The 144,179-nt window shown below is 44.9% G+C and overlaps 2 protein-coding genes and 1 long non-coding RNA gene across 4 annotated transcripts; 1 reads left to right on the forward strand and 2 right to left on the reverse strand.

Moving 5' to 3' along the window:
- Positions 1-28,156: 28,156 nt before the first annotated feature.
- On the reverse strand, positions 28,157-44,380 carry COPS9 (COP9 signalosome subunit 9). The gene is made up of 4 exons (XM_040431015.1): positions 44,333-44,380; positions 40,450-40,516; positions 30,336-30,408; positions 28,157-28,323 (listed from the first exon to the last, which is right to left on the reverse strand). Exons 2-4 carry the CDS (start codon positions 40,510-40,512, stop codon positions 28,289-28,291), a joined length of 171 nt encoding a protein of 56 aa, XP_040286949.1. The 5' UTR covers positions 40,513-40,516; positions 44,333-44,380; the 3' UTR covers positions 28,157-28,288.
- Positions 44,381-51,861: 7,481 nt separating this feature from the next.
- Positions 51,862-58,461, reverse strand: OTOS (otospiralin). 2 transcript variants are annotated; one of them, XM_040431016.1, is made up of 4 exons: positions 58,425-58,461; positions 58,186-58,268; positions 55,890-55,916; positions 51,862-52,290 (listed from the first exon to the last, which is right to left on the reverse strand). In XM_040431016.1, the coding sequence occupies exons 2-4, from the start codon at positions 58,241-58,243 to the stop codon at positions 52,100-52,102; spliced, it is 276 nt and encodes a 91-aa protein (XP_040286950.1). In that variant the 5' UTR covers positions 58,244-58,268; positions 58,425-58,461; the 3' UTR covers positions 51,862-52,099. The 2 variants fall into 2 exon arrangements, with proteins under 2 accessions (XP_040286950.1, XP_040286951.1); XM_040431017.1 differs by having other exon boundaries at positions 58,186-58,307; positions 58,425-58,436.
- Positions 52,368-77,855, forward strand: LOC120999986. The gene is made up of 3 exons (XR_005778712.1): positions 52,368-52,481; positions 65,259-65,263; positions 77,844-77,855. It is a non-coding gene; the product is annotated as an uncharacterized LOC120999986 (long non-coding RNA).
- Positions 77,856-144,179: the final 66,324 nt, after the last annotated feature.

The raw sequence follows: 144,179 nt of genomic DNA on the forward strand, positions 1-144,179 counted from the left end.
GACCCTTGCCTAGACATTGTTCCTGACAGTACTGAAACCAAGCTGGAGAGCATTGTGAGAATAATTTATAGTACATATAGATTAATATACACAGTGGAGGGTGGCATTTCTTATGAAAATCTCTATAAAAAAAAAAGTGTCCAAAGATGTGCCACTATCATTAAGAAGTCTAAAAAAGAGGAACAAATTCTAGCTTCCCAGTAAAAACAATGGTCTTTATTAAACAAAAAAATTACAGAAAAAACTAAGATAAAAACATCCTATATGATAAATAAATATGAAGATGAAAGCATAACGCACGGTATGGAATAACCATGCGGATGTCCGTGGTCACATTCATATTAAAAAATCAAAGAAAAAAAACTGTTTGTTTTAACTGATGATCTATCCTCTGGCTAGATCATCAGCATCTGACTGGCGGGGGTCCAACACCCAGGACCCCCACCGATCAGCTGTTTGAGAAGGCAGCGGCACTGGCAGTAGCACCGCGGCCTTCTCACTGTTTACCGCTGGCCCAGTGACGTCACGACTAGTATCAACTGGCCTGGGCGGGGCTAAGCTCCATTTAAGTGAACAGAGCTTAGCCCCGCCCAGACCAGTTGATACTAGTTGTGACATCACTGGGCCAGCGGTAAACAGTAAGAAGGCCGCAGCGCTCCTGGATCCTGGTGTCGGACCCCCGCCGGTCAGATGCTGATGATCTATCCAGAGGATAGATCATCAGTTAAAACAAACTGCAGAACCCCTTTAATAAAGTAGATGCAAGTAGGTGCTTGCTCCTACTCCCATCGGCTGCTGGCGGTGACCAGGAGCAGCACACCATATGTGCGGAGTCCTTGCTCCTGAACATAGAAGCCCAACGGCTTAGGTAGGTTTAGCGTAGGACCCGCCTGACCTGAGACAGATGTGTTTTGATCAAAATATATTGGCCAAGTGTCTCAGATTTTATCACATCAGATTGAGGGCTTGGTCCATATATAATGCCTGCATCTATTTTATCAAGTGCATTATTTCCTTTTTTCTGTGATTTTTTTCTTTATTAAACAAGCAATAAAAATTCCTCTAGAAAAAACACTTATCTACGCGTTACGGATTAAAACATTAGAATCCTTACTCATGACAAGTCCAAGTGTATACAACCCACATTGATAAAGCGGACTGCCTCCCATCAGAAATGAGGAACCGCATGTCAGGTGTTATCAATCTAATATATAAAGCTGAGTGTATGTGTGTGTGTGTATGTCCGCTAAAGGAATCTGCACCGTCGCATTTACAATCACGAAATTTGGCACACAGGTACATCAGGTGTCCGGGAAGGTTTTAGACCAGGTCTCAGCTCTCTAGGACGTACCGTTCCCGAGATATTCCTAAAAAATGCATTAGACAATAGAAGCTTGGTCACATGACCCTTATCAGCCAATAGAAGCTCGCAGGTCCTCCAGCCTCCACATACACAGTTTTACTCCAGGTTTCCATAACAACCCAGCCATTTATCTTCACTGCTGTAGGAGAGCTTTAACCCCTTAAGGACTCAGCCCTATTTCACCTTAAGGACTTGGCCATTTTTTGCAAATCTGACCAGTGTCACTTTAAGTGCTCATAACTTTAAAACGCTTCGACTTACCCAGGCCGTTCTGAGATTTTTTTTCGTCACATATTGTACTTCATGACACTGCTAAAATTGGGTCAAAAAAGTAAAATTTTTTGCATAAAAAAAATCCAATTTTTACAGAAAATTTTGAAAAATTAGCAAATTTCAAAGTTTCAGTTTCTCTACCTCTGTAATACATAGTAATACCCCCAAAAATTGTGATGACTTTACATTCCCCATATGTCTACTTCATGTTTGTAGCATTTTGGGAATGATATTTTATTTTTTGGGGATGTTACAAGGCTTAGAAGTTTAGAAGCAAATTTTGAAATTTTCAGAAATCTTCAAAATCCCACTTTTTATGGACCAGTTCAGGTTTGAAGTCATATTGTGAGGCTTAGATAATAGAAACCACCCCATTCTAGAAACTACACCCCTCAAGGTATTCAAAACTGTTTTTTCAAACTTTATTAACCCTTTAGGTCTTCCACAAGAGTTAATGGCAGATGGAGAAACAATTTTGAAATTTCTATTTTTGGAAAATTTTCCAATATAATCAATTTTTTCCAGGAGTAAAACAAGGGTTAACTGCCAAACAAAACTCAAAATGGGTTGCCCCGATTCTGTAGTTTGCAGAAACACCCCATATGTGGTCGTAAACTACTGTTTGGCCAAACGGGAGCACATAGAAGGAGGGGAACACCATATGGGTTTTGGAAGGCAGATTTTGCAGGACTGGTTTTGTTTATACCATGTCCCATTTGAAGCCCCCTGTTGCACCCCTAGAATAGAAATTTCAAAAAAGTGACTCCATCTAAGAAAGTACACCCCTCAAGGTATTCAAAACTGGGTTTACAAACTTTGTTAACCCTTTAGGTGTTCCACAAGAGTTGATGGCAGATGGAGAAACAATTTTGAAATTTCTATTTTTTGGAAAATTTTCCAATATAATCAATTTTTTCCAGGAGTAAAACAAGGGTTAACTGCCAAACAAAACTTAAAATGGGTTGCCCCGATTCTGTAGTTTGCAGAAATACCCCATATGTGGTCGTAAACTACTGTTTGGCCGAACGGGAGCACATAGAAGGAGGGGAACACCATATGGGTTTTGGAAGGCAGATTTTGCAGGACTGGTTTTGTTTATACCATGTCCCATTTGAAGCCCCCTGTTGCACCCCTAGAATAGAAATTTCAAAAAAGTGACTCCATCTAAGAAAGTACACCCCTCAAGGTATTCAAAACTGGGTTTACAAACTTTGTTAACCCTTTAGGTGTTCCACAAGAGTTGATGGCAGATGGAGAAACAATTTTGAAATTTCTATTTTTTGGAAAATTTTCCAATATAATCAATTTTTTCCAGGAGTAAAACAAGGGTTAACTGCCAAACAAAACTCAAAATGGATTGCCCCGATTCTGTAGTTTGCAGAAACACCCCATATGTGGTCGTAAACTACTATTTGGCTAAACGGCAGGACATAGAAGAAGGGGAACGTCATATGGTTTTTGGAAGGCAGATTTTGCTGGACTGGTTTATTTACACCATGTACCCTTTCAAGCCCCCTGATGCACCCCTAGAGTAGAAACTCCACAAAAGTGACCCCATCTAGGAAACTACGGGATAAGGTGGTTGTTGTTTTGGGACTATTTTAGGGGTAAATATGATTTTTGGTTGCTCTATATTACTCTTTTTTGAGGCAATGTAACAAAAAAAAATTCTAAAATTGTTTCTACATTCGCTATTTAGTTTTGTGGAACACCTAAAGGGTTAACATAGTTTGTAAAGTAACTTTTGAATACCTTGAGGGGTGTAGTTTCTTAGATGGGGTCACTTTTTTGGAGTTTCTAGTCTAGGCTACATCAGGGGGGGCTTATAATGGGACATGGTGTCAAAAAAAAAACTGTCCATCAAAATCTGCCTTCTAGAAACCATATGGAGTTCCCTTCGTTCTATGCCCAGCCGTGCGGCTATATAGCCATTTACGACCACATATGGGGTGTTTCTGCAAACTACAGAATCAGGGCCATAAATATTGAGTTTTGTTTGGCTGTTAACCCTTGCTTTATTACCGGCAAAAAGGATTCAAATGGAAATTTTGCCCAAAAATGGGTGTTTTGGCACTGTTTTTATTTTATATTTTTAACACCGTTCATCCGAGGCGTTTGGGCAAAAGTTATTTTTATAGCGACGACTTTTACGCACGCGACGATGCCTAATATGTATGGTTCTCAGACTTTAGAGACACTAAGCAGGCATCCTAAAAACTGCGGCCCTCCAGATGTTGTAAAACTACAATTTCCACCATGCCCTGCTGATGGCTGTAGGTTGTCTGGGCATGCTGGGAGTTATAGTTTTACAACATCTGGAGGGCCGCAGTTTGAGGATGCCTGCACTAAAACTAATATTTTTTGGGGAAAAAAAAAAATGTTTCCGTGTCTCCAAAGTCTGAGAGCCATAGTTTTTTATGTTCTCTAGTGGACTGTTGGGGATTATAAAAATTTAGTACTCCATGGAAGTGTGATACTCCCTGAAGCAATCGATAACGCAGAGGCCCGGATGATCGGGGCAAGTGTCGCACTGAGTGGTGGTGTCCTTCCGTATCCCCCTCCTGCGACACACTCTGCACTTTTTTTGGGTTCGTCCCTTCTTTCCAGTATGGGGGACCACACCTGGAAAGTGTTGGCCAGGGACGATCCGGGCACCTACAGTTCCCGAGGTACTCCGGCCTGCTCTTTCCCGGTCCGAAAAGATCAGGTCCTTGAGGACTGCCTCATAGAATTGGAGGAATGTCCCTGTGCTGCCAGCGCTTCGGGATAGTACAAAAGAGTTGTACATGGCAACCTGCACCAAGTAGACCGCAACTTTTTTGTACCATGCCCGGGTTTTGCGCATGGCGTTATATGGCGTGAGGACTTGATCAGAGAGATCAACTCCTCCCATATACCGATTGTAGTCGACGATACAATCGGGCTTGAGGACCGTTGCCGCGGTACCTCGCACAGGGACAGGGGTGGTGCTGTTACCGTGGATTGTGGACAGCATAAGGACATCCCTCTTGTCCTTATACCTGACCAGCAACAGGTTTCCACTGGTAAGTGCACGGGTCTCACCCCTGGGGATAGGTACCTGGAGGGGGTAGGCAGGGAGGCCGCGTTGATTTTTACGCACGGTCCCACAAGCGAACGTGGATCTGGCGGCAAGGGACCTGAACAAGAGAATGCTGGTATAAAAGTTGTCCACGTACAAGTGGTAACCGTTATCCAGCAGTGGGTACATAAGGTCCCACACGAGTTTCCCGGTAACACCCAGAGTGGGGGGACATTCTGGGGGTTGAATCCGGGAATCTCGCCCCTCGTACACACAAAATTTTTAAGTGTACCCTGAGGTACTCTCACAAATTTTGTATAGCTTCACGCCATACCTCGCCCGCTTTGTGGGAATATATTGGCGGAAACTGAGTCTCCCCTTGAACGCAACGAGAGACTCATCAACCACGACCTCCCTTCCAGGTACGTAGGCCTGCTGAAATGTGGCCCCAAAGTGATCGATGACCGGCCGTATCTTATACAGCCGGTCATAGGCAGGATCACCTTGGGGTGGAGATGCTGCATTATCGGAATAATGCAGACATTTCCGGATGGCCTCAAACCGGGGACGTGTCATGACCATACTGTACAGTGGGGTCTGGTATAGGACGTCCCCACTCCAGTATTGCCTGACACTGGGTTTTTGGACTAGACCCATATGCAGCACGAGGCCCCAAAATGTCCTCATCTCGGCTGCACTGACCGGCGTCCAGCCACCGGGTCTAGCCAAAAATGAGCCTGGGTTTTGAGCGACAAACTGTTGGGCGTACAGATTCGTCTGCTCCACCATCAGATTCACCAGTGGGTTACTGAAAAAAAAACTAAAATAGTCAATTTCAGTAAACCCCACTGTGGGAATCTGGATTCCAGGATTGCCAGCAAAATCCGGAATCTCAGGCTCAAAGTCCACTGGGGGACACCAGCTAAGTTCATCGGCAGGGGGCTCCGGTGGACTTATTTGGTGGGCCGGGAAACCAGTACGAACCCCAGGGAGGCTCGTACTAGGGTGGGCCACAGGATCCCTAGCATGTGGGGCCCCTGGTGGGGGGGGCAAGTGACAGGGGGGGATCTGGGGTCTGATGGATGGATCAAAGAAAGTTTGGAAATAAAAGTTTTTTGTTTTTTTTTCCTAACTAACTTTTCCCTTCTTTCCCTGCCTAACGGTGCCTCTCCCTCACTGACCCTAACCTACCTGGGTGGCGATGGGTGCAGGAGGGTGATGGATGCCGATTAGGGGGACACTGGAGCTGGTTCTGGACGGTGCTCCACGGTCAGGGTGCTGGACAGGAAGAGGAGGGGAGAGAGGAGCGCAGGAAGTTTGAATCTCGCGCCTCTCTCCCCTGCACCAATCAGCACCCTGGACAGCAGGCATCAGCACCAGGGCCAGCACCGCCTCTTCAAATCCTCGGACTGCGATAGGTGGTGTATAATTACGCCACCGATCGCAGTCTTTTTCCGGTTCATCGGGTCACAGGACACCCGAATGGACCGGAAACGCAGAAAACCGCAGGTCTGAATTGACCTGCGGTTTTCTGCTATCGTCGATGCGGGGGGGGGGTCAAATGACCCCCCCTGCATTGTTACGGGATGCCGGCTGAATGATTTCAGCCGAAATCCCGTTCCGATTAACCCCTGGGGGGCCGGAATGCCGATTTCAAGTTAGGACGTACCGGTACGCCCTGAATCCTTAAGGACTCGGGAAATAGGGCGTACCGATACGCCCTGCGTCCTTAAGGGGTTAAAGGAAATCTGTCACCAGGATAATCACTATTGAAGTAAAGCCATGGCCTAATAGTACTTAGTACCTTATTTCCAGATGTGCCTTTGTTCCACAAATAGATGTTTTTATCCTCTGAAAATCCAGTTTATTTGATATGCAAATGAGCCAGTAAGTTGCCAAGGGGGGCGTCACTCTTGCAGGAAGGAGCCCAGACACGCCCCCTGCCAATCTCAAAAGACTTAAAACCCTGCCCCCAGGTCACACTAAGCCACGCCCCTGATCCAGATAGGCCACGCCCCCTCACTCCTGAGTCGACAGGGATTGAAAAAATGAAGGTAAAAATCAACTTCTGTCAGCTGCAGGAGTGGGAGGGAGGTTGACTTTCTCCCTGCAGCTCACACTCAGAAAGCACAGTGCTGCTGTCTTAGAGTGAGCTGTTTAAAAGAACAGGCCCCTGATCTGGTTAGGCCACGCCCCCTCCCACTCAGCCGACAAATTGAAAAAATGAAGCTAAAAATCAACTTCTAGGTCCCGCTTATCCATGTCCAGAACTGGTTAGGCCACGCCCCATCCCCCTCCTGAGCTGACGGGGATAGGAAAAATGAAGGGGTGGGAGGGATGGTGACTTTCTCCCTGCAGCTCACACTCAGACAGTACAGTGCTGCTGTCTTAGAGTGAGCTGTTCAAAAGGACACGCCCTCGATCCAGTAAAGGACACTGTTAAGGGGGCGGGCCCCTGTGGAGGTCACAGTCAAGGGGGTGGTATGCTGTGAAAGTCAATGTTAAAGGGGAAGGTTGCTGTTAAGGTCAAAGTTAAGGGGGTGGGCTGCTGTGGAGGTCCAATTTTAAGGACGGGGCACTGTGGGGGGGTCAGTGTTAAGGGGTGGGGGGCTGTGGAGGTCACTGTTTTGGGGGCGGGGTACTGTAGATGTCACTGTTATAGTGGATAGTGTTGATACCTTTTAACGACACACACAAACATTAACCCTTAGGATACCGGAGGTTTTTTGTTTTTGCGTTTTAATTTTTCTTTCCTATTTTCCGTGAGCCATAACTTTTTTATATTTCCAGTCACATAGCTGTATGAGGGCTTATTTTCTGCGGGACAAGTTGTACTTTCTAATTCCACCATTAATGATAGCATAAAATGTAGTGGGAAGCAGGAAAAAAATTCCAAATGGGATAGATTTGGAAAAAAAAACGCGATCCCACCACCGCTTTACGGGTTTTGTTCCCACAGCTTTTTGTTTACGACAAAACTGATCCATGCCCCTTATTCTCTGGGTCAGTACGATTACAACGATACCCCATATGTATAGGTTTTTTATGTGTAAATAGTGTGATAATAAATTTAAACTTTGAGATTTATTTATTTTTTTACATTACCATATTCTGACCACCATAACTTTTTTATACTTATGTCTACTGAGCTGTTTAGGAGCTCATTTTTTGCGGGACAATTAATCGTTTTTATTTATACCATTTTGGAGTGCCCATGACATTCATTTTTTTAGGTAAGAGAAGCAATGAAAAAGTGGCAAATCTGGCATTTTGACCCTTTTTTCTGTTACGCCATTCGCCTTATTGGATTTTTTTTTAGATTTTAATATTATGGTCGTTTTCGGTTACGGTGATACCCAGGATGTTTATATTTATTGTTATTTAGGTATTTTAGTTTTTTATTATACAGAAAGGGGGGTGATTTAAAATTGTATATATTTTTTTTACTTTTTTTATTTTTTATTATTATTTTAAGGCTCATAAATGATCTTATAAATAATGTTTTAGAATTTTTCATTTTGACCTATAAACGATTTAAAAAATGAAAATGTCTTTGCATTTTTCTCATTTCTTATGTTGGCCTGCCATCTGGTCTGCCATTAATGCTCTGAATTTCTTCATAGAGATTCAGAGCATTCAGCGCATGTACTGAAGTCCCAATTGTCCGCACGGGTAATGTACAGAGTGATGTAATAGTGAAATAATGTGTGCAGCGAAGTCACAGTATAAGGGTCCATTCACACGGATCCGCGGATCCGCAAAACACGGACATCGGCTATGTGCGTTCCGCATTTTGCGGACCGCACATCGCCAGCACTTAATAGAAAATGCCTAATCTTGTCCGCAATTGCGGACAAGAATAGGACATGTTCTATTTTTTTCGGGAACGGAATTGCGGACCCGGAAATGAATGGGTCCGCAATTCCATTCCGCAAAATGCGGAACAAAATTGCGGACGTGTGAATGGACCCTAAGGGTAGTGTACACACTGATGTCACAGTATGGCATAATGCACACAGTGATGTCACAGTACAGGGATAATGCACATAGTTATGTTACAGTACAGGAATAATGTACAGATTGATGTAATAATAGTGGACAAATTTGCACAGCGTAGTGACACTACTGATGTAATACACACAGTGATGTCATAGCACACAGATAATAAAGATGATATCCCAGTACAGGAATAATCTACACAGTGATGTTTCAGCACTGGAATTATACAGTGATGTCACATGCAAGTATAATGCACATATGATGTCACAGTCCAGTAATAATATTGTGATGTCACAGCACAAAATAAATACAAAAAGTGATGCAGCGCAGAAGGGATGATGTAAACAGAAGAAGTAACCATGGGGCACGATAGTAAGTATTAGAATGGGGTCGTATTAAATATTCCACGGTCCCTTTTATACATTTTGCAATTGCACCTTAAGTCTTGATGGAAATGGGAACCTTAGCTGAATGGCCCCATAGCAGCAGCAGCTATGCCAGCTACCTTAGTAGTTAAGCCCATTACTTTAATACATTTCCCCAACGAGTGCCTCTCTCTGTCCTCTAACACAGCGGTCCCCAACCTCCAGGCCGCGGCCCAGGACCGGGCCCTGGAAGATTGTTTGCCGGGCCGCGGCGATCAGGGCAGTCTTTAAAGCGGTACTAATGAAGCTCTTCCATTATGGAAGCGCTTCATTAGTACAGGAGGACCAGGAAGCGGTGAAGGATCTGTACTCACCGCTTTCTGGTCCTCAGCTCGGCTATTGGCTGTGCAGGGCTGCACACAGCGTGAGGTCGCTCCGTGACCTCACACTGTGCGCCGCGATACACAGCCGACAGCAGAATGAAGAGGATCACGATGGTGACTAGGAGCAGGAGAGGTAAGTGTTTTTTTTTTTTCCTGGGGGCTGACATAAGGGCTGATGGCTCACATATGGCTGATGGCTGACATAAGGGGCTTATGGCTGACATCGGGGGGGTGATGGCTGACATGGGGGGCTGATGGCTGACATCGGGGGGCTGATGGCTGACATGGGGGGCTGATGGCTGACATAAGGGGCTGATAGATGGCTAAAGGTTGGGGGGTTGATCTGAGGCATTGGGGATCTGATCTGAGGTCTGATTAACATTGGGGGTCTGATTGCTGGTCTGACCTGAGGTGTAATGAAAAATATTGTTTCTTATTGTTCTACTCTAAAACCTAGGTGCGTCTTATAGGGCGAAAAATACAGTACAGTGCAGCAGAGACCAGGTGCAGCAGAGACTCTAGTCAGTTTATATAGTCGTTATGTACTGTTATATATTTTAATATGCACCTTGTGTTTTGTTATGTGTGTGAATCAGTCAGCGCCGACTAGCACCCCCTAAGCCCCACCCCAGAACCCCCGCCCCCTTCCCCCCCCCCCCCCACCCGGTCCCTGGGAAAATTGTCTTGCATGAAACTGGTCCTTGGTGCAAAAAAGGTTGGGGACCACTGCTTTAACAAATGACCCTCATATGATAACATTGTGGAAAAGCGGGCGTGCCTGGATGCAGGGAAATCAGGAAAGAGCGCACAATAGGGTAGTATGTTCTACACAGTTTGATAAAATATATAAAGTGCAACAAGTGGAGGCTCACTTTAAAAGGTTGTGTTACGAATAGGCACAACCCTATTGAAAGCTTGTAATAGGATGTATCGTCATTGCGTGCTGCAGGGAACGTTTCCTTTGGTTAGAGGTGCCCAATCCCACAAGGGATACCCGCATAGACGAACCCGCACAGACGAGAAACCCGCACAGATGAACTTTTCAAGGTTCTGAAGATTTCTTCTTTATTATTTTAAAGCAATAGAAAAAAATAAAAATAAAAAATACTGTTGAAACAATATGTAATGGTAGTAAGAAATGGACAGTCTAGGTGTCTCTGTGTAACGCACCTAGTTGATCAGTTAGGATCTCAACTGCGGAAGCAATGGACATGCACTATTATCCCACTGCCCTTGTTCTTGGCTGTGGGATTCGCGGTTACTCAGTATGTACCCCAGGCGTCTCTCTGTCTTGGGCGGAGAGTTTGGGGTAACAAAATCATTTACCGCTATCCATCTATTTAGTATTACTGCTGGAGAGGAAGGTCTCCCAGTATTACAGGAGTCACAAGTTAGTATAAGCTTGTGCACAGTTCAGAGTTAGTATCTAGTATGCAATAGGTTCAGGGTTAGTATATAGCATGTCCACAGTTTAGTATATTGTATGCCATAGGTTCAGAGCATGTCCACAGTTTAGTATATAGTATGCAGAGCATGTCCACAGTTTAGTATATAGTATGCAGTAGGTTCAGAGTTAGTTTAGCATGTCCACAGTTTAGTATATAGTATGCAGTAGGTTCAGAACATGTCCACAGTTTAGTATATAGTATGCAGTAGGTTCAGAGCATGTCCACAGTTTAGTATATAGTATGCAGTAGGTTCAGAGTTGGTTTGGGAGTATCGTCTCACACCAGTCAGGAACCACCCCACTCAGAGTTCCAGGACATTAATCAGAGCAGGTAACAGGCATATACTTGCGGTTAGTTGGTCCTGGCTAGGAAGCCAGCAGTGGGGGAAGCCAGTGGCAAGAAGGTAGACAGTCCTTCACGCTGTTGTTAGGGATCCAGGTCTGGATATGTGGACAGAGTCCTCAGATGCAGTGGAGCTAGCAGTGTGCGCACTCCATTAGTGGAACACCCTGCTTAGCACCTGTCTTCTATTTAAGGGCCGGACGGTAAGTGGGCGGAGTCACAGGAGGGCCCAGCAGCCACTGCGTTCCACGCTGGAGCGCAAGCCAGCGTAACAACACAGGCGGTCGCTGCGTTCCACGCTGGAACGCAAGCCAGCGTATCATCGCAGACGGCCGGTGCGTTCCACGCTGGAGCGCAAGTCAGCGTATCGTCACAGGGAGCCGCTGTGATCCAGGCTGTACTGTTACACTCTGTTGCCAAACTATCAGCCCAAAAAAACGCTTTCCAGAGTAAAGGGGACAGGATTTCTTAGCCCATTCTGGGTAACCTCAATTGCAATTCTACCCATGTTATATATATCCTGGAATGTCCGTGTAAGTTACAATACATTGGGTGAACGATATAGACACTTTGAAACAGACTGAATAAACACAGGTCAAATATACTGTAAGAAAGAAATATCTAAAACATAGCGTGTCTAGACACACGGCCGATTATAACGAGGGTAGCCCAATGGGTTTTATAGTAACTCCTATCGAGCACATACCTATACAACAACGTGAAGACATCCAATATATCAGACATAGAGAAATGTATTGGATTTTTACATTGAATACCCTTAACCCATATGGCTTAAATGAAGCCTTTGAAATTAACCTATGAGTGCCCAACTTTCTATTAGCCCTCTATATTAAGGGTTTTTAGTAATCTAATGGCTTGCAGCGATGTATTTATTCAAATAGATATGTAGTGTACGGGAACTGTAATACCCGTCACTACCAAAGGTCACTTGGTGTGCTGTCGTCCCTCCTTAATTATGGAGAAGTTGGTATATGTCAGTTTTATAAAATGCCATGTAATGTAATGTTATGTATTTCCCTGTTACTGAAACTTGCAAGTACAGGCCGGCTAGGGGTGTCATTCCAGCTTCTAGTCCTTAGAGGGAGCTAGGGAGCCCTAGTTTATATAAGGCCCAGTCAAGGAAGGGAAAGGCAGTGTAACCTGATCTAGGGTGGAGTGCAGAAGCAGTCTAGACCAGAGCTCAGAAGTTTCTAGAGCCTGAGGAAGCTGGGAGAGACTGAGGCAAAGATCAGAGGAGCCAGAGGTACTGAGAGAAACAGAGGAGGTACTTATTTAAGCCATAATCAAGGATATAAAGCCAGACTTAGGTTAATGGGCCTTGGTGAAGAATTGCTACATTCCAGGATCAGACAGAGTTAGAGTGCAAGCTCCTTTGCTGCAAATCCTGTGTTCAACACTCTGTAATTACCCTGCTGTACTGAATTGCCTGCATCGACCGAATTGCAAAATCGACTGTATGCTGAGGAACTGCGTTTCCAATATTGTCTCTGCCTGCAAACTACTAAAGTTGAAGTTCTGTTTTAACACCACGTTTCCTCAAATTATTCCTGCATCCGCAAACGGCGTGCCACCGTTTACTTGGCACTGGCGTCACGAACTATTCCTACCTATACCTGCCCTTGCAGAGAGTCAGCTGTACCAGGTTAGTGTACATTGCACTACTACACTCAGAAACACCTACTACGCACAACTTGAGTACACTGCACCTCTCTTTTGGCGTCACGAACAGGATACGCACGCTTTATAGTGCAAGAAGCGTGAACTTTGTGCCTTATACAAGTGCCCTGTGACCAAAGTGACAATTTTTCTGTTTAATGAAAGTGGACTTTGTGGACTGAAAATCGTACCCAAAGTGTTCCAAAAACCTCTAAAAAGCGCTGTGCAGGGTTGCGCTACCCAGAGGAAGAAAATCGCCGCATTGGAGTGTGGTTTTGTGGACTTTAAACATTCCTGCTTGCTGTCAGTGAACAGACAGCGTTTGTACCTAAAGATGGCCGCTGAGCTTGCTGAATTTACTGCTGCGTCACCTTCATCCCGAAAAGGCGGGAAAAGTTGGCGCCTTTCTGAGGAAAAAGCGGGAAGAAGGTCAGGGGCAGGCGCCACGGCTTATCTGGACATTTGCATGTCTGCCAGCATGGACACCGCCCTCCATATACTGGAATACCTGGGGGGCGGCTCCCCAGTGCAATGGGAGGAGCTGGCTACTCTAATTGACGCGACCCTATCGCTCTCCTCAGTAGGATCGAGCATGTTGGATTGTGAGCAGAGTGTTGCTGCAGCGTCCGCACCTATGATTGGAAAAATGACCGACACCGGTGTAGAGCCAGAGGAGGCTCCACCGGCCTACGCTCCAGGACCGGAGCAACCTGCCTGCCGCACCAGGGAGAAAGAACCCGAGCCCTACTATGGCTCATGGAGGGACTTTTTTCAGCCATCGTTTAAATGGTCTTCCCTGATGGCGGAGATTCGGGAGGCCGCTATCAAGCGAAATACCCAGACAAAGATCGTGTATGAGGAGCTAACTAAGACCATACATGAAAGACATACGCACACCCAACCCCGCCTGGAAAGGAGAAAGGGAGTGGTGCTGTCGTTTGACAAATCCCGTGGCTACGGGTTTATTCAGGACTATCTTACTGGCAGAGACCTCTATGTCAATCGAAGGTCTGTCAAGAGAGACTACCTCCCTTCGTACCAGCACAGCCTCCGCGAGGGAGAGGAAGTGGAGTACACCCCTGCCGAGGGCCTGCGAGGCCCCTATGCGACTGCTGTGACCCGTCCGAAGCGAGGACCTGAGGATTGGGAGGCAGAAGAAGAAGACCACTCTGGCTGCAAGCGAGAACCGGAACGCTCTCCAGAGCCGGCCCATCACGCCTTTCAGGAGCGGAGCTCCTTCATCGGGCCGAACGTCTTCTGGCAGCCAACCGTGTTGGAGAAATGGGTGAGCCCCTACCCTTCCCCCGAGCTGCCTCGTCGGGAGAAGACAATATCGGAGCTGGAGCAGTTAAAAGGACTTGGTGCTACCTTTCAAAACATCCGGATGGGACGGAGACCAGAGGCAAGTCCAGAACCTGAAGAGGCCGAGTCTGCATCAGCGGTGACTGTACCTGCGCCGGCGGTGCCAGCAGAGAACAGCGACTCCGACACCGAGAGTATCGGTGAGCAGATCGTCCGGCTGGAGGAGAAGTTGCGGGAGTTGCGTAAGACCTACACCGCCAGGATCCAGACGCCGCCGAGGAAGGATGAGGTAAGGGTGCCTGTCACCACCCGCCGACCGCCTTCTGTTGCCACCGCTCCGTCAGTGCCCCAGACCGGACCCGCGATTGCTGTGAATTGCTGCACCCAGAGCACCGGACCGCTTGCTGCGGCGGTACCAAGTATGTCACACCCTGCAGTGATTATGCCAGGGCCGGCACGGTCCACCAGAGGGTTCACCCCTAGGCCTATGGGGCCAATACCTATTAGGGGCCCCTTTACCCTGCAGCTACCCCCTGATACAGTCATGTGGGCCCATCCTCCTGTAGAGGAATACTACAGAAGATACCTCCCTGCAGAGCCAAGTAGCTACAATATGCCACTGTGATCAGCCTGCTAGGCCCTTGATTTATTTCTTCAGAAGGTGATGTTAACCCTTCCAGGACAGGAGTCCTATGTTGCTGGCCCTTTGTTGCAGCTGCCAGTTTGTCCACGGCCCAGTGGTAGGTGTTGACCACTGAAATCATAAAGTCAGCAAGGCCACGTTTGTTTCCAGGACCTCCTGCCTGCTTTTGTTACCTCACACCAAGTTGTGCCTGTTCCTTTGTTGCACCTTTTACCCTTCACCCCCTTTTCGGGTTGATCAGGGGTATTACAGCACTTGTCTTTGCTGTCCATTTTATTGTGCAACCTGTTACTAAGGAACCGTGCCCGGAGACAGACTCAAAAGTACCTGAGCCTCTGAGATTCTTACTCTTTTAAAGTATTGTGCCCAGAGATGGACTCCACCGCATGAGAGCCTCTGTGATTTAATAAGAAATAACCTGGGTACGGACTCATGTTTGTTATTTGAGCCTCCAAGAACTTTTATACCGTTTTCTACTGTTTTATCATGGACTTATTCATTGTCATGGACTATCCTGGTTATAATGTTACGCTGTGCCAGGTCAGCGCCCCCGTTCCATTCATTATCCTGAGAGAAGAGAACGACGCCCCTTGTCACTACCCTGCACCTTTGCCAATTGGACCTGATGTAAATGCAGTTGAATTGCATATATGTATGCCTGCATGTCTCTTTTTCTATTTCAGGTAGAGATTCCAGTTGGGCGACCCATGATGGAGTACGAGGGCGTACTCAGCTTAAAGCAGTGGGGTATGTAGTGTACGGGAACTGTAATACCCGTCACTACCAAAGGTCACTTGGTGTGCTGTCGTCCCTCCTTAATTATGGAGAAGTTGGTATATGTCAGTTTTATAAAATGCCATGTAATGTAATGTTATGTATTTCCCTGTTACTGAAACTTGCAAGTACAGGCCGGCTAGGGGTGTCATTCCAGCTTCTAGTCCTTAGAGGGAGCTAGGGAGCCCTAGTTTATATAAGGCCCAGTCAAGGAAGGGAAAGGCAGTGTAACCTGATCTAGGGTGGAGTGCAGAAGCAGTCTAGACCAGAGCTCAGAAGTTTCTAGAGCCTGAGGAAGCTGGGAGAGACTGAGGCAAAGATCAGAGGAGCCAGAGGTACTGAGAGAAACAGAGGAGGTACTTATTTAAGCCATAATCAAGGATATAAAGCCAGACTTAGGTTAATGGGCCTTGGTGAAGAATTGCTACATTCCAGGATCAGACAGAGTTAGAGTGCAAGCTCCTTTGCTGCAAATCCTGTGTTCAACACTCTGTAATTACCCTGCTGTACTGAATTGCCTGCATCGACCGAATTGCAAAATCGACTGTATGCTGAGGAACTGCGTTTCCAATATTGTCTCTGCCTGCAAACTACTAAAGTTGAAGTTCTGTTTTAACACCACGTTTCCTCAAATTATTCCTGCATCCGCAAACGGCGTGCCACCGTTTACTTGGCACTGGCGTCACGAACTATTCCTACCTATACCTGCCCTTGCAGAGAGTCAGCTGTACCAGGTTAGTGTACATTGCACTACTACACTCAGAAACACCTACTACGCACAACTTGAGTACACTGCAGATACCCTTAACAGGCTACATGCCAGATACATGTGGACGACTTTAACCAAGTCACTAATATACCTCTGTTTCATCTATGGACTGATTTTCTACATTATATAACCTATGACATTTTAATTTATATTACACCCCTTCTATTTATGGACCTTTGCTTATATACCTTTTTCTTTTCATTTTTTATTATTGATTGTCCGGTCCCCCCTTTGATGGCCTACAAACTTTGGTATATAGAAGTCCGGACACGAGGTTCAGGCGATCTAAACAGCCTTTACTTGCTGTTTAATGCATCCTCGTTTCCTTAGTAATGGGTATCGTGATTCATTACATGACCGCATCACGTGACCTGCCGGCAGCAGCATCTTCTTCCCTCTGGTAACAGGTCACGTGGTCATGATCACATGACCGCACCACAAGGTGGGTTCATTCAGCCGGCCAACGGCAGCGTTCTTGTTTCTCTGGTAATAAGTCACGTGATTGCTATCACGATCACATGACCATACCATGTAATTAGCCAGGTTACACTGTATACCTTTTGGGAAGCACGATCACGTGACCCTTGGACTTTTACATTGGGGAGGAAATCTTAAGAGATTTTTTTTATATTATTAACATAATGTATATTTTTGTTATTAAGTGTTCTTGCATGGCAAGACCACTTACTGTTATCTCACATATAGATTATTATTATTACAGCCAAATTTACCACCCTAACTCCTCCCACAGTTTTTACACTACATAGACTTAATATACCGAAACGTGCGATTGGTGGGCTATTACTTTGTGGAACGTTTCGCTGAATGGTTCACGAAATATCAGTGTTTTTGTGGCAAAATTGGTCCCATAGGAATGAATGGCGGAATGTTCAAACCTAGAGTGGGAGCTGAAAAATCAGGACCTGATTTCTAAACTGCCACCACTCCCTCATTTTCAAGCCCACCTACACAGATCTTATATCAAGACGTTCAGCTATCCCTGCTGCCACTAAAAAGTCCACGGCTAAGCCATAGCCTGATAGTTTTCACAATATGACCATTTGTTTGCAACTCACGTCGCCCATTGACATTCATTGAAGCTCCACTCTAGCCAAATGTGAAGGGCAATTTCTAAACTGCGACTGTGCCTTCATTTTCAGAGACATACTATGCATCAACATGTAGGTCTGGGTCTTGTGATTCTCACAATATAAAGCTCTTCGCTGTAGGATTTATAACCGTTTGAAGATGGCAACCGCCAGTGAAGTGACCTCTCTTTACTGCTGGGACTGGGGTGGGCTTCCTATTGCTGTGTCTGCACAGAAGTCTGAGGGGCTCTTGTCTCTATAGCAGTGTTTCTCAAATAGTGGGGCGCGCCCCCCAGGGGGGGCGCCAGGCTCCGTGAAGGGGGGCTCGTTCAGGGCCGGCCTTTGGGGTGTGCGAATTTCTTCTGTATAATGCCGGCAGGCCGGGCGGCCGGCGCGTCCCTCAGTGATGTCACGTGCTTGCGCCGCCTGCTTTATGAATGAAGCAGGCGGCGCAGACAAGTGACGTCACTGAGGGACGCGCCGGCCGCCCAGCATTATACAGAAGATATACGGTACTATTAGGAGTGAGGGGGGCATGTTTAATAACTTTAAACGGCGGCAGCGGGCACACGGAATCGGTGGATGGCACAGTTAAGGGGTGGGGGTCTGTGGATGGCACTGTTATGGGCTGGGGGGGCACTGTGGATGGCACTGTTATGGGGTGGGGGGGTCTGTGGATGGCACATATATAACAGTGCCAGCCACAGATCCCCCTGTAACAGTGCCAGCCACAGATCCCCCCCATAAGTGTCCATCATCCACAGATCCCCCCCATAAGTGTCCGTTATCCACAGATCCCCCCATAAGTGTCAGTCATCCACAGATCCCCCCCATAAGTGTCCGTCATCCACAGATCCCCCCCCATAAGTGTCCGTTATCCACAGATCCCCCCATAAGTGTCCGTCATCCACAGATCCCCCCATAAGTGTCCGTCATCCACAGATCCCCCCATAAGTGTCCGTCATCCACAGATCCCCCCCATAAGTGTCCGTTATCCACAGATCCCCCCATAAGTGTCAGTCATCCACAGATCCCCCATAAGTGTCAGTCATCCACAGATCCCCCCCAAAAGTGTCCGTCATCCACAGATCCCCCCATAAGTGTCAGTCATCCACAGATCCCCCCATAAGTGTCCGTCATCCACAGATCCCCCCATAAGTGTACGTTATCCACAGATCCCCCCATAAGTGTCAGTCATCCACAGATCCCCCCATAAGTGTCCGTCATCCACAGATCCCCCCCAAAAGTGTCCGTCATCCACAGATCCCCCCATAAGTGTCAGTCATCCACAGATCCCCCCATAAGTGTCCGTCATCCACAGATCCCCCCATAAGTGTCCGTTATCCACAGATCCCCCCATAAGTGTCAGTCATCCACAGATCCCCCCATAAGTGTCCGTCATCCACAGATCCCCCCATAAGTGTCCGTTATCCACAGATCCCCCCATAAGTGTCAGTCATCCACAGATCCCCCCATAAGTGTCTGTCATCCACAGATCCCCCCATAAGTGTCCGTTATCCACAGATCCCCCATAAGTGTCCGTCATCCACAGATCCCCCCATAAGTGTCCGTCATCCACAGATCCCCCCCCATAAATGTCCGTTATCCACAGATCCCCCCATAAGTGTCAGTCATCCACAGATCCCCCCCATAAGTGTCTGTCATCCACAGATCCCCCCATAAGTGTCCGTTATCCACAGATCCCCCATAAGTGTCCGTCATCCACAGATCCCCCCATAAGTGTCCGTCATCCACAGATCCCCCCATAAGTGTCCGTTATCCACAGATCCCCCCATAAGTGTCAGTCATCCACAGATCCCCCCCATAAGTGTCCGTCATCCACAGATCCCCCCATAAGTGTCCGTCATCCACAGATCCCCCCATAAGTGTCCGTCATCCACAGATCCCCCCCAAAAGTGTCCATTATCCACAGATCCCCCATAAGTGTTCGTCATCCACAGATCCCCCCATAAGTGTCCGTCATCCACAGATCCCCCCCATAAGTGTCCGTTATCCACAGATCCCCCATAAGTGTCAGTCATCCACAGATCCCCCCATAAGTGTCCGTCATCCACAGATCCCCCATAAGTGTCCGTCATCCACAGATCCCCCCATAAGTGTCCATCATCCACAGATCCCCCCCATAAGTGTCTGTCATCCACAGATCCCCCCATAAGTGTCCGTCATCCACAGATCCCCCCAAAGGTGTGTGTCCGATCCACATTTCTTTCTTTTTTTAATTCTCTTATACGTTAATAAGGATACAGTGTTATGCAGAGGTGTACTTATAACAGTTTTATAGACAAATGATACTATTTACAGTCGCGCGGGGGCGGGGGCGCGAAATGTTTTCTTCTTCCTAGGGGGGGCATGACAGAAAATAATTGAGAAGCACTGCTCTATAGGAACAGAGGTGGGCGGGGATGTCATGTGACTTTGCTGCAATGCATGCTGGGATATTTACTTTCACTTTTACAGCTGCTCCGCCCACACAGCCTGTCTGAGGAAGCTCCTCAGGGGAACCGGTCATGGTGAACAGATGAGAAAAATGACATATAGCCCCATCACATTTACCATTATATAAGTACTTCATAGTTTGGGCTATTGTCTGGGGCACTTTGGATTTTTGATACTTAGGGTGGTCAACCCCTTTAAAAGCTTGGAAATAAGTTTTATACAGTAGAGAGCATTTGAGGTGTTTCAACTAGCTACATTTACGAAAAGAAATTACAGCAGTGTGAAAATCATCATGCCATCCAAAGGAAAGAGATCTAAAGCTGCAAAGATACGCTGGACTAAACTGGACCTTTTTATACTCACGCTTTCGGGATTCAGAACCCCACAGCAGCATAGTGCAAATGGAGGTTTGTGACATTCGGGATCCGGAGCAGCATAGTGGAAATGGAGGTTTGTGACAGTGAATGTGCCCAGGAGGTACATAGTGATGTGGTGTCACACGCTTAGAGCCTGCATAAACAGGGCATGAGCGTTGCCAGGAAACAGTGGTTGTGAATAGAGTTGAGCGGACACCTGGATGTTCGGGTTCGACGAGTTCGGCCGAACTTGAAAAAAAAGTTCGGGTTCGGGACCCGAACTTGACCCCGAACCTCATTGAAGTCAATGGGGACCTGAACTTTTGGGCACTAAAGTGGCTCTAAAATAGTCCTGGAAAGGGCTAGAGGGCTGCAAAAGGCATCAAAATGTGCTTAAGAGCATGGCAACTGTTGTGCAAACAAATGTGGATAGGGAAATGACTTAAAATAACATAAAATACAGAAAAATTAAAAATAACAATCTGGATCTAGGAGTAGGAGGTTGAGGAGGCGGTGGATGGGTTGACGTGGCGGTGTAGGTGGAAGCGGCGGTGAAGGAGGAATAGGTAGCCAACACTGATTTGTGTTATTTTTTATTTTTAAATTGGGACATATAACAAAATAAAACAAAGAATAAGTGCACTTGAGTACAAGAATGGATGGTTGAGGCTGGTATAAATGTCTATTCTGCACAAGGTACGGACAAGTCCTGTGGGATCAATGCCTGGTTCATTTTAATAAACGTAAGCTTGTCCACATTGGCTGTGGCCTGTGATAATGCTCTCTGCCGTGCTAAACACACGTTCACACTATACACTGGCTGCAGGGCAGGTCAGCACCTCCAAGGCTGACAAAGCTTTTCCACATTTGGGCCATGCTAACCCTGCCTTCCTAGGAGCTGGCGGTGCCCCAGCTGCGTTGGCGACCTCTTCCTCCTCCTCTGCCTTCGCCTTGTGCTTCCACTGTGCCCCCGTTGTCAGGTGGGAATGCTATCATCAGCGTGCGCTTGTAGTCGCGCATCTTCCGATCAGTAACAGATGTTTTCACTAAATTTAGTTCCCGGTCAGCATTGCAGAGCAGGGGTTCATTCACGGCAAAAGGGGGTTCTTGTCACCCAGCAATACAACAGACGATTTTGAGAGATTTAGGCCCTGTCACCCAGGCACAGCAGGGGTTCATTCACGGCAAAAGGGGGTTCTTGTCACCCAGCAATAGAACAGAGGATTTTGAGAGATTTAGGCCCCTGTCACCCAGGCACAGCAGGGGTTTGTATACGCCAAAAATGGTAAAATGTCACCCTACAATTGAAAATAAGAATTTTTTCAATTTAGGGCACTAAAATTGGCACTTTTTTGCATTAAAATGGCTCTAAAATAGTCTTTGAAAAAACTAGAGGTATGTAAAAGGCAGTAAAATGTGCTTAAGAGCATGGCAACTGCTTTGCAAACAAATGTGGATAGGGAAATAACTTAAAATGAAATAAAATTACTAAAAATTACAAATTATTAACCTGCAACTCAGAGAAGGAGGTGGATATGGAGTCGGAGGTTGAGGAGGCGGTGAATGTGGTGTTGTAGGTGGAGGCAGCAATGGAGGAGGAGGAGGTAGCCAACAATGTTTTTTTAAAAATTTTTATTGGGGTAGGTAGCCCCCAAAATATTGGGACAAATAAAAAAAAAAAGAAAACAAAGAATCATTGCACTTGACTTGAGTACAAGAATGTATGTTTGATGGTGGTATAAATGTCTATTCTGCACAAGGTACAGACAAGTCTTGTGGGATCCAGGCCTGGTTCATTTTAATGAACGTGAGATTGTCCACGTTTGCTGTGGACAGGCGGCTGCGTCTGTCTGTAATGACGCCTCCTGCTAAATACACGTTCAGAGAGTACACTGGCTGCAGGGCAGGCCAGCACCTCCAAGGCATACAGGGCAAGCTCTGGTCATGTGGACAATTTGGAGACCTAGAAGTTGAATGGGACAGAACCATCAGTCAGTACGTGTAATCGTGTGCACAGGTACTGTTCCACCATGTTGTTCAAATGCTGCCTCCTGCTAACACGCTCCATATCAGCAGTTGGGGCTGGTTGTTTCGGCGAGGTGACAAAGCTTTTCCACATGTCGGCCATGCTAACCCTGCCTTCTGAGGTGCTGGCGCTGACACAGCTGCGTTGGTGACCTCTTCCTCCTCCCCTGCCTTCGCCTTGTGCTTCCACTTGTCCCCCGGCGTCAGTCGGGAATGCTCTCAGGAGCGCGTCTACCAGCGTGTGCCTGTAGTCGCGCATCTTCCGATCACGCTCCAGTGAGGGAATTAAGGACGGCACATTGTCTTTGGAACAGGCATCCAGCAGGGTGGCAACCCAGTAGTCAGCACACGTTAAAATATTGGCAACTCTGCAGTCGTTGCGCAGGCACTGCAGCGTGTAGTCGCTCATGTGTGCCAGGCTGCCCAGAGGTAAGGACAAGCAGTCCTCTGTGGGAGGCGTATCGTCTGCGTCCTCAGTATCCCCCCAGCCACGCACCAGTGATGGGCCCGAGCTGCGTTAGATGCCACCCCTCTGTGAACATGCTTCATCCCCATCCTCCTCTTCATCCTCCTCCTCGTCCTCCAGTAGTGGGCCCTGGCTGGCCAAATTTGTACCTGGCCTCTGCTGTTGCAAAAATCCTCTTTCTGAGCCACTTCTAAAAGACTGGCCTGAAAGTGTTAGAGATGACCCCTCTTCCTCCTCCTCGTCCTGGGCCACATCCTCTTCCATCATCGCCCTAAGTGTTTTCTCAAGGAGACATAGAAGTGGTATTGTAACGCTGATAACGGCGTCATCGCCACTGGCCATGTTGGTGGAGTACTCGAAACAGCGCAACAGGGCACACAGGTCTCGCATGGAGGCCCAGTCATTGGTGGTGAAGTGGTGCTGTTCCACAGTGCGACTCACCCGTGCGTGCTGCAGCTGAAACTCCACTATGGCCTGCTGCTGCTCGCACAGTCTCTCCAGCATGTGCAAGGTGGAGTTCCACCTGGTGGGCACGTCGCAGTAGAGCAGACAGCCGAGCGGCGGCAGGATGAGAACGCCGGAAGCGCGCACAGACGGCCCGCACTTTATGCAGCAGCTCTGACATGTCGGGGTAGTTGTGAATGAATTTCTGCACCACCAAATTCAGCACATGCGCCACTCATCGGTCTGTTGTTCTATACCCCGCCTCAACTCCTGCGCGGTGTGGGGCCTGTCCCCCAAACACATCAGTTTCAGAACGGCCTGCTGACGTTTACCCCTGGCTGTGCTGAAGTTGGTGGTGAAGGTCTGTCGCTGACCGGATGAGGAGGTGGTAGAAGAGGAGGAGGAAGCCAAGTAGGAAGAGGAGCCAACAGGAGGCAAAGAATGATGCCCTGTGATCCTTGTCGGCGGAAGGACGTGCGCCAAACAGCTCTCTGCCTGGGGCCCAGCCGCCACTACATTTACCCAGTGTGCAGTTAGGGAGATATAGCATCCCTGGCCGTGCTTACTGGTCCACGTATCTGTGGTTAGGTGGACCTTGCCACAGATGGCGTTGCGCAGTGCACACTTGATTTTATCCGATACTTGGTTGTGCAGGAAGGGCACGGCTCTCCTGGAGAAGTAGTGGTGGCTGGGAACGACATCCTGTGGGACAGCAAGCGACATGAGCTGTTTGAAGCTGTCCGTCTCTACCAGCCTGAATGACAGCATTTCAAAGGCCAGCAGTTTAGAAATGCTGGCATTCAGAGCCAGGGATCCAGGGTGGCCAGGTGGGAATTTACGCTTTCTCTCAAAGGTTTGTGAGATGGAGAGCTGAACGCTTCCGTGTGACATGGTGGAGATGCTTGGTGACGGAGGTGGTGTTGTTGGTGGCACATCCTCTGTTTGCTGGGCGGCAGGTGCCAACGTTCCTCCAGAGGCGGAGGAAGAGGCCGAGGCAGCAGCAGGAGGGGCCTGAGCCCTTTCTTGGTTTTGAAGGTGCTTACTCCACTGCAGCCCGTGTCTCGCATGTAGATGCCTGGTCATGCAGGTTGTGCTAAGGTTCAGAATGTTAATGCCTCGCTTCAGGCTCTGATGGCACAGCGTGCAAACCACTCGGGTCTTGTCGTCAGCACATTGTGTGAAGAAGTGCCAGGTCAGGGAACTCCTTGAAGCTGCCTTTGGTGTGCTCGGTCCCTGGTGACGGTGGTCAGTAGCAGGCGAACTGTTTTGGTGAGGCTGCTCTGCTTTTGCACCCTGCTCCCTCTTTTGCTACGCTGTTGGCTCGGTCTCACCACTGCCTCTTCCTCCGAACTCTGAAAGTCAGTGTCAGGACCTTCATTCCATGTGGGGTCTAGGACCTCATCGTCCCCTGCATCATCTTCCACCCAGTCTTCCTCCCTGACCTCCTTTTCCGTCTGCACACTGCAGAAAGACGCAGCAGTTGGCACCTGTGTTTCGTCATCATCAGAGACGTGCTGAGGTGGTAGTCCCATGTCCTCATCAGGAAACATAAGTGGTTGTGCGCCCGTGCATTCTATGTCTTCCACCCCTGGGGAAGGGCTAGGTGGATGCCCATGGGAAACCCTGCCAGCAGAGTCTTCAAACAGCATAAGAGACTGCTGCATGACTTGAGGCTCAGACAGGTTCCCCGATATGCACAGGGGTGATGTGACAGACTAATGGGCATGGGTTTCAGGCGCCACCTGTGCGAGATAATGTGAACGTGCTGGATCCACTGTCGGCCACCCAATTGACTAGCGCCTGTACTTGCTCAGGCCTTACCATCCTTAGAACGGCATTAGGCCCGACCAAATATCGCTGTAGATTTTGGCAGCTACAGGGACCTGAGGTAGTAGGTTCAGTAGGACGTTTAGCTGTGGCAGAACGGCCACGTCCTCTCCCTGCACCAGAGGCTCCACCAACACGACCCTTATTAGATATTTGCCTTATAGTTAGCGTTCACCAAGCAAAGTAAAAAGTGGTTAAGTCTGTTAAAAATAATTAAACGCCAATGTAGGGTATTGCACTAAATGTTTTTTTTTTAACTCTATATGACAGCGGTATTTGTGGCCTAAATTTCACAGTCACTTATGCACGTCTAATCCCAGATGTGCACTATATCAGAGGTTTTTTTTTTAACCCCAGTAAGCATAAAGCCGTATTTCTGGCCTAAATGTGACACTCACTTATGCACGTGTAATCCCAGATGTGCAGTATATCAGAGGGTTTTTTCAGCCCAGTATGCCAAAGCCGTATTTCTGGCCTAAATGTGACAATCATTATGCACGTGTAATTCCAGATGTGCAGTATATGAAACAGATGTATTTTTCTCACCCCACTAAACAAAAAGCTGTATTTCTGGACTTGCAGACATGCAGATAGCCTGTGCTGGTGCACTATCGTTGAATAAAATGGCTGCCGATTATGTATTGATATTGACTAACTGAAGAAAAAAAAGTTCGTTTTCAGTAGTAGATGGCTCAGGGCAGGCAAAAAAGAAATTGTGCACTGCACCCACAAAACACATTTGCTGTAGATCGCTGAGTAAGGCCTCATGCACACGGCCGTTGTTTGGGTCCGCATCCGAGATGCGGACCCATTCACTTCAATGGGGCCGCAAAAGATGCGGACAGCACTCTGTGTGCTGTCCGCATCCGTTGCTCCGTTCCGCGGCCCCGCAAAAAAAATATAACAAGAATAGGCAGTTATATCAATGCGGACCGCAAAAAACTGCACGGTCGTGTGCATGTAGCCTTAAGAAGCAGTTCTGAATCTTCATAAGATTTCTCCCTGATCTCTCCCTCACAGCAGCTGCAGCCTCTCCTTACACTAATCCGAGCAGAGTGACGGGCGGCGCTACGTGACTCCAGCTTAAATAGAGGCTGGGTCACATGCTGCAGTTGGCCAATCACAGCCATGCAAATAGTAGGCATGGCTGTGATGGTCTTTTGGGGCAAGTAGTATGACGCTTGCTGATTGGCTGCTTTGCAGCCTTTCAAAAAGCACCATAAAAATCGCCGAACACCGAACCCGAACTTTTACGTAGATGTTCGGGTGCTGAAAACTCTAAAGTTCGGGTTCGCTCAACTCTTGTTGTGAACAGATTATCATCAAACAGATAGCACACATTCACCTCCATTCTACGTCAAGATGCTGAGACCCCCCAAATGCATGTGGTCATACCGGAATCTGCTAGGCTTGATAATGCTGCTAATGTTTTTATAAATGTATGTTTTAATGTAACTGTGAAGCACTTTGGGCAGCAACATTGCAATTAAATGTGCTATATAAATAAGTTGAAATGCATTTCTCACTCTCTCTAGCTTGCCATGTGCACTTTTTAAATTTGATCAATCAATTGGTTAGTGTAATGTTTACTATCTTTACTCACTCCAAACAGTTAGGCTACTTTCACACTAGCAGCTCGGACCTCCGGCAGGCTGTTCCGTCGGGGAAACAGCCTGCCGGATCCGTCCTACCGCTAGTGACCGTGTGCCTCCGGACTGCCGCTCCATCCCCATGGACTATAATGGATTATAATGGGGCGGGGGCGGAGTTCCGGCGAGGCTGCCGGAATAAAACTACGACATGTCTGACATTTATTCTCGCCGGAACTCCGCCCCCATTATAGTCCATGGGGACGGAGCGGCAGTCTGGAGGCACACGGTCACTAGCGGCAGGACGGATCCGGCAGGCTGTTTACCCGACGGAACAGCCTGCCGGTGGTCCGTGCCGCTAGTGTGAAAGTAGCCTTACTCTGCCCACTCCATAAAGTTACTCTACCCAGTCCAGCCTTTTCACAGTTACTCCAGCCACTCAACACCACAACACCCATTCCAACCATACAACAGTTACTGAAGCCACTCAACCCAGTTGTAGAATACTGGCGAAGGCAAGAACACTTCACACAATTTCCCCATAAATTGTAGCTTTTCTAGTTATATATATTATCATGTGTTCTTAAGAAAAGGTTTTTTGTATAATTCACCTTTGTAAGTTAATGTGGCAACACCTGTGGGAGGACACTCATCGCTGGGACACCCCACAAGGTTTATAAACACACAAAAAACGCATGTGGCTATTAAATGTGTTATAAGATTCTAAACCTCATAAAGGGGGCCTTGTTCTATTGCTTTAAAATAATAATCTAATAATAATAATAATAATAATAATAATAATCTTCAAAACCTTGAAAAGTTTGTCTGTGCCGGGTTTCTCGTGCGCCGAAGCAGGCTTTTTTTGAAACCTCATATGATAATGTCACTAAAACAATTAAACCAGAAAAAAACATCCGAACTATAGGCAAATTGCAAAAATGGCAATTCAATTCTGTAACCTACTGGAGGGCTTACTTTGATCCAAAGTGTTACGCCAAAATTTTGGCACAAAATTGGTGCCTCTCAAGATTCTGTTTTGGCAAAGTCACGTGTCCTTTTTTGAAAGGGTCTAAAAACATAATAAGGCCTCTTGCACACGAACGTGTGCGCCCCGTAGCCGTATTGCGGACCGCATTTGCGGATCCACAATACACGGGTGCCGTTCCGTGGGCATTCCGCATCACGGATGCAGACCCTATCACTTCAATGGGTCCGCAAATCCGGAGATGCGGAATGGTGTGGAACGGAACCCTACGGAAGCACTACGGAGTGCTTCTGTGGGGTTTCGTCCCGTACTTCCATTCCGCAAAAAGATAGAACATGTCCTATCTTTTTGCGGAACGGCCGGATCGCGGACCCATTAAAGTGAATGGGTCCGCGATCCGCTGCCCCACAGACTGAGCTCGTGCATTGCGGCCCGCAGCACGACCACTGGGCGCACATGTTTGTGTGCAAGAGGCCTAAAGGTGGTGCACGGCCTGTGCTCCATTTACCCCTTTATAACTGCAAATAGCAAACACACAAACTCATGGATTTTGTAACTTTATTTACACAAGTAATATAAATTATTCTCAGTCCCCTGTCCAAGAGACTGTCTTATTTGTATGGCCTCCATCTTGAACCAAACTGCATGGATGAGCGCTGCTGGAAGGGAATTACTAGCAGTCTTCATCGTCAAACAGGTCTTCAAAATCTGCAAAGAACAGGACAACACGTCAGTGCCAATAGGATTCATACCCAGGGAGATGAAAAATGCTTCTCACCCCATCAGCCACACATACTGCCTACATACAAAAAACACATGGCATCTGCCAGTGTATCTGAAGAGCATTTATCATATACATTCACATTAGCACCTCCCTAAATATCAATGAATGCTGTTTCACTGGATTATCTTCACTTTTTATAGTAATATTATTTCCCATGTGCCCATACCAGGCCTTTGTACACCTTAGTGGGCACACGCCATCAGGCTTGAGATCCATAATCGCGCACCTCCTGATGAAGCTCAGGAAATGCCCACCGAGGCAGGTGACACTTGGGTATTACATATAGTCCCATTGAGAAGCGGGTTTATAGGCAGGTGGTCAAATAATCTAGGACCCTCAGATTTGACATGCAAGGGCGACTACATTTAGTGTGCTTTCTCCCACCGCTCAATTAGGTTACTTGCACACGTTGCGGATTACGTGCGGTTCTTCTACACGGATACTTGTGCACAAAACCCGCAGCGTAATCCAGTATGAGATTAGAGAAATCTGGTGTACACTTGGCTTTTTTTTTCTTCAGTGCAGATTTTGAAATCCAAAACGAACAAGAAAACAACCAAAATACAGGAGCACGCTTATGTAAAAACTGTTCCATCTGTACCAGCAACTGTATAATAGAAAGAGAGACCATAACATATAATGCAAAGTAACAAAAAGTACCTAGGGTCAAAAACAGAAATAATCACAACCTGTGAAAGACAGCCAGAACTAAAAATTAAAGGCCATCTGTCAGCAGATTTGTACCTATGAAACTGGTTGACCTGTTACATGTGCACTTGGCAGCTGAAGGCATCTGTGTTGGTCTCATGATCATGTGCGTCCGCATTGCTGCTAAAAATGAAGTTTGAATATATGCAAATGGCCCTCTAGGAGCAACGGGGGCGATGCTCTTACACCCAGGGCTGTGGAGTCAAAGTCGTGGCTAGAGTTGGAAAAAAGGTACAGACTCCAGTTTAAAATAAAATAAAATCACTTATTAGTATTGTATAATTAATTTAGCTTTCTTAAGAGGTTTAGGGTACTTTCACACTAGCGTTATTCTTTTCCGGCACCGAGTTCCGTCCTAGGGGCTCTATACCGGAAAAGAACTGATCAGTTTTATCCCCATGCATTCTGAATGGAGAGAAATCCGTTCAGGATGCATCAAGATGTCTTCAGTTCAGTCACTGAACGCCGTTTTAGACGGCGGAAATACCGCAGCATGCTACGGTATTCTCTCCGTCCAAAATTCCGGATCAGTTTAATGCCAGATCCGCAGTGTCCGCATCTGTTCCATAATTTTGCAGATCAGATGCGGACCCATTAAGTTCAATGTGGCCACAAAAGATGTGCTGTCTGCATCTATACTTCCGTTCCGTGACCCCGCAAAAAAAGATAGAACATGTCCTATTCTAGTCTGCAATTATGGACAAAATATGCCTTTCTACCATAGGACTGGTTGTTCCGTAAAATGCAGAATGCATACGGCCGGTATCAGTGTTTTGCGGATCCACAATCTGCAGACCACAAAAATCAGATACAGTCGCCCAAATGAGCCCTAAGGCAATACTTTTTCTGAGGACAAATTCATAGATTTATTTTTATTAATCACCTAACTGTTTTGTCGGAGTCCATCTCGGTCAGTGGGAAAAGTAGCTAACTGGAGGGGGAGGGCTGCTTTAGATGATATCTCCTGAAGTAGCAGCTAGAAACATGCAACTGGTCTGGTTTGAAAGCTGGCATCACCCCGGGGGAGGTGATGGCACGGAAGGGAGGGGAGCTGATGGCACAGGAATCTGACGATGGCACAGGTGGGGCTGATGAGTTATTTTTTTATAAAAGGAAAACATTCTTTTAATGAGTTTTTTTCTTATTAAAGTACTCCATTAATCGTTTGATCAAATCGCTAGAATACTTGATTACTAAAATAATCGATAGCTGCAGCCCTAGAACTCACCATTGAAGAAGTCTAGATGTACGGCCTTCTCATTGGCGGCAAGGTCCATCAGAAGCCCTGTGCTCCCACCAGCCTGTAGTTATAGAAATGGTCAGGTTATCAATATCAATAGTCTTACATGACATCAATCTAACACTACTTAGAAAACACAGAAACAAATATTCATCATCATACACATCCCTTTATTTCAGAGCACCTACATTACACCGCAAGTCTACTGACGCTACCACTAGTATCAGGGGCGTACATAGAAATCATTGGGCCCCAAAGCAAGAATCTGAATTGGGGCCCCTAACCCCACCCACTACCTTGGCCCATCCCACCTCCTGCCCTGGCTCCTCCCCTGCCACACCCCCATTTGCCAATAAAGAAATGTATACATGACCTACTGAGGACTCCAGCATAACGCAAACCAGACGGATCCGTTATGCAGGCCCTAGACTTCTATTATGACAGAATGAATAATGGAATGCCTATAACGCTGCCTATAAAGGCATTCAGTTATGCATTCCGTCATGGAATTGCATTATGGTCCATGGTAACGGAATCCATAGCGCAATTTACATTTTACCACCAAACGAAGCATGAACGAATTTTAAAATATGAAATTTGCTCATCTCTAATTAAGAACAGACTGGGGACGACTAATGCTGGCGGTTTTATTTGTGTTTTTGAGGTGACAGGTTCCCTTTAACAGCAAGCAGAGTTCATGGGGGGGTGAGGGGGGGGGGGGGGCACATTCCTGAGTCCTCTATGAGCCTACAGTACCGCCCACCCCCACAGGAACTCTGCTTGCTGCTGCCCTCAGAAAGTCCTATACATGAAGTTCTGGAACTGGAACGTTTTATACAGTCTCTATTACCAGTAGCGTAATTAGAAATTTTTGAATTGCCCCCGTCCCAGCTGTCCGGCACCTCTGACCAGCAGAGACACTTGACTTCCCTAATACAGTCCAATTATCGTCCAATAGACAAGTCATGGAAATATAGAAAGTATACTGTACTAACCAGAAGACCTTTATTCTTACCTTTACTGTCAAAATATCATACTACAGTATACATATATTTCCATGACTTGTCTTTTGGAAGATAATTAGAATTTGGACTGTATTAGGGAAGAAGTCAAGTGTCTCTGCCGGTCAGAGGTGCCAAACAGCTGGTGGGGGCCCGTTCAAAAATTTCCTGTGGGGCCCACTGCCCAGTCATTTCTAGTTACGCCAGTGCTAAGAGAGACTGTTATTAGTACAGACATTTTTTTCATTAATAATCCCGGTTGTAAAGATAGTGGCTGGGGCAGTCCTACTGTGTGGACGGGCTGGCAGTGGCACAGGTCCGGACTGGCTGTGAGATGACTGTTTTGGGTGGCACTGGCATCTGTCGAGGCCGGCGGACGGGCAGCACAACTCACTCTAAAGTTCTTCCATGCTGGGTGCGCGCCTGCTGCCTGCACTGGCTGGGCCAATCAGCAGCAGGATCTTAACACACTGCTAATGCTGATTGGCCCAGTATGTGAAGCAGTGCAGGCGCACGCGTGTATTATCGGCGGCGCTGGGAGCCAATTATAAGTGGGCAGACCGCCTCTGAGCCTGCAGTAAGCGCAGTTGCAGGGGGTGGGGCCTTCCGAGCGCTCCGGGCCCCCCGCCCCATAGCAGTGGCGTACCCTGCCTCTATTGGCGGTACGCCACTGACTAGTATGCTAGAGGTAGCGCCAGTTTTCATTTTAAGGGGTTATCCGAGGCTGGAAATGTTCCATCTACTGCCCGGGCCCCTCACACTGACTCTACTTACCTGGCTCCCTACTCCCTGCATGGCCGGTGTCGGTGGGGGCGCAGCCAATGGCAGGCGGTGACTGGGAATGAGCCTCCCTAGCGTCACCTGCAATGCTAGGGAGGCTTGTCCCTGCCTGCCATTGGCTGTTCGCCGGACACAGAATGTTTTCATCCACGCACGGGGAGAAGCATTGTCGGCCGTGCAGGGACCAGGAGCGACGAAGGGAGACAGATAAGTACAATCAGTGTGAGGGGCCCGGGCAGTAGGGGAGGCATTTCCAACCTCTGATAACCCCTTTAAGCATCAACCCTATAAACTTGATTTGAAGAGGTTGCAAATACCCCATAAAGGGACACTTATCAGGAAGGAGTATCGTTTTCAGGACTATTAAAGTGGCCGGGTTTGGGGCGGCCCCTCCAAGCACTGGTCCCTAACTGCAGCACACTAGGGGCTCTGACTGCTCTCCTTATATACACTTTCTGATAGACTGGAAACTTCTAGTGGGAGACTGGAGTGGAGAAGCTCAGCACAAACAGATACATTGTTTCAGCTCCAGTCTGGTATAGACTTAGGACGGAAAAGGCACATAACCGACGCCAAACTGAGTCAAAACGGAGCCCTTAGGACCCCATAGACTATAATGGGGTCCGTTATGTTTCCGATCAGAAGATGATTTTTAAGCGGAGACAAAAGTCCTGCATGCTCAACTTTTGTCTCCGCTTAAAAATCATCTTCTGATCAGAAACATAACGGACCCCATTATAGTCTATGGGGTCCTAAGGTCTCCGTTTGGCGTCAGTTATAAACGGAGCAGGAGAACAGAAAGGCTGAACGGTGATGTGAACGAAGCCTTACCTACATTAGAGCTTCAATGATACTCAATGGCAATGACACAGCAGGTTTTCCAGACAAAAACAAGTTTCCAGACATAACATAGCTAAGGGTACTTTCACACTAGCGTTTTTCTTTTCCGGCATACAGTTCCGTCACAGGGGCTCAATACCGGAAAAGAACTGATCAGGCATATCCCCATGCATTCTGAATGGAGAGTAATCTGTTCAGGATGCATCAGGGTGTCTACAGTTCAGTCATTTTGACTGATCAGGCAAAAGAGAAAACCGTAGCATGCTACGGTTTTATCTCTGGCGAAAAAAAACTGAAGACTTGCTTGAATGCCGGATCCGGCATTTTTTCCCATAGGAATGTATTAGTGCCGGATCCGGCATTCAGAATACTGGAATGCCGGATCCGTCCTTCCGGATGAAGAAAGTAAATGCCGGATCCGTTTTGCCGGATGACACCGGAAAGATGGATCCGGCATTTCAATGCATTTTTTTACTGATCAGGCATTTTTAAGACTGATCATGATCCTAAACAGTTTTACTAATGCCATCAGTTGGCATACGTTTTGCCGGATCCAGCAGGCAGTTCCGGCGACGGAACTGTTTGCCGGATCACTCTGCCGCAAGTGTGAAAGTAGCCTAAAACCAGACATTTATAAGGTCAGGCTGTCTGCTTTTTGGTGGTAAACAAGCCTTGGTCTTTCCCTTTAAAATATGGTCTTCTTTAACCGCCTCCGGACCGCCTAACGCAGGATCGCGTTTCGGAGGCGGCAGCCCTGCGCAGAGTCACGCATATATGCGTCATCTCGCGAGACGCGAGATTTCCTGTGAACGCGCGCACACAGGATCGGAAGGTAAGCGAGTGGATCTCCAGCCTGCCAGCGGCGATCGTTCGCTGGCAGGCTGGAGATGCGATTTTCTGAACCCCTAACAGGTATATTAGATGCTGTTTTGATAACAGCGTCTAATATACCTGCTACCTGGTCCTCTGGTGGTCCCTTTTGTTTGGATCGACCACCAGAGGACACAGGCAGCTCAGTAATATGTAGCACCAAACACCACTACACTACACCCCCCCCCTGTCACTTATTAACCCCTTATTCACCCCTGATCACCCCATATAGACTCCCTGATCACCCCCCTGTCATTGATCACCCCCCTGTAAGGCTCCATTCAGACGTCCGTATGATTTTTACGGATCCACTGATACATGGATCGGATCCGCAAAACACATACGTACGTCTGAATGGAGCCTTACAAGGGGGTGATCAATGACAGGGGGGTGATCAACCCATATAGACTCCCTGATCACCCCCCTGTCATTGATCACCCCCCTGTAAGGCTGCATTCAGATGTCAGTATGTTTTTTACGGATCCACGGATACATGGATCGGATCCGCAAAACACATACGGACATCTGAATGGAGCCTTATAGGGGGGTGATCAATGACAGGGGGGTGATCACCCCATATAGACTCCCTGATCACCCCCCTGTAAGGCTCCATTCAGACATTTTTTTGGCCCAAGTTTTTGTGTCAAAAAATAAAATCTCACATGAACTCACCATACCCCTCACGGAATCCACGCTTTAGGGCCCCTAGAATGCCAGGGCAGTATAAATACCCCACATGTGACCCCATTTCGGAAAGAAGACACCCCAAGGTATTCCGTGAGTGGCATATTGAGTCCATGAAAGATTGAAATTTTTGTCCCAAGTTAGCGGAAAGGGAGACTTTGTGAGAAAAAATAAAATAAAAATCAATTTCCGCTAACTTGTGCCAAAAAAAAAAAAAAATTCGATGAACTCGCCATGCCCCTCATTGAATACCTTGGGGTGTCTTCTTTCCAAAATGGGGTCACATGTGGGGTATTTATACTGCCCTGGCTTTTTAGGGGCCCTAAAGCGTGAGAAGAAGTCTGGTATCCAAATGTCTAAAAATGCCCTCATAAAAGGAATGTGGGCCCCTTTGCGCATCTAGGCTGCAAAAAAGTGTCACACATCTGGTATTGCCGTACTCAGGAGAAGTTGGGCAATGTGTTTTGGGGTGTCATTTTACATATACCTATGCTGGGTGAGATAAATATCTTGGTCAAATGCCAACTTTGTATAAAAAAAATGGGAAAAGTTGTCTTTTGCCGAGATATTTCTCTCACCCAGCATGAGTATATGTAAAAAGACACCCCAAAACACATTGCCCAACTTCTCCTGAATACGGCGATACCACATGTGTGACACTTTTTTGCAGCCTAGGTGGGCAAAGGGGCCCACATTCCAAAGAGCACCTTTCGGATTTCACCGGCCATTTTTTACAGATTTTGATTTCAAACTACTTTGCACGCATTTGGGCCCCTAAAATGCCAGGGCAGTATAACTACCCCACAAGTGACCCCATTTTGGAAAGAAGACACCCCAAGGTATTTTGTGATGGGCATAGTGAGTTCATGGAAGTTTTTATTTTTTGTCACAAGTTAGTGGAATATGAGACTTTGTAAGAAAAAAAAAAAAAAATCATCATTTTCCGCTAACTTGTGACAAAAAATAAAAAGTTCTATGAACTCACTATGCCCATCAGCGAATACTTTAGGGTGTCTACTTTCCGAAATGGGGTCATTTGTGGGGTTTTTCTACTGTCTGGGCATTGTAGAACCTCAGGAAACATGACAGGTGCTCAGAAAGTCAGAGCTGCTTCAAAAAGCGGAAATTCACATTTTTGTACCATAGTTTGTAAACGCTTTAACTTTTACCCAAACCATTTTTTTTTTTTACCCAAACATTTTTTTTTTTTATCAAAGACATGTAGAACAATAAATTTTGAGAAAAATTTATATATGGATGTCGTTTTTTTTGCAAAATTTTACAACTGAAAGTGAAAAATGTCATTTTTTTGCAAAAAAAATCGTTAAATTTCGATTAATAACAAAAAAAGTAAAAATGTCAGCAGCAATGAAATACCACCAAATGAAAGCTCTATTAGTGAGAAGAAAAGGAGGTAAAATTCATTTGGGTGGTAAGTTGCATGACCGAGCAATAAACGGTGAAAGTAGTGTAGAAGTGTAAAAAGTGGCCTGGTCATTAAGGGTGTTTAAGCTAGGGGGGCTGAAGTGGTTAAACTCTATGGCAGCTGTGGAAAATTACCAGCTTCTCAATCAAAGCCCTAACAGTCTCTCAGTATTCATTAACCCTTTCCACAGAGCCATGTAAATACAGTGATAATGAACAGGATATATATATATATATATATATATATATATATATATATATATATATATATATATATATATATATATATTAAAAAAAAAATCCAGAAAATGGACGTCACTCCAGTTAGATGAAAAAAATGTGATTCCTTTATTCAACTACCGGATGGTTGAATAAAGGAATCACATTTTTTTCATCTAACTGGAGTGCCGTCCATTTTCTGGATTTTATTGCGGGGTAAGAAGTCTATTCCCTAGGAACGTGCACCCTATTTTTCGTATTAATAGCCAGTGCCGCCATTTTTCATATATATATATATATATATATATATATATAATTTGCAGTTACACAGTATTAAACATTGCAAGTTAACCCTTTTAGGTGAAATAAAGTAAGAAGTTTTAACTTTGCATAGGGGAAATAGGCAAATGTCCAAATGTCAAAGTACTCCCTGCTCCAGGGCACTACACTATATTCAAATGCAAAACACATTTTCTTGGAATTTCTTGCCGTTTGCAATACTGTACCATTGCAAATATGAAATATTGTTCTTCTGTAGCAGATAAAAACTCCTACGTAGGCCATTGATTGTTAGTTTACTGCTGCTGTGAGGAGAAAAATGTTGTCTACAGGGTAATCCTTGTGAAGGCCAGTTTCCGTACTACCATTTGCACATGTGTGCTGCCGGAAGTCTGCCCGGCCCCAGCACGGTAAATATGGCAAACGAACAAAAACAGCTGCATGCGTCGGTTTGTACAAAAGGTAGCACGCATCCGGCAGACTGTCCCCCTGCCGGAAAAGCTTCACGCCAGTGTAAAACTGGCCTAATGGGGAAAAAATAAAAAATAAAACTCCAAGAAGGAGCCTGGGTACAAGATGAGATACGTCTGCAGCTGGGCCTGTAGATCCTGCACAGGTTGCTGAAGCTGACGTCCAAGCTGCTCCTTTAAATACACATTTGGCAAAAAATCTGGAGACCGGGTAGGCCAAGAAAGTGTTGCAATCTGGCGGAGACATTCCTGGTTTAGCATTATCCTGCTGGAAAATGCCGGTTAGAAGCCTTGCCATGAGAGGAACACATCGCAGGACGTCCTGCACATATCGTTGAGCTGTTAGTGTCCCTCCTATCACTACTGGGGGTGACCGACTGTCGTATGTGATGGCTCCTCAGATCTTCACACAAGCAGTTGAGGCAGTGTGTTGCACCAGGGCAAAGGCAGGATTGAAGTGCTCACCACGAGGCCTCCATACTCAACTCAACCGTCATAGGATCAGAAACAAAATCTGGATTTGTCTCTAAAGACGATAAAGTTCCAGTCCATAGCAGTTCGGGAACACAACACCAAATTTACTTCTAGTTAAGGGCCTGGACACGGTACGGTCAGAGACAAGGATATGTAATGAAGGTGCCACCTGTGTCTGGATGGTGGGCAATGAAACTGTGGGAACTGCTTGTCTGTGGATCAAAAGATCCTCTCTACTGGTGGTCTATCTAGATTCTAGGCCATCCGGAGCCTGTTTTCCGTGTGTACGTGCTCTCACCTTAACACGCCTTTGCCTGCCAGGAACTTCCTTGAACGGGACTTCGTAGGCGACGCAAGTTAATGTGACTAACGCCATTGGAGGCGGGAAAGTGGTCAGTGTAGGGCAGAGTGGAGAAACATAGAGTGCCTGCCGAGATTATAGTCACTATACACTTGTGCTATGGTAATAATAAATCCATGCGTCATAGTAGATATACAGTGTGTTACCTACAACCTCATATTACACACCTTATATACCTCATATACTATTATACATATACAGTGTGTTATGTATTATGTGTATGATGTAGTATGAGGTATATATAATACATATAACACACTGTATATGTATAATAGTATGAAGTATATATAACACACAGTATATGTTATGTATACTATTTTCAGGTATATAAGGACTTTATGATGTAGTATGAGTGAGGTACGGTATATGATATATAACACACTGTATATGTGTAATATTATGAGGTGTATATATAAGGAGTGTATGATGTAGTATGAGGTTTAACACGCTGTATGTGTGAATTTGTTGTATTTGACCCATATCACCAATGAAAAAGAAAGATTTACAAAAAACGCTAAATGTTAACAATAAACATGTTCATTTAACAGCAGATTTGTGTAGGAATAAAAAATTTATTTTTTTGCTAAAATCAAAATGCACAGAATATCGATATAAGTTATCGGCTATCGGCCTTAAAGTTCACAGAATATCGGTATCGGCTTTAAAAAAAAAATCAATATCGGTCGATCCCTAATGAGAAACAAGCAATTTGTCGCTCGCCTTTGAATTGTTCATACTTATCACATTGCACGATTCTCGTTTACCTTCGCTCGCGTGAACGAGAACCTGTACGATATTCGCTCCGTGTAATAGGGCCTTAACAGTATGACGACTCTGTGCTCTTGATAGGCCTAGATTAAGAGTAGGGTTGCACCGGGTATCGAGCTATCGATACTTTTGTACCGGTATCGATACTGGGATTTGCCCTTTACGGATACTAGGCGGCGCTACTGCACAGCCTAGTATCAGAGCACACACTGCTCTCAGCGCGGCCATGTTCCCTCAGCAGCACAGGGGAGAAGGAAGCATTCTCTCCCTCCCCCTGTGCCACCGCTGCCACCAATGAGGAGAGAGGGGCTTTGGCCACTGCGTCACCAATGAAGATAACTAAACCATTAATACAAAAACAGGAGGCGGGTGCCGGCAGCAGAATCACATAGCCGGCACCAGACCTCTATGACAGGGAGCTGCGATCAGCGGAAGTTAACCCCTATGTGATTCTGCCACCGGCACCCACCTCCTGTATTTGTATTAAACGTTAGTTATCTTCATTGGTGGTGCAGTGCGCCCCCCAACCCCCCAGTATAAAATCATTGGTGACAGTGACCACAGGGTCTCCTACCCCCTCTTCATTGGTGGTGCAGTGGCAGTTCCCATCAGAGCCCCAACAATGTAATTGCGGGGCTCCGATCGGTTACAATGGCAGCCATAGGTCTAGGATAGGTCTGTTCCATTATGGCCCAGACGTTCCATAAAATGCGGCATGCACGTGGCTTTTTTTGGTGTGTTTTTTTTTCCCCACATGGTATTAAGTATCGCAATACTTTTTTATGGTATCAGAATCAAATAAAAATGTTGGTATCGTGACAACCCTAATTAAGAGTGCTGAAAATATCCGAACAAGTGCGCTCCGCCGTTTTCAGGAGTCTCATAGCAGTGAATGGGGGTAAGCACCACGCAAGTGGGCCACCGCACCATTGAACTGCTGGAAATAGGCGATTTTCAGCAGTCCCATTGCCCCATGCTCTCTCCATTCACTTGAGGTCCCTATTCTGGAGACAGGAGCAGGTTCCAGAGGTTGGACCGACACCTCTGTGGCACATCGTAGAAATATGTGAGCAAAAGCAGTAAATGTGATAAAACAGCAACAAAAAAATAAAATAAAAAATAAAGTAATACCCCTCTTCTCCCCAGCCACTTCTGGCCCCGCACTCCAGTCCTTCCTGCAGCGCTGATGTCCCATATACTGCTGAGGCCAGTGATTGGTTGCACAGTTAAAGGGACGTCAGCGCTGCAGCCAGGAAGAGGATAGCAGCGCTGCAGGACGCTGGAAGTGGAGAAAAGGTGTGCGACTGTCTTTACTATTTTATCACATTTACTTTGCAGTGTAGAGGGGGAGATCTGGGGAACATTAGAGTCAAAATCCAAAAGTAACACATTTGGATTTTAGTGATGAAAAGCAGCAAAGATCTGTGTATGTGACCTTAAAGGGGTTGTCCGGTAATGCAACCAAACGGAACAGAAAGCATTTTGGTGCACTCCGTTTCGTTCAGTTTTGTCCCCATTGACAATGAATGGGGACAAATCAGAAGCGTTTTCTTACGCTATTGAGACCCTTTGACGGATAACAATAGCAGAATTGAAAACGCTAATGTGAAAGTAGCCTAACAACCGGAATACCCCTTTAAGACTGCTTGAGCCTGTGCAGTGACCTGAGAAAGGTCCGGGATGGAGGAAAGGCCCACAGTGTCATCCAGTAGCAGCCACCCTAAAGCCTCACTGTCACAGTTTTTTCTACTGCTTTTTGGATGGAGGACACTAGAAGCAAGGTCAGCCAGGAGGAGCATGGTGAGGAAAAGTGTCATAAAATGGATATATTCCTGTACGCCCCCTTTAAGAAGCGACTATATATAAGCCATACAGCAGAAAAGTCCAGGTAAGTAGGTAACTCCCTTCCGACCCACAACATGGCCTCTCACCTCATCCAGATCCACGTAAGGACCGGCTCCCTCCGGGAACATCTCATCCACAGCGGGCTTCATGGTAGGATAGATGCTATGCTAGAGTGGAGTTGTTAGAAGGAGGTCTGTGACGTCACTGGTCACATGCTCCTTCGTGGTCACATGACCAAATGTGGGAAGTGCTGACAAACCCGGACTGCAAGAGCTTGTGGAAGGAGGAGGAGGGGCTGTGTGTGTAAGCATAAGCAGCCCAGTGAGGTAGGATGTGCGCATGTGCTGCAGTCCTGGCGTACACAGAGCTTCATGGGGAGCAGCATATGGAGCTCATATGAGGGGGCAGGTGGAGGAGCACTCAGGGGCAGTGGGCTTAATGGAGTGCAGGTGTATCTGTGAGGGGGGAGTGGGGCATGTGTATTCTGGGGAACATGAGGGTGCAGGTCTCTGTGTGTGGGGGGGCTTTATGAGGTGTAAATCTGAGGGGGGCCTTATGAGGTAAATCTGTGAGGGGGGGGGCTTTATGAGGTAAATCTGTGAGGGGGGGGCTTTATGAGGTAAATCTGTGAGGGGGGCTTTATGGGGTGTAAATCTGTGAGGGGGGCTTTATCTGTTGGGGGGGGCATGTGATGTATTCTGGGGACATGAGGGTGCAGATTTGGGGGGGGAGGCTTTATAGGGTGTAAATCTGTGAGGGGGGCTTTATGGGGTGTAAATCTGTGAGGGGGGAGGCTTTATGGGGTGTAAATCTGTGAGGAGGGGGCATGTGGTGTGTGGGACCCATGCAGATCAAACAAGGGGTCCTCGTGCTGCTGTCTGTGGGGGGAGAGGTGACATGACGAGTGGCTCTGGCAATGTGGGGTATATGTGACCCATGCAGAATTACTTGTCCTGCTGTCTGCTAGAGTGGGGTGGCATGAGGAGTGGTCCTAAGACTTTTTAGTGTAGTTTCTAAAGTCAGGGGGCCGTCAGTTGTAGTATGTTTATGGAGTATAGGAACTTCACCGTCTGGAGTAGGGAATGTTGCTCTGAATTAGCTCAAGGCAGTTACATGGAATTGTATGGCATGTATGTCTGGAATGTGGCTCCTAGGTTTGGGCTTCATGTGGTGGTTTGGAGTTTAATGCCTCACCTTAAATTTTCTACTTATGTGGCTGTGGTGACATGTTTGTGGTTTTGCACCCCATAAATCTTATTCGTAGTAGCTTAATGGCACAAGAGAGGGGTGTCCAGTCACTAAAGCCAGGGGAGACGAGCGCCCCAGGGCTGGATCCTGTGCAGACGGAGACGAGCGCCCCAGGGCTGGATCCTGTGCAGACGGAGACGAGCGCCCCAGGGCTGGATCCTGTGCAGACGGAGACGAGCGCCCCAGGGCTGGATCCTGTGCAGACGGAGACGAGCGCCCCAGGGCTGGATCCTGTGCAGACGGAGACGAGCGCCCCAGGGCTGGATCCTGTGCAGACGGAGACGAGCGCCCCAGGGCTGGATCCTGTGCAGACGGAGACGAGCGCCCCAGGGCTGGATCCTGTGCAGACGGAGACGAGCGCCCCAGGGCTGGATCCTGTGCAGACGGAGACGAGCGCCCCAGGGCTGGATCCTGTGCAGACGGAGACGAGCGCCCCAGGGCTGGATCCTGTGCAGACGGAGACGAGCGCCCCAGGGCTGGATCCTGTGCAGACAGAGACGAGCGCCCCAGGGCTGGATCCTGTGCAGACGCAGAGGAGGGCTCCAGTTTATATTACTGATAATAGAGTAGGACCTCCTGTGAACAACTACATTCTAGCCGATTCTATAGTGAACAGACTAGATTACTGACTCCAGGAGGAGAACCTCCTTCTAACAACTCTGCAGTTTATATTACTGATAATAGAGAAGGACCTCCTGCTAACAACTCCATTCTACTATATTACTGACTACAGAGTGTGGACCTCCTCCTAACAACTGCATTTTAAGGCCCATGCACACAAACGTATGCCTTCCGAGACATAACGTCCATGAGCAGGCCATATGTCCCAGAGCGGCATCAACCATGTGCCATGATCATACGAGTCCGGGACAGTAATTCTGCAGGTAGCCCGATGCGCGCAGCATTAAAGTATGAACTGTGCGCTCTGGGACATATGCCCTGGTCACGGACTGTATGTCTCGGAGGGCATATGTTCATGTGCATGGACCCTTATTAGAATAGCGGGTGAAAGGAGGTCCTCCTTCTGGAGTCAGTAATATGGTAGAATGGGAATATTAGGAGGAGGTCCTCCTCCTGGAATCAGTAATCTAGCCTATACACTACAGAATCAGCTAGAATGGAGTAGGCAGAAGAAGGTCCTCCTCTATAGTCAGTAATATAACCTGCAGAGATGTTAGAAGGAGGTCCTCCTCCTGGAGTCAGTAATCTTGTCTCTTCTATACAGATAAGACTAGAATGGAGTGGGCAGAAGGAGGTCCTCCTGTATTTTCTATGGCTTATTGAATTCATATTGGTCCTCTCTGTGGAGTACTTTATCTAGTCGGCTGTGGCAGAATAAAGTTAATTAAGTTAAATACATGAAGGGTGTGTTCATGCGGTGGGCGTGGTTTTAGAAGTGGCATTTTGATTGACTGTGTTTTGGCAGTGTTTTATTGCAAAACCACACAGCTATTAATGAGAGTGTTAACAGCTGCGCATTTTTGCCACAAAATAGCCGCGCTGTGTGAACACAACCGTAAAACTCTGAATTTGATCATGTATTAAAAAATGTATGGGGTCATTCATTAAGACTGGCGTTTCAAATGCCAATAGTAACCCTGCGCTGGCACTTGATGCGTACAACAGCCTTAAATCTACACCAGCTCTGTTGCTGCCTTAGGCCTATTGCACACGACCGTATGGCTTTTTCAGTGTTTTGCGGTCCGTTTTTCAAGGATCCGTTATTCCATTTTTTGTTTCCGTTGTGTTTCTGTTCCGTTTTTCCGTATGACATATACAGTATACAGTAATTACATAGATAAAATTGGGCTGAGCATAACATTTTCAATAGATGGTTCAGCAAGAAACGGAAGACATACGGATGCATTTCCGTATGTGTTCCGTTTTTTTTGCGGACCCATTGACTTGAATGGAGCCACGGAACGTGATTTGCGGGCAATAATAGGACATGTTCTATGTTGGAATGGAAATACGGAAACGGAATGCATACGGAGTACATTCAGTTTTTTTTGTGGAACCATTGAAATGAATGGTTCCGTATACGGAACGCAAAAAACGGCCAGTAAACGGGAAAAAAAACGGCCGTGTGCAGGAGGCCTTAGACTTAGATAATTTTCTACGCCAAAAACTGCCATAAGAAATGATAAATGAGACGGGCCACCCCTTCCCCACCCACGCCATTCCTCCTTTTTTAGTACTGGTGTAAGTGACTTGGAAGGGGAAGAAGTCTCAGATTTTGCCACAAATCACCTTTGCGAAAAAATCTGCGCCAAATATACACCAAAAAGTGGTATATATTTGGTCATAAATGATCCCCTTAGTTCTATTTTTATGTATGTGTGAAAACAAGCAGAATGGAATTTTTTCTATTGCATCAATAAAAATACATATGAAAAAATAATAATATAGGAAATTCATAATTCTAGTAAAACAGTTTTCTGAATTAGGAATGCAAATAATTTAATAAGTAACATCAAGAACAGGAGAACCTGCTCCTAACAACTCCATTCTAGCCTGCTTTATAGTGAACAGACTAGATTACTGACTCCAGGGGGAGGACCTCCTCCTAACAACTCCATTCTAGTCTTCTCCAGAGTGAACAGACTAGATTACTGACTCCAGGGGGAGGACCTCCTCCTAACAACTCCATTCTAGTCTTCTCCACAGTGAACCGACTAGATTACTGACTCCAGGGGGAGGACCTCCTCCTAACAAGAGGTAAACAGGGGCAGATGACGTATTTCCGGCTTCACCACGCTTAGCCCCACTTCCGGGTAACTTGTGGGCGTAGATTACGTCGCCAGTGCAGGAGTATAAATAGAAGAGGGACATTGGGCGAGATGTCAGATTAGGACGGAGCGTGCTGTTCTGTGATACTGTGTGCTTACTTTTTTTTTTCTGTCAAATGACCACATTTTTTGCCTCTGTTTAGATACTGTTTTTCTTGCGTTATGTATTAACTGTACTGAGGATGGCAGGTGGTTGTATACTGTGGTAGCCCTGGGAAATAATGGAATTCAGTGGGAAATATAAGCCATGCTTATACTCAAGGTTAGTCTTCACACCTCACGAATGATAAACAAATGTTTGGGGCCCCAGAGATAAGGAGGGCTCCTGCTGTAAGAAAAAAAAACAACAACTAAAAAGGCATAGTTTCACAGCCTTCTGGATCTGTCCTTGCCGGGCACAACTGTGCGCTACCTGGGCTCCATCCGACCCCATTCACTATAATGGAGGCCGGAGGAGATCCAGCAGTAGAGATGAGCTGAGCAAGCTACACCCCCACACACACTCTCCGATCCTCACAAGACCACCTTCTCTCCTCTTATCGCCTCTTCCCACAATCGCCTCCAGGATTTCTCCCGTGCCTCCCCCATACTCTGGAACTCGCTACCCCAACATATCAGACTCTCACCTACCTGCGGAGTGCTGTCCGCATCTGTTGCGGCCCCATTGAAGCGAATGGGTCCGCATCCAAGCCACAAAAACTGCGGCTCGGATGCGGACCAAAACAACGTTGTGTGCATGAGGCCTTATTAACATTTGGCCAGACTTTAATGTCTAAGTGGTCAGAAAGTAAAACCGAAAATGTAGGTTAGCTGCAGTGCACTATGCCTTGCACTGAAGTGTGTCATAGACATGTGTGGGTCACACTATCAGCAGGAAAAGTGGAAAAACTCCTGCGCATCTTCCTTCTGCATAAAATGGAGTCTTTTATTAGACTACTCTAAAAATTATGCCACGTTTTCAGCTACTTCAAGCTCTTAAAGGAAACCGGTCACCTGGATTTTGGGTATAGAGCTGAAAACATGGGCTGCTAGATCGCCACTAGCACATCCGCAATATCCAGTCCCCATAGCTCTGTGTGCTTTTATTGTGTAAAAAAAACAATTTTATATATATGTAAATAAGGCTTCTAACGTTTCCGGAGCCCAGCACCGCCCCGCATCCTCCGAATCTCCTCCTTGCTCCCCGACGTCACAAAGCTAGAGCGCCGTAATCTCGCGATGCACAATAAAAGCACAGAGAGCTATGGGGATTGGATATTGCGGATGTGCTAGCGACGATACCCAAAATCCAGATGACAAGTTCCCTTTAGCCTTAGAGTTCTATGAAACGTGTCAGTCTTTTTGTGCTTCTATCTGCATTTTCTGAAGATTCCAATAAATCAGCAAAAAAAACGGGGAAAAGTCCAGCACAACTTCCTCCTGAGGAATATGGAGTCTTTTATTGGAATCCTCTAAAACTCACATACAGATAGGAGTTCAAAGACTGACGCGTTTCATAGAATTCTATGATTAAGAGCTCATAGTACCTTGAAAACTGGCAGAATTTTTCTGCTCCTATCTGTATGCAATTTTAGAGGATTCCAGTAAAAAGACTCCATTTTAAGCCTCATGCACACGGCCGTTGTTTTGGTCCGCATCCGAGCCGCCAAAACTGTCCGCATCCGTTGCTCTGTTCCGTGGCCCTGCAAAAAAAATATAACATGCCCTATTCTTGTCTGCGCTTTGCGGACAAGAATAGGCAGTTATATTAAAGGCTGTCCGTGCCGTCGCGCACGGACATCATCCGTGTTTTGCGGACCTCAAGACACCACGGTTGTGTGCATGTAGCCTTATGCAAAAGGAAATTGTGCTGTAATTTTCTCTGCTTTTCTAAAAAATGGTCATGGTTAGTTGGCTATGAAATGTGAACATTTTTAAAAATTACAAAGAAGAGAGCTAACATCACTGTACATTGTACAGCGGCTGTGCTTGGTATCGCGTTCATCCCCATTCACTTCTATGGGGCTGAACTGCACCTAACCATGAGACTGATGAATGTGTCGTCACTGGTCTAGGAAAAGCTGAGAGAAGGCTGTGGCGGTACTGCGAGCATTGGTGCTTTCTCAAACAGCTGATGGGCAGGGTCTTGGGTGTCGGACCCCCACCGATCAGATACTGATGACCTATCCTGAGGATAGGTCATCAGTAGGGACGAGCAAACCCGAACTGTATAGTTCGGGTTCGTACCAAATTTTGGGGTGTTCGTGACACGAATCCGAACATTTTCGTAAAAGTCCGGGTTCGGTGCTTTCTTGGCGCTTTTTGAAAGGCTGAAGCAGCCAATCAACAAGCGTCATACTACTTGCCCCAAGAGGCCATCACAGCCATGCCTACTATTGGCATGGCTGTGATTGGCCAGTGCAGCATGTGACCCAGCCTCTATTTAAGCTGGAGTCACGTAGCGCCGCACGTCACTCTGCTCTGATCAGTGTAGGGATAGGATGCAGCTGCTGCTGTTAGGGCCAGATTAGGCAGTGATTTAGTCTTCAAAAACAATTACTGAAGTGATCGATGTACAGCTGTGTATCATTCAACCTCTGCTATTTAATTGCTCACTGTTTTAAGGCTGCCCAGACCGTCACTTTTTTCTGGGGTGATCGGCGGCCATTTTGTGTCTTGTGGTGCGCCAGCACAAGCTGCCACCAAGTATATTTAACCATCAATAGTGTGTTGTTTTTTTTGCTATATCCTACATCAGGGGCTTGGCTGTGCTTGCTATTTTATTGAGGGGTGAAATACAATTGCCAAAATAGCAGTACCCTAAATCTGGTGTTTCAGCTGTGGCTAGCCAATTGTAATACTGTCTGTTGTCTGGCAAAGGATATATTTTTTTCTGGGTTGAAATACAATTCCCGAATTAGCAATTCCCTAAATCAGTGGTTTCTGCTGTAGCAGGCCAAGTTTAAATCTATCTATAAAAGGGTATATTACATTGACGGTGCGGATAGGGTCATCCTCAATAACTTCACACGCTACCGTGCATTTCCAAGTCTAATTCTGTCCGTAAAAGTGATACCTGTCATCCACCGCCTAAATACTAGGTCTACAATTTATATTCAGCTAAATCTGTGGTTACTGCTGTGCCTGTATTAGTGTAATACGGTACCTAAATAGATAGCCAAATAGTGTTAGGTGCCTGTAAAAAAAGGCCTGAATTTGAATTCAATACATTGGGCCAAATAATTTTTTTCTTATTGTGGTGAACGGTAACAATGAGGAAAAAATCTAGTGAGGGACGCGGACATGGTCGTGGTGGTGTTAGTGGACCCTCTGGTGCTGGGAGAGGACGTGGCCGTTCTGCCACAGCCACACGTCCTAGTGAACCAACTACCTCAGGTCCCAGTAGACGCCAGAATTTACAGCGATATTTGGTAGGGCCCAATGCCGTTCTAAGGATGGTAAGGCCTGAGCAGGTGCAGGCATTAGTCAATTGGGTGGCCGACAGTGGATCCAGCACGTTCACATTATCTCCCACCCAGTCTTCTGCAGAAAGCGCACAGATGGCGCCTGAAAACCAAGCCCATCAGTCTGTCACATCACCCCCATGCATATCAAGGAAACTGTCTGAGCCTCAAGTTATGCAGCAGTCTCTTATGCTGTTTGAAGACTCTGCTGGCAGGGTTTCCCAAGGGCATCCACCTAGCCCTTCCCCAGCGGTGGAAGACATAGAATGCACTGACACACAACCACTTATTTTTCCTGATGATGAGGACATGGGAATACCACCTCAGCATGTCTCTGATGATGAAACACAGGTGCCAACTGCTGCGTCTTTCTGCAGTGTGCAGACTGAACAGGAGGTCAGGGAGGAAGACTGGGTGAAAGACGATGCAGGGGACGATGAGGTCCTAGACCCCACATGGAATGAAGGTCGTGCCACTGACTTTCAGAGTTCGGAGGAAGAGGCAGTGGTGAGACCGAGCCAACAGCGTAGCAAAAGAGGGAGCAGTGGGCAAAAGCAGAACACCCGCCGCCAAGAGAGTCCGCCTGCTACTGGCCACCGCCATCTGGGACCGAGCACCCCAAAGGCAGCTTCAAGGAGTTCCCTGGCGTTGCAGTTCTTCAAACAATGTGCTGACGACAAGACCCGAGTGGTTTGCACGCTGTGCCATCAGAGCCTGAAGCGAGGCATTAACGTTCTGAACCTTAGCACAACCTTCATGACCAGGCAACTGCATGCAAAGCATGAACTGCAGTGGAGTAAACACGTTAAAAACAAGGAACTCACTCAGGCTCCCCCTGCTACCTCCTCTGCTGCTGCCTCGGCCTCTTCCTCCGCCTCTGGAGGAACGTTGGCACCTGCCGCCCAGCAAACAGAGGATGTACCACCACCACCTCCGTCACCAAGCATCTCAACCATGTCACACGGCAGCGTTCAGCTCTCCATCTCACAAACATTTGAGAGAAAGCGTAAATTCCCACCTAGCCACCCTCGATCCCTGTCCCTGAATGCCAGCATTTCTAAACTACTGGCCTATGAAATGCTGTCATTCAGGCTGGTGGACACAGACAGCTTCAAACAGCTCATGTTGCTTGCTGTCCCACAGTATGTTGTTCCCAGCCGCCACTACTTCTCCAAGAGAGCCGTGCCTTCCCTGCACAACCAAGTATTCAATAAAATCAAGTGTGCACTGCGCAACGCAATCTGTGGCAAGGTCCACCTAACCACAGATACGTGGACCAGTAAGCACGGCCAGGGACGCTATATCTCCCTTACTGCACACTGGGTAAATGTAGTGGCGGCAGGGCCCCAGGCGGAGAGCTCTTTGGCGCACATCCTTCCGCCGCCAAGGATCGCAGGGCAACATTCTTTGCCTCCTGTAGCCTCCTCCTCTTCTTCCACCTGCTCATCCAGTCAGCCACACACCTTCACCACCACCAACTTCAGCACAGCCCGGGGTAAACGTCAGCAGGCCATTCTGAAACTCATATGTTTGGGGGACAGGCCCCACACCGTGCAGGAGTTGTGGTGGGGTATTGAACAACAGACCGACGAGTGGTTGCTGCCGGTGAGCCTCAAGCCCGGCCTGGTGGTGTGCGATAATGGGCGAAATCTCGTTGCAGCTCTGGGACTAGCCGGTTTGACGCACATCCCTTGCCTGGCGCATGTGCTGAATTTGGTGGTGCAGAAGTTCATTCACAACTACCCCGACATGTCAGAGCTGCTGCATAAAGTGCGGGCCGTCTGTGCGCGCTTCCGGTATTCACATCCTGCCGCTGCTCGCCTGTCTGCGCTACAGCGTAACTTCGGCCTTCCCGCTCACTGCCTCATATGCGACGTGCCCACCAAGTGGAACTCCACCTTGCACATGCTGGACAGACTGTGCGAGCAGCAGCAGGCCATAGTGGAGTTTCAGCTGCAGCACACACGGGTCAGTCGCACTGCGGAACAGCACCACTTCACCTCCAATGACTGGGCCTCCATGCGAGACCTGTGTGCGCTGTTTCGAGTACTCCACCAACATGGCCAGTGGCGATGACGCCGTTATCAGCGTTACAATACCACTTCTATGTCTCCTTGAGAAAACACTTAGGGTGATGATGGAAGAGGAGGTGGCCCAGGAGGAGGAAGAGGGGTCATTTTTAGCACTTTCAGGCCAGTCTCTTAGAAGTGACTCAGAGGGAGTTTTTTTGCAACAGCAGAGGCCAGGTACAAATGTGGCCAGACAGGGCCCACTACTGGAGGACGAGGATGAGAAGGGTGAGGATGAAGCATGTTCACAGCGGGGTGGCATCCAACACAGCTCGGGCCCATCACTGGTGCGTGGCTGGGGGGAAACGCAGGACGATGACGATACGCCTCCCACAGAGGACAGCTTGTCCATACCTCTGGGCAGCCTGGCACACATGAGCGACTACATGCTGCAGTTCCTGTGCAACGACAGCAGAGTTGCCCACATATTAACGTGTGCTAGATCCCCGATACAAAGACAATGTGCCCACCTTACTTCCTGCACTGGAGCGTGATAGGAAGATGCGCGAGTACAAGCGCACGTTGGTAGACGCGCTACTGAGAGCATTCCCAAATGTCACAGGGGAACAAGTGGAAGCCCAAGGCGAAGGCAGAGGAGGAGCAAGAGGTCGCCAACGCAGCTGTGTCACGGCCAGCTCCTCTGAGGGCAGGGTTAGCATGGCAGAGATGTGGAAAAGTTTTGTCACCACGCCACAGCTAACTGCACCACCACCTGATACGGGAACATGTTAGCAGGAGGCAGCATTTCACTAACATGGTGGAACAGTACGTGTGCAGACCCCTCCACATACTGACTGATGATTCGGCCCCATTCAACTTCTGGGTCTCCAAATTGTCCACGTGGCCAGAGCTAGCCTTTTATGCCTTGGAGGTGCTGGCCTGCCCGGCGGCCAGCGTTTTGTCTGAACGTGTATTCAGCACGGCAGGGGGCGTCATTACAGACAAATGCAGCCGCCTGTCCACAGCCAATGTGGACAAGCTGATGTTCATAAAAATGAACCAGGCATGGATCCCACAGGACCTGTCCATCCCTTGTGCAGATTAGACATTTATAACTACCTCCCCTTAACCATATATTCTTGTACTCCAGGGCACTTCATTCAATCCTCTTTTTTTAATTTTACCATTATATTGCGGGGCAACCCAAAGTTGAATGAACCTCTCCTCCGTCTGGGTGCCGGGGCCTAAATATCTGACAGTGGCCTGTTCCAGTGGTGGGTGACATGAAGCCTGATTCTCTGCAATGGGACCTCTCTCCTCTGTCTGGGTGCCGGGGCCTAAAAATATCTGACAGTGGCCTGTTCCAGTGTTGGGTGACATGAAGCCTGATTCTCTGCTATGGGACCTCTCTCCAATTGATATTGGTTAATTTTTATTTATTTTATTTTTATTCATTTGCCTATTCACATTTGTTTGCAGGGGATTTACCTACATTTTGCTGCCTTTTGCAGCCCTCTAGCCCTTTCCTGGGCTGTTTTACAGCCTTTTTAGTGCCGAAAAGTTCGGGTCCCCATTGACTTCAATGGGATTCGGGTTCGGGGCGAAGTTCGGATCCCGAACCCGAACATTTCCGGGAAGTTCGGTCGAACTTCTCGAACCCGAACATCCAGGTGTTCGCTCAACTCTAGTCATCAGTTATAAAGTCTTGACTTTTTTGGAGCCGTTGGATGTCCTTTGAGCTGCAGACAAGCCTCATTGACACTCAGTACCACTTAGCCTCTGTGATACCACCTCAATAATCTGTGCCAGTCTGTTGCTAGGGATGTGCTGCCCAACAACCACATTTGAAAGACTGGTTGTTAGGCAGTGTGTCCCTAGCAACCAGACTGTCTCATTTGATTAATCTGAACTTAACACAGTGTGACAGTGAGAGAGCAGCAGACTACGCCATGAGTCGTTTCAGACTATGCTTCCACAATTTACCTCAGTGAAGAACCTCAGGACACAAGTCATAGCCATCTTTTATTGCTTATAAATATGATACCATAGGTAGATGAGTTGGGTTTACAGCGAAGATTTCTATATTTTCCTGTATCTTCGTTCCCTTCTGCAGGACAGGAATAATGCAGGGATCTCCTCCAGTCTGAGAAGTTCTTGTCACCATGTTGGCATTTATGTAACTGGTGCTGTCACACAGGCGGGCATAGAGCTTTGGTATATACAGCCATGCTAAGTACTTTCGTGCTTCTAATGATCATGATCATGGTCACGGCTCGTGTATCCCAGAGTATCTCCAATAGGGTAGTGAGCAAAGAAGGTGCGAGCTAGGTCATTGATATTCTCATATGCACCCATTGTGCGGAAGTGCTCCACGTACTGCCAGAAATCCGAGGTAGAGAAGGGCCAGTAAGGATGAGCCGGAGCCTCTAAATACGGGTCTGAAAAGAACATCAGTTAGTGTTGAAATGTGTTCAGTGTCATCATCTGGAATATCGGAGACAGGATTAAAAGGAATCTGGTGATGAATCCTTCTTACATGCCAGATGCACGCTGGTCAGAAGATTCTAATGGTCTTTGTTTTATGTGCATCGGCCCCATTGTGGAGAAAACGGCTATTTATTTTAATGCTGTTTAGCTCCTGGGTGTAACAAGGGAGGTGCGGTTGCACCCGAGGCTGCACTCAACTTCACTGCTGGCTGCTTCCCCCCACCACTACTTTAACTGACAGGGCCAGGCAGTGAAGACGTACCCATGCCTGGCCCTTAAGTCTTGCAGAAGTACGTTCGGCACATGCAACCTGCAGGAATAAAGACTTCAGGGCCAGGCATTAGTCCATCTTCACTGCCTGGCCCTGTCAGTCAACGTGGTGGAGGCGTGATCAGCAGTGATGATGAGCAGAGTCTCAGGTGCAACAGCATTGCCTTTAGCGCACCCAAGGGCTAATTAGCATGAACTAAAAAGCCTATTTTCAACACATTGAGGCCACCAATGGACAAGACCATTAGAGTCTTCTGAACGGCGCACGATGGATTCATCGCCAGATGTGTGGTGACCGATTCCCTCTAAAGGAATCTCACTGTAATAACACATTAATACATTGTGGGGGAAATTACACCTGAGGGCAATCAATACGTAAAGTCAGTTTTGCTTTGAGTTTGCATTTCCATAATTTCTGTTTAGGAAATGTCGCATGTTTGATAAATTTGCTTCATCTTTTGACATGTCAGGTTTGTTTATAGATGTTACTCTAGTTTTTTTTTTACTCCACCCCCATTGTTTTGTAACTTAAAGGGGTGATCCAGGTACACATTGTTCCCTCTCCCTGTGCTTCCCCTGCCAGTCCTTGCAACTATCTATACTTGCGCTACTTTTTCTGTCTCGCTCTGGAGAATATTCACGTTATAACGCCCTCTGTGGAGACTGTATTTCCTCTGACATCATGACCAGGCCTCCCATGATCCTCACTGTCAGAATCCCCGCCCAAATGGTTGTGATGTCAGACCCATGTGATCTTGAAATGGTTGGTCGACACTCTCAATCCACAAGCAGGGGAGGCGGAGTCCTTCTTGTCATATCACATCTGTGTGGAGGGGGGTATTAGTAGGTGACAGCAAGGGGATGATGGGGGGTGTAGTAATTAGGGTTTTCATAGCAGGGAAGGGTGTAGTAAGCGTTTGCATTTCTGGCTGATCTTGCAGCACCAGCACTATGGGAAGTGTTGTGGCTGCTACTCATCCAGGCCCACAATGGAGTGCAGCGGGATCATGGAGCTCTGTAGTAAAGTAGATGAGATTTACACAATTAAAGGACCTATTGTTAGGATCCTGCACAACCCCTTTTAAGCTCCGAACCCGGACATACCCAGAGTTTGACCCAGGCAGCCCCCCTGACAAGCATCGGAGCATTTTCATTTTCAGGAGTTCCAGTGACGAACCGGGCTTTCCTTAGGGCTGCCAGGCGGAGGCTTCCACCCAGCATTGAGCCCGGTGACGTCACCGGCACTGATAGATGAGCTTTAGTGTTGCCCTAGCCTGTAAAACGGCTAGGGCAGCGCTAAACCGGCCCATCAGAGCCGGTGACGTCACCAAATACACTGCTGGGCCGAAGCTTCCTCCCAGCAGCGTATTATTGTAAATAAAAAAGCCCTTGCCCTGCGCGATCCAGCACAGGGCAAGGGAGCGCATCGGAGCATGACATCAAATGGGCTGCCTGGGTGAAAATATGGGTATGTCCGGGTTCAGATCTGAACCCGGACAACCCCTTTAAGTCACAGTTTTTAAACTGGCAGCACTTAATTAACACCTTTCTGACTTGCGCCATACATGTACGGTGGATATCAGGTCTTTAAAGATGACGTCTGCTCAGGAGTTTAGTGTCCGCTATCGCCAATGAGTGCCTCCTGTATCCACAGTAGACACCTGGTGCCAGAGTGTGTGATCGGCAACCACACCGATTATGGACTTTTAACCTCTCAAATGCCATGGTCAATTGTGACCACAGCGTCTGAGTGGTCAATAACAGGGAGTGCTGTGCTCCCGGTGACTGAATGGCTTCCCTGCAACAAAATTGTGGGAGATGTTCAGTTCCAATGGCAGCCTTGGACCTTCTGAAGGCTCCAATGCAACCCATAGCGGAGTTCCTGTCAAGCCCTGCCCATGGCAGGGTTTGATATTAATGACTCTCCCATGAACTGCAATAGTAAATCATTGCCGTCTATGGTAGAAGCGATCAGACAGTCTTATGTTAAAGTCCCCTAGAGAGAAAAACAATAAGTGTATAAAAATAAAAGTTTTTCCGAAATATTAAATATATATTATATTGGAATCACCCCTCTTTCACCTTTTTAAAAATAAATATAACAATAAACACCGTGCCCCAAAAGCCCAAACTATTAAAAAATAAAAGTATCCTGTACGGCGTAATGGTAAAAAAAAATCATAATGGGCGATTTGCCTTTTTTTGGTTGCTTCATCTCCCTCCAACAAATTTAATAGAAAGTGATCAAAATGTCATACAAACACCTAAATGGTATCAATAAGGACTACTGATGAGCCCACAAATAATGAGTCCAAATACCAAACACAGCCACTATCCAATGGACGGCACTGTGCTTGGTGAGCTGCAGGAGGCCTGTGGTACCTGTTGAAACCTCAGCCTATGGTACCTGTGGAAGAATCCATGCTCACCTGCTCTTCATCACTCCATTCAGGCTCCCTGGCTCGCCTCACTAAACTTCTGGTACCTGTAAACGTCTGGATGGGCAGGGTCACAGGTGCCGCTGCAGCCAATGACTGGCCTCAGCAACTACATGTCACCAAGCAGCAAGTGATCCAGCACATGACACATCACCCCTGAGGCCAGTCATTGGCTGCAGTGGCGCACGTGACCACGTCAATGCAGATGTTAACAGAAAGAGAACAGAAGACCAGTGAAGACAGCCCTGGAGCAGCAGTTGAGTATGGAGTTATCCACAGGTACTGCTCTCTGAGGTGGAAAGTTAAAAAAAAAAAAAAAATGGAAATCCCATAAAATGGGTTGTCAAAAAGTTTTTGGGACATGGCAGGGACACAGTTATAAGTTACACTTACCGCCCAAGCACTCTCCCTTTATGTGCTGGTGCCCCCCACTCGTCGTGATATAATGTTTTGGCTGCAGTGGTGACATTCCATATATGGCACGGGATCACTGCAGCCAGTCCTTGGTCTCAGCACTCAGTGATTGGCTGCAGTTGTCATGTATGGGAACTTCACCCCTCTAGCCAGAACAATAATGCCCAACAGGGTGGACGGATTGGCAGTGCTGGAAAAGAAGGGGCTTGGGATAGTAAGTGTAATTGTTAACTTGCCATTATCAGTGTCCCTGCAATTTTTTTTAAATCATCTCCGACAACGCCTTTAATGCATTTACCTCTATGTATGAAATTTTCGATACAGTGTTTTCATGAGATCTCTCATTCATTCTTTTACAGTATGGAATGTTCCTTATACTAAGGGGTTAATCATAATGTTTGCAAAGTAAAAACCAAAAATGTCTTTACCGTCCTCCTCGTGCACAGGTCTGGCATCTGAAAGTAAATAAGGAAATCATCTGTGAGAGACGAGTGGACAATGAATACTTTCATACCACAGCAAGTGGCAGCAGAATCCTAATGTCAGCCTGAATTCCTCACAGTGCTGGACTGTGTCCCGTACAATGGGGCCCTGTGTCCTCCGACTGCGTGGCACTCCCCACCACATGGGAGCAGACCTGTCAGTGTGTTCCCTGCCAAATCACATCCCTTCACAGGGGCAAAGGGGATGAATACATTCACCGCAGCGCACACCTCCAGAATCTCTTGCTGGTTTATTTTGGGGGTCAGTAGAGTGTGCTTCTTACAGTCTGTATAGCAATGGCATAGCTAGAAATGACTGGGCCCCACAGCAAATTTTTGAATGGGCCCCTTCCCCCCAGTAATTTTTTCGCAACCCCTTCCTTTCATTCCTGTGGCTAGTAAAGATCGCTCTCTCAGACCAGGCCCGGCAGCTGTTCCATCCGTTTCCTACACTGTCTATACTGCCACTGTATATCATTTCATTGTGTAATACTGTTGAGGGGGCCCTGACAAAATCTTTTAGTCCTCCTCCTCCTGGATGGGCCCCTTTTGGGTCAGGGCCCTAAAGGAGCCGTTTCCCATATAGCTACTCCCCTGCTGTATAGCTATTTAATGCTTTTTATCTCCCGCATAATATTCTGCAGATTACATTCACTTGAGTTTATATCTGCATTCAAGCTTGTGATATCCAGTGTATACAGTTACATTTGAAAGCCACCTAGTGGCCAGATTTTCTATGAAGATGACCATCAATAGCAACAACAGAATGATATAAGTTATTGGCGTGGGTCTTACTCCCCACACCATGGCATTCAGTTTTTTTCACATGTTGTGGTACTAGACCTAAGCACTTAAAATACACAGCTCCTCAAATAGTTTAATGGCCATGCTTGGTTACTGCAGCATATTATTTTCACCAGTATCATTTAAATAGGAGCAGCCCTGCAGTAACCAGGCATGGCCACCATGTGGAGCTGTATAATTCCAGTGACTGGTTACAGTTAAAGATGAGCGAATTTCATGTTATGAAATCCATTCACGCTACATTTGGTGGTAAAAGCAGAATTGTGTTATGAATTCCGTTACCAAAGACCATAGCGCAATTCTATGATGGAATGCATAACGGAATGCCTTTATTCCGTCTCCCCTGCATAACGGAAACGGGACAAATCCGTTTTGCAGCCCATAGACTTCTATTATGACGGAATGAATAACGGAATGCCTTTAGAGGATGTTATGCATTCCGTCATAGAATTGCGTTATCGTCCGTGGTAACGGAATCCATAACGCAATTCTGTTTTTACCACCAAACGAAGCGTGAACGAATTTAAAAATATTAAATTCGCTCATCTCTAGTTACGGTGCTGTTACTAGTGAAAGCAGGTGATCAGTGGTGGCATCGGGAGGCAGATCAGTAATTAAGTCCCTGGAACCCCTTAAATTTAGACTCATTTCACTGACTAATTCTACAGCACTTTACAGACATTAGCATCACTCACTGTCCGCAAAGGAGCTCACAGTCTAAATTCCCTATCAGCATGTCTTTGAGAGAAAACCGGAGTACCTGGAGGAAAGCCACCCCAACACAGGGAGAACATACAGACTCCATGCAGATGTTGTTCTTGGTTGGATTTGAACCTAGGACCTGAGCGCTGCAAGGCACTAGTGCTAACCACTGAGCCACCTCATAGGATTAGTATATACACCCAAATATACAAATAGATACACATATATACGATATACTCCCCAATATCTGGCCTACTAAGGATTTTCACACAGTGGTTTTCATCAGTAATGGTGAGCCAAAACAGATTGCCCATATTGCCTCCTTTGCTGTCTGGATTCATTTTTCCAATGCTTGTATCCAGGGGTTATGACCACCGGCAATCCAGCAAGGGTGGTCATAAAAAAAAAAGACCGTATGAAGAAGTCAGGTAAAAAAACAGGATTCTGAAAGGAAACTAAACTGTCTCCATTGTAGTCAGTGGCTAAACAAAGACCATTACAAATAAATCCGAATGATAAATTGCTTGATACATTATAGTAATGGAACATTAAAGGCTGAACATGCGGAGTATGTGGGAGTTCATGGAGATGTACAGTACATTGGTTTTTATAAGTACAGTTTATTGCTGGGAGACTTAAATAGCGGTAATTAAAGTAATGATTTGCCTGTATGTGTGTGCGAGTCATATTAAAGAGCTTCCAAACACAGAGTGAGGGGGTTTCTTTAAGAACTTACCAAGGAAAGTGCCGAGAAGAATACAGGAGAAATATAAACCGATAAGAAGCAGCTTCATTGTCGCCTCCTGCTGGTAATCAGTTCTGATAGGAGATGATATGAATAACAAAAAGCAAATTAGCCTACAGTAGAATGCAAGATAATATCACTATAAACCATACCTGTCCATTAGCATTACCCTCTACATGTGAAATATATAATACCAATACGCAATATTTTAATGCTTAAAAAAAAGTTACCTGTTGTGTCGATTGCTTGCTGCAGTCCGCTCTTCTTGCACTGCTTACCTGCTGCTTCTTCTCTGGGACTGAGCCCTCTTCTTCCAGCTCCCTCCCTTCCTTTCCTTGGATAAACAGGAGGCTCTTTCAGAAAACCTCATTTTTTTCCCCTAACTTAAAAATTCATCCAAACACTTCTTCAGCATTCCTGGTCAAAGGGGAATATCTGGTATCAGCAGTAAGGCTAGAGCTACACATCCAAGTTGGATTTTGTTCGACTGTCCCATCGCAGCCGCAGCATGTCGCAGTGAGACACCATTGACTATCATTATAAAAAATGTTGCACGACATTGGTGTGACCTGAATGTCGCATGACACATGTCGCTGTGTAGCCCTAGCCTAACTGAGATTCATGTGGATCAGCTCCGAGCGAGGTTCCATCTAGTTATAACAACCATGATTGTTGCAGCATTTTTGCATCCCGTGCTGATTAGAACGATTGTTCCTGACAGTTGGACCTAAAATAGTTTGGTCTAATAGGGACTGAAGTGACACGAGATTCATGTAATTGACGTGGACAGAGGGAAATGCATCACTGCCTACTTAGGCAGATTTGTCATTCGTAACTGAGAAATCTGGGTGATGATCCTTGTGGAAATTGTAATGGAGGCGAACTGGCCAGAGACCCTAAAGGGAAATTTACCAGTGGGCGCCCGAGCTCTCCTCATGGTTTCCAGCTAGGTGCATAATGATCTGATGCTCTGAGCATTAATTAATGCTAGGAGCATCAGGCACTTATTTAGGTGGCTGGCGGTCGAAGGTGTCCTCCTGAATTTAGCTGCATCAGCATCCTCAGGACAAGGATAGAGTTGAAAAATGTGGTGAGGGTGGCAATATTTTGTGCTGCACTATGATTTTTGCCTCTGCTGGGGAGGTACAGTCATGGCCGTACATGTTGGCATCCCTGAAATTTTTCAAGAAAATGAAGTATTTCTCACAGAAAAGTATTGCAGTGACACATGCTTTGCTATACACATGTTTATTCCCTTTGTCTGTATTGGGACAAAACCAAAAAAGGGAGGGAAAAAAAACTAATTGGACATAATGTCACACCAAACTCCAAAAATGGGCTGGACAAAATTATTGGCACCCTTTCAAAATTGTGGATAAATTTGATTGTTTCAAGCATCTGATGCTCCTTTAAACTCACCTGGGGCAAGTAACAGGTGTGGGCAATATAAAAATCACACACAAAAGCAGATAAGAAGGAGAGAAGTTCACTTAGTCTTTGCATTGTGTGTCTGTGTGCGCCACACTAAGCATGGACAACAGAAAGAGGAGAAGAGAACTGTCTGAGGACTTGAGAACCAAAATTGTGGAAAAATATCAACAATCTCAAGGATACAAGTCCATCTCCAGAGATCTAGATTTGCCTTTGTCCACAGTGCGCAACATTATCAAGAAGTTTGCAACCCATGCTAATCTTCCTGGGCATGGACGGAAGAGAAAAATTGATGAAGGGTGTCAACGCAGGATAGTCCGGATGGTGGATAAACAGCCCCAAACAAGTTCCAAAGATATTCAAGCTGTCCTGCAGGCTCAGGGAGCATCAGTGTCAGCGCAAACTATCCGTCGACATTTAAATGAAACGCCATGGCAGGAGACCCAATAGGACCCCACTGCTGACACAGAGACATAAAAAAACAAGACTACATTTTGAAAAAATGAACTTGAGTAAGCCAAAATCCTTCTGGGAACACATCTTGTGGACAGATGAGACCAAGATAGAGCTTTTTTGTAAAGCACATCATTCTACTGTTTACCAAAAGCGGAAAGAGGCCTACAAAGAAAAGAACACGGTACCAACAGTGAAATATGGTGGAGGTTCATTGATGTTTTGGGGTTGTTTTGCTGCCTCTGGCACTGGGTGCCTTGAATGTGTGCAAGGCATCATGAAATAAATCTGAGGATTACCAACAGATTTTGGGTCGCACTGTAGAGCCCAGTGTCAGAAAGCTGGGTTTGCGTCCGAGATCTTGGGTCTTCCAGCAGGAGAATTACCCCAAACATACTTCAAGAAGCACCTAGAAATGGATGGCAACAAAGCGCTGGAGAGTTCTGAAGTGGCCAGCAATGAATCCAGATCTAAATCCCATTGAACACCTGTGGAGAGATCTTAAAATTGCTGTTGGGAAAAGGCGCCCTTCCAATAAGAGATCAAAGATATCCACGGCACTCTCTGAATTATGCTCAAGAATATATGTATTTTATTTTGTTAATATTTGCCAATATTTGCCAATACCAACTTTGATCATCACATAGAAAAATCAGGGCCAACGTTTCGGTCCACCCGGGACCTTGATCACAGCCTGATCAAAGTTGGTGATCAAAGTTGGTATTGGCAAATATTGGCAAATATTAACAAAATAAAATACATATATTCTTGAGCATAATTCAGAGAGTGCCGTGGATATCTTTGTTCTATAAGTGATTGGCCTGACAGCCCCTCCATTGAGCACCTCCTTTGGGATTTAAATTCCCCTATTTTCAAAAGCGGTGTGCCGTTCAATAATTTTGATTCTTCCAATAAGAGAGACCTGGAGCAGTTTGCTAAGGAAGAGTGGTCCAAAATTCCGGGTGAGAGGTGGCAGAAGCTTATTGATGGTTATAGGATGCGACTGATTTCAGTTATTTTTTCAAAGGGTGTGCAACCAAATATTAAGTTAAGGGTGCCAATAATTTTGTCCAGACCATTTTTGGAGTTTGGTGTGACATTATGTCCAATTAGCTTTTTTTCCTCCCTTTTTTGGTTTTGTTCCAAAACACACAAAGGGAATAAGCATGTGTATAGCAAAACCTGTGTTACTGCAATACTTTTCTGTGAGAAATACTTCATGTGCTGCACTATGGTATTGCTGGCCCAGCCTACTTATGTTGTCCCTGCCTACTTGTGTTGCCCCACCTTCTGTCAATTTTGACCCACCTACAACATGGGGGCCACTTTTAGAGTTTTTTCCAGGACCACTTGCAGCCAGCCAGAACCGCAGGGGCAACACGTGAGGTGCACGGTGGGCCGATGAGGGGCCAAACAACAAGACAGTTCATCAGTTTACTCACGGTTAGCAGAAAGCCTCCCTAGGCTGGCAGCACAGTGTTGAGGGAGACAGCACGAAATCCTCCGGGGCACGCTCTGTGGTAGGGAAGCACCAGCCTAGATGGAGGTTGAGGTGCCCTTGGTGGCAGTGGTGTTTAGGGTGCTTGTGGCGGCTGGGTGCCTTGGTGGTATTTTTCGTGACGCCAGTACCGTTAATGGTGGTACAACCAATGGTAAGAATGAAGTAGACAGTGGTAGGATGCAACTCACAACTTTTACTGATGTTGGTTCCAGTTGCGGCATATACATCAGACAGAATACAGTCTTTTGCAATTCAAAGGAATTCTGTTGATCCACTGTTAATAGGTTTGGCTGGGTTTAGCTTAGCTTGAAGGTTCTGTATCAGTAGTTCTGGTAGGTGACTTTGCTTTAGGTCCCTAGTAAATCTGAGTTATTTGGTGAGGCTGCCTGTGGCTATAGTATCCTTCACCTAGATTCCCAAAGGTCTTTTATGCCTGGTTTGTGGCTTTTATCCTTTGGATTTTAGTCTTTCCTTTCTTTTGTCCCTTCCTGGACTAGACTTTTTGCTGAGCAGAAGTGCTAGATCTGCACTCTCTCCAAACTAACAACCAACTGAACCCTTTTTCCTTCTCCTTGTTACTACTACAACCCCCCTACACTAGGCCTGACCTAAGTATATATATGACCTAAGTGCTATCCCCATCTAGTGGTGGGATGTATAAATGACACCAGACCAGCCTATGAACAGGGATACAACAGGTGTTGCAATACAAAATGACAGGCAAGATGATAATGCCATTTCACAGTAATTTTGCAGTTCCCACGTGTCTTGAGTGGGATGCTGCACACTTCACAGTCCATCCTTGGGAGGCCACATGGTTGTCGTGCAAACATAAGCACAACAGCACTTCTTCCTGGCCACAGCCGAATCTGTTTAAATAGAATTCGCCTGGTGGGTGCCATGGCTTGAAACGAGTTGTGCTCCGTAATAAAACCAGTAAAATACATGTAACCAGGGGCAGGCTGGGAATTTAACGTGGCCATTTCTCCTAATGTAGCCTGAAGCGCATCTGAATTACTTGTATTTTACCCCCGTTATAATAAAGTTCTGGTTGCATGGAAACATTGCAGTGCTGGACACATCATTTGAACCACATGATTATCGTGAACTAGATCACAGAAAGATAGGGCTGAACAGGAGAATATTTAAAAACTTATTTGCAGATTTCTCTCTATTGGGTAGAAATGTTTACAGGTTTATACAACTGAAGGCCCTTTTATATAGAGTGATAAGTGCCCAAAGCTCTTCCCGATCATTACCCCTTGTAAACATGTCCAGCAATCGAGTGACAAATGGTCACATCGGTTGTCCAGACCTAAAAATCATTGTTACAGGTAGAATTATTGTCTTTCTTCCATTACGACAACTTATTCCCCATCCACAGGATAGGTGATAAGTGTCTGATCGGCGAGGGTCCGATCAATGGGCCCCCCCGATGATCACAATAATAGGGGCTTGTACCTTATGTGCCTGAGTACAATAATTTGATCGCTTATACTGTACCATAGATTGCAATAGTTTACGGTCTATTTACCCCTTCAGGACACAGCCATTTTTCACCTTCAGGACACAGCCTAATTTTGCAAATATGACCAGTGTCATTTTATGTGGTGATAACTTTAAAACGCTTTTACTTATCCAGGCCATTCTGAGACTGTTTTCTCATCACATATTGTACTTCATGGTAAAATTGAGTCAAAATATTGAATTTTTATTTATAAAAAAAAAATACCAAATTTAACCAAAATTAAAAAAAATTAGCAAATTTCAATTTCTCTACTTTTATAATAGATAGTAATATCTCAAAAATAGTTATTACTTTACATTCCCCATGTCTACTTCATGATTGGATGATTTTAAAAAATGACATTTTATTTTTTGTGGACATTAGAAGGCTTACAAGTTTAGAAGCAAATCTTAAAATTTTTAAGAAAATTTCCAAAACTCAATTTTTTCAGGACCAGTTCAGTTATGAAGTCACTTTCTGGTGATTACATATTAGAAACCACTCATAAATCACGCCATTTTAGAAACGACACCCCTCAAGCTATTCAAAACTGATTTTACAAACGTTGACTGTTTGTGGTGCCCCACGAGAATTAAAGGAAAATGGGAATGAAATTTAAAAATGTCATTATTTTTTTTTAGCAGATTTTAAATTTTAATCAATTTTTTCTGCAACACACAGTGGCGTATCTATCACGAGGCAAACAAGGCAGTTGCTTAGGGCGGCACTTGCCAATGGGGCCGCAAAATGCCTTGTTTGCCCCTTGTCCCATCCGTCTTATATGCCGGTATACTCAGAAGATCCGATGGTATATTCTAACCCCCAGGCGTTCCCATGGTGACGAGGACGCTTGCCTGGGGGTTATAATATACCATCGGATCTGAGTTTTCACGATCTCAGTGAGATCGTGAAAACTCAAATCCGATGGTATATTATAACCCCCAGGCGTTCCCATGGTGACAGGGACGCTTGCCTGGGGGTTAGAATATACAGGGCCACACCGCTCACAGGAGTACATTTATAAACTGTAATCAGTAACTTTAACTTTAATCATTGCTGATCTCTTTACTTGGATACTTTACTCTGTCTTAGCTCCGGTAACAGCAGGCAGTGCGGGCGGCACTCACTCACTAACATCACGCGCCTGCTCCTCCCACTAGGCGGCGCAGGCACGTGACATCAGTGAGTGAGCGGCGGCGCCGTCCGCCCGCACTGCCTGCTGTTACCGGAGCTAAGACAGAGTAAGATATCCAAGTAAAGAGATCAGCAATGATTAAAGTTACTGATTACAGTTTATAAATGTACTCCTGTGAGCCGGATCTGTGGATGGCACTGTTTAGGGGAGGGGGATCTGTGGATGGCACATAGGAATGGGTGGGGTTTAGAGAGGAAGGGGTTTGGCCTTGACAGGAAGGGGTGGGTAAAATTTATATTAGGGGGGTACCCGAGTTTAGTCTCGCCTAGGGCAGCACAAAACCAAGATACACCACTGGCAACACATCAAGGGTTAACAGCCAAAAAAAACTCAAAATCTATTACCCTGAATCTAGAGTTTACAAAAACACCCCATGTGTGCTCACAAACTGATGTATGGGCGCATAGCAGGCTTCAGAGTGGAAGGAGCACCATATGTCTTTTGGAGAGCGGATTTAGCTGGAATGATAATTGGGAGCTATGTCGCATATGAAGACACCCTGAGGTGGCCCTACAGTGGAAACCCCCAAAAAGTGACCCCATTCCAGAAACTACACCCCTCAAGGAATATTTCAAAGTGTGTAGTGAGCACTTTGACCTCAAAGGTGTTTCCTAAAATTAGGAAACACTTGGCAGTGAAAATGAAAAATTTAATTTTTTTCACAAAAAAGTTGCTTTACACCCACATTTTTCACTTTCCCAAAGGGTAACAGGACAAAATGCACTGCACATTTTGTTCCCCATTTCCCCCCGAATACGGCAACACCCCATATGTGCTCAAAAAATGATGTATGGGCGCACAGCAGGGTTCTAGAGTCAAACAGCAAAATATGGATTTTGCTAACCTGAATTGGCAGACATGGATTTTTGGTGCCATGTCACATTAAAAAAAAATCCTGAGCTCCCCAGAAATTAAAAACCCCAAGAAGTGACCCCATTTTGAAAAGAGTACCCCCGTACAAACATTTTAAGTGGTAGAAAGGGTACTTTTCTGCATTTGAAGACACCCTGAGGCACCCCGACAGTGAAAATTGCAAAAACGAGGCTCTAGGCATGCCAGAGCACATAAGGAAATTGAAGAAATGCCCAATTTAATAAAATGACACCCTTCAATATATTTATCTAGGGGTATAATGGGAATTTTTTTTTTTTTTGGGGTGGGGGGGGGGGGGAGCTATTATTGGATTGCCAAATGGAAAAATGCTAAACTGAAAATGTCTTCCCATAGATTAATTAAGAAATGAATGAAATTAACTTAATGGATATCAGTGGAGGTGTGATAAACTTAAAAGCACTCTCCAATGCAAAGGCCCGGTTTAGAGGGGCAAGTCTGACAGTAGTAAGTGGTGTCTTTCCTAAGCCCTCTAAGCGAGCAAACTCGACACCTTTTTTGGGGTCGCCTTTTTTTTTTGTGGGGGGGAAGTTCTCCAGGCAAATGCTGCCCATGTATTATTCTTGAGACCCCAGAAGCACTGCTGACTGAAATACTGCCCTCTCCTTCCTGAACGCTAAAAATCCATTAATTTTTTACTTCCTGAAATTCCAAGAAGGTCCCCCCATGACCAGCTGTTCTATTGATAACAAAGGCATTATATAATGACACTTGGGTTAGGTACACAGCTAATTTTTTGTACCACACCTTAGATTTTCTTAAGGGACTGTAGGGCTGTAGTACCTGGTCTGAAAGATCCACTCTGCCCATGAACTGGTTGTAATCCTGGATACTCACAGGTTTGGTGTTCTGCTCTGTGGTTCCATGGACTGGGAATAGGGTGGACTGATTTGCATGGATGGTAGTTAACACAAGAGCATCCCATTTGTCCTTGTATTTTAGCAACATCCCATTTTCTGAGCAAACAGCCTTGCTTTCCCCGCGACGCACTGTCTGATCTATAAAGGATTTAGGGAGCCCTTTTTTATTTTGTCTAATTGTGCCACATGTGCCTATGCCTCTGGCAGCAAGGCACTTCAGGAGAGGGACACTATTGTAAAAGTTGTCCAAATATAGATGGTATCCGTGGTCCAACAGGGGGTGGACTAAATCCCATACTATCTTCCTACTTATACCCAGAACCAGGGTATAATTGGGTGGCTCAATTTTTTTATCTTTTCCCTCGTAAATACGAAAGCGCAATGTATACCCGGATACACTTTCACAGGCATTATACAACTTCACACCTTACCTAGCCCTTTTATTGGGCAGGTACTGGCGGAAATTTAATCGGCCTTTGAAGTAGACCAATGATTAATCCACTGAGAGGCTTTTTTGGGGGGTATATACTTGACCAAAGTTGGAATTGTAGTGGTCAATCACTGGTCTAATTTTAAAGAGTCTGTCATTCCTGGGGGTCGCTTGGGGGGTGGGCATTCTTTATCATTGCTGAAGTGTAGAAATCTTTGAATAGATTTGAAACGGGCCCGGGGCATGGCAAGAAAGTAAAGAGGGGTGTGATAAAGAATATCTTTGTTCCAATATGAATGTATTGTTGTTTTTATTATAATGCCCATGCTTAGGAGAAGTCCCCAAAACTTTTGCATTTCAGTCGTGTTAGTAGGGGTCCATTTGTGGGGCCTTGAGAGATAACTGTCTGGATGGGAGGCAATAAATTGCTCTGCATATATAAATATTTGTTTGTTCCACCATCAAGTAAAATAGGTCATCAGTGAAGAATAATTTGAAAAAAATAATTTCACTGAAACCTGTGGTGTCTACATTGATGCCTGGAGTGGATGTAAATTCAGGCACCTGGGGCACATAGTTATCTGCGGGGATCCATGGAGAGTCACTTGTACGGGGCTGCGCACTACCCCTAGGACGCCTACGAGGGGGTTCATCATTAGATAAATCATTTGAGGAAGATGAAACAGACGGACAGGCTGGAGTGACAGGTGTCTTGATGGACGGACAGGCTGGAGTGACTTGTGTCTTGACGGACAGGCTGGAGTGACTTATGTCTTGATGGACAGGCTGGAGTGACTTATGTCTTGATGGACAGGCTTGAGTGACAGGTGTCTAGATAGACAGACAGACTCGAGTGACAGGTGTCTTGACGGACTGGCTGGAGTGACTTGTGTCTTGACGGACAGGCTGGAGTGACTTGTGTCTTGACGGACAGGCTGGAGTGACAGGTGTCTTGACCGATGGACAGGCTGGAGTGACAGGCACAGAAGAGTGGTAAATCGGCACTAACAGGGTTAATTATGTGTGAGGCAGGGAATGAGGCACAGAACTGATGATGACAGGCTGACAGATGAGGCACAGAACTGATCTGTGTTACTGATTGCGGCACAGAAGAACTGTGCTTCGGCACTGAAGAGGTTAAAAGGGGGTTAAAACATTGGTTGACTGAATTCTGACAATAGCTCCTTCTCTGATTGCTTCACTTACAGGAATTGGGACAATCAGAGAAGGAGAGTGCACACAGTACCTCCCTTAATCGCGTCAATGCGCTGTGATTGGTCTATCTGCAGTAATGGACCAATCACATTGATCGCCGGCCGGGAAGCAACCACTGTGTGCCGGCAAAACTGAACTGTCAGCACATCGCTCTGTCTGCTGACAGTAAAACAGCATCACGTACATGCACGTGGGAATGCGGTAAGGGGTTAAAGGGGTTATACATGACAACCTCTTTCTAACAAAGCTAGAACCAGCCCTGTATCTCACATGGATCCAGAGATCTCCACATCCATTGTTCTGCTAGATTTATATCAAGCTGACAGCTCAAGGGGAGTGTCTATTCTGCTACAGCTCAGGAGGCGTGTCTCAGCTCTTCCTATCACAACTCAGGAGGCAGTTGAAGGAAGAAACTGAGCATGTGCGGCCATCTCAGTGAGTAGGTCAAAGAAATAAGGTGACACTATACAGATGGATTTTATTGACTAACTCAGTGGCTATACTACATTTTTAATAACATGCAATTACAAAAGTATTCAGATCCAGGTGCTGGCTTGAAAACTATATTTTTCATGGGATAACCCCTTTAAGTCCTACTGCAGCCAGGGATTAGTAAGCAGTTGGCAATGGCGGGTTTGGGAGACTTTGCAAGACCCCAGGCTGCCATAGCAGATCCTGGCTACAGCAGATGTATAACACAGCTGGCACACGACCTGTATGAGCCCACTGCACACGGATGAAATAATTGTATGTCGTTTTGCACAAAGGGGTTAAAAAGTGAGCCTTAAACCATATGCTTGTGAGTGCAATAGTTTGAAGATTTTCTAAGAGATGCTCTCCTGGAGTATGTCAATGGTAATGACCTTCTAACACAGCTTTAGTATGTCGGACTGATCTCATCAGCTTTATGAGGAGGTTGTAGACTGGACTGGGGGGTGAGTCTTGGGGGGGTGAGTATTTGACCCTGCTCTTTATAATATATTTATTAATGGCCTTTCTACATATGATACTTAGCCGAGTACAGTTATTCTGTCACACACACAAAGGGAGTGCGGGAAGTGACCACTGAGCTCAACCCGCACCCCTGTCCCTGCCTGCTAACTGCCTCGCAAGTCCTAGTGGCAAGGGACAACTGGTCGACAAACCCTCAACTAGGATAAGTGCAGGGAAGACGGACAAAACACACAACAGAGAAGTCAAACGAACTAAGTCTATAACCAAGAGAGCAGCACAGTACCAGAGGAGCAAGCAGAGGATCGTCAGGAGGAAGCCGAAGTCAGAACCAGGAGGGAAAGCCAAGACCAAGTGATGAGACGGACGGGAAGTAGAACACGAGCAGGAGAACAACAAACCAGGTAAGTAATCGCAGGAAGGACCTCAATAACAGGCAATCTGTGGCCAGCAGATTGCCTGTTTAAATAGGACGCTGGCGGAGTCATGTGACGTGGCCAGCGTCACATGACTCCTGAGTTCCAATACAGCCGAGCTCCGAGTGAGCAGCTCGGCGATCAGCCCCATTGCGGTTACCATGGGAACGGGTGACACCAGGCGCGCTGATGACACGAACGCGCCGGCCATCCCCACCTCTGCACAGAGCGCACCGTGACATACGCCAGCCTTACCACTTTCCCGAAGAGAGAGCGGAGTTAGCGTGCCCAGCGAGTTTATCTTCTTTTTCAACAGTTTTCTTGTTCAAAAGAAGAGTGAAATGTACAGTTTGGAGATGCTGGGCAAACGGACTGTCAGAGAATGCACCTAATTTATGAGGAGCTCTGTGCGTTGTCATAACTTAGGTGCATCTTCCGGGAATGCAGGGATATCATAGACCGGCGTAAAACAATTGTCTATGATAAATTCACCCCACTGGGTAAAACTGACCTGGAAAAAGAACATTAGTTGACTGTATACTGAACTGTAGCAACCAGAGTCTAGCAGAGGAACAGCCTGCCGGAGTTCATCGTATCCGGCATAACCGGAAAGGGTCAGAGCACAGCCATTTCCCATTGACTATAATAGGACCCGGTAGAGATTCGGCCTGTTTCCGGCATTAGTGACGGGATTTGGCCGGAGAAAAACCTGTGCTTGCAATTAATGGGCTCCTGTGGGGAAAGGCAGTATCTGGCTATGCAGGATACATTGAACTCCGGCAGGCTGTTCCTCTGCCAGATAATTTGAATGCTAGTGTGTAACTAGCTTAAAGGGGTTCTGCAGCTTTTTCTTACTGATGATCTATCGTTTGTATAGATCATCAGCATCTGATCGGCTGTGGTCCAAAACCCTGGATCCCCACCGATTAGCTGTTTGAGGAAGCAGTGGTGCTGGCAGTAGCGCCGTGGCCTTTTTTCTGATTCCCGCGAGCCCATTGACATCACAACTAGTATAACTGGCCTTAGCACGGTTAAGCCCCATTGAAGTGAATGGGGCTTAGCCGCCCCCAGGCCTTTGATACTAATCGTGACATCACTGGCCTGTGGAAAACAACGAGAAGGCCACAGCGCTACTGCCAGCACTGCTGCCTTCGCAAACAGCTAATTGGTGGGGATCCAGGGTCTCGGATTCTGATGATCTATCCGTTTTCAGCTTATATTACCTACCGCTTTTACAAACTGGTGACTGGTGCTGGACACTTATACTCTTTGTGCTTTCTCTTCTTACTATTCACCAAATGCAATACATTGGATATTCAGATAGACTTTTAGAATTTTTACTTTTACGGTACATTAATGTACAGTATAATGACTGCGTACAAAGGACCAGGAGAGGAAAGAGGATTTAGACATCACGACGGGAAAGGATTCTTTACAGTAAGAGTAGTCAGACTATGGAATGTCCTACCCCAAGTATAGTAATGGCAGATTATATGTCAGCATTTAGTAAAGGGATAGATGCTTATCTAACAGCAAACGGTTATCATTAGTAAAGTCATTAATCGCGTATAATTGAGAAAAGTTGAACTTGATGGACCTTTGTCTTTTCTCAACTGAAGTAGCTCTGTAGCTATGGTTTTCAAAACCACAATAGTTATAATAGTTACTGTACTTAGAATAGAAAGTCAAAAAGCTTGGTTTTAATTTTCCAACTTACATACTGCATGATGTAGGACCCTGGTTATATTGTGTTATTTTTGCACTGAGTATTTTTGGGAATGAATATGCACCAGAGAATCACTGGCTTCTCACTACGCATATAAGGGCGCTTACAGATGAACATAATATGGCTGCATTTTAGCCTCCATTTTACAGTCACAATAAACAGACCTCCCTCTGTACTTCTGAACCAAGCCTAGAATCCTTTGGTGATCTAAGTTTTGTTCAATAGAACCCCAGGAGGTCCCGGGTACTAAAGCCATAATATGGACTACATTATGGCAGCTACATGATGGACATCTTAAATCAGCAGTTTGGGTACCAACGGCACCCTATGGGCCTTATGGACTTACAATTGGATCTGTCATAGTGTCTTATTTTACTGTCAAAAATATTGCTGCATTTTTTATTTTTTTTAATGTTTAAAGGGCTTCTGTCACCCCATTAAACCGTTTTTTTTTTCCTTTACTAATAATCCCTACACTGCGATCTCAGCATACATAAGCTAATTAATGATTTTCGTTCAGTAGAATTTGCTAAAAATCGATTTTTATAATATGTAAATTACCTTGCTACCAGCAAGTAGGGCGGCTACTTGCTGGTAGCAGCCGCATCCTCCGATCGTAATGACGCCCCCTCCGCTTGTTGATTGACAGGGCCAGGGAACGGAATCGTTCTCTGCTGGCCCTGCCTGTTTTCATTCAATATCTGGCGCCTGCACCGCGGCCGTACCTATCTTCAATCTGCGCAGGCGCACTGAGAGGCGGCCACTCACTCGGCCGCTCCATCCTCAATGCGCCTGCGCCGGGTGTAGATGTGACGTCATCGGCGCAGGCGCATTGAGGATGGAGCGGCCGAGTGAGTGGCCGCCTCTCAGTGCGCCTGCGCAGATTGAAGATAGGTACGGTCGCGGCGCAGGCGCCAGATATTGAATGAAAACAGGCAGGGCCAGCAGAGAACGATTCCGTCCGCTGGCCCTGTCAATCAACAAGCGGAGGGGGCGTCATTACGATCGGAGGATGCGGCTGCTACCAGCAAGTAGCCGCCCTACTTGCTGGTAGCAAGGTAATTTACATATTATAAAAATCGATTTTTAGCAAATTCTACTGAACGAAAATCATTAATTAGCTTATGTATGATGAGATCGCAGTGTAGGGATTATTAGTAAAGAAAAAAAAAAAAAACGGTTTAATGGGGTGACAGAAGCCCTTTAAGTAAAACATGTTATGCAAAGTGTTATGAATGTATTTTCATCTTCCACTGCCACCTAGTGGCCACAAAGGGAAGGTACATTTAAAAATTATTATTATTATTATTTATTATTAAAGTACCATTCATTCCATGGCGCTGTACATATGATAAGCGGTGCACATACATAATACAGACAATTGCATTAACCATGAACAAGACGAGTTACAGACTGGTACAGAAGGAGAGAGGGCCCTGCCCGTGAGGGCTTACAATCTACAAGGTGAGATGTGAGAAAAATGTGAGAGAAAGCAATATAACCATTTAGTTGTGAAGAATGTACACTGTCCATAGTTTTAAGTATATGTAATAAGTAAAGCCTTTTAGACACAGATGTCATACACATAGATCCTACTGCCCATTGAATTGTATTATAAACGGTAAGGTGGGAATTTGAGATATTTCTTCCAGTTGATATCAGAGACCATTATACAGGTAGAAGAAATGCCTGCTGAAGGTTGCCTCTGCCACAGAAACATTTGGCATGTCTGTTAGTTTTTTGTGTCATAAACGTTAGCATTACATTTGTCCCATGGAAACACCAGAACATTGTAGTATACAACAAGCACATCTGATATATGGCACAAGCGTGATATACCGTGAGGAACAGAAGTATTTGAACATCCTGCAATTTTGAAAGTTCTCCCACTTAAAAATCATGGAGGGGTCTGAAATTCACATTGTAGATGCATTGAGAGACAAAAAAATGGAAATCACATTGTATGATATTTAAAGAATCTATTTGTCTTGCACTGCTGAACATAAGTATTTGAACACCTGAGAAAATCAGTGTTAATATTTGGTACAGAAGCCTTTGTTTGCAATTACAGAGGTCAAACGTTTCCTGTAGTTCTTGACCAGGTTTGCACACACTGCAACAGGGATTTTGGCCCACTCCTCCACACAGATCTCCTCTAGATCTGTCAGGTTTCGGGGCTGTCGCTGAGCAACACAGAGTTTCAGCTCCCTCCAAAGATGTTCTATTGGATTTAGGTCTGGAGTCTCCAGAACTTATGCTTCTTACGGAACCACTCCTTGGTTATCCTGGCTGTGTGCTTCGGGTCGTTGTCGAGTTGGAAGACCCAGCCATGACCCATCTTCAATGCTCTGACTGAGGAAAGGAGGTTGTTGCTCAAAATTCTTCTTTTTCCTCCAAACACGACGAGTGAAGTTTAGACCAAAAAGTTCTACTTTGGTCTCATCTGACCACATGACTTTCTCCCATGCCTCCTCTGGATCATCCAGATGGTCATTGGCAAACTTCTGATGGGCCTGGACATGTAATGACTTGAGCAGGGGAACCTTCCATGCAATGCATTATTTGAAACCATGACTGTGTAGTGTTCTACTGACAGTGACCTTTGAAACTGTGGTCCCAGCTCTCTTCATGTCATTGACCAGCTCCTCCCTTGTAGTTCTGGGCTGATTCCTCACCTTTCTTATCGTCAGTGATATCCCACGAGGTGAGATCTTGCATGAAGCCCCAGTCCGAGGGAGACTGACAGTCGTCTTTAGCCTCTTCCATTTTTTAACAATTGCTCCAACAGTTAATCTATTTTCACCAAGCTGCTTGGCAATTGACCCGTAGCCCTTTCCAGCCTTGTGGAGGTACACAATTTTGTCTCTGGTGTCTTTTCACATCTCTTTGGTTTTGCCCATGGTAGTAGTTGGTGTCTGACTGACTGTGGGGTGGACAGGTGTCTTTAAAGCGAACCTTTCACCTGGATTTCACTTAAACTATTACCAGTACCTTATAGATTATCCTCATTCTGTTTCAATGCATTCTTGTGCCGCTTTCCTGGAATGTATATTGATGGAAAAAACGACTTATAAAGTCCTCGTCTCCAGCTCCTGAAGTCACGCTAGAAGTCAAGGGGGTAGCCCTTCCCTCACTCCAGGCTGTAACTCCCCTGCCCTAACCCCTCCTCTAAATAGTGTAACTGACACCCGGCTCAGTCGCCGGGACCGCGCTTGTACAGGCGGCGCATGCGCCGTCGGCCTCAGTAGCAGCGTGATCCCGTCTATCGCGCGGACTCAAGCGCGATCCTGTAACTGAATCGCGCATGGGCGGGGACGGACGGCGCATGCAAAAGTTGTGCATGCAGGACTTTTGTCTCCGCTTCAAAATCATCTTCTGAGCGGAAACATAACGGACCCCATTATAGTCTATGGGGTCCTAAGGGCTCCGTTTGGCTCAGTTATGTGCCTTTTCCGTCCTTTCAGTTCTCCTGCTCCTAAACGGAGCAGGAGAATGGAAAGGCTGAATGGTGATGTGAACAAAGCCATGGCACCACACAGATTCTGCATTAAATCAGGATCACACAGAGCTACATTAGGTTTCCCATTCACCTCTATGGGGCAGCAGTTAGCATGGAGCTGTTATGCAGTCACATGCAAGAATCCATAGAAACATTTATCATGGATCCTCAATTCAATGACTGGAAACCACACTTGCTTGACAGTGTGGCTGGTCCTATGGTTTATTATTTATTTTTTTCTGTGTGTGGCAAACGTTTGCAGTTTCTGAATTACTAATTTGCATCTCATTCATTTATTTTTTTATTTTTTATTAGGTATTTATACTGCACTGTAAAACTATGGTAGAAAACATAAAAAGAACTAATAAATATAGTAATCAAGCACAAGTTTTGAACAATGATGAGTAAGTTCTTCCTTGATCAGCTTACAATATAAAAGAATTAAAGGAGTTATCTGAGATGTGCCGTGATCCCATGCAGTCGCCACTTTTTGTTTGACACATGATCTCAGAAGTGGTGACCGCACTGGGTCGCTGCGCATCTTGGATAACCCCTTTAGGGGGTAGAAACAGGTCTGTATATGGCAAATCCACAGCATTAAACAGTGCCAGCAAAGTGGTTGAGAAAGAAATCTCATCCACATGCTGCATCAAAAATCTGCAGTGTAAATTGACCTGCAGTGCGGATAGGAAATCTTCACCGCAGATTTCACCCTTTACAATGAAGAGGACAAAATCCACAGCCATTCTCGTGGCAAAAACCGCATGTAAATCATGTGCTTTTTGCCACAGTTTTTGTTGTGGTTTCTGCCAGGAATATGCAGCAAAATCGGTAGTGGACTTTTCTGCTGTATTTTTAGACGTTTGTGGATGTACGGCAATCGATAGTATAGCCTGCTGCTCAGCACTCATTCACAGGGCTTCTGTCATGAGGAACATCATTGTGAAACTGGCGGACATGTATGTGCCTCCGTCTTTGTGAAAAATAATTCGTTTTATGCACATGAGCCTCTTGGAGTGATGTGGGTGTTGCCCCCACTCCTTGAGGCTCCTTTCTCCCTCATCTGGTCACGCCCTCATCATGTTGATTGACAGGGCCAGGCAGAATGATGTGAACATTGCCTGGCCCTGTCAATCAACATTATGAGGGTGTGGCTAGAGGAGGGAGAATGGAGCCTTTTGGAGTAGGGGCAACATCCCCATTGCTCCTAGAGGATAATTTGCATAACATGAGGTGAAGTCGCAGGGCTCTGACCCGTTGCTGTGACAGCCTAGGGCTTTGTGAAGGCTCCTAAGCCTGTCATAGTATCAATCAGATAGAGAAAGCGAAGGTAGGCTAGTATGCATATGTATAACATGTATTGAATCGTGGCCGATTACCTTGGACTGTTGTGCTCTGGGCACAACAGCCTGTAGCACTGGATATAAGGGTTGCCTCTGCTGCTGCTCACTGTCCCTCGAGTCCAGGGTAGAGGTTGGAACTGTCGCCAGATAGATCAGTAAGAGGGAAAAGGGAACTAATGGTGGTTCTGCTAAGGAGGACCGCCCAGAATAAGTGATGCTGGCATTATCGGTGAAAAACAACACGTTTCTGGATCATACTCATCCCTTTGTCAGGTGTTTTACCTTAGGAAACCTCTACCCTGGACTGGAGGGACAGCCAGTCTGTAAAAATCCCATAGATTACAATTGTAAAAAGTAAAAAAAAACTTTTTTTTTTACAACAAATTGCCCACATTACCCAATTTTACATATAAAATTAAACAGAATAGGTATTGCTGCATAAGCAAATGTCCAAACTATTAAAAAATATATATATTTTTCCTGTGCAGTGAATGCTATAACAGGAAAAAAATATGTGATTCACAATTTTTGGTCACCTTGTTCCCCCCCCCCAAAATTTTATTAAACTGATCAAAAAGTCATATACACCCCAAAATGCCAATAAAAAACTACAGCTCACTCTTCAAAAAAACAAGCCCTCATATATCTCTGTAGAGGATTTTTTTTTAAAAAAGGTTATGGGTGTCAGAATATGGCAATGCAAAGAAAAATTTTATTTTTCAAAGTTTTAAATATATATTTTTTAAAGTAGTAAAAACTACATAGATTTTATATCGTCTTAATTATTCTAACCCACAGAATAAGATGTTCATGTCATTTTTAGTGCTTAGTGAACACCATAAAAACAATCCCTCACCAAAAAACATATGTTAAATTGAATATTGACATAAAAAAATACAACTTGTCCTGCAATATATAAGCCCTGATATGGCTATTTGAATAGATATGTAAAAAGTTGGGGATGTTGGAAGATGCGGAGGAAAAAATGAAAACGGAAAAAAACAAAAAATTTGCCCAGGACTTACAGAGGACTTATCACCACAAAATGCAATGCAGTCTGAAAGCACCATGTTATAGAGCAGGAGAAGACGAGCAGATCTATATTTTAGTTGGAAAAGATTCAGAAAGGTTTTTTTCACATTTTTGGCACAGCCTGACAGCAGGTTGTTTAAGCATACAATGCCGGGAATCGGCTAGACAAGAAACTTTTTTTTTTTGTGGCCAAATCCCAGCATATCTGTCGGGCAGTGGCCAGATTTCCGCCGGACCTCATTATAATTAATGGAGCCAGCTGGCATTCCGGTAATATCTGGGAATGCCGGATACGGAGAATCCGGAATGCTGTGCTGCAAATTTAAAACTAGCCTAAAGCTTGTATTTATGCATTTATATCTTTGTTTTTTTCACCTCCTGCGAATACCTATGGGAACAGGAGGGAGATGTTATCAGTGACAGACAGCTATCTGTACGCACACTTATCAGTCACTGATAACACCTCCTCTCTGTACAGAGAGCTGTTCACAGAAGGTGAAGAAGGCAAAGATATAAATGCTTAAATTACAGGTTGTACTGAATCTTTTCCCATAAAAATATATATTAATCTGCTCGGCTTCTCCAGCTTTACAGCACAGTGCTTTCAGAGTGCATTGCATTTTGTGGTGACAGGTGCTCTTTAAGGCATTAAAGGCCCAGAAAACACCTTCAATAAATGAACAGCCTACAGACAAATAAAAAAGGTTGCCCAGCAGGGGCGTAGCTATACGGGGTGCAGAGGTAGCAGTCGCTACCGAGCCCAGGAGCCTGAAGGGCCCAAAGACCCTTGTGCCATATAAGAGACTGGCATAATAGAAAGTGCATGCTGGTCAATTTACACCTCTGGCTGGAGGGAAGGGGTTAGGTTAAGAATTTGGCATGAGGGGGTGCCCTTTCAATGTTTGCCTCAGGCAGCAGGAAGGCTTTGTGCTCCCCCGCCCCTTGCCAACAAGCACTGAGGGACGGGGGCCCAAGCTGAACTCTTGCACCAGGGCCCATGAGCTTTTAGCTACGCCCCTGTTGCCCAGCATTTCCGTTTAACACAAAATACAATCAGGAATTGGTGCAAACTAAGGTGTGTGGCTCACCTTGCTTCAAGGATATTGTGTCATTAATACAAAAATTGTGCATCTGTCTCCTCCTATGGTGCTAGCTTTATCGTGTCTGGTTACTCATTCCAGGCAGAGCATTGGGAGGAGGACCTTGCTGCAGCAAGCTACCTCCCAGCCAGCTGTTTGTCTGAGCTGAGTTCAGACCAAATGAATGTCCCACAGGAGACTTTTTACTGTGTGAACTGATAAATGAACAGGAGAACAGGAAAAAAAAAGAGGAGGGTATCATGGTCAGTATTATTTCGTTTATATTTGGTGTCCCTTTAAATAACAGAGATAAGCCTCCTTTATCTATATTTGGGTTTATAGGAACATTATAGAGTCCAACTCAAGACTGCATTAAATATTGGCATCTAATCATTGCTGCCATTAGTAGTGAGCTATTTATTCTGGGGTTACTAAATGGCGTTGGCTAAGAACAGAGCTACTGTTATTTACTGGAACCCCTTTTTATGTTAGGAAGACTATTACCACTAAGTGGTTGTCCTTTGAGCCTGTAAGTCAAACATTGTGGTTTAAATGAATAACTGATGACTTTCATTTGGAGAGAAAACATATTTAGAAAAATTGTCACTTTGTGCAAAGAAAAGCCTTGGCAGTGACATTGCCTTAAGAGTACATTAATGAGGCAGCCATTAGCTTCTAATGTCTGTGTTCTACAATCTTCTCATTTTGTCCTTTCATTTTCCATATAGAGAGGTTCTGATAGCACTCTCAACACATTATAATTAGTGATTGTGTTGTAATTGTTTAAAGAAGTTTTCCGGGTTATAAATTTTGATGACCTATTCCCAGAGTGTGGCAGCTCTCCCCCCCTCTACGCTGTCTCAGTACTAGCTCCTGCTCCAATGTTCCCACCATTAATGCCTCCTGCAGGGTTTTTCAGGTGATTCATGCGTACCTAAGTTTCCCCAAAAAAATTGCAAAACGGCTGTGCTTCATTGTAGAATCATAACTGTGAACAAACAGGTCTTTTGGGCTTTTGTAATGTCTTCCTCAGCCATATTATTCCCTGTTTCATTTGCACAGTTAGTTGCATTTCTCACACTAGCAGGGGCATGGCCCTTCTCTGGAATCTGAAAATACTGTATGCACTGACCTCCCTTCCTACTATTTTCATTTTCTTCTAGGGTGTTCAGAAAGCTGATAAAGAGATAGAGATCAGACTTGCTAATGAACAAAGATTAGGGAAGGTCATGCAGCTCACCACTAAACTACTTTGCAAGGTCCAAATCCCAGGAAAATATGAAAGTGTACAGCAAAGCCGCACCGGAAATGGTCCAATACTGATAAGAGAAATCCAGCACAGTGTCTCGATAAAACGATTCTTTATTGGTCACTTCTTAAAAAGATCACGTTTCAGAGGAACACATATTGTCCTTGGTACCTTAGTAGGTGCTGGAGCTCCCTGTTGCTAGAGAATATGCCCTGAGGTAAAAGACGCAGAGCAGAGTGCACAGAATGCCAGCATACCATAGCAAGATATATGGATGTTTGACAAGCAGAAAGGACTACGTTTTTTTTAACAATATTCCTGTTCAGAATGTTTTAAATGTTTGATCAGTAAAGAATAAGAAATTAAATGGTCCCAATTATGTATTATGTACTATATAACGCAGAGTATGGATATCCGAATTAATTGGGATTGAGACAAGCCACTATAATTGTGCAGAGACTGAAATTACAAGGCATTAACATATTAAATAATATTATATAACAGTTTACAAGTACCCTATTCTGGGGTACTGCATTCACAATACTCCTGATCTATTTAACTCCTCTAGCTCAGGTGAGTAATTAGCATTGTATGATGCCTGTCACGGCCTGAGAACTAGGGAAGGAAACTAGACACCTCCTAGTGAAAACCCTACCCAAAATCCTGACTGAATATCCGTATGAACAAATCCCAGAGGTAGGTGAGTTCATACGTAGGAATACCTAGAGTCCTATCAAGCTCTATAGGACCCTGGTACTAAGGGCAGGGACGAGACTACCTGTTTCTCCAAAAGGAAGGACGAACAGGAGTCTCCTTCAGGCCTAATATAAACAATAGGGAAATGCAACACACAGAACCCATACAAAAGGGAAAGGAAAGACTTAACTTCAAAGGAGCAATGGAAGCACCAGGAACTCAGCCAAGATCCAACCACAATCTATCCAAAGGTCTAAACAGAAGCTATAAACCACACAGCATTGTGGGAGAAGCAACTATAAATAGAGCAGGTTAAATGACCCTAATAGCCACACCTGGGGAAAGAAGGTGTGGAAAGCACCAGAAACAACACAGACGTCATTTGATCCAAACGGAAAACATGTCAGATCAAACCATGTGTTGCCAGTCTCACCGATCTCCTGCCACCTGTCGCGGGAACGTCCGTGACAATGCCTCCATGTCTAAAACTTCCTCTGTGGTGCTCTTCTGCTGGTCGTGGGCTGATCAGGAGTTCTCCTCTAGATGCTTATCTTACCAGAACATACGTGGTTCCTTGCCCTGATGCCATTTCTCAGACATCACAGGAGTAGTTCCTATCACTCTGAGGGACTGGTTGGTGCCACAGTCTTTTTGGGGTGCCCATCTTGGCACTAATTTATCTTAGATTTATCTCAAGAAATTTGGGCTAAAATTGTAAAATGTGGATTCACAGATATTTGAAGTTTGATTTTTCCTGATCAGTTAACATTAGAAAAAGAAAGAAAGTTGTATAAAGGGAAAGACATGACTCTTAACGTTGCTAATACCTTTTGTTCAATTAGTTGCAGTATATTACGTGTATGGTGTCAGCAACACCCAGATAGATGCTCTGAATTAATTGTTTATATGGACACAATTTATAGCACTTACAATTTACACGGTAGTACCAATTGGTGGTGGTACAGCGAGGAATTCAGGCATCGCTTGGCTTTGAGGGCTGAGATTTGTTGGGCTTCTGTGGCAACTTGCAGTACCCCAGTGGGGCACTGCAAAGGGTTAATTACCACTGAAAGAGTTAATGCAAAGTTACCATGTTAAATACTGTGATTTATGGGTAAAGCAGTTATTTTTCTATGCATTATGTAAACTGAATGTCAAATATATAGCCAGTAACATGGTTAAGTCCAGTCTAAGGAGAGCTGCAAGAAGGACATGAGATAGGCCTACATATCAGAGAACTGCAAAAATAAAAGGGGGTCAGTCAGCACATCCCAATGTGCAGGTGCACACTGCCATGGCTAGAAACATACAGGAAAAAAAGACAATGCAGCAGCACTCTGCAAACACAAATAAAGTACAATAATGCCATAATTATAGAAAACATTCTGGTGCTAATGCTACTGTATGCTTATTTTGCAAATTTGAGCTTCTTGGCAAATACATTTTGTACAAAATTATTTGGGCCCGTCTGCCAAATGTCAAGGTGATCTCTGTAAGGTGGGAACCTAACACTAAATACTACCTGTTATGTGCCATAATGGCCACCATAAAATTCAGGGAGTTCAGGTTCCACATGCATGCTGGGTCAATTCTGCTTTTTACCATTTTTGGTGCCATAACGGCCTCCATTAAATCCATGGATGCACGTACCAACATGCATGCTGGACCCACTCTATACTTCTCCTGGTGCCAAATGGCTTCCAATAAATACAATGAGAGCAGGCTACAGCTTTATACTTACTCTAATTAAAATCAGCCTATGGGGCAGACAGGCTAGTGAGGGGTGCAAGACCAACAGTAGTCAGCCACACCTTCAACTCCAGTACAACTGTAAAAAAAAGGGGGTCAGTCAGCACAACCCAATGAGCAGAGCATGCCTACAAAACTCTCCCATAGAAGTCATTTAAGCTGTTTGTAAGATGTGCTTGGTACATTTGGGTCCCTGTCAGTTTCCGACCCATTCATTTAGCATTGGAATGGCATCAGTGGCTTATGCAGAGGGCTTGAGGGTTAAACCTCTTAAAGGGGTTTTCAGAGTTCAGACCTGAACCCGGACATAACCCCTTCTTCCTCCACTCAGTCCCTTTTCATGCTCCGATGCTCTCCCTTGTCCTGTGTGATACAGCGCATAGCAAGGGCTTTTTTGTCTACATTTTACGCTGCTCTGCCAGGTGAAGGCTTCCGCCTAGCAGTGTTGCTGGTGACGTCACCGGCACTGATGGGCAGCCTTTAGCGCTGCCCTAGCCATTTAAAGCTCGCCCATTTGTGCCGGTGATGTCACCATGCTTACTGCTAGGTGGAAGCAGAGAAAAGCCCTTTCCCTGCACAATTTAGCACAGGGCAAGGGAGAGCATCAGAGCATTTCTGTCAGAGGGGCTGAGTGGGGGAAGAAGGGAACATGTCCGGGTTCAACTCTGAACCCAGTCAACCCCTTTAAGAACTGGGCCAATTTTCATATATTTTACTCATATAACACTGACATATTCCACAGCACTTTACAGACAATAATGTCTCCAATGGAGCTCATAATCTAAATTTCCGATCAGTATGTCTTTGGAGTGTGGGAGGAAACCCACGCAAACACTGGGAGAACATACAAACTCCATGCAGATGTTATCCGTGGTTTGATTCAAACCTAGGACCCCAGCATTGCCAAACACCAGTGGTAACCACTGAGACACTATGTTACCTGTTTTTGCATTTTCATTTTTTTCCTCCCTGCCTTCCAAGACCCATAACATTTTTACTTTTACACTGAAATAGCCTTATGAGAGCTTGTTTTTTTTTGCAGGATAAGTTGAGTTATTTAATGGCACCATTTAATTCACTATATCTTGTATTGAAAAATGGGGAAAAAATATCTGTTGGGTAAAATATAAAAATATATATATATATAATTACACCATGGTTTGGGTTCTTTTATTTTTATTGCGTTCACCATGTGATAAAAATGACATGACAGCCTTATTCTGCAAGTCAGTACAGTTACAGCAAAATTTTATATTGCTTTTATTATGTTTTGCTACTTTTTTTTTTTTTTTGCAGGGTCAGCTGTAATTTGTATTATTATTATTTTAGGGAGCATGCAACTTTTGAATCACTTTTTATTAAAAAAAAAATGGGGGGGGGGGGGAATGGTGACCAAAAAAAGGTGAATTGTGAATTAAAATTTTTTTCTGTTACTGCATTCACTGTTTAGGAAAAAAAGAAAAAAATTTACATTTTAATAGTTTGGACATTTATTTTTATATGTAAAATTTGGGTGATTTGAATGTTTTATATTTTAGTTTTTTAATCTTTTATTTCCTATAATTTTTAGTCCCCTTAGAGGACTTGAACATGTGATTTTCTGACCCCTTGTGCTATATTGAATACTTGAATACTATTAACGTCTATGGGATTTTTACTGGCTGCTTGTCAGCCTGTGCCTCAGACACGGCTTTTTAGGTTGCTTGCTGTGACAGCACTTGAAGCCTTTTCATGACCTGAGGCTGCCAAAGACACTAATAAGAGCCCGCAATTTTGCCGCAAGGACTCTTAGTTGAAGGAAGGAGGGAGTCACACCCTCTATCCAACTTTTCAGATGCTGGGGTCGCTATTAACCATGGCATCTGAGGAGTTAAATGACTGAAATCAGAGTTATTGCTGTCCCAGTCGTTGTGGCTGTGTGTCAGTGTATTACACTGCCAGCACCTGCTGCGTATGGAGCGCGATCAGCTGATGACCTCGCCACATATATCTCTCGTGAATAAATTAAAACAGGCAGATTGAGTCAGCAACATTTCCTAACTTGTCTGGATTTTGTGTACAAAACATAATGTATTTATTGTCAAAGAAATGGATCAGCAGGCAGACTCAAAAGCTGTAAAATAAATCTGCATCTGTTTGCTTACATCTGGAATAGGCACAGAGCTACTATTGCCCATGGCAAATTCTTGTGCAGATGAGATGTAAGCCCTGTGGGCAAATATTAAGGGCACTTCCCAGTAGGCAGTTGATGGTAAATTTTTGATGATCACAGAGAGAACAGCTGCTAGCTGTAAACTCCAGGCTGCAGGACAACATCTTGCTAATCTCATATCATGGTCAAGCAAAAATGGGTATCCCATTACAAACACTGGGGACCATGTGTTCAAGACCAGCCTTAAAGGGGTATACCTGTAATAACCGCTAACAACAGGTTGGGAGATAACTATCAGGTTGGTGGGCGTCCTACCTCTGGGATCCCCACTGATCTCAAGAACAGGGGCTCTGAACCCTGTAGAGGCCACCTGAAATGAACGGTGCGGCAGGTCGGAAAAGCGTGCCACCACTCCATTTATTTCTTTAGGCGCACCTGAGATAGCCAAGCACTGTACTTGGCTATCCCGCTATCTCCAAAACTCCCATAGAAATGTAGGTATAATCGGATTTTATTAACCCTTAGGATACTGGAGGTTTTTACGTTTTCATTTTTCTTCCCTATCTTCCTTGAGCCATAACTTTTTTTTACTTTTCCATTCACATAGCTGTATGAGGGCTTATTTTTTGCGGGACAAGTTGTACTTTCTAATGCCACCATTTAATATGGTATACAATGTAGTGGGAAGCAGGAAAAAAAATCCAAATGGGGTGGAATTTGTCACGACAGAGGGGAGGGATAAGTGCTGCCCTAAACTCCACCCCACCTCTGTCCCTGCCTACTTGCACAGCCCGTCCTAACCAATGGCGTACAACTTAGCGGCAGTCCCTCGTTTAGATACGTGCAGGGGCCTAAGAAGGTAAGAGGAATACCGTAACAGAGTCAGGCAAGCCAAAGTCAAAGCCAGGAGTTCACCCAGGAACACAGGGAGCAATATAACGACGAGGTCAAAACACAATCCAGAGTCAGAAGCCAAGAGGTTACATTAAAACCAAGGAGGTCATAAGGTCGAGGTCAAATACAGTGCCGAGGTCAAAATACACAGAGTACATGATATACACAATGCTGGTGAGGGTAGCAAGACCAATCACAGGCAACCTGTGGCCAGCAGGCTGCCTGCTTAAATAACCCCTACAGGTGAGTCACATGACGTGGCCAGCGTCATGTGACTCTGATTGCTCATAACACAGCTGAGCACCGATTCATTAATATCAGATCCCCTGCTACTTGTTGTCTAGGGGACGGAGGACACCGGCCACACTGAGGAGGCGTGCGCAGCCGGGTCCTCCTGGACCCCATGGAGATGAGGACGCCGACCGCGTCCTCGCACCGCTGTATGCATGGGATGCCGGCGGCGCTGCGAATGGAGAGCGCGCCGCCGGCTCCTTGTGACAGTACCCCCCACCTTCTAGAAACATAGAAACATAGAATGTGTCGGCAGATAAGAACCATTTGGCCCATCTAGTCTGCCCAATATATCTGAATCCTATGAATAGTCCCTGGCCCTATCTTATATGAAGGATAGCCTTATGCTTATCCCATGCATGCTTAAACCCCTTCACTGTATTTGCAGCTACCACTTCTGCAGGAAGGCTATTCCATGCATCCACTACTCTCTCAGTAAAGTAATACTTCCTTATATTACTTTTAAACCTTTGCCCCTACGACGGTCCACCTGACCCATCATCACTGGACTGGGTTTCTCCGGATGAGTTAATGAAATTTTTTTACCAACCTCTTAGCATGCATCTTGCTAGCTGGTACCCAAGACCTCTCCTCAGGATCATAACCCTTCCAGTGAACCAAATATTGGAACGAATTGCGGACCTTTCTCACATCAAGGATTCTAGAAATGTTTAATTCTGAGTAGGGGATGAAGGCGGTACATACTTTTTGAGTAATGCTTTATGGAAAACATTATGGATAGGAAAGGAGTCAGGTAACTGTAAGGCTACTTTCACACTTGCGGCAGAGTGATCCGGCAAGCAGTTCCATCACCGGAACTGAGTGCCGGATCCGTCAAAACATATGTCAACTGATGGCATTTGTAAGACTGATCAGGATCCTTATCAGTCTTACAAATGCATTGAAATGCCGGATCTGTCTTTCCGGTGTCATCCGGAAAAACGGATCCGGCATTTATTTTCTTCACCTTTCGGCACCATCCGGCATTCCAGTATTTCGACACTAATACATTCCTATGGAAAAAAATGTCGGATCCGGCATTCAGGCAAGTGTTCAGTTTTTTTGGCCGGAGATAAAACCGTAGCATGCTGCGGTTTTATCTCTGTCCTGATCAGTCAAAAAGACTGAACTGAAGACATCCTGAACAGATTTATCTCCATTCAAAATGCATGGGGATAAAACTGATGAGCTCTTTTCCGGTATAGAGCCCCTAGGATGTAACTATGCCGGAAAAGAAAAACACTAGTGTGAAAGTACCCTAACATAAATGACACAGGGTTAATGAGTTCAATGATTTCATACGAACCAATAAAGCGCAGTGCAAGTTTATTTGAAGGTACCTTCAGAGACAAATTCCTGGTAGACAACCACACTTTATCTCCCAACCCTAAATCCACTCCTCACGATCGCCTCCTGTCAGTCTTAACTTTTTGAATCTTTTGAGCTTTTTTCAGGTTCGACTGAACTTGGGCCCAGACTGTGCGCAGTTCTTTAACTACTACATCAGCTTCAGGAACCTGCGAGGAAGACGGCGAAACTGAACTAAATCGCGGATGGAAACCAAGATTACAAAACAGAGGAGACATCCCAGTAGACGAATTCACCTGATTGTTAATGGCGAATTCCGCCACAGACAAGTATTCTAACCACCGATGTTGGTTGTCGGAGACATAACACCTCAAATATTGTTCTAGAGATTGAATTAAACGTTCAGTTTGACCGTTGGTTTCAGGATGAAAGGATGAAGAAAAAGACAAAGAGATATTAAACCTATGACAAAAAAACCTCCAAAACCTTGAGACGAATTAAACGCCTCTATCTGAAACCACATTCTCTGGAATCCCATGTAAGCGTACCACATGATCTACAAACAGGGAGGCCAAGGTTTTAGCATTGGGCATTTATGATAGAGGAATAAAATGCACCATCTTTCATATCTGTCAACAACCACCCATACCACCGACATACCTTCAGAAACGGGTAGGTCATTGATAAAAATCCATGGAGATATACGACCAAGGTCTACTCGGGATGGGCGACAGTCGCAACTCACCCACCGGACGGGTCCTAGGAGTCTTGGACCTAGCACATACCTCACATAAGGAGACATATGAGTGGACATCTCTTGACAAAGTGGGCCACTAGTAAAACGTGGAGACGAGTTCCTTGGTGGCATTAATACCCGGATGTCCACTAAACACAGAATTATGGCACTCACTCAACAGTCGGAGACGTAAATAACCGGGGACAAATTATTTATCAGCAGGGGATTGTACCGGAGCCATGTGTTGTCCCTCAGTTATTTCTGTCGTCAGGTCGGAGGAGACCGAAGCCACAATGACACCTGCTGGTAATATCGGTTCTGCTGGAGTATCAGGAGGTTGAAAAGCACAACGCACCAACTTTTTGCCGAATTTATTTATTTATTGAATTTTTTTATTAGGTGGAAGAAATTTAAATTAAATACAAATTGTAATAAAATTTGCCTTTGGCCCCACCCACTTTATCTGAATTTTATGTTGGAAAAAGTTGAACAGGTTCTTCAAATATATGGTGCTCATTTTTAACATAAAAACAAACACAATTCAATAGCACTCTGCAAACACAAATAATAAAATATATAAATAATGCCATTCTCTCTATAGAAAATATACTAGTGCTTATGCTATGCTAATTATATAAACATGAGATTCTTGGCAAATACATTTTGCACAAAATCATTTGTGCCTGTCCTCCCCGGCAAGGCGAACTGTTTAAGACAGGAACCTACGCTAAATGCTACCTTTTTTGGTGCTAATTGGCCTCCATTAAATTCAAGGGATGCCAGTTCCACATGCATGCTGAGCCCACGATGTTTTACCTCTCCTGGTGCCAAATGGCCTTCAATGAATACAGGGAGTCGGCTCATTCTGAACACCATATTTCTCAATGTATTTACACCATAGAACTGGCAAAAAATAGACTCATAAATCTCCTGCTTCTGTACTATTACACAGCTAGCTAACTGCCTGCAGCCACCACTGGGGGGCACTCAGTAAATAATGAATACAACTACCATGGAAGCTGTTATAATCTATTTGTATTGAGCTCCCCCTAGTGGTGGTTGCGTGACAATGCTTTTTTCACAGGCAGTGAAAGGAAGAGCAAGTTCCATATGCCCCCTCTCCCATAGCAGTCACGTGATTTGCCTCTATTGCAGGTACCCCACTGCCTCCACATCACTGACCCTCATCTCTGCCTCATATTGTCACAACAGAGGGGAGGGATAAGTGCTGCCCTAAACTACACCCCACCTCTGTCCCTGCCTACTTGCACGGCCTAACCGACGGCGTACAACTTGGCGGCAGTCCCTCGCTTAGATACGTGCAGGGGCCTAAGAAGGGAAGAGGAAAACCGTAAAAGAGTCAGGCAAGCCAAAGTCAAAGCCAGAAGGTCACGCAGGTACACAGGGAGCAATATAATAACGAGGTCAAATCAAAATCCGGAGTCAGAAGCCAAGAGGTTACGTCAAATCCAAGGATGTCACAAGGTCGAGGTCAAACACAGTGCCGAGGTCAAAACACACAGAGTATATACACAATGCTGGTGAGGGTAGCAAGACCAATCACAGGCAACCTGTGGCCAGCAGGCTGCCTGTTTAAATAACCCCTACAGGTGAGTCACGTGACGTGGCCAGCGTCACGGGACTCTGATTGCTCATAACACAGCGGAGCGGCGATTCATTAATATCGGCTCTCAGATCCCCTGCTGCTCGTTGTCTAGGGGATGGAGGATGACTGCCACACTGAGGAGGTGTGCACAGCTGGGTCCTCCGTGCCCCCTGGTCCCCATGGAGATGAGGACGCTGACCAGGTCCTCGCCCCGCTGTATGCGCGGGATGCCGGCAGCACTGCGAATAAAGAGTGCACCACCGGCTCCCCGTGACCGAATTGGAAAAAAATTCCTCCACTGTTTTGGGCTTTGTTTCCATGGCGTTCCATTTGTGGCAAAACTGACCTGTGCCCTTCATTTTCTGGGTCAGTACAATTACAAAGATACCACACATGTATAAGTTTTTACTTGAGAAATTTTTTTTTTTTTTACATCACCATATTCTGACCCCATAACCTTTTTATAGTTATATCTATGGGACTCATTTTTTCGGGAACAATCTGTAGTTTTTATTGATACCATTTTGGAGTGTGTGTGACTTTTTGCTCTCATTCAATAAAAAATTTTTAGGTAAGAGAAGCAATGAAAAAATGGCAAATTGGTCATTTTGACCCTTTTTTCTGTTACACCATTCAACGTATTGGAAAAATTAATAATAATAATAGTACGGGGGTTTTCCATCATGGTGATCCCCATGATGTTTATATTTTTGGTTATTTATGTATTTATTTTTTATTCTACAGAAAGGGGGTGATTTAAACTTTTAGATTTTTTAAATTTTTTTATATATTTTTTTTTACTTTTTTTGTTATGATTTTGAAGCTCATATTTGAGCCTACAAAATACAATTTTTGTTTTTAATTCTGAACATTCATGCATTTTTTACATCCATTTAAAGGTTAGAATTGCTCATGTCTTATGTTGGCCTGCCACCTGCTGGCCAAAATAAGAATTGCAGCTCAAATGCCCTTGGTCTCTTCAGCGAGACCCAGTGCATTTAAATCAATTACCGGCATCCTCATTGGCCGCAGAGGATGCCGGTAAGAAGCCTTTAGATGCCGTGATCTCATGTGATCATGGCATCTAAATCCTTTAATTACCGGGATCGGCATTATTGCCAGTCGTGTTAATTAGCAGCAGGTCTCTGCTGTTTGAAACAGCGTAGACCTGCCAGCCATGACGCCCACTGTTCGTACGAACGGGCACCATCCTACATGTACGGCGCTGGTAGAGAAAGGGTCAAAGTTTTATCAATAGCTGCAGTGCGCTTTTCCAACCAATCGCTCCATTCATTTCAGGGGGGCTCCACAGGGTTCAGGGCCCCATTCTCAAGATCGGTGAGGGTCCCACAGGTAGGACCCACACAAATCTGATAGTTATCCCCTATCCTGTTGTTAGGGCATAACTTATTATAACCACAATACCCCTTTAAGGCTGGCCCTGAAGTACCCTGGTCTCCTGAAGGGGCGTCAGACGTTCCCCTTTGCCGTTCACTGGGACAATCCACCCGATTTCTGGCTGCCTCTGCAATTGTATCTGCATCCACTGTTGATTGCAGTGGTGAAGGTGGGAGCCGTCAGATGGCTGAGGATCATTTCCTAACCGGGGAGTCAGCCTGTGTGCTCTCAGCTCAGCAGGCATGATAATGTCTCCAGATCGCTCCTGCTGCTGAGTAGGATGTTTCCCAATCATTGTGGGAACAGGGCTAAGTGAGTTTTACATTTTTATTTTATTAACACTGTGTGGGGTCACCAAGGGGGAATAACTATTGTGTGGGAGCAATAAGGGTGAATTCTACTGTGTGGGGGCTCTAAGGAGGCATAACTACTGTGTGGAGGCACTCGGGGAATAACTACTATCTAGAAGTATTAGGGGACATTCTGTTGTGAAGGGGACACATCTAATGTTTAGTGGCACTATGAGGGCATTTTACTGTGTGGCGCCACTAATGGAGCATAACTATTTTTTGGGGACACAAAGGGGGGCATTCTATTGTGTGAGGATACTAAGGGAGCATAACTCCTTTAAAGGGACAGTAAGGCCACTTTTCAATGGGCGAGAATTTTGCACGGGTGCAATGCGTGATGTGAACGCATTGCACCCGCACTGAATCCAGACCCATTCACTTCAATAGGGCTGTGCACATGAGCGGTGATTTTCACGCATCACTTGTGCTTTGAGTAAAAATCGCAGCAAGCTCTATATTATGCGTTTTTCATGCAACGCAGGCCCCATAGAAGTGAATAGGGCTACGTGAAAATCGCAAGCATCCGCAAGCAAGTGCGGATGCAATACGATTTTCACGCATGGTTGCTAGGTGACGATCGGGATGGGGACCCGATCTTTATTATTTTCTCTTATAACATGGTTATAAGGGAAAATAATAGCATTCTTAATACAGAATGCTAAGTAAATTAGGAATGAAGGGGTTAAAAAAATAAAAAATGTAACTCACCTCATCCACTTGTTCACGCAGCCAGGCTTGTTTTCTTTCTTCTTCTTTGAGGACCTGGGAGAAAAGGACCTTTGGTGACGTCACTGCGCTCATCACATGGTCCTTCACATGGTCCATCACATGGTCCATCACCATGGTGATAGGCGATGTGATTAGCGCAGTGACGTCACCAAAGGTCCTTTTCTCCCAGGTCCTCAAAGAAGAAGAAAGAAGACAAGCCGGGCTGCGCGAACAAGTGGATGAGGTGAGTTAAATTTTTTATTTTTATTTTTTAACCCCTCCATCCCTACATTACTTAACATTCTGTATTAAGAATGATATTATTTTCCCTTATAACCATGTTATAAGGGAAAATATAAAAATCTACAGAATACCTAACCCAAACCTGAACATCAGTGAAGAAGTCCGGGTTTGGGTCTGGGTACCACATTCAGTTTTTTCTCACCCGTGAAAAAAACTGAAAAACGCAACGCAATCGCATACAAAACTCACCCCACTTGCAGGCAAAATCGCACGATTTTCCCGCAACGCACCCGCATCCTATCCAGCCTTCATACGCGACGCCCGTGTGAAAGAGGCCTAAGGCTAAGTTCACACGAACGTGTGTGATCTGTGGCCGTATAGTTCCGTGTGAATTCCGCATCACGGATGCGGACCCATTCACTTCAATGGGTCCGCTAATCCGGAATCGCGGAACGGCCGCACGGGACGTGACCCCTCGGAAGCACTACGGAGTGCCTCCGTGGGGTTACGTCCCGTACTTCCGTTCCGCTAAAAGATAGAACAAGTCCTATCTTTTAGCGGAACGGCCGGATCGCGGACCCATTAAAGTGAATGGGTCCGCGATCCGATGCGGCTGACCTACGGCCGGCGATCGTGCATTACAGCCCGCTATTTGCGGGCCGCTGCACAGGCACGGGTCACACACGTTCGTGTGAACCCGGCCTAAGGGTTCCTCCTTGGGATTTTCTAAAGTTGGGAGGTATGGATTTGCCTCAGTGCTGGTGGGTGAAGGGAATTATTGTTTCACTGCCGTGTCATTCAGCACTTATTTTGTAATGCAGGTGTGCACCATGACTGCAACATTCTGCAGATGTTGGTCTGGTTTCTTCTGGTAAGTCCTACATGTACAATGTGGCAGGTGCCGTGATGATGTCATCGACGCCTACTTCAATTTAAAGCACTGAATATCATGGCAATGGTAGTTCCCTGCCCTCCATTTGGGGCTTTTTTTGTGATGCAGGGGGCGTGTGTAACATTCTGCAAATGCATACCTGGTCAGAAGAGACAATACCTGCATGGTTATAGCATGAGGCACACTATAGGAGGCACAGAGAATAAGGCACACTATAGGGGGGCATAAGATTAGGCACTATAGGGGGACACAGAGCATGAGGCACTGAAAGGGGACACAGAGCATGACACACTATAGGCACTATATAAGAGGGTCACATATACTGGCACTATATAAAGGAGGCACATAACCTGGCACTATTTACAGTGGATACACTGCTTGAGGCACTATTTAGGTGGGCACAGAACATTAGGCACTATATACGGGTCAACCACAGAAAAGAGTGCAGAACACACCAATAATGAATCATAAAATGTAATGTTTATTAATAACAAGTATTAAAAAATTATATTCACAGTACATAATTGTGAATAAGTGGGGAAAAGAACACTGGCACATTACCTCAGATAGAAGCTCTTCAACTGTGACAAAATGCAACAATATAGCGAATCCCGGGTACAGGGTATGGCGGTCGGGTCTGTATAAAGTGCATGTGAATGTACTGGTATGCCAAAAAGTGACCAATGCGTAGAGTAGGCAAAAAAGTAACGAACATGTATACTCGCTAACTACAGATACAACATAGATGGCAACATACCGATTGTAAGATAGGCAATAAAAGGGTGATGGCGTTCCTCGACGCACGTTTCGCGTGTAATCGCTACCTCAGGAGGAGTATACGGGGCACAGAGTGTGTGACACTATCTATAGAGGGGAAAGAGTATCTGTGGATCACTCCAGCTGGACAATGTGGAACAGGTGCTCTTGGTCTGAGTGGCCCACCCAGCCACTGAAGGCAATGAAAAACTATGTAAAGATAGACCAGGCACTCTATATATGTGACCAACAGACGAGATATTTATTATAAAATCAGTTATCTAAAATTGCATAAAATAACAGCATACAGTATCAGCATAAAAATGTAGCACTAAAATATCAATGGTAGCAATCAAAGTATATAGTATCAAAATAGCAGCAGTAAGTAGCAAATAGCAGCAGTTAGCAGCAATAAATGTATCAAAAAGCAATGGTGTTTTAAAGTCCATCCACATAAACCACAGATACAGATCGTATATTCCTCTTTGACTGCAGCAGAGGATATGGCGCTAATTAGAGGCCAGATATAAAAAATATCAAAGTCTTTTCTCAAAATAAATTTCCCACATTCCGGGTCAAGGTATCTTATGTCTTTTACAGTTCCACTCCTGGCTAATTTTGTTTGCGCATATATAGGTGGCCAGTCTTTGCAATATTACGGAGAGAGAAAGAGGTACAATGAGGTAAACAAGGTGGCATCCCACCTAGTTGTATTTACTCATTCAGTGTTACCTTACTCTTATTCCTCTCCCGTTTCTGAATGCCGTTAAGGGCACTGTGTGTAGTGCTTTATTGTCAGGGACCATAGTATGCGACATGACTGTATTCAGGGACACTATGTATGCTGCTATTATATTCAGAGCACAGCGTGTGACATTTAGAGGAGTTTGTGTTAGTATATAGGGTGCGGATGTGTTGGTAAAGAAAAAAGCTGAAGACACCTGGACAGCAAACTCTACAGAAACAAGTCGTAGAAGGGAGAAGTCATCATGGCAGCCTGAGCCAGATGGAAAGAAAAAGAAAGAGAATAACTCCGGAGGAGATGCCATCTGTAAGTCACTAAATGAAATGTTTATTTAGCAACTAACTGTCTCATCAATGCAGTTGTCACTCGTATGATCGACAATGTGATCATAGGTGTGAGACTACATCTCTCAGCATTCTTTTACACCTGTTCAGACCATACTGGGAGCTGTAGTGTCACACATTACATACTTATATAGCAAGGACTAACCTGACTATGCAAATTATATCTGTATTGAACTGTTTTTGAGCTGCTGCTTTACATATGTACTGTGCCTGATCTGGTGCTCTGTTTAAGTACCATGCTTGATTCTGGTGCTGTATTTACAGTATGTGATGAGCTTGGTTCTGGTGCTGTATTTATATTATGAGCTTGGTATGGCACCACTACTACTGCACATGCCTGGTGTTCTCTTCATTTGATGCTATGGGACTTCTGAAGATAGCCAAGCCAGTGATGTACAGTCTAATAGGGATTTGGCCTTTGGACGCAACTTCCATCAGGGGGTTGTAAATATCTTTGGTATATCTCAGGGTTACCATCTTGGAGACGACTAGGGAAAACTGTAATTGTAGGTAATTAGGTTTCCTAGAATCTCCACAATAGAATCCCCCCAAAAAATAAATAAATAAATAAATATATATATATATATATATATATATATATATACACACACACATATACAGTTGCAAGAAAAAGTATGTGAACGTTTTGGAATGATATGGATTTCTGCACAAATTGGTCATAAAATGGGATCTGATCTTCATGTAAGTCACAACAATAGACAATCACAGTCTGCTTAAACTAATAACACACAAATAATTAAATGTTACCATGTTTTTATTGAACACACCATGTAAACATTCACAGCGCAGGTGGAAAAAGTATGTGAACCCCTAGACTAATGACATCTCCAAGATCTAATTGGATTGAGGTGTCAGCCAACTGGAGTCCAATCAATGAAATGAGATTGGAGGTGTTTGTTACAGCTGCCCTGCCCTATAAAAAACACACACCAGTTCTGGGTTTGCTTTTCACAAGAAGCTTTGCCTGATGTGAATGATGCCTCGCACAAAAGAGCTCTCAGAAGACCTACAATTAAGAATTGTTGACTTGCATAAAGCTGGAAAGGGTTATAAAAGTATCTCCAAAAGCCTTGCTGTTCATCAGTCCACGGTAAGACAAATTGTTTATAAATGGAGAAAGTTCAGCACTGCTGCTACTATCCCTAGGAGTGGCCGTCCTGTAAAGATGACTGCAAGAGCACAGCGCAGACTGCTCAATGAGGTGAAGAAGAATCCTAGAGTGTCAGCTAAAGACTTACAAAAGTCTCTGGCATATGCTAACATCCCTGTTAGCAAATCTACGATATGTAAAACACTAAACAAGAATGGATTTCATGGGAGGATACCACAGAGGAAGCCACCGCTGTCCAAAAAGAACATTACCCACTAGATTTGATCACCGGGTTATAATTGTAACGGGGTTCCGAAGGTGCACTCGGTCCCCAATTAGCCGCAGACCTGCTGCTTAGCTTCGGGAACGAGGATCTGTGTTTTACCTCGTTCCCAGGGCGGCTTTACTAGCTGGCCACGTCACATGACCCTCACTCCCCACTATAAATAAAGGCAGCCTGCTGGCCACAGGTTGCCTGTTAATTTAGGTTCCACCTGTGATTTGGTCTTTCCTGGCGTACTTACCTCCTGCTGAATTCCTGACGATCCTCTGCCTGCTCCTTGTGTACTTTGCTGCTCTCCTGGTATTCTGACCCTGGCCTCCTCCTGACGATCCTCTGCTGACTCCATTTGTACTTTGTAGCTTTCCTGGTATTGACTCGGTCCGTTCACGTCCTGTTGTTTGTCTGTCTGTCATCCCTGCACTTATTCCAAGTTAGGGATTGCCGTCCAGTTGTCCCCTGTCATTAGGACTCGCGAGGCAAGTAGGCAGGGCCAGGGGTAAGGGTGGAGCGCAGTGGTCACTTCCCTTCCCCCTGTGTGTGTGTGTACGCGACCGTTACAATAATGAATATATAGTGCTGAGAACAGCCCAAACAATTCAATGTACTAAACACACCAAAAATTAGCACCAAACACATGTATATATAAACATGAAAGAGTCTTTATTTAACAAACATTAATTTAACATGTATAAAAATATACTTTGTAAAAGCAACAGCAAGGAAGGGGGAAACCTTCAGTGAGGAAAAAGCAACCCTAGAGGAGGCTGAGGGGTCAACACACAAGGGTATATAGATTGCAGAGAGAAGCCACACACAAGCAAGCCAGTAAGACAATAGAAGCCATCAGACATAAAAATCCAAAAGTAAGGCATAAACAGACCTATGTGTGGAAAGGAAAAGCAAATAACTACCCAAGAATGCGTGTGGAACCCTCAGCCGCCTCCTCCCGACGTCGTTTCGCCAGTAACACCTGGCTCCTTCCGGGGATTATCGGATACTTGGTTGTGCAGGGAAGGCACGGCTCTCTTGGAGAAGTAGTGGCGGCTGGGAACAACATACTGTTGGACAGCAAGCGACATGAGCTGTTTGAAACGGTCTGTGTCCACCAGCCTGAATGACAGCATTTTATAGGCCAGTAGTTTAGAAATGCTGGCATTCAGGGCCAGGGATCAAGGGTGGCTAGGTGGGAATTTACGCTTTCTCTCAAATGTTTGTGAGATGGAGAGCTGAACACTGCCGTGTGACATGGTGGAGATGCTTGGTGACGGAGGTGGTGGTGTTGGTGGTACATCCTCTGTTTGCTGGGCGGCAGGTGCCAACGTTCCTCCAGAGGCGGAGGAAGAGGCCGAGGCAGCAGCAGAAGAGGTAGCAGGGGGAGCCTGAGTGAGTTCCTTGTTTTTAAGGTGTTTACTCCACTGCAGTTCATGCTTTGCATGCAGATGCCTGGTCATGCAGGTTGTGCTAAGGTTCAGAACGTTAATGCCTCGCTTCAGGCTCTGATGGCACAGCGTGCAAACCACTCGGGTCTTGTTGTCAGCACATTGTTTGAAGAACTGCCACACCAGGGAACTCCTTGAAGCTGCCTTTGGGGTGCTCGGTCCCAGGTGGCGGTGGCCAGTAGCAGGCGAACTCTCTTGGCGGCGGGTGTTCTGCTTTTGCCCACTGCTCCCTCTTTTGCTATGCTGTTGGCTCTGTCTCACCACTGCCTCTTCCTCCGAACTCTGAAAGTCAGTGGCATGACCTTCATTCCATGTGGGGTCTAGGACCTCATCGTCCCCTGCATCGTCTTCCACCCAGTGTTCCTCCCTGACCTCCTGTTCGGTCTGCACACTGCAGAAAGACGCAGCAGTTGGCACCTGTGTTTCATCATCATCAGAGACGTGCTGAGGTGGTATTTCCATGTCCTCATCATCAGGAAACATAAGTGGTTGTGCATCAGTGCATTCTATGTCTTCCACCGCTGGGGAAGGGCTAGGTGGATGCCCTTGAGAAACCCTGCCAGCAGAGTCTTCATACAGCATAAGAGACTGCTGCATAAGTTGAGGCTCAGACAGTTTCCCTGATATGCATGGGGGTGATGTGACAGACTGATGGGCTTGGTTTTCATGCGCCACCTGTGCGCTTTCTGCAGAAGACTGGGTGGGAGATAATGTGAACGTGCTGGATCCACTGTCGGCCACCCAATTGACTAATGCCTGTACCTGCTTAGGCCTTACCATCCTTAGAACGGCATTGGGCCCTACCAAATATCAATGTAAATTCTGGCGTCTACTGGGACCTGAGGTAGTTGGTACACTAGGACGTGTGACTGTGGCAGAACGGCCACATCCTCTCCCAGCACCAGAGGGTCCACTAACACCACCACGACCATGTCCGCGTCCACGTCCCTTACTAGATGTTTTCCTCATTGTTACCGTTCACCACAATAAGAAAAAAATTATTTGGCCCAATGTATTGAATTCAAATTCAGGCCTTTTTTTTACAGGCACCTAACACTATCTGGCTATCTATTTAGGTACCGTATTACACTAATACAGGCACAGCAGAAACCACTGATTTAGGGAATTGCTAATTTGGGAATTGTATTTCAACCCAGAACAAAAACTGTGCTTTGACGGACACTAAATAACTTGACCAGCCCCAGCAGTAACCTCGGATTTAGCTGAATATAAATTGTAGGCCTAGTATTTAGGCCCTGGATGGATGACAGGTATCCCTTTATGGACAGAATTACACTTGGAGATGCCCGGTAGCGTGTGAAGTTATTGAGAATGACCCTATCAGCACCTTCAATGTAATATACCCTTTTATGGATAGATTTAAACTTGGCCTGCTACAGCAGAAACCACTGATTTAGGGAATTGCTAATTTGGGAATTGTATTTCAACCCAGAACAAAAACTGTGCTTTGACGGAGACTAAATAACTTGACCAGCCACAGCAGTAACCTCGGATTTAGCTGAATATAAATTGTAGGCCTAGTATTTAGGCCCTGGATGGATGACAGGTATCCCTTTACGGACAGAATTACACTTGGGGATGCCCGGTAGCGTGTGAAGTTATTGAGAATGACCCTATCAGCACCTTCAATGTAATATACCCTTTTATGGATAGATTTAAACTTGGCCTACTACAGCAGAAACCACTGATTTAGGGAATTGCTAATTTGGGAATTGTATTTCAACCCAGAAAAAAATATATCCTTTGCCAGACAGCAGACAGTATTACAATTGGCTAGCCACAGCTGAAACACCAGATTTAGGGTACTGCTATTTTGGCAATTGTATTTCACCCCTCAATAAAATAGCAAGCACAGCCAAGCCCCTGATGTAGGATATAGCATCAACAAAAAAAAAAACACTATTGACGGTTAAATGGACTTGGTGGCAGCTTGTGCTGGTGCACCATAAGACACAAAATGGCCGCCGATCTCTTTAGAAAAAAGTGACAGAAAAACGCACTGGGCAGCCTAAAAACAGTGAGCAATTAACTAGCAGAAGTTGAATGATACACAGCTGTAGATCGATCACTTCAGTAAGTGTTTTTGATAAGTAAATCCCTGCCTAATCTGGCCCTAACAGCAGCAGCTGCATCCTATCCCTACACTGATCAGAGCAGAGTGACGTGCGGCGCTACGTGACTCCAGCTTAAATAGAGGCTGGGTCACATGCTACACTGGGCAATCACAGCCATGCCAATAGCAGGCATGGCTGTGATGGCCTCTTGGGGCAAGTAGTATGACGCTTGTTGATTGGCTGCTTTGCAGCCTTTCAAAATGCGCCAAGAAAGTGCCGAACACCGAACCCGAACCCAGACTTTTACGTAAATGTTCGGGTTCGGGTCCGTGTCACGAGCACCCCAAAATTTGGTACGAACCCGAACTATACAGTTTGGTTTCGCTCATCCCTAGTGTTTGGTGCTAATTGTGGGTGTGTCCAAAAAAAACATTGCTGCACGTTTACAGTTTGCACAAGAGCACCTGGATGTTCCACAGCAGTACTGGCAAAATATTCTGTGGACAGATGAAACCAAAGTTGAGTTGTTTGAAAGAAACACACAACACTATGTGTGGATAAAAAGAGGCACAGCACACCAAAATCAAAACCTCATCCCAACTGTGAAGTATGGTGGTGGGGGCATCATGGTTTGGGGCTGCTTTGCTGCATCAGGGCCTGGACGGATTTCTATCATCGAAGGAAAAATGAATTCCCAAGTTTATCAAGACATTTTGGAGGAGAACTTAAGGCCATCTGTCCACCAGCTGAAGCTCAACAGAAGATGGGTGTTGCAACAGGATAACAACCCAAAGCTTAGAAGTAAATCAACAACAGAATGGCTTAAACAGAAGAAAATACGCCTTCTGGAGTGGCCCAGTCAGAGTCCTGACCTCAACCCAATTGAGATGCTGTGGCATGACCTCAAGAAAGCAATTCACACCAGACATCCCAAGAATATTGCTGAACTGAAACTGTTCTGTAAAGAGGAATGGTCAAGAATTACTCCTGACCGTTGTGCACGTCTAATCTGCAACAACAGGAAACGTTTGGTTGAATTTATTGCTGCCAAAGGAGGATCAATCAGTTATTAAATCCAAGGGTTCACATACTTTTTCCACTGTGAATGTTTACATGGTGTGTTCAATAAAAACATGGTAACATTTAATTCTTTGTGTGTTATTAGTTTAAGCAGACTGTGATTGTCTATTGTTGTGACTTAGATGAAGATCAGATCACATTTTATGACCAATTTGTGCAGAAATCCATATAATTCCAAAAGGGTTCACATACTTTTTCTTGCAGCTTTATATTGTGGGGATTTGCTCTGGTAGACAGGCTTGCAGACGCAGTATAGAGGCAACGACAACGTCTTTAACTTAAACAGTTCAGTGTTTATTCACACATAGGGATAAGCAAAACAAAAAGTCAGTTTCAAGGAAAACAGTAACCTTGAGTCTGGTGTTTGTTCACACCATGCAGCAATGCAGAAGTCCTTGAACATAGCAGAAGCCACCTGATCTCACGCCAACAAGGTAGCAGGCCTTTACCCAGGCCCAAACTCCCAAGTCCTAACACAGAGACTGACAGAGTGTAACGGTCACATACACTGCACACAGGGGGGTAGGTTGCCTCGCCTTAGGAGACTTGACGGAGAGGACCTTCTTAGGACACTGGTTGATCCAATGGTCAGGATCTCCGCAGTAAAACACACTCCACGTCTGCGGCGCAGATTCCCTCGGGTCATGCCGACCTGCATGGGTTCTTCGATAGAGACATCAGTGTAGTTTCTGATATAGGCCTCAGGCTGGACCACCATCTGAGAAGAGAACTGTCGTTCCTGTTGTCTCTCTCTAACCCGTTGGTCAAGTCGGACAACAAGGGTCATCATCTCCTCTAGAGTCTCTGGAAGCTGATAACTAACTAGAAGATCCTTTAACCCCTTAAGGACCGGGCTCATTTTCACCTTCAGGATCAGGCCATTTTTTGCAAAAGTCACTTTATGTGGTGATAACTTTAAAACGCTTTGACTTATCCAGGCCATTCTGAGATTGTTTTTTCGTCACATATTGTACTTCATGACAAATTCATTTTTATTTATAAAAAAATACCAAATTGGCAAAAAATTCGGAAAAATTAACAAATTTCCAAGTTTCAATTTCTCTACTTCTATAATACATATTAATACCTACAAAAATAGTTATTACTTTACATTTCCCATGTCTACTTCATGTTAGGATCATTTTGGGAATGACATTTTATTTTTGGGGGACGTTACAAGGCTTAGAAGTTTAGAGGTAAATCTTGAAATTTCTCAGAAATTTTCAAAAACCAACTTTTTAAGGACCAGTTCAGGTCTAAAGTCACTTTGTGAAGCTTACATAATAGAAACCACCCAAAAATGACCCCATTCTAGAAACTGATTTTACAAACGTCGTTAACCCTTTAGATGTTCCACAAGAATTAATGGAAAATAAAGATACAATTTAAAAATTTCACTTTTTTGGCAGATTTGCCATTTTAATATTTTTTTTTTCCAGTTACAAAACAAGGGTTAACAGCCAAACAAAACTCAAAATTTATGACCCTGATTCTGTAGTTTACAGAAACACCCCATATGTGGTCGTAAACTGCTGCATGGGCACACGGCAGGGTGCAGAAGGAAAGGAATGCCATACGGTTTTTGGAAGGCAGATTTTGCTGGACTGTTTTTTTTGACACCATGTCCCATTTGAAGCCCCCCTGATGCACCCCTAGAGTAGAAACTCCAAAAAAGTGACCCCATTTTAGAAACTACGTGATAGGGTGGAAGTTTTGTTTGTACTAGTTTAGGGTACATATAATTTTTGGTTGCTCTATATTACACTTTTTGTGAGGCAAGGTAACAAGAAATAGCTGTTTTGGCACCGTTTTTATTTTTTTGTTATTTACATTAATCTGACAGGTTAGATCATGTGGTATTTTTATAGAGCACATTGTCACGGACGCGGCGATTCCTAATATGTATACAATTTTTTTATTTATGTAAGTTTTACACAATGATATTATTTTTGAAACAAATGTTTTAGTGTCTCCATAGTCTGAGAGCCATAGTTTTTTCAGTTTTTGGGCGATTATCTTAGGTAGGGTCTCATTTTTTGCGGGAGGAGATGATGGTTTGATTGGCACGATTTTGGGGTGCATATGACTTTTTGATCGCTTGCTTTTACACTTTTACTATTACACTTTTTGTGATGTAAGGTGACAAAAAATTGTTTATTTAGCATTATTTTTTTTTTATGGTATTCACCTAAGGGGTTAGGTTATGTGATATTTTTATAGAGCCGGTCGATACGGACGTGGTGATACCTAATATGTATACTTTTTTTTTATTTATGTAAGTTTTACACAATAACAGCTTTTTTAAAACAAAAAAATCATGTTTTAGTGTCTCCATATTCTGAGCCATAGTTTTTTTATTTTTTGGGCGATTGTCTCAGGTAGGGGCTCACTTTTTGCGGGATGAGGTGACGGTTAGATTGGTACAATCTTGGTGGGCGTACGCCTTTTTGATCGCTTGCTGTTGTACTTTTTGTGATGTAAGATGACAAAAAAATTGTTTATTTAGCACAGTTTTTATTTTTTACGGTGTTCATCTGAAAGGTTAGGTCATGTGATATGTTTATAGAGCTGGTCGATACGGACGCGACGATAACTAATATGTCTATATATCTTTTCCCTATTTTTTACAAAATTTTTTTACTTTATTTTTGGAAAAGGACGCTTTTTTTTTTTTTACTTGAAACTTTTACATTTTTTTTGCAAAACTTTCATTTTATTACCTTTTTTTTTCACTTTATTATTTGTCCCACTCTGGGACTTCAACATTACAGGGTCTAATCCCTGTTTCAATGCAGCACGATACATCTGTATTGTGCTGTATTGAACTGTTAGTGTCTTACACTAACAATATGGTAGAGAGGGATACATCTCATTCTCTTTGACACCACAGAGGCATGCCTTATTTTGTCTGTGAATACAGATCCCTCACACACCTTATAGCCTATGGTTCTATGAAAATCATAACACGGGTGAATGGGTGTATGGTCCATGGTTTTAACTGATAGTTGCTAGGAGATGCTCTAGAAAATTTTCAGCCTGGCAGTGTCCGTGGAATATGGAGTATTCGTCACGGACATCTTCATGGATGAACCACTGACTATCTTGTCACGGATGTGCCATTAGTGACATTTGAAAACCTTACTCATCCTTTATTATCCATACTTCATTTACCCATAAAAAAAACTTTATCAGAAAACCTGAACGAGGGCAGGCAGCCTAATTTTGCAGCTCCTTCTATACCTACATAGTCACTCACAGGTGGCAGGTTTCGGTTTCATGCATATGCACAAGTTGCACTTTAAGGGTACTTTCACACTAGTGTTAGAGGATTCCGGCAGGCAGTTCCGTTGCTGGAACTGCCTGCAGGATCCAGAAATCCGTGTGCAAAGGGATTGCATTGAAATACAGTATCCGTCTCTCTTTTCACATTTGTAAAGGTCTGCGCATGCGCAGACCGTAAAACCGGATCCATTTTTCCGGAACACTTGGTACCGGATCCGGCATTAATGCATTTCAATGGAAAATAATGCCGGATCCTGCTGCGGAGCATGCTGCAGTATTTTCTCCAGCCAAATACCGTAAAAGTGACTGAACTGAAGACATCCTGAGGCATACTGAACGGAATGCTTTCCATTCAGAATGCATTAGGACAAAACAGAAGCGTTTTTTTCCGGTATTGAGCCCCTAGGACGGAACTCAATACTGGAAAACTTTAACGGTTGTGTGAAAGTACCCTAAAAGAGAAATAACCCTGTCGGCAGCAATTATTCTACACAAGCAACTTTTTACCTATCTACTTATGATAATGTCGGAAATGCTGCACAGATGGTATGTTTATGGCAATAAAGCAACAAAGGAGTTGAACATTTTTTTCTGCTATTCAACATACTGTCCATAGGGGGAGGAAGACTCCTGTTTTTAATATCCTTTAACTTGTTAAACAACCGGTCTGCAAACATTAGGATTGGAATTTATTTCTCTGAAGCAAAATAAATCTCCATTGACTGATATGTAATAATTGATGTTACACCGTAATAAATATGTTATGGTTCTGACAAACAAGGTACATTAATTAGATCAGTCACTGTATCCAAACTGAGTAGATGATCTAATGTTTATCTTATACTGTAACTCGACATGCTATGTTCTTCACAACACACATGTATTCACACATCAGTGTTTTTCCACGGACTGTGCCCTATTTTGTCCGTGATTTTGGATCCCTCATGCACACTATAGACTATGGATCTGTGAAAACCATGGACACAATATGGATGCCATCTGTGTTTGGTTCGTGGTTTTTGTGGACCGTTGGTAGGAGATACTCTGGAAACTAATTTTCAGCCTGGCAGTGTACTTGGTATACACTTGACAGACGAAAGGCAAAAAATGTAAAATGGACCAAACACAGATTCATCACGTGTAAAAGAGGCCTTACAGTATGTCAGGTTTGTGGACAGCTTCCATGGCATGCACCATATCACAGATTTATATTGTCATAAAATTTCTCTTTCAATTTATTATACAAGTGACAGAATATTCCAAGTATCAGTAAAACATTACATCACCTCCTTTCTAATGGAATATTGCAGGAATGTTTGCAAAATGATCATAGGTCACGTGTCAACCTTCTGACCTCCGATGCCAATAAAATGACTTGTCGGAGAATCCCCGGGATGTTGAACGTATTTGGTATTCGGTTACATTTGCAGGGATAATTTTAGAGTACATGTGTCCGGGTCCTTCATTTCAATCCCTTGGGCCTCCAGTGGTAATCTGAGTGGTAAGAATGGCAGACAATCAGACCTCCCTCTGCTGTTTCACTCAATCACAGGTTTAACGCTCGGCACTAAAGAGATCAGTGAATGAAAGCGGCCAGGACAAACAAGGAACATGACCACCAATACTCTACAGAGTCTCTAATTACTGAAATGAAAGTGCTCACTGTATACTGTAGTCCTGTTAAAGAGGATCCGGCATGGCTGTATAATATTTATTTCCATGTTATAAAGTTATTGAGTATCACCGGGATATGCCATCACTTTATGATGGTGGGGGTTCATGAACTGATGGCATATCCTGGCAACATCACTTTATAAGATGAGAACGCATCTTTAAAGAAACATGTCCTGATATGACCCAGGAGGTTCTTTCTCCGCTGGATAAAACCAGCACAAGTATGTGCACGAGTAATAAATGCATTAAAGGAAATCTGTCAGCAGATTTGTACCTACGACACTGGCTGACCTGTTACATGTGTGTTTTGCAGCTGAAGGCATCTGTGTTGGTCCCATGCTCATATGTGCCTGCATTGCTGAGAAAATTTGGTTTTAATATACCGTATTTTTCGCCTTATAAGATGCACCTAGGTTTTAGAGGAGGACAATAAGAAAAAAAATATTTTTCATTACACCTCAGGTCAGACCACCAATCAGACCCCCAATATTAATCAGACCTCAGCTGACAGTGCTCTATGCCTTATATCAGCCCCCAGCCATATGTAATCAGCCCCCAGCCATATGTAATCAGTCCCCAGCCATATGTAATCAGCCCCCAGTCATATAATCAGCCCCCAGCCATTATTCAGCAGCCCCCAGCCTCAGATCACAAAATAAATAAACCACCCACCTCTCCTGCTCCTGGACGCCGCTGCTCCTCTCCTCCAGCGCGATCTTTTTCCTCCTGCTGTCGGCTGTGCTGTGAACTAGCGCGCACAGAGTGAGGTCACAGAGCGCCCTCACGCTGTGTGCAGCCACTGCATAGCCGACAGCCGAGGACCAGCAAGCAGTGAGTACAGAGCCTTCACCGCTTCCTGGTCTTCCGGTTCTAATAAATGTGCTTCCATAATGGAAGCGCTCATTAATATTCGCCCCATAAGACACAGGAGCATTTTCCCCCCAGTTTGGGGGGGGGGGGTGTGCGTCTTATAGGGCGATAAATACGGTATGCAAATGAGCCTCTAGGAGCAACGGGGGTGTTGTCATTACACCTAGAGACTCAGCTCTCTCTGCAACTGCCACACCTTCTGCGCTTTGATTGACAGGGCCAGGCAGTGAAAACATCATCACACCTGGCCCTGTCAATCAAAGTGGAGAGGGCGTGGCAGTTGCAGAGAGAGCAGAGCTTCTAGTTGTAATTACAACACCCCTGTTGCCAGGGCCGGTCTGGCCATAGGGCAGACCGGGCATTTGCCCGGTGGGCCGGGCCGCCTGGTGGGCCGGGCCGAACACAATCAGCCGGGCCGCCGGCTGAGTTTTTTTTAAATTTTTATTAATGTGGCAGCAGCCGGGCAGGAGTGGAGATGAGCGCTTCCATTCCTCAGGACAGCGATAGAGATGAATGGAGCAGGGGAGAGGCGTCTCCCTTGCCCATTCCTCTGATAGGCTACAGGCCTAGTGCCTGCAGCCTATCAGAGGCCGGTGCAGGCGGAGCGATGACGTCATCGCACGCGCCGCCCGAGCCGTACAGCGCGGGACACAGGCCGGAAGAGGCCTGCATCGCATCGCTGACAGCAGCATGGAGGTAATTATATGAGTTTATTGTTTTTATTATTTAATTTTATACTATACTGTGGCAAGAAGGGGGGTGGGGGCCCTATATACTGGCACAATATAGGGGGGGTCGGCACTATGGAGAAGAGGGGAAGTACTATGGGGCCATATATACTGGCACAATATGGGGGGGCACTATGGGGCCCTATATACTGGCACAATATGGGGGGGACACTATGCAGAAGAGGGGAAGCACTATGGGGCCATATATACTGGCACAATATGGGGGGGGCTATATACTGGCACAACATGGGGGGGCACTATGGAGAAGAAGGGAAGCACTATGGGGCCCTATATACTGGCACAACATGGGGGGGCACTATGGAGAAGAGGGGAAGCACTATGGGGCCCTATATACTGGCACAATATGGGGGGGCACTATGGGGCCCTATATACTGGCACAATATGGGGGGGGACACTATGCAGAAGAGGGGAAGCACTATGGGGCCCTATATACTGGCACAATATGGGGGGGGGTCGGCACTATGGAGAAGAGGGGAAGCACTATAGGGCCATATATACTGGCACAATATGGGGGGGCCTATATACTGGCACAATACGGGGGCACTGTGGAGAAGAGGGGAAGCACTATGGGCGCCCTATATACTGGCACATTATGGGGGGGCACTATGGAGAAGAGGGGAAGGAGCACTATGGGGGCATCTACTGGGGGCCCTATATACTGGCACGCATTATAGGTGGGCACTATGGAGAAGTGGAGGACAAGAGCACTATGAGGGCATTATATAGGGGCATTTAATACTGGCACCCATTTTGATGCCACTATGGGGAAGGGAGGAAAGGAGCATTATGGGGGGTATCTATGTGGGGCAGTCTATAGGGGCATTTTATAGTGCCACATTATGGCACTATGGAGACGGGGAAGGAGCACTATGGGGGCATCTTCTGGGGGGACTATATAGGAGTATTTTATACTGGCACAAATTATAAGGTCACTATGGGCACCTAAGCTCAACTGGTGGCACTAAGTGTTTTTTGTAGTGGCACACAGTACGGGTAATTGGAACACATGAGGGCACTCTGGGGACATTGGCTCTACTGGTGGCACTAAGAGGAGGTATTTATTTTTTTACTGCCACACAACGGGGCATTTTTTGTACTGGTGCACATTATAAGGGGGGTTCTACTGTCACACATTATAAAGAGAATTATTACTATCGGGGCATTATGGTGGGCTTTATTACAACTGGGGGGCTATGGGAGCATTATTACTTGTGGGACACAATTACTGTTGGGGGCACTGTAGGAGCACTATTACTACTAAATGCACTCTGGCAAAGAAATAATTACTATTGTTGGGACTTTGGGAGCACCATTACTTTGGGGGCACCCTGGCACAGCATCAGCTTAGCACAGTTCTTTTTGCAGTTTTGGGGAGAACAGCTTCTCAGTATAGGGGGTGCATGATGGGATGTTAATTGGAAGATGATGGAAAAGTAGGAAACTAAGATGTCTGTCAAACTCTGCAGAGACGTGAGATGGCTGAAAGAAATTATCACGGTGGTCTGGTCTGAATGGAGAAGATGAAGAAAGAGAACATCTACAACAAAGGAGACATCACTGGATATAAGAGGTATGGGGCGCTGTGTGAGGCTCCATCTGCGTTAGTGATCCTGGCAGGCTGTTCCAGCTGAGAATTCACTGGATCTGGCACTGCTGGATGCAGACAGAATGCCCCCCTGCCCCATTAATTATAATGGGGTACGGCAGAGATCCGGCCACAATCTGGGAAAAATGCAGAGAATCAGCGGGACATAAACCGCTGCATGCTGTGCTTTGTGTCCAGTCGATTCCTTGTATTTTCTGCCGGATTAGGTGGCCGGATCGTACTAAGACCCCTAATGTCACCTGGGGACCCCCAAAGAAGCTTGTGTGTTGGCTGAAGCCTTCCTATCTTACTGGTGGCTGGCCCTGCCTCTCAATTGTGCTTCCGGTTTTGGCTCCGCCCCTAGACTGCAAGGGGATGGGGCCTGTTGGGGGTCATGTGATTGGGCTGCTCAGTCAAAAATGCCCGAGCCTATTTTTTGTCCCAGTCCGACCCTGCCTGTTGCTCCTAGGGGCTCCTTTGCATATATTAAAACCTCATTTTTCTCAGTAATGCGGGCACATATGAACATGGGACCAACACAGATGCCTTCAGCTGCCAAGTGCACATGTAACAGGTCAGACAGTTTCATAGGTACAAATCTGCTGACAGATGCCCTTTAACTAATTTTCACTCAGGGAACCTTGTGAAGGTATCCTTAAATAGAACCTTGTGGGAAAGCTATGCCTGATCATTTGTGACTAGTGGACTTGTAATCTCAGCCTAAACATTGTCCACATGTTGAACTATTGTTCTTTATTGTATGAGAATTTTAGGTTCTCATTCCAAGTCAATAGATTAGTGATACAGTGACAACCTGCTATGGCAACTCAGAATTTATAAAAGGAAAAATTATGAAGAAACTGAAGGGTACGTTCATATGTGGCATATGCTTTTTATCAGTGTTTTAGCCATGCTTTTTGGTGTTCTTTCTATATAGTGTGCATGCGGCAGAACCATCGACATGTGCAGTGAAGCTCTCAGAGTGGGAAGACGGCTCTGAGATCTTCACTATGCCAGCACATGTGCAAGATTTCAGGAACAGACATTGTAGCAGTTAGTCTGCAAAGAAAAGGGGGTTAGTCAGCACCTCCCAGTGCGCAGGTGCACGCTGCCATGGCAAAGACCTAGAGAAAAAAAGACAATGCAGCAGCACCCTGCAAATCAGATAAAGTACAATAATGCCATAGTCACAAAAATTATAGTGCTAATGCTACGCTTATTTATAAAGTAAGATGCTTGGCCAATGCATTTTGTACAAAACCATCTGAGCCCTAATTTTTGTGACTATGGCATTATTGTACTTTATCTGATTTGCAGGTTGCTGCTGCATTGTCTTTTTTCTCATTGTAGCAGTTAGGACACCTGGTCCTGTCAACATCACTGGGGAGTGGTAACAGGTGAGTGACTGGGATAAAGTAGTGCTCTGGGGTGCTAGGCCAGCCCCTCGGTGCTTCAAGCACTTAATTTAAATTTTAGGCCCCTTTCACACGAGCGAGATTTCCCGCGCGGGTGCAATGCGTGAGGTGAACGCATTGCACCCGCACTGAATCCGGACCCATTCATTTCTATGGGGCTGTGCACACGAGCAGTGATTTTCACACATCACTTGTGCGTTGCGTGAAAATCGCAGCATGTTCTATATTCTGCGTTTTTCACGCAACGCAGGCCCCATAGAACTGAATGGGGCTGCGTGAAAATCGCAAGCATCCGCAAGCAAGTGCGGATGCGGTGCGATTTTCACGCACGGTTGCTAGGAGATGATCGGGATGGGGACCCGATCTTTATTATTTTCCCTTATAACATGGTTATAAGGGAAAATAATAGCATTCTAAATACAGAATGCATAGTACAATAGGGCTGGAGGGGTTAAAAAAAAATACAAAATAATTTAACTCACCTTAATCCACTTGTTCGCGCAGTCGGCATCTCTTCTGTCTTCTTCTTTGAGGAATAGGACTTTTGATAACGTTACTACGCTCATCACATGGTCATTCACATGATCCATCACCATGGTAAAAGATCATGTGATGGACCATGTGATGAGCGCAGTGACGTCATCAAAGATCCTATTCCTCAAAGAAGAAGACAGAAGTGGATTAAGGTGAGTTAAATTTTCTTTTTTTTTTAACCCCTCCAGCCCTATTGTACTATGCATTCTGTATTCAGAATGTATTATTTCCCCTTATAACATGGTTATAAGGGAAAATAATAGCAATCTACACAACCTTGAACCCAAACCTGAACTTCTGTGAACAAGTTCGGGTCTGGGTACCACATTCAGTTTTTTATCACGCGTGTGAAAAACACATTGCACCCGCGCGATAAAAACTGACCAACGGAATGCAATCGCAGTCAAAACTTACTGCATTTGGGTACCTACTCGCGCGGGTTTGCCGCAACGCATCCGGGCCTTATCCGGACACGCTCGTCTGCAAGGGGCCTAAGGCCCCAGGATGAAACCTACCAGGCAATATACTTGGTTTAATAGGGCTGATTATGGTGACAGATGCTCCCTAAGGGTGCCTACACATGGTGTGTTCTTTCTGCATGGATTTCCGTTAGTAATCCTGTACCAGCAAAGTGTATGAGATTAGACAAATCTCATGTACACTTTGCTTTTTTATTTAGGTGTGGAAATTTACCTGCTGTACAGATTTTGAAATCTGTAGCATGTCAATTGCTGCAGTGTTTTGTTCAGGTTTCACCCTTTTCAATAGATGGGTGAAATCTGCAGCAAAACCACATCAAATCAACAGCAAAAACTGCTAAAAAAAAATCACCAAAACTAGAATAATAGTCTGGATTTATGTGTGTTTTTGGTGCGGATTTCATGCACATAAATGTGCGCCGTGTGCAGACACCCCAAAGGGGTTGTCTGGAATTTTTGGAAAATGGGCTGTGAGTAGAAATTGGCATTAAATAATAGAATAAGCATTACTCAACATGTTAAATCTCCCACCAGGGCCATACATAAAAATCTTTGGGCCCCATAGCAAGAATTTGAATTGAGCCCCCATGTCGGGATGCGCCAGATCCGGCACTACTGTGATTTTTGTTGGGCTCCTATGACAGAGCAGAACAGCGAAAGTCACTAGTGCAGATGTGAACAAAGACTAATATATACCACAGCTGTTGCAGAACATCATAGTAGTGGTAAGAGAACTACAAGTCTCATCAGGTTTAGGCCTGTTTCACACTCTGGTAGGTTGTTCTCTGTCGGAACAGTTTGTTGGGACTACTTCTGGCAGTGGAAAACAGGTGAAAATTAGTGGACAATACATGGAGTGGTAAAAGAGGAGAGAACTACAACTCCCAGCATGTCCAGATTGTTATTGTAGGGCATGAATGAACATTAATTGGAGGGGGATACAGTAGGACAAAACTACAACTCCCAGTATTAGGATGTTATGGGCTATCCCAGGACACCACTCACCTCCCCTCCAGGAACACAGAGACTCTTCTCTATGTAGGTTCACTACATTTTCCTGCTGAGCTCCATCTCCCTGCCCTGGTCACATGATGATAACATAATCACAGCTCCTTCAGCTGTAAAACTACTGACTCTGTATGGCTGCCCTGATCACATGCTGAAGACAATTGGGGGCGGTGCTTTACTGCTTTCCTCCACGGGCCCCATAGCAGCTGCGTGGTCTGCCTGTATTATTTTATACTGATTTCTGCTCTTAACCATTTTTTAAAAATTCCTGGACAAGTCCTTTATGTGGTCAGTCTCTGGTACCGATCTCTGCTGATTTTATTTCCTGCAGAAAGGGGGAAACACTGTGGCAAGGAAGGGGTTCATTTGTTCCTTTTTTTCTAAACATATTATGGCAATATTTTTGGGGGCATTCTCTGCTTGGGGCATTGCATATGGGGACAGGTTTTACGTTGAGTGCACTCCAGAACGGTTCTGGAAATCATGCTGTTAAGGCCTCATGCACACGGCCGTGTTCCGCGGCCGAGAGCGGTCCGTGGTAACCCGGCCGGGATTCCTTCTGACAGCAAGAGCGCACGGCGTCATTGGTTGCTATGACGCCGTGCGCTTCATGCCGCCGCTGCTGTACAGTGATACACTCGTATGATCTATACGAGTGTATCACTGTACAGCAGCGGCGGCATGAAGTTCACGGCGTCCTAGCAACCAATGACGCTGTGCGCTCCTGCAGTCAGAAGGAATCCCGGCCGGGTTACCACGGACCGCTCTCGGCCGCGGAACACGGGCGGTGTGCATGAGGCCTAATGAGGCAGTCAGGTTGTCTTTAGGGCTCATGTACATGACCGTATGTATTTTGCAGTCTGCAAAACACAGATCCGCAGAAAATACGGATGAAGTCCGTGTGACATCCGTATCGCATCTGGTTGTAACAAAGCCTATCCTTGTCCGCAAAACTGACTTTTTTGTGGAACGACCATGCGGACATATGGAAACGGAATGCACACGGACTCATTTCCATTTTTTTTGCAGACCCATTGAATTGAATGGTTCCACATACAGGCCACACAAAAAAACGGAACGGACATGGAAAAAAAATATGTTCGTGTGCATGAGCCCTTATGTAGAAGTGAACAGTATTTGACTGGGGAACATACGGTATATGTCAAAAAAACATTGTAAAATCTCTCCAAAGCTCACAACCATGACTTTTTATTGATGAGCCTAAAGTAAAGTTCAGAATTCATCCTTGCATCATGTTAGTTATTATTTTGTAGATATGGAAATTATATGGCTTGAGTGACCATATCAGGATAGTCTAATACAAATTACTTAGCAGTAGGTAGAAGTACTTTTAGGCTTCATGCACACAACCATATTTTTTATCTACGTGCTTTATCTATGTTTTTTTCCTGATAGCACACGGATTCATTAATTTTTAAAGGCCATGTACACATCCATATTTTTTGTGGATTGGTGTAAGCATTCTGCAAATTTTAGAACATGTCTGTTAGGCCTCTTTCACATGGGCGTGTGCGCCCACGTGGTCGTGCTGCTGCCCGCATGTTCTATCTTTTTGCGGAATGGAAGTACGGGACGAAACCCCACGGAAGCACTCCGTAGTGCTTCCGTAGGGTTCCGTTCCGCACCATTCTGCATCTCCGGATTTGCGGACCCATTGAAGTGAATGGGTCCGCATCCGTGATGCGGAATGCCCACGGAACGGCACCCGTGTATTGCGCGATCCGCAAATGCGGTTACGCAATACGGCCATGGGGCGCACACGCCCGTGTGAAAGAGGCCTTAAAGGAGTATTCAGTTTCCTGCGACTTCCATATTATAAAGAGACTTTTTGTGTTTTCATTTCTATGTGCGCAACAAGAAAATGGCGATGGCTAGTAGCTGAAAAACAATGTTAGCATCTGTGTGTTAAGATAAGATAAGCCGTGTGTACGTGCTATTAACCAAGTATGCATTTTGTAAGAAAAAAACATAGTTTTAGCAATTAACCCGTTAGTAGAATATAGAAAGCTCATAGAATAATAACCAATCAATAGATGGATTCAGTTCTGACCAATTAGAAGTATTATTTGTGTACCAATCAGAAGTTATTGTTGAAATATTTGTAAACCAATCATGTCAATACTATAAGAGGTTACACCCTTGGAAGGGGTATAAATAAAGGGCCTAGGACACTTCCTTTTTGGGATCCTGGCAGAGTTTTTGAACTGTGCGCTGACCTCTGCCATTTTCCTCCGTCGACGTCATTCACCTGAACACATGATATCGATCCTCACGTGACTGACCTTTGGTCCGCCACAACATGTCCTATTCTGGTCCGTATTGGGATGAGAACAGTTATTTCTATTGATGGGAGTAGATAAAATACGGAATGCACTCTGAAGGTATCAGTATTTTGTGCATCTTTTTTTCCGTTCCGAAATATGGGCATTGCCGTGTGCATGAGACCTTAGAGCGCATGACTGAAGATTTCTTGGCTTCCACTAAGCTTTGATTTTTTTGGGGACTACTTTTTCCCATGATTCGCATAGGGACCAAAAAAAAAACCCCATTTGGTTAGGCTGTCCCTGGAGGCAGCTTCTAACATTAATTCCAAGCATAATTGCAAAGTGTATGAAGACCATTACTGTATATCATTTACTTTCTCAGTCAGTAATGACAACGCCGCATCCTCCTGTCACAGCACATTAATGGAGCGAAATCATTTGTCTGGCACTGGTTCTGAGCGAGATGAAAGGTCTGCTGGGCAGGCAACCATAAACATGTCTCTTTCCCTCTCCAGCGTACAATCTCATTACTAAATGGCACTTTGATTCCCAGGACGCGGCACAAGCAGACAGGGAAGAACACACAAATCTATACTCCAAAGACACTGTCCCCAAATTGACAAATGGCCTTCCTCATTGAGACGTTATAAACAAAAGGAGAACATGGAAACAATAGAATAAAGGAAATGACATGCACAAATAAACACACAAATAATCACAGATTAACGTGCCTGACATATCAGGCCCCCGAATTAATAGTTACGGCCCTGAGTCAATTACAGGTGCATCACTTGGTAAGCCTTCAGTGTACAGCCCAGTGCACACTGTGAGTGCTGATGCCGTTTTTCTGGGCAAAACTGGAAATGGTTTAAGGAAGAGAAGATTAATATGCAGGTGAAATATCGTGCAAAAGTCCATTTATTTCAGTAATGCAAATTAAAATTTGAATTTTGTGAAAAGGTTCAATATTCTAGGCTCAAAGTGTCACACTCTAGTCAGCTAATTAATCCATACCCCCTGAGCAAAGGGTACCTCAAAATTGTGACTTTGGGGTTTCATAAGCTGTAAGCCATAATCATCCAAATTATAACAAATAAAGGCTTGAAATATCTCGCTTTGCATGTAATGAGTCTATCTCATATGTTAGTTTCATCTTTCAAGTTGCATTACTGAAATAAATGAACTTTGCACGATATTCAAATTTTTTGAGTTTCACCTGTCCTTTATACCACATTTTGATGTACATTTCAGCGTATACTGTTTACTATGCCAGAGGAAAGAAGACGTGTACTTGTTAAACAAGATTAGGACTATGTGCCATAAATGTATAATTTACGCCATAGTAAATGTGGGGTGTGGGTTTAGGGCTGCCTCCCAGCCTGTAACTGACCGGCCAAGCTGGTAATTTAGTGCCCCTGCCGGTGCCAGTAATTTCTTTCTCCATGGACTGTTACTAATGAGGCTTCCATTGTGGAGGGCTCATTAGTACAGCCTTTAACCCCCGCCCCTCCCCCATCCATTTGATGGCGCACTGTGAACACTCGCTGCTCACTGGAAGCTTAAGACAGGATCTACGAGACGTCATCATGCTGGAGATCAGGTCCTGTCCTGAGCTTCCAGTGAGCAGACAGTGTTCACAGTGGCGCCATCAAATGGATGAGGTGATTTTTTATTTTCTTGTTGCACAAGCAGAGAAGGCATTATTAATTCTGTAGGCACTAATGAGGGCATTATTAATTCTGGGGGGCACTAATAGAGGCATTACTATAACTGGGAGCGCTAATGGGGGGCATTATAATTAATCAATTCTGGGGGGCACTAATGGAGGCATTAATATTACTGGGGGCACTAACGGTGGCATTATTAATACTGGGAGCCACATTATGACATAGCGACTTAACACCCCGTGTTAATCCACGCCCACACAAACGTCAACTTGGACGGTATTTTTTGTTGGGAAAGGTGGCAACCCTATGTGGGTTTAAGACACCTGCTCCTAACAGGAACAGGTCAGGTGCATGGCTGTGAGAAACAGTTGGGGGTCCTGAGGAGAAAGCTGAAGGGAGAGATTTATCAAAACTGGTGTATAGGAGAACTGTCTTAGTTGCCCATAGCAACCAATCAGAGTTCACCTTTCATTTTTCAGAGCTTTGTTGGAAAATGAAAGCTGGAATCTGATTGGTTCCGATGGGCAACTAAGTCAGTTTTCCTTTATACCTTTTTTAATAAATCTCCCCCAATTGTTTTGTAGCAATGTGTTCAATGAGCACTATGTAGTAAATAAAGACAGCGTCAGTGTCACTACTTACCTCTGTTGGATCCAGTGATTATGTAACTGCTAGGTTCCCCATGACACTACAGCATTGCTAGGGCTTAGGAGACCTAAATCAGTCTTCAAGTGACTTATGTCACCCGAGGGGCCTTTTTATCACTTTAAGGGCGTATGCATACGAACGTATTTTCTTTCAGTGTCCGTCCGTTTTTTATTTTACGGACCGTATGCGGAACCATTTATTTCAATGGGTCCGCAAAAAAAATGAAAGTTACTCCGTGTGCATTCTGTTTCTGTATGTCCGTTCCGCAAAAAAATAGAACATGTCCTATTACGGACAAGGATAGAAATGTTCTATTAGGGGCCAGCTGTTCCGTTCTGCACAATACGGAATGCACACGGACATCATCCATATTTTTTGCGGATCTGTTTTTGCGGACCACAAAATGCATACGGTTGTGTGCATGAGCCCTCAGGGTACGGTCACGTGTTCAGGTTGGAAGCCAAAACCAGGAGTGAATTCAAAAAGAGAAGTCGTATCTGTGCTTTATACCTTCTCTCCTATTAGGGCCAGTTCACATGGAGTTTTTTGGCGTTGATTTTGGAGTGTTTCTGCCTCAAAATCAGCTTAAAAAACGCCTCAAAACAGCCTCCCATTAATTTCAATGGGAAACAGCACTTGCTTCTTTTTTACACGCGTTAAAAAGAAACATGTAAAAAAAGAAGCAGCATTCCTTATCTTGGGGCAGAATCAGCGCTGAATCTCCCAATGAAATGAATAGGAAGCAGAGAAAACAGCTCCATGAAAGTCCATGCATTTGTTGGCGCAGATCTGCTTCAAAGCTGCTTCAAAAACCTGAAGCCGAAAATTGAGCTTTGTAGTTGGCGCTGAAAAAGACACATGTATTTGGCGCTGATTTTAAGTGAACTTTTTTTTGCGCTGAAAAAATACACGTGTATTCTGTGCTGATTTTTTAAGTGTTTATTTCAAAATCAGTCGTGTGAACTGGCCCTTAAGAGCCACTCTTGATTTTGGCTTTCAAAACTACATGCAGAAACCTGAACGTGTGGCCGCACCCTATATGGAGCTGCTAAGGATACCCTCGTTTGAATATCTTTTATGAGACCATATTATGTACCAAAATATACACACACATACCGTATGTAAAAATATCTATCAGTTTACTTACGGTATCTATCAATGAAAAAATTACAGCGCTCAAAAATGAGCTAAAAAGTAGTGGTGTTTATGGCTCCATGTCCATGCGGGGTTTTAGCTCTGTCCTCAGAGCCTTTCTCAAGCAAAGTGCAACAGGGTGTCCATATTATATAGCAAGTGTGTCAATCACATAATAAAGGGCATCTGTCAGCAGATTTGTACCTATGACACTGGCTGAACTGTTTCACTTAGCAGCTGAAGACATCTGTGTTGGTCCCATGTTCATATGTGTCCGCATTGCTGGGAAAAATGAGGTTTTAATATATGCAAATGAGGCTCTAGGAGCAACATAGGCGTTGCCGTTACACCTGGAGGCTCTGCTCTCTCTGCAACTGCCACGCCCTCTGCATTTTGATTGACAGGACAGGAAAACTTGATCACTACAGGCTCTGACTTCTTCTAAAGTCTTGCGCTGCTATATTCGCTTCAGTATCCGGCACAGACACAGTACAGCAAAGAGGCTGGCAGTTCTGTTCTATACTGCCAGTGAGCCTCTTTCCTGTACTGTGCCTGCGCAGTTAGGTCATCAATATCAGATCTGTGGTAGTCTGACAACCGGCACACCCATAATCTGCTGCTTGCAGCAGCTGCCAGTGCTGAAAACATACCAGTGGATAGAGCCAGAAGGACACAGCTCCATCCACTGTGTAGCGGCCATGGCGGGGTACTGCAGATCACACTGCACAGTGTTGCAGCTTCTGCTTCCACTTACTTTTCATGTCATGGCAGCAGCCACAAACAGCTGATCAATGGGGGTGTCGGGTGTCACACACACACACCGATCTGATAGTGATGACTTATCCTGAAGATAGATCATCAACATCTAAAAGATAGACAACTCATTTAACACCTAAACTGTTTGTGCCCTTAATGAGTTAACCACTAAGGATGCATCTGTGTTCCTATCATGGTGAATTCACATTCAGCAGACTTGTATACTGTACATTTCTGTAAATGTTATTGCCGCCAAAACAGCCCCGTTGAGATACAAGGAACAATTGCTGAAACTTCTGCAATAAATGTGCTGCGTGTGAACAGACCGCTAAATGATAGACCGAAATGGGGCTGTTGAGTTTTAGAACATGGTTATATTAATGAACCCAAGCTGAAGTTTTTTTTTTTTATTCCACTGAAAAAACTGTTCAGATCGACTTCCTCTTCCGATTTCTACAATACTCAGAAAACTAAAAATGAGCAAATCATTTTTAAATTCTTTACTCTGTATTTTCTTCTCATTTATCTTTAGGTTTAATGTTCCTTGAATGTGGTCTAGTCAAATTGGCTTTCTGTCTTGCCAAATAGTTTTACTTCTATCCCTGACACAAATTGGGTCAAAAACATCTTAAAAAATAGAACTAGTTCCCGAAAATGTAATGGAGAGGAAACCAAGCGTGTTCCCAAACGGATATAACTATGTCCAAACCGCCTTCCTTCATTAAAACAAATTTTTTTGGGATACAGATTTGTCCAGAAATATACCCTATGATGATACCAAAAGTTTTTTATGGAATGAATTTATGTAAAAACAAATTAAATAATAAAAAAAAAACTGTGCATAATATGGTGTTAGACAGCTTAGAAAAAAAACTTCACAGTACCAGCAAACTAATGTTATGTTTTTTTTTTCTAGGATGAAAAGTCATTCCACCATTTATCCAATGTACTTACTATATCAATTCCTCACTGTTTTCAACATCTCTCCTTTTGGGGGTACTATTTCTCCTTGGGGAGACAGCGCATTAGTCGGCGTGAGGAGACTTATAGGCCATACGTATTCCTCTGGAATTCTGGGAAGAAAGGGATGCAAATGAACTCTTAACAAGCTCTACCTCTGATGCCTCCAGATGTAAGGCAGCTATCCTATAAGTCAAGTGTTCAACCCTTTAAATAGGCCTTAAAACATGACTTGGATATTAAATAAGCCAGCGCCTCATCTGCAGACAGCTATTTCGGGGTGATTGCCCCTCATTAGTGCAGAGCAGAGAGTACTGGCTTAACTGGTTGAGAAGCCAAGTCAGGATTTGGGAGGTACTATCTCTCCTTGCAGGCATTTGATAGAATCCTTCATCGGTTACTTCCAGGATATAGAATTATGTCCCCATTATGTGATGGACACACAGGTCTGGTACCTGTTTATCTGGAATCCATCCTGGACCTGTGTGTCCATCACATACATGACTAGGGTAGGCTTGTATTCCCTGGAACTAAACAATGAAGTATGAAACACTTGTTCTCTAAAATTGCCCTAGGTATATATTTAAACTCTTTCATCTTGTGAAAGCATCGTTGATGTGGACACCAAGATCATCATTTCTGGGCAGCAGATTGTGCTGTTTAAATGGGGATCTACTGCCCAAAAAGAATGATTCTCTATGTGGACAAGAAATTGCACCAACAATCACTCGTCCCCATATAATGGAGGGGATTGCTGCACAGAAATACAGCTCTGATTTCCCTGATGATCAGTAAATTATCAGGAACATATGGTCTGTGAAAAGGGGCATTTGCAGCTACACTGTACACTGCAGTTCATGGGCAGCTGCTTGAAATCAGGGCCTATGATCAAAAATTGTATCCAAAACGTTTTAGTTGTATTTCCAACAATTTAAGGCTATGTTTACAATGTGTTGAGGCTTTGAGTTGAGAGCATACACCTTAGGTATCTCTATACATCTCCCTTAGTTGTTCATGCTAAAGAATGGATGACATAATATGGATAAAATATGGATACATACGGTTTGGGTATCGGGAGATTTTCCAGCACACACACCAAACACAGAGTAAAAATGCTATGGTAAGAGCATAAGGGCACGTCCCCATGTGGAGAGTCTACTGCAGATTTTCTGCAGATCAGGATGAAAACCACTGCCACAAAGACCACCTGTTATAGGCTAGTCTTTGTAGAGGCATCCCTGACTGGTTGGCAGAGGGTTTTCCACTGTATTTAATCATTGCATTGCACCCTAACTTATAATAAAGAGGCACTTGATGTACAATCGACCCTCATTCTACATTCTTCAACATTGCATTGCAACACCAAGAAGGAAAAGCCATAAGGTTACATAAATCAAGGAGGTAACAGAGGTCGATATTTGAAAATGATAACAATCTGTGGCATGTGGGAGGGGCATAAAAGCCAGACTGAAAGCAACGTTCTTTTTATCCACATGAAACAACAAAAATCAGATCAAGTAATGTGGGATGATTGGGTGATGCCTACTCTTCGTCAACATGTTATTTATCACATGTCATTTGTCATTTATATACTTGAACCAAACTGAGAGGGACAGAATCCTTGAAGTGAGAGGCCTTGGTTTACCACTCCAGCAAATCACTACACACATAGGCCGAGATGTCAACACTGTTCAACATTGCGTGTCCCAGTGTTTGGGAGAACAATGGCGAACTGGAATGACAGTAAGAGATGCACAGAGACGAACCTCTGCACGGATGGATCATCTGATTAGAAAAATGGCATGTAGTGATCCATTCTGTACTGCAAGTGAAACTGAACATCACATCCCAAGCCTAAGGCGGCAAACAGTGTCTACACAAACCATCAGAAGGCATTAGCATGACATTGAGTTATGAGCCAGAGGTCCAGCTACAGGTGTTCCATTGGCCTCACACCAACGCTCTAGAAGGCTATCATAGTGCACATAAAGAATGAAGTTATGTCCTCTTCAGCTATGAATCCTGCTTTTGTCTCAGATGCAATGATAGCCAGAGACTGGTTTGGAGACCATGTGGGCAACTCCATGAAGAATCTTTCACAAAAGAATGTCACACTGGTCCTACTCCTGGGTTTATGGTGTGGGGTGACATAATGTACGGGAACCAGACCTCGCTAGTCTTTAATTCAGGTAAACTACCAGGTCGGCATTACATTGATTTGGTCGGGGAACCAGTGGTACAACCATTTCTCCAAAGTGTCCCAGGAGCCCTTTTCAACGGTACGAAACCAGTCCACCGCTACTGTGAGCAACCTTTGTGGCCTAAATGTGATACCATGGCCTGCAGCATTTCCAGAAAAGACTCCTATCGAGCACATCTGGGACGTTATTGGCCAACAATTGCAAAGGGAGCTGTTAGTAGTGGATCTTTATGATTTGCATGCCCATGTGCATTCACTGTGGTAAAACATTCCCCAACCGCTAGTAACCTCATTGATAACAAACCGTGGCGTGTATGTACATGTATTTCTGCGTGTGGTGCTCATACTCGATACTGAATAAATCGATATGTTTTGAATATTTTGTTTCCATTTTTATCATTTGAATATCATTGACTTGTCTGTTGATACTGTGATTTCCAAAATTCCACAATCTTTCCTTCTTGGTATTGCAATTTCAGTGCTGGAACTTTCTAACTTTTACTATGTGACTGCTTTCTGTTGTTTTGCAAACCATACACATGGAATAAGAAATTTTTATAGATGGTACAAGCTGCTGAAACAATGAGGTGAAAGTGGGAGTGAGCAGGATAGCTCACAGTGTGAAGGATAGAGGAGGCCACAGGGTAGAGAAGGATTTATTGAAGTCCTGTCTTTGAATTTCTCCATATATTTGTCCAGGCTGCACAGCTGTGGAATATATGAGCTGCAGGTGTCACAGGGAGAGCCGCCCTCTGCAGTGCTAGGTCATAGTACTTAGTTTTGTGTTTCACTACAGATAATACACAACATGATACTTCCATATCAGCATCTGGACGAATAATTTAGCATAGCCTATTGGAGAGTGAATTAAGAATTATCTTGGGAAACTATAAGCTTCACGATAAGTGGCCTTCTTTCAATCAATCAGTGTAAATATATCTTTTTTAAAGGAACTTGACATTCTTATGCTAATCCGTATAAGGATTATTTTAAACATAAAAATTACTTTTTCATTGGCGTCACTGAAACTATAGCATAGAGGATTATCTTTCATTTTACATCTCATTCCATAAGTAGGTAAGGCTATATCTACAGTATCTCAAAGTGGATCTCGTCTTGTATTAAGGTTGTTGGGATGTGTAGGAGTTAAATGAAACTGAAGTCACTGGAGTAATGCCTTAAAGGGGTTAGTCTACAAAAAGTATTACTGTGCAATGAACAGGGCATCCTAAATGAATATACAGTTGCAAGAAAAAGTATGTGAACTTGGAATGATATGGATCTCTGCACAAATTGGTCATAAAATGTGATCTGATCTTCATCTAAGTCACAACAATAGACAATCACAGTTTGTTTAAACTAATAACACAAAAAGAATTAAATGTTACCATGTTTTTATTGAACACACCATGTAAACATTCACAATGCAGGTGGAAAAAGTATGTGAACCCTTGGATTTAATAACTGGTTGAACCTCCTTTGGCAGCAATAACTTCAACCAAACGTTTCCTGTAGTTGCAGATTAGACGTGCACAACGGTCAGGAGTAATTCTTGACCATTCCTCTTTACAGAACTGTTTCAGTTCAGCAATATTTTTGGGATGTCTGGTGTGAATCGCTTTTTTGAGGTCATGCCACAGCATCTCAATCGGGTTGAGATCAGGACTCAGACTGGGCCACTCCAGGAGGCGTATTTTCTTCTGTTTAAGCCATTCTGTTGTTGATTTACTTCTATGCTTTGGGTCATTGTCCTGTTGCCACACCCATCTACTGTTGAGCTTCAGGTGGTGGACAGATGGACTTAAGTTCTCCTGCAGACTGTCTTGATAAACTTGGGAATTTATTTTTCCTTCGATGATAGCTATCCGTCCAGGCTCTGACGCAGCAAAGCAGCCCCAAACCATGATACCCCCACCACCATACTTCACAGTTGGGATGAGGTTTTGTTGTTGTGGTGCTGTGCTTATTTTTCTCCACACATAGTGTAGTGTGTTTCTTCCAAACAAATCAACTTTGGTTTCATCTGTCCACAGAATATTTTGCCAGTACTGCTGTGGAACATCCAGGTGCTCTTGTGCAAACTGTAAACGTTCAGCAATGGTTTTTTTGGACAGCAGTGGCTTCTTCTGTGGTATCCTCCCATTAAATCCATTCTTGTTTAGTGTTTTACGTATCGTAGATTTGCTAACAGGGATGTTAGCATATGCCAGAGACTTTTGTAAGTCTTTAGCCTACACTCTAGGATTCTTCTTCACCTCATTGAGCAGTCTGCGCTGTTCTCTTGCAGTCATTTTTACAGGACGGCCATTCCTAGGGAGAGTAGCAGCAGTGTTGAACTTTCTCCATTTATAGACAATTTGTCTTACCGTGGACTGATGAACAGCAAGGCTTTTGGAGATACTTTTATAACCCTTTCTAGCTTTATGCAAGTCAACAATTCTTAATCGTAGGTCTTCTGAGAGCTCTTGTGTGTGAGGCATCATTCACATCAGGCAATGCTTCTTGTGAAAAGAAAACCCAGAACTGGTGTGTGTTTTTTATAGGGCAGGGCAGCTGTAACCAACACCTCCAATCTCATCTCATTGATTGGACTCCAGTTGGCTGACACCTCACTCCAATTAGCTCTTGGAGAGGTCATTAGTCTAGGGGTTCACATACTTTTTCCACCTGCACTGTGAATGTTTACATGGTGTGTTCAATAAAAACATGGTAACATTTAATTCTTTGTGTGTTATTAGTTTAAGCAGACTGTGATTGTCTATTGTTGTGACTTAGATAAAGATCAGATCACATTTTATGACCAATTTGTGCAGAAATCCATATCATTCCAAAGGGTTCACATACTTTTTCTTGCAACTGTATATGCAATAAAAATATGTTTGTTTCTTTACGTATATTACGTTTTCCTCCTTGGTAGAACTCCCTGCTGTTTCTTCTTCTGGTCCACCTTCTGCATTCAGAAGTGGACTAACATTCTCAGTAGCTTTCCTGTTCCTTTTCTCTCCCCTCAGTGCTGGCATACTTATCTCATAGAGAAGCAGGTGAAATGATCCAGACACCTAAATTCATAAAGATATATAGCTATCACTCTCTCTAGACAGTGGAAAAGAAAATAATAGGTGCATTATCTACCATATGTATCTCTGAGGATATATCTGAGGGACTATTTTGTATGCAGGGGAGGAAGGGGGTTAACAAGTTTATTGCAAAGCATGCTAGGAGATGCAGGTGCTTGATAAGCTGCTGAAAGGCAAGTCCTCCAGAAATGTGAGTAAAAGAGTTTTAAAAAGATTCATAAGATAGCCTCTTTCATTATTAAATAGTGTTGAGCGAATCGAAGCATCCAAAGCGAAATTCAGTCTGAAGTTTAGGAAAACTTTGATTTGCAACAAATCCGAATTTCCTTGCGCTTCTTTGTAACTAATCAGTTTTCCCTAAGATGGAGGCTGCACAAATTACAGAGTGAAAGTAAGAAGCCCAGGAACGCAAGATCATCCAGAATGCCATGCAGCCAGCTAATTCACAGGTAGCCATCCCCTGTGATGTCACCGCCCTATAAAACCCTCATCACGCACAGTCTCCACCATTTTCCTGTGAGCTTAGCATAGGGAGAGGCATGGCAAGCGCTCATGCGCTAGGGACCGTGTTGCTGCAATAATCCAGCAGCCATGTTTGATCCATCCACCATGTTCAGCCATCTAATAATTTTAAAAGGAAAATACCACTAGGTTCATAGTAGGGAGGGATCCTAGACTTTATGGAAAGATCCACGTGGGATCATGGTCATCCCTGTTGTGGATCCCACAATTTTATTGCTTTGAGGAAGGTTTTCCCGCCTCAATGCTGTGTACCATCACTGGTACCATCACACAGGAGGACAGGGGCTTCAACATACATGGAGGCGATTGGGGGAGCCGGAGCACACCCGATTGAACACTGCATCTCAAGGATTAAAATTCTGCAATCGACATTACTGCCAGTAATGGACATTAGTGCCGAGTGTCTGTTCTTTAAAACAGCAGATACCTGGCAGCCATGGCGCCCAATGCACGCGCCAGCAGGCTCCATTTTTAAATGCCCGGCTGCTGACATAAATTTACTGTTGGCAGTCTGCAAAGGGTTAACTTCCAAGTTTTCACACTGAGATTGGGCCACCAAGTGGGAAGAATATGATTAGACAGAGTGGCCTGGGTATACCAGATTTATATAAATTCGTGACAAATTAATTAGGAACTAATCAAATTTCTTGGTGAACTTTGCCAAATTGTCCAAATCGAATTTGCAAAACTTTGCTCATCTCTATTATCAAAGATGCAAAAGACTGCATTACAATGAAGTCTTGAAAAGGAGTGCATTTGGGTCTGTAGATTGTCCATATGCCACCATACATAATATGTGGACATGGCAATAACTTGTGCATAGAACCTAAGTTATCAAACAGTCATAGCACCTGTAAGTAAAAATAAGTGGTCCCTGAGTTATTATTTAAATGACCAAATGTAATAGATAACTAGGGTCCATTGAGTGAACACAATGAAAGTGGTTTAAGTGGCACTTTGAATGCATTCTTTTTTTTTAATAGCGTTTATTTAACATTTTGCATATTAATACAACACTCCCCAGGGGGAGAATAGAAAAGAACAATCCTTCCATGACCCATGCACTCGCATTGGCAAGTCCAATATTAACATATATCTTGACCTTAAAGGACATATAAATGACTTCAATACAAGGTATCGCTGTTTTCACCAGATTAGTTCTAGGACTCGCTCAACCACATGCACACTCACATTCGTACCATGGGTGATTCGCTCGCCATTACCAATGACTCAAGTTGTGCCCTCCGCTTGGACCCAAAGGCCCCAGATATTATCAAATCGATCAGGCAATCCCCTTGCCTCATATGTCAACTTGTACATTTGCAGGTCTTTATTTATCAGGAGAACCCATTGGCTCACTGTAGGACACTTGGGCGGTTTCCAATTCAAAAGTATATTCTTCCTCCCATAGAACATCAACAATCTTAATAATATTCTGTTATATTTGGAAGGAGTGGCGTCAGAGACTAGCCCCAGTAAACATATTACAGGATTACAGATCCCTGGGAGCCCTAGCTTAACGCTAATAAAATTACATATCCCCTTCCAGTACGACTTCATCACCGGGCAGAGCCACACCATATGAAAGAAAGAGCCCCTCGCCTCACCACATCTGTCGCAACCAGGATTCGGTATTTGCCGCATCTGATAGAGACGCAGTGGGGTCAAGTACACTCTGTGCATCCACTTAGCTTGAATGAGCTGATCTCTAGCGCTTATAACCGATGTTTTCCATCTCAGGCGCCACTCCTCCAAATGAGCGTCTTCCAATTCCGGGATATCCTCAGCCCATTTAACAAAGGAAGCTCTAATAGGGGATTCTTGCATTTTGACAATTTCAGCATAAAAGGAAGATATAGGTTTGCATGGGATTTTCCTTCTGGCTACTGACTCTAATGGGCCACATTCTAATTTTAAGGACAGGGATTTAAATTGTTTCTCACAGGCATGCCTCAATTGGAGGAAGCGATAAAAGCTTGTCCGTGGCAGCTGGAATTCAGCCCGCAGGCTCTCAAAGGAACGGAAGATCCCTTCATGGAACAGTTGCGTTAGGTACTTAAGGCCTTTCCTAGGCCAGAATTCAAAATCGGAAAGGTGCAAGAGCTCTGGAAGAAGCCTGTTACGCCATAATGGAATATAAGGGGACCAGGTGTCCCCCGCCTGACTTTCAGCGTGTATCTCTACGAATCTCACCCAAGCCTCGCTAACTGTCACCATAGACTCTGTATAAAGCCCAGGACCTGTGACCTTCCCCCCCCTGTATACCAGATTAGTCAGAGCTTCGAAAGAACCAGCTAGCGCCGCTTCTAATACCACCGCTGGGTTATTGGCATCCGCCCTAATCCACCAAGATGCATACATTAGGCGCGTAGCTATGTAATATATAAACATGTCCGGAAGCTGCAAACCCCCCTGTACGTAGGAGGCCTTCAGTGTCTTTCTCGCAATTCTGGGGGACCGATGGAGCCACAAGAAACGGGACAAGGTTCTATCCAAAATGTCAAAATGGGACTTAGGGATCCTAACCGGAGCTGCTCTATAAATATACAGAAGTTTGGGTAGCAACACCATCTTAACAATGTTAATCCTTCCCACCAGGGTCAAAGGAAGGTTCTCCCAGGCTTCCAGCTTGCGCGTGACATATTCCATAGTGGGCCTCAGATTCAATTGACAGAACTGCCTAGGGTCCCTATGGATATGTATTCCTAGGTAAAGAAAACTTTCCACCACCTTCAGAGGTGACACCGGGGAAATGTCCACAGGTTCATCCACGTCTATAATACATAAACTAGACTTGGTCCAGTTTACCCGTAGTCCCGAGTATCCCCCATATCCATTCACCACATCTAGCAGAGTCTCTAAGGAAGGGCCAGGGTCAGCCAAGTAAACTAACAGGTCATCCGCATAGAGTGATACCTTCTCCTGAATCCCGGCTATCGTCCACCCCTCTATCAGAGAGCTATTGTTAATCAGCTGTGTCAACGGTTCCATTATCAGGGCGAACAACAAAGGGGATAGAGGACACCCCTGCCTAGTGCCCCTGTACAGCCGGAAGGGCCTGGACATGACTCCATTCACCCTAATCCTCGCTATAGGTGCCTGATATAACAATTTGACCCATTTAATAAAGGAGGAAGGGAACCCAAGGCGTAACATTGTCTCCCAAATAAAATGCCACTCCACTGAGTCAAAGGCCTTTTCGTTATCTAGGGCAGCCAAGACTCTAGAACCCGCATTATCATGCCTGACCTGCAAGTTGGTGAATAATCTCCTAAGATTTATGTCAGTCGTCTTCCCGGGCATAAACCCAGATTGATCTGGGTCAATAATGGACAATATTACCTCACCCAGACGCCTAGCCATAACTTTGGCCAAGATCTTGGCATCCGTGTTTAGAAGGGAAATCGGCCTGTATGAAGCACACTGATCCGGAGGCTTCCCAACTTTGTGAATTACCACGATGGTCGCCTCCCCAAAGGAAGAAGGCAACTTCCCGGACTCACATGCATATTCAAATAGCCTGAGTAAACGTGCAGATTGTAGTGCAACATCCAACCTGTACCATTCAATCGGGAAGCCGTCCGGACCAGGCGACTTCCCAGGCGCCATGTCCTCAATTGCTGCTCTGATCTCCCCTCCATCAATAGCCCTCCCTAGATAACTACTGTCAGCCGCAGCCAACGGAGTAAGAGGGATGGATTGAAGGAACGAACGAATCTCCTCTGGGGAGGAAGTGGATTTAGAACTGTATAGGTCAGTATAGAACTGAACAAACTGTTCACAAATATCTGCCGGTCGATATACCTTCAAGCCATCCCCGCCGGTAATGTGTGGAACTACCGTTTGTGGCACCTCGGTCCTAGCCAGGAAAGCTAAGGCACTCCCATTTTTGTCACCATCTGCAAAAACTAGGCGCCTCTGGAACAGCAATTTCTTCTGGGTATACTCAGTGAGATGCAAGTTAAGTTTCCTCTGAGCCTCATCCCATAAACTACGGTTCGCACCATTTGGGTCTGTGATAAAGGCTTGCTCCTTCTCAACTACCTCGTTTTCTAGTTTAATTCTAGTGGCATTCAGCTCTTTCCTGTATGATGCAATTGCCTGAATCAACGTACCACGTAACACAGCTTTAAAAGCCTCCTACTCCACCAGAGGATTAGTAGAGCCCTCATTAAGTTCCCAATACTCCTTCATCCCCTGCTGTGCGGCCCAACTCACCGGCAACACCTCAAGCCATTTGCTATTAAGTCTCCATACCCTTTCTGCAGGCGCAAGTGGCTGTCTCAGAATCACCAGCAGGGGGGCGTGGTCAGAAATGCCTCTCGGCAAATATTCCGTGGCTACCAGCGAGGACAGCAGCTCCCTACTAAGAAATACTAAATCAATCCGGGAGAGCGCTGCATAGGAAGCTGAATAACAAGAGTATTGCCGAAGGTCAGGGTGCATATACCTCCAGCCCTCTGTTAGGGCAAATACCTCTGCCCAGGAATTCAATGCGTCCGTATGTGTCCCTCCTGGGCGGAGCCTATCCATCGAGCGGTCAAGCACCGCATTATAATCCCCAAGCACAATCAGAGGCACCGGAGGCAACGCTGCAACACGTTTCATAATTTCATCCAACACATCCCTCTGAAAAGGAGGGGGGACATACACCCCTATCACAAGATAATCAATGCCTCTGATTGCAGCATGAAGGATCACAAAACGCCCCATCATGTCAGTCTGAACTGAATAAGAACGGAAGGGAAGGGCTTTCGCCACCAGAATTGACACACCTCTCGCTCTAGAACTGTATACCGCATGGTAGGCTGCTCCCACCCAAGGTCTCTTCAGAGCCAGCAATTTCCGCCCCTGCAGATGTGTCTCCTGCAATATCAATAAATCAGGGTTATGTTTCTTTACAAAATTGAAGACAAGGGATCTTTTAATCTTATCATTTAGTCCCCTGACATTCCAGGAGACAAACCGACAGATTGCCATTATGGTGGAGAGTCAAAGTTATATCCCACAAGGAAAACGCACCACCCAAACCATACATACACACAGTCACACTCATTCTTCAGGAATGCAGTAAAACCATCCCAACATGCCCAGAACTGCGGGCAACTCCCCCCACCCTGCCCAGATATCCCCAACCTATCCAAGCCTGAATACCCCATACTCAATCTCCTCTCTAGTAGGTCTGAACGGGGAGGCCCGTGCTGCCGCCCACCACTCTAGGTAAAACTAAGAACTGAACCTAGGCAGTAGGACAATCTAACTTTAGCACCTTCAGCTCCCACATATAAAGTGACCATCCTGAACATGAAATAAGACTCTCAGTACACAAGTCCCAATTTACTCAGCCCCTGCGGTCCAACCAGTCAGACGCCTCCTCTGGCGTGGCGAAGAATTTCACTACTTCTCCATCCTGGACTCTGAGACGCGCCGGATACATCATGGCGTAGAGGAGGCCCTTCTCCCGCAACCGAACTCTCACTGCTGTGAATTGCCTGCGTTGTTTCTGCACCTCTGTGGAGAAGTCCGGGTAGAAGGAAATCCGGACATTATCAAAATAAATGTCTTTCATACGACGGGCCGTTGCCAGTATAACATCCCGGTCTCTATAGTTGAGCACTTTAAAGATAAAGGGGCGCGACGGGGCTCCAGGAGGCAGAGGACGAGTAGGTATCCTGTGCGCCCGCTCCACTGCAAAAGTCCCTGATAGGGTAATTGGGCTCAGGATTTGTTTGATAAGGCGCTCCGTAAATTCCTCAGGGGATGGACCCTCTGCCCTCTCTGGTAAGCCCATAATCCTAATGTTATTTCTCCTATTTCGATTTTCGGCATCCTCCACTTTTGCTGCCAGGGTTTTAACCTGATTTTGGAGAGCCCGGACCACCGAATCCTCACGTTGAACAGTATCCTCCACCTCTCCCAGCCTTCTCTCCACCTCTGTTGTTCTCTCCCGAATCTTATCAATGTCATGTCTGAGGAGAGTTAAGTCGGCCTGTACATGGTCAATTTTGACCGTGAGTGTCGTTTGGCAGTTAGTAATGGCCGCCATAACTTTGGCAAGGTCCACCTCTGTACGTGGAGTAGAGGCCCCAGCTTCTTGGCCGTCTGTTTGGCTCATGTTGTCGAGCATCAACTTAGGAGGGATAGCAGGCCCTGAAGTGCCCGTTTTGCGGCCCATAAAACCTCCTGCAAGCACCACACTTAATATTAAATAGGAAGCGCTTCAGCAAGTGCGGCTGTGGCCTAATACATGTGCCCGATCCCTTTATACTGCGGCAAACGGAGTCTCAGTGTCCCCGACCAGCGACACACCGCCCCAGGAAAGTGTCCTTAGCAATGCAGGAGAGGAGAACTATCTTTACCTGGAGCGCAGGCTTCAGAGGGAGAAGCGCGGTCGTCCTCAAAGCAGCAGCCAAGATGGCGCCCGCAGCTCCAAGCGTGCAGGAACCACCGTCCGGTCGGGAAGAGAGGTAAGTCCAAGACACTGGAGTAGGTCTCCAAGCTCCGCTCGTCCTCCGGTGCAAGTGAGTATAGCGGGATACCGTTTTTCACCGGCGCCGCCACCGATAGCACCAGCCAGCTGGTAAGGATGTCCTCTGGGGAGAAGGCCCGGCACCAAGGTAGCGTCCGGCAGCAGCCACAGGGCCCAGAGACAGGCGAGCTTTAGGGGGGTCAAGCACAGGGACTCACTGAGGGTCTTTTGATCAGAAATTAGGTTCCACCAGAGCGGATGGTCAGGATACCAACAGGATTATACCGGAGCTGCAGCAACCTGCGTCCTCACTCCATGCCGGTCAGGCCACGCCCCCTTGAATGCATTCTAAAGCCGTAACATCAACTGAAATACAATTTCTGTCAGCATCCTATTAAACCGGGCACACAGTGCTGATAAAACCTTTACCTTTATTATGAATATCTGTGCCCCTATTACCGAGAAAAATACAGTTTTAATTATATGCTAATGACCTAACTTGAGCACCGAGGCGAGGGCCAAAGCTCTCGGAGCACCAGTTTGTTACACTCCTTCACGTCAGTCTTTCCCCTTGATTGGTCCCCCAGGTCTCAGCGTTTGTTCTGTGTTCTCCTGCTGCTCTCCATGTGCTGAGACCTGTCATGTTTGCCACACTATATCTCTTGGTCTTGGTGCTTGCTCACTACAGCAGGAGATACACTGATCAAGAGTTGAGACTGGGAGATACAATACAGGCACAGATGACAGGTCTCGGTGCTTGGAGAGCAGCAGGAGAACTCAGAACAAGCACTGAGACTTGTCATCTGTGTCTGCGCTGTATCTCTGCCATTGAAAGAGTACTGTATGTTGGAAATATTCTACCCTGAGGCCACCGTAATTTAGGAGACCACTGTCATTTATGTGAGCACACAGCACTATAAGATGTGTACTTCTGAAGAGTAACACTAAGGTTATATTCGAGATTTATATGCTTGTACCAAGTGCTGCTGCCTGACAATGTCCTTCTTGCTATCCCTGGAGGGCAGAGCATTGATTTTATATTCACCACTAGCTTCTGGAAGGAGAGGAAATAATTGCAATAACTTGGAGTAGTGATTGCCAGAGAATGAATGTAATGCAGAGTTCGGTTAGTGCGGCAGCTTTACAGGAACATTCCCCTTTTTTTACTTCACTAATTCTGGGTCTGGCAACAGCTTCTTATAAATTATCCTTACAAGATCTCCAGACTAACATATTACATTATAACCAGGGAATGTCTGATTCGTGCGTAGCCTGAAGGCTACAGACTTCTGTCTGAGACATATCATGATGTTAGCAATTTCCTGGTTTCTTACTTAAAAGGTTTGCCTACTTTAAAACCAAACGCCATATTAATGAAGGCTCACCGATACTTTCACATTGATGCGAGAAGGTGTTAGATATCGTTCAGTGACCTGTACCTAATTTCCCAACAGTCCTGCAGCTTGTCAGGGAAAGGGTTCTACTAGTTGACGGCCACCTTTACAGTACAGTTAGGTACTTATATGTAGTATGTAATCCTCTATTACTTCATTCCCATGTGTGATTATGGGCTCAAATAATGTTTATTTCCTTAACTTGTGCAAGGAGGCCAGACACCCTGAATATTCTCTTCTGATGTAAATTTATTCAGGAAGTACAGCGGATTGTATTCCCCACACAGAGGCATATCAAGCATAGTGGTTACAGTAACTTATAGTGGTACATAATAAGTTTAATGTTTACACACATTTGATGAGAAACTTGAACCTGAGCAGTAGAACAGTTGCAGAACTCTCAGCAGTCTCATACTGGAGTCCTGAGGGACTACCCCTTACCACAGCCTGTCTCACCTAGGTGGTGTTCACAGGGTTGCACCAGCCTCTTGTACGAAGATGCTGTGGTGGCTCAGAGAATCCATCAATTCTCTAGGCTGCTAAGTTTCTTATGAATTTCCTCCTGACCATCCACAGCTATGTAGACTACCAGCACATGCCCCAACAAAACATATGAAATTGTGGTCACATAGTTTAAATCCAAAGTCTTTAGGTTACTGCCTCTTTAACCACTTTAGGTTAAGTATAAATTAGATATGAGCATCATATACGATAGGGGCTCAATTTCCAAATGTAAAAGATAGCTTTACTGTTAGATTGTAGAGTATTGTACATTAGACTGAGTTCAGTGTTCAGCCTTCCTGTTCTTATGCTCCTCAGAACTTTTGTCTCCGCTTAAAAAAATCTTCCTCTGAGCAGAAACCTAACTGACCCCATTATAGTCTAAGGGGTCTGTAGGCTCCGTTCGGCTCAGTTATGTGACAAATCCGTCCTTTCCATTCTTCCATTCCTATAACAGAGTAGAAGCAGTGCAATTTTTCCACCTAACAAGCAAAGTTGACCTGCTTGCCAATCGTCTCCATATTTTCTGCTGGACAGAATAGTGCAATAGACAGTGCTATTTCCGGAAAAAAAAAATGGAAAGAATTGGCATGCAGGCTAAACAGAGTCCAAAAATGAAAGCTTAAATCTTTAACAACCATACACCGTACATGTCCTGGCCACTCCATTTACTTCTATGGGAGTTCTGGAGATAGCCGACTATAGCCCTTAGGATGCAGTTGGGTATGATTTTCGAAGTCTAAAAAGCTGGACAACCCCCAACAGAAAGTCTACTAGAGGACTGAAACACCATGTGAGCCCATCCTTATGCTTAAAGGTGTTCTCTCACTTCAGCAAATGGCATTTATCATGTAGAGAAAGTTAAGGCAAGGCACTTACTAATGTATTGTGATTGTCCATATTGCTTCCTTTGCTGGCTGGATTGTCAGAATATTTATATTGCTTCTGAAAAACTGTCTTTTATTTATGTAGACAAGTCAGAATCTATAATCAAGGAGATTCCTACTTATTTTCATAAACAAAACAAGAGCAAAGTAGAGCTCTTTTATCTGCGCTGAGTTAAAGACAAAATGAAACAGGTATATATATTTATTAAAAATAATTCAGTGCAAATATAATTAAATATAAAATCAGTGACAATAAAATGGTAATAAACAATGATATGCAATTAAGAAAAACCCAATAACCTAGAGAATATAAAGATAATGAATACATTAATCGGATATCGGAATAATAACTGGAAAGAAATATAAAAAAAAAAAAAATTACACCTGATTTCTTCCAGCTGACAGATGTTTCAGATTAAAACTGAGTTAGGTTTTCACCATATTTCATTTCCATATATATATTCAACCATATACAGTCATGTGAAAAAATTAGGACACCCTTTGAAAGCATGTGGTTTTTTGTAACATTTTTAATAAATGGTTATTTCATCTCCGTTTCAACAATACAGAGAGATTAAAGTAATCCAACTAAACAAAGAAAACTGAAGAAAAGTCTTTTCAAGATCTTCTGTAAATGTCATTCTACAAAAATGCCTATTCTAACTGAGGAAAAAGATAGGACACCCTCACATGTATTCCCTCTTAAATTGGCTCAGATCTCACACCAGGTGCACATAATTAGTAGATCGTTACTCTGCATGTTGAATGAGGCTTGCCCTATTTAAACCTCAGACATTTAGTTTGGTGTGCTCCTGACTGTTGAAGTGAGAGTGAGCACCATGGTGAGAGCAAAAGAGCTGTCAGAGGACTTCAGAAAAAAGATTGTAGCAGCCTATGAGTCTGGGAAGGGATTTAAAAAGATCTCAAAAGATTTTGAAATCAGCCATTCCACTGTCCGGAAGATAGTCTACAAGTGGAGGGCTTTCAAAACAACTGCCAACATGCCCAGGACTGGTCGCCCCAGCAAGTTCACCCCAAGAGCAGACCGCAAGATGCTAAAAGAGGTCTCCAAAAACCCTAAAGTGTCATCTCGAGAACTACAGCAGGCTCTGGCTACTGTTGATGTAGAAGTACATGCCTCTACAATCAGAAAGAGACTGTACAAGTTTAACTTGCATGGGAGGTGTGCAAGGAGGAAACCTTTGCTTTCCAAGAGAAACATCGAGGCCAGACTGACATTTGCCAGAGATAAAGTTGACAAAGACCAGGACTTCTGGAATAATGTTCTTTGGACAGATGAGTCCAAAATTGAATTATTTGGACACAACAGCAGAGGACATGTTTGGCGTAAACCAAACACAGCATTCCAAGAAAAGAACCTCATACCAACTGTGAAGCATGGAGGTGGAAGTGTCATGGTTTGGGGCTGCTTTGCTGCAGCAGGACCTGGTCAGCTCACCATCATAGAATCCACGATGAATTCTACTGTGTATCAGAAGGTGCTTGAAGAACATGTGAGACCATCAGTTAGAAAATTAAAGCTGAAGCGGAACTGGACCATGCAACATGACAATGACCCAAAACATACTAGTAAATCAACCAAAGATTGGCTGAAAAAGAAGAAATGGAGAGTCCTGGAATGGCCAAGTCAAAGTCCAGATTTGAATCCCATTGAGATGCTGTGGGGTGACTTGAAAAGGGCTGTACGTGCAAGAAACCCCTCAAACATCTCACAGCTGAAAAAGTTCTGCATTGAGGAGTGGGGTAAAATTTCCTCAGACCGATGTCGAAGACTGGTAGATGGCTACAAGAACCGTCTCACTGCAGTTATTTCAGCCAAAGGAGGTAACACTCGCTATTAGGGGCAAGGGTGTCCTATCTTTTTCCTCAGTTAGAATAGGCATTTTTGTAGAATGACATTTACAGAAGATCTTGAAAAGACTTTTCTTCAGTTTTCTTTGTTTAGTCGGATTACTTTAATCTCTCTGTATTGTTGAAACGGAGATGAAATAACCATTTATTAAAAATGTTACAAAAAACCACATGCTTTCAAAGGGTGTCCGAATTTTTTCACATGACTGTAAATGACTAGAACTGAAATCAGTTCTTCGGAGATGATACAGTGATATGTAAATATATATCAACATTATCTATCTATCTCCCTAGACTAAAGAGGGTATCATCGATACTGCAGGTACAATCACCCCAATTCAGTCTAGATCCTACACACAGTATATGATTGATATAATATATATATATATATGGATATAATTAACTAATTTCCTAAAATACAAATAGAACTTTATACTATACCAAAGAATCGACCTGGAATAAATCAGGGTCAAGGTTCAGGAATGTAATATAGTCAGGTCCTATTCCCTCCTCTCTTATTCTCCTTGCTGTGGTGAGTTGTTCCTTGGATGGATTGTTCAAGTGATGATGATCATGATGAGGTTGAAGTGATGATGATCCCTTTTATCAGCTCATGCTGCCTTTTTATCACATTTAGAAATGGGCTTGGTCGGGTTAATCAATAACTAGTGACATCACTTGTGTTACTACCCCACCAATTTCACAACTCATGTCTTACTTCAACCCCACCAATAGATGGCACTGGATGTCTATGTAAAAAGTTTGTGTTTTTCTCTTAATTTCTTTAAAAAGATAATCTTTAACCAAAACCTTAAGTATAATCTTAAAAGACACCTATGTATACACAACTTCCAGACATTCAGTCCATTTCTAAATACATGAATTAACCTATTTAATCAAGACACACACCATAAAACTCTTAGGCCTCTTTCACACGGGTGTTGCGGGAAAATGTGCGGGTGCGTTACGGGAACACCCGCGATTTTTCCGCGCGAGTGCAAAACATTGTAATGCGTTTTGCACGCGCGTGAGAAAAATCGCGCATATTTGGTACCCAAACCCGAACTTCTTCACAGGAGTTCAGGCTTGGGATCGGTGTTCTGTAGATTGTATTATTTCCCCTTATAACATGGTTATAAGGGAAAATAATAGCAATCTGAATACAGAATGCATAGTAAAACAGCGTTGGAGGGGTTAAAAAAAAATATAATAATTTAACTCACCTTAGTCCACTTGTTCGCGGCCCGGCATCTCCTTCTGTCTCCTTTACTGAACAGGACATGTGGTGAGCATTCATTACAGGTCAAGGACCTGTGGTGACGTCACTCGGGTCATCACATGATCCATCACCATGGTAAAAGATCATGTGATGGATCATGTGATGACCGGAGTGACGTCACCACAGGTCCTTGACCTATAATGAATGCTCACCACAGGTCCTGTTCAGTAAGGCCTCCTGCACACGACCGTTGTGTGCATCCGCGTCCGTGGTTCAGTTTTTTTTTCGCGGACCCATTGACTTTCAATGGGTCAGTGGAAAAATCGGAAAATGCACCGTTTGGCAGCCGCATCCGTGATCCGTGTTTCCTGGCCCTGAAAAAAATAGGACCTGTCCTATTTTTTTCACGGTCAACGGTCACGGATGCACACAAGATTGTCATCCGCGTCCGTGATCCGTGTCCGTGATCCGTTTCCGTTTTTTCCTATCATTTCAATGGCAAACTTGACTTACGGATCACGGACCAACGGAACCCCGTTTTGCGGACCGTGAAAAAATACTGTCGTGTGCAGGAGGCCTAAAGGAGACAGGAGGAGATGCCGGGCATCGCGATCAAGTGGACTAAGGTGAGTTAAATTATTTGTTTTGTTTTTTTAACCCCTCCAGCGCTATTGTACTATGCATTCTGTATTCAGAATGCTATTATTTTCCCTTATAACCATGTTATAAGGGAAAATAATAATGATCGGGTCTCCATCCCGATCATCTCCTAGCAACCGTGCGTGAAAATCGCACAGCATCCGCACTTGCTTGCGGATGCTTGCGATCTTCACGCAACCCCATTCACTTCTATGGGGCCTGCGTTGCGTGAAAAACGCAGAATATAGAGCATGCTGCGATTTTCACGCAACGCACAAGTGATGCGTGAAAATCACCGCTCATGTGAACAGCCCCATAGAAATGAATGGGTCGGTATTCAGTGCGGGTGCAATGCGTTCAACTCACGCATCGCATCCACGCGGAATACTCGCCCGTGTGAAAGGGGCCTTACTTTATTCATTGGGATAAAAACTGATTTCTGTGACTCTTTACTCATTGTCTCTGTGAAGATACCTTATTTGCTTATAACACCTATGTCCACAATCCCCCTTTAAAAGATTGTCACGGCTGTATGTGAGCAACAAGAGCATACACAGTAAATAGAGCTACTGACCGGACCCAAACTAGGGAGGATAAAGGGTGACTCCTGTCAGACCCTCAAAGCTCTCCCTATGCTGCTAAAGCACATGCTCGGATCCAAATGGTGGAACGAGGCATGCCCGCGTACCTAAGACTGATGACCACTGTAACCCCTACAATAGTGGAAGGGGCACGGCCACCGGTGCCCTGCTCAGTATATGGAGGGAACCGTGGTCGCCTCAGATCCAGTCAGAAAATAAACAGATACACTACAATGTCTGCACACTTAGCTGAAGGAGCTGCAGCAGCAAAGAAGACGGATCCAAAGACAGCTGGCAATATCCGGAGTACTTGCTGCAGCAGAACACAGGTCCAGTGAAATGATAGCTTACAAGTGAAGATACTCAAGCAAGAGCTACAACTCAAATGAGAAATATAATCCACACCCTACAAAAGGAGGAGGGGTGATTTAAAGGCAGGGAAATCAAACGCAGGTGGAACAGCTGGGAGGAAGGAAACAGAAAGTAAAAACCTCATCACAGGGGCGGAGAAACAGAGCAGTGAGAACTCCTCCAAGCTCCAGTAGTGACATCATCACAGGGGTGGAGAAACAGAGCTGTGAGAACGTCTCAAAGCTCTGGTAGTGACAGAGATCTTCTAAGAATATGTAACTAATTAACTCTACACCATTCTACGACATTCTGCAACTACAGTGGAAATTCACCTTATTCTAACACTAAATGAATTCAATATAATTACCACACTTCTAGTTGTTTAAAACATACAATTTTAGGACATAGGCATGAAGACTTTTATGATACGTGTTAAACCCCCTCAAGAGAATACTTATGCAAACACTTCTGCATAGATCCTTAACCTCAGAGTTAGTGATTTTTTAGTCTCGAAAAGTTTGAACTCATCTTGCCCTTCTAAAGACCAGACAAGATGGCTCCCATATCAGTCCATATTGTAATCTGTATAAACGTTCATAATACAGATTCTTTTAGACCCAATAGTTCTAACAGGATTCATTTTTCCATCTGTGCTGCACAGTCGCTGTGTACACAATGTGGATGTATATCACTGCCATTCGGTATATTTTATAATAGATGCCCTCTTTCGTTTGACTTGTTTCCACCATGTCTTCTCTTCTTGTCAGTGCCTGCATAGCAAGCATATTCTTTTCTGTTTCACTTGGCATGAAGATCAAAACACTGTTATTAAAGAATTCGGGATTCCTGTGCACTCAGTCAGCTCAGCTGTTTACGGGCTGGGAGAGATTTGTCCTCCTCTTCTTATCTCTAAACCATTAGCCTGATCTCCTCTGAAAACCACAATGAATTGGAATAAATGATATGTTTAATTGTTCATAGAACACCCATGTGTTTCTACATACTAAGGTCATGATATGCACTACTGCATCCAAAAGGGAGAAATATGTTTCATCAGGACTGATTAAATCTTCTGTACAATGCCCTGTCATATCGAAGGGTGAAAAAGTGGGCAACTGAAAAGAAGCTGGTTACGTAAGCCCTTCTTTCAATGAGTCCTCTCAGCCATTCAGTAAAGACAAACAAGGCTACATAAATGACTTTGCTGAAGCCCTTCAAATGTTACCCTCATGATAAATTCTCCCATTTGTGTGTTTTTTTAGTAAGTGCTATTGTGACCCCTAGTCATGTTTTTATGTGGCTGCCTGGTCTCCAGTGTAGGGTTAACAAGAGATTCCAAGGATATTTCAAACATGACATACTAAAACATTAGTTTCTCTGAAGACTAGGGCTCCACTGCTACTTACTGGTTGTGTTGCACTTTCCGAAACAATATTGGATTACCGTGACTTAGAGACAACTCTGATCTTTCCCCATTGAGAAAAAATGGGGTGACAGCTGCCCATGGCACCCATAATATTTTACCCCATATAGAAAAAGTGAGTTTTCACGGTAATCTGTGATTTTTCTTGCCCCCGCCTTAATGAAAACTGTGGTTTTGTTATGCATATCATGTTCCCGGTTTTGAGTTTTCTCTCCCATCGATCGTCAATGGGTTACACGATTTGCACACATTTTGTTGCATTCACTTTGTATAGACTAACAGTTTTATTGAACCTCCTGATGATCCCATAGCACTGTCTAGGGGGAAACGCGTCGAGGTAACCCAGGCGTATGACTATAAAGTCAACCCTGACTACTTATATGTTTTGTATATGTCTGTACTATATGTTTTGTTTTTTGCTTTTCTTCCATCCAGCTGATTTGTATACCAACGGTATTTCATTATCCCCACCTCATACCTGGGGCACATTAGAACAATCCCTGCAGTACCTCTCTAGGGACTTTTGAGGGTTAGTAGTCTAGGCACGCGGACAGGGGGCCTCCACCATTAGGAGTCTTCCCTGGGCTGAGGTTGAAGGATAGGGGTAGACATAGGGACAATTATTCCCGTACCCCAGGTTATTATTCTATGCTGGATGTGATTATCGGTCACATATTTTGTATGTATATTTTGTGTGTCTTATATAGCGGATCCAATTGGGATCCTTTTAAGGTATACCATTAAAATTGTTATTTTAGTTTTTTTTTTCTTTATGCTGGAACTGTGATATTTGCACACTAGCATTACAACTATCCTCCAGAACATACTTACTTTGTCTCGAATACTCCTGCGTCCTTACGGATCCCTGCATGGCTGCCGCTGCATCTCCCTGTCATGCAGATAACATCCAGTGACGGGGCGGGGGTTGGGGGTGCAGCCAATAGCAGCCCACGACGGTGACCTGCCCCTTCCATCACATGTGATCTCACCCTTGATGTTAGGGGAGCAAGTCACTGTTGCAGCCTGCTATTGGCTGAACCCCCTGTAGTCGGATGTTGTGATTTGCAAAATGGGGAGATGCAGCTGCGGCTGTGCATGGATCAGGAGGGATGCAGGCATCAGGGACCAGGTAAGTATGTTCTGTGTGAGGGACCCGGGCATTTCGGGGGGTGTTTACAGGATCGGATAACAACTTTAAGCCTAAAATGAGCAGAGATTTAAGTTTATAAATTAAAATTTCGATAGAATCATTTCCCACAAAAACATATATGTTAACCTGCACAGCTACTCCTGCTTAATGTACTGCATTTTCATGGTGGCTGGTTTGCGTTAAACACCTTCCTACTCTTGCCCTGTACCTTGACTCGAGGACATCTTTTCCTCTGAAACTTTCCTTTCATTCTGTTTGAGGATTAATAGGGTTTAGGGTCCTTTGTTTTTAACAGCTGTATAAAGCAAACAGCCAACATTAAGTTTAGCAAGAACGAATGTCAGAAAGCAGAGGAATTTATCATACTATAGACAAGTGACATGTCAGGTCATTTGTTTCCAAAGCCCTGTTATGCATTCCAGAAATGAACTGGGTTAAGATGCCAAATAAATTTCCCCCTCATTGAAACCAGAAGGCATGCATCTATGAATTAAGGAGTCTTCAGCATTTATGTTTTTCAAATGGTCGGTCGCCAAGGCCATCCCGTTCTTTTGTTTTGCTGTGTTTCAATCAGGGTTGTTTGTAGTCTTTGTGTGAGATGTCCCTAATTGTATGAAGTTCTGGAACACATTAGCATTTTATAGATACATGGATGCAATAATAGGATATGATTGACTTCAGGTACAAGATTGAACTGTAATCCTGCTTTCCAGACATGTTGCTTCCATTGAATCCTTTATCAGCTCTCCACACCTTATCGTTGTGCGCAGTTACTGTCTAAGGCCATCACACCTGGATCAGACACCGGATGATGGATCCAAACATTATGTAGAATGCCATTATCTAATTGCTTACTTGTCTTCCCTTTCTTCCTTTTATCCGTATCTCCGTAGAGAAGGCTCAGGGATGGAGCGCATTTATTTATTTTTGCTGTTACAGCCATGTTGTGCCAACACAGCTGTTTAACAATATGCACTTTTAAAATTGCAAGGTAAAGTTTCCTATTCATATTGGGGTACGGCCACATGGTCAGGTTTCCCGATTCAGTTTTGGAAGCCAAATACCAGGAGAGAATTTAAAAAGAGGAGAATTTTTCTCTGTTCTTTATACATCTTTCCTTTTATAATCCACTGCTGATCGAAACGCGTTAAGCAGCTTTCATGAGGCTAGTGAAAAATTATAATAGTGGCTCACCCTCTCAGATGTAAAAAATATGGGTGCTCTGCCTGTGGCCCACCCTCCGCCGTATATATTCAAAAAGTACCTATAATAATTAGAGATGAGTGAATTTTTCAAAAATTCAATTCGCCAGTTCGCCGAATTTTTTGGGAAAATAAATAAATAAATTTGCATGCGAATTGAGTTAAAAAACTGCTATTTCCTGGCTACAGAGAACCTTTATAATGGTGTAGAACACTGTGCCTTGCAGTAACACGCATAGGTAGTCTGCTTTGGTAGTGAAATAATACTGTGAGTCCGTATGACATGCAGATGACAGCGTCACTCTTAGAATCACTGCACACTTATTTGGGCAATAACTCAAGTGTGAACTCAGCCTTACAGGTCGATGTTAGCATCAAGAAGAAGCGCACTCCTTTTACACCGTCGTCAGCTGATTCCACATAGATCTCTACAGAACCTGTTCTATGAAACACTTATACAAGTAGAGTCACCCGACAGAATGGAGAGGGTGTCAGCAGTAAGTTTGTGTTGACGTCACTGATTAATTTTCCCTTCCTCTTGATAGAGACGTGAATATCATTCTGTTTCAAGGACTACGTAACCAGATGATTTCTATGTAGCTGCTTCAAACTGCCTCTTCCATATCGCAAGTGCCTCCCCCCCCCTTGCTTCAAGCTGCCTGTTTATTCAACACTGAAGAGAGAAAGGAGGGGGAATGAAGCTGCAGAGGCCTCTATCTTCTCCACAAAGATATGTCAGTAATCCATCAGTATTGCTAATGCCCAAAAATACAGGAGTGGATCCAAAACAGAGATAACACGTGAACGGAATATTTGCAAGTCTTCTGTGTTTTGTACCCACTCCTTCTTTTGGCTACCAAATCATAAGCCTTACAGCTGCTACACAGAGAGGATCTGTTGTGCGTCTCAATTTACCTTCCTTCTGACAGATCAGAAGAAGGGTCAAAGAAATGATGATGTCAGCCAAGCCAAAAAGGCTAAATAGTGGCCCAATTATGAAGTGGGGAGGGTGGTAACAGCACAAGAAGTCCACATAGTGGCCCTATGACATAGTGGTGAGGTGGAAGCAGCATGAGGAGACCACAGAGTGGCCCAATGACAGATTCTGTAGGTGGTGGCAGTATCAGGAGGCCACAGAGTGGCATAATGACAGAGTGTGGTGGTGGCAGCAGCATCAAGAGGCCACAGAGTGGCAAGGTGACATAGTGTGGAGGTGGCGGCAGCATCAGGAGGCCACAGAGTGACAAGGTGACATAGAGTAGAGGTGGCAGCGGCATCAAGAGGCCACAGAGTGGCACGATGACATAGAGTGGAGGTAGGAGCAGCATCAGGAGACCACAGAGTGGCAAGGTGACATAGTGTGGAGGTGGCAGCAGCATCAGGAGGCCACAGAGTGGCAAGGTGACATAGAGTGGAGGTAGGAGCAGCATAAGGAGACCACAGAGTGGCAAGTTGACATAGAGTGGAGGTAGGAGCAGCATGAGGAGACCACAGAGTGGCAAGGTGACATAGTTTGGAGGTGACGGCAGCATGAGGTGGCCACAGAGTGGCAAGGTGACATAGTGTGGAGGTGGGTGGCAATACCAGAACCCGCTGAAGATGGTGGGTGAAAGAAGGAGCACTTGACATCAGATGTGTGGCATCAGGTGGGTGGCAGCATCAGAATAGTAGCTGAGGCAGGTAGCCAGAAGAAACCGGTCTCTTTTGTCAAAGTGTTGGTGTGGCACCATAGATTATCTAGTCTGATGCATCAGGAATTAGTGGGTGGAAATCCTGGATGATCTACACCTGATCTTGACAAAGGTCAGTCTCTCCACA

This window comes from Bufo bufo, chromosome 4 (assembly GCF_905171765.1).
Source record: "Bufo bufo chromosome 4, aBufBuf1.1, whole genome shotgun sequence".
NCBI lineage: Eukaryota > Metazoa > Chordata > Amphibia > Anura > Bufonidae > Bufo > Bufo bufo.

Bases quoted from the DNA above. Each gene is read 5' to 3' on its own strand.
- COPS9 (XM_040431015.1), bottom strand. From the start codon at position 40,512: ATGAAGCCCGCTGTGGATGAGATGTTCCCGGAGGGAGCCGGTCCTTAC. The intron at 30,409-40,449 runs GTGAGAGGCCAT...CTATAACTACAG, and splicing joins CTTACGTGGATCTGGATGAG to GCTGGTGGGAGCACAGGGCT. The intron at 28,324-30,335 runs GTGAGTTCTAGG...TGTTCTTTGCAG, and splicing joins ACATCTAGACTTCTTCAATG to ATTTTGAAGACCTGTTTGAC.
- OTOS (XM_040431016.1), bottom strand. From the start codon at position 58,243: ATGAAGCTGCTTCTTATCGGTTTATATTTCTCCTGTATTCTTCTCGGC. The intron at 55,917-58,185 runs GTAAGTTCTTAA...ATTTACTTTCAG, and splicing joins TCTTCTCGGCACTTTCCTTG to ATGCCAGACCTGTGCACGAG. The intron at 52,291-55,889 runs GTAAAGACATTT...TGTTCTTTTCAG, and splicing joins ACCTGTGCACGAGGAGGACG to ACCCGTATTTAGAGGCTCCG.